This window comes from Macaca mulatta, chromosome 10, assembly GCF_049350105.2.
Source record: "Macaca mulatta isolate MMU2019108-1 chromosome 10, T2T-MMU8v2.0, whole genome shotgun sequence".
NCBI classification, from domain to species: domain Eukaryota; kingdom Metazoa; phylum Chordata; class Mammalia; order Primates; family Cercopithecidae; genus Macaca; species Macaca mulatta.
Genome location: NC_133415.1, coordinates 1,176,314 through 1,279,014, shown reverse-complemented (window position 1 = coordinate 1,279,014; position 102,701 = coordinate 1,176,314). Strand labels below are relative to the sequence as shown.

The following is a 102,701-nucleotide window of genomic DNA, read 5'->3' as shown; positions in this document are numbered from 1 at the left end:
GCGGTGATGGGGTCACTCACGGCGGCGGGACTGGGGGGACTGGGGGGGTCAGGTGGGGGCGGGGCTGCACTGGAGGGTGTGGGGCGGGGAGATGCCCTCATTGTCCGCGCACGGGCGCCCGAGCCCGGGGAAGAGGGCGCCGGCCTCCCCACCCGTGGCCGCAGCACCCCAGGAGCGCGGGAGCTTCCGGGCCCACAGCGGGGCGCGGCTGGGGCAGGTGGGGGGCCCGGGCGAGGAAGCCCCTTCTGCGTCCTGGGCTGGGCGAAGAGCCCTGCGGTGCGGCGGGGGCAGCCCCAGCGCGCGCCCTGTCCTCGAGTCGCCACCGAGCGGCGCCCCCGCCCCGGCCCGGAGCCCCGCAGGGCCGCCCCCACCCCTGCCCACCCTCCCGCGGGCCGGGGCGGCCCCCACCCCGCCACCCCGCGTTCCCAGGAAGACGGACCGGTCATTACTCATTCATTTCATTTCATTTAAATATTTTCTGCAAAGTCATCGCCCGCGCCGCATCTGCGTTGCGGGGGGCGGGGTGGGGGCGGAGCCACGCCGCGGAGTCGCCGCAGGTAAACAGCCCCCTCCCCGCGGCGGGAGCGGGGCCGCCGGCCCCAGACAGGGACAGCAGCCGCCGCCCGCGCTCCGGGCCGGGATCCCGCCGCCGCCCCCGCCGGAGGCACGCGCCAGGGCGGGGGCCGGGCTGCGGCGGAGGCGGGCGGCTCCTGTGCCCCCCACCCCCGCGCCGGCCTCGGCCGCCCGACCCCTGCCCCCGGGGGCGGCGGCGGAGCGCCCCCCAAACCCCGCCGCGGGCTCCGCGCCCGGCCAGCCCCGCTCCCGCCCCGCGCCTCCAGCTACTCCCATCCCCCGGAGCACCCCGCTCGGTCCCGGCGTCCCCTGCCACCCTCTCCCGCGCCCCCCGTCCCCATCCCCGTCCCCGTCCCGCGCCCTCACGCTCCCCGATCCCCGCCCCCGCGCTGCGCGTCGCCTCCCGCCCGCGCCCCCCTCGCCGGGCCCCGCCCCGCGCCCCCCTCCCCGCCCGCGCCCCCCTCGCCGGGCCCCGCCCCGCCCCGCGCCCCCCGCCCCGCCCGCGCCCCCCCTGCCGGGCCGCGCCCCCCGCCCCCCATGCACCACCTCCTGGAGCAGTCGGCGGACATGGCGACAGCGCTGCTGGCGGGAGAGAAGCTGCGGGAGCTGATCCTGCCGGGCGCGCAGGACGACAAGGCGGGCGCGCTGGCCGCGCTGCTTCTGCAGCTGAAGCTGGAGCTGCCGTTCGACCGCGTGGTCACCATCGGCACCGTGCTGGTGCCCATCCTGCTGGTCACCCTGGTCTTCACCAAGAACTTCGCAGGTGAGGCCGGCGGCCGGGGCGCGGGGCGCGGGCAGGGGGCCGTCCGCAGGTGTCCGGGCGCTGGCGCTTCCCGCGTCCCCGGCGGCTCCGTCCAGCCGCGCCCACCGTGACCTGGCTGCGTCCGCGGCGTCCCAGGCACCTTCCACAGCCGCCCCCATCCTCGCAGGTGTGGCTGGTCGCTGGTCGCCCAGACCCCTCGTCTCTATTTTATTGTTGTTCTTCCTTCCATTCGTCCGCCCATGAGCTGCGGATGGGACTAGGCCTGTCTGGACCCAGGGGTCCCAAATGTCATGAGACATGGGGTCTGGTTTGGAGAATGTCACAAGCAGCATCTGAGGGGGTGCGGGGTGGCCAGGTGGGGACCAGGAAAGGCCGGGACGGGTGTTGAGAGCAGAGAGCTGATTACAGGGGCTGGTGGAGCTGCCGGGCAGGGTCCCCAGGCTGGACTTGGGTGGAAGGAGGGCAGAGTGAGTCTCTGAGAGGCCCAGGCCTTCCACCCCTCCGGCGGCCCGAGGCCTATCCTGGGGCACTGGTGGCCTCTGAAGGTCTGAAGCAGGGGAGCTAGCACAGGGCAGGGCCACGTGTCAGAGCAGGGAGCCTGGAGCTCCTGCATGGAGATGGGAGCTGGACCAGGGCAGGGACCCGGGCTGGTTAGATCAGGACCAGTGAGGGCACCTGAAGCCACCCAGGCGAGGCAGGAAGATGGACAGAGCAGCCAGCCTGCCTGTGAGCCTCTGCGGGGTGGCGTTCTGGTGCCTTTGCCCTCCCTAAGGAGCGGGGCGAGACAGGTGGAGCCGAGAACTTCCTCCCCTGGGGTCTGGGCCAAAGCAAGGGGGATCAGGGTCTCCTGGCCTGTGTGGCCCAGAGGGGCCAGTCTGCAGCAGGGAGGGGTGCTGGGGCCCTGGGGCCCTCTCTTCTGCAGCCTCCAAACCTTGGCGGACCCTGCCTTAGCACTGGTGCTTCCTGAATCTCCCAGGTGACTCCTTAAGGAGTCACCAGGCCTGAGGGTGGACATTGGCCAGGCTGTCTGATCCCACCCAGGGGCGGAGGAGGGCTCTGCTGGTCTCCTCTTGGACACTGGAGCCCAGACACCGGGGATTAGAGGACCCCTGGGGTGGGCGCACAGCACACACTGAAGAGCAGGGAGCCCGGGCGTGCGGGGGCCTTGGGGCAGGCCCAGCATGTCCAGGCGCCATGTGCGTTCTCTGCGTTTGTGGCAATAAAGTACCACAAACTAGGCAGTTTCAAATAGCAGACATTTATCTCTCATGGTTCCGGAGGCCAAAAGTCCAAACTCAAGGTGTCGGCAGGGCCCTGCTCCCTCCAAAGCTCTAGGCAAGGGACCTTCCAGCCTCGTGCTGACCTGCGCACCTTGGCTCATGGCCACCTTACCCAGTCTCTGCCTCTGTCTTCTCATGGGTTTCTTCCCTCCCTGTCTGTGTCCAAATTTCCCTTTTCTTTTTCTTTTTTTTTTTTTTTTTTTTTTTTTTTTTTTTTTTTTTTTTTTTGAGACAGCGTCTTGGTATGTCGCCCAGGCTGGAGTGCTGTGGTACGATCTGCAACCTCCACCTCTCAGGCTCAGGTGATCCTCCTGCCTCAGCCTCCAGCCTGGGACCACAGGCATTCAACACCACACCCAGCTAATTTTTGTGCCATGTTCTCCAGACTGGTCTCGAACTCCTGGGCTCGAGTGATCCTCCCACTTCAACTTCCCAAAGTGTTGGGACTACAGGCGTGAGCCACTGTGCCCTTTTTTTGAGACAAAGTCTTGCTTTATCACCCAGGCTGGAGTGCAATGGTGCGATGTCGGCTCACTGCAAGCTTCACCTCCCGGGTTCAAGCGATTCTCCTGCCTCAGCTTCCGAAGTAGCTGGGACTGCAGGCTCCCGCTACCACGCCCAGCTAATTTTTGTATTTTTAGTAGAGACGGGGTTTCACCGTGTTGGCCAGGCTGGTCTCAAACTCCTGACCTCAGGTGATCCGCCCACCTCGGCCTCCCAAAGTGCTGGCATTACAGGCGTGAACTACTACCCCCGGCCCAACTTTCTTCTTTAAAACGGAAAGGAAGCGAGTGCTCTGCCCCCGAGCACCCTCCCGGGAGCCTATGGGCTGGTTCCTCTTTTTGGCCTCAGCATCCTTGGTGGGCCGAGCGCAGCCCCGCAGCCCTTGATGCCGCAGGGCAGGGTTGGGCCTGAGGGCCCGTGTGGCCAGCTGCTGTCTCGGGATGCGGCACCCTCGAAGGTTGAGGGCCAAGTCTCAGGGTCTCCAGGGTGGGCCGGAGAAGGCTGTTGGTCCCCCTCAGCCTGCAGAGACTGGAGAATGTAGCAGGTGCACAGCCACCGCCAGGATTAGCTTCCTATGGCTGCTGGAACAAACCTACAGGTCAGAAACCAGATGCGAGTCTCATGGGGCTAAAACGACCGTGGCAGCAGGGCTGGCTCCAGGGGGAATCCACTTTCCGCCTTCTCCGGCCTCCGGAGACCTCCACATTCCTGGCCTTGCAGCCCTTCCTGCGTCCTGAGAGCCGGCCGCGTGGCGTCCTCTCTCCCACCTCCGCTTCTGTCCTCACATCCCCTCCCTGACTCTGACCCTCTTAGAGGAAACCTGCAGTTGCCGCCCACCAAGACCCCCAACCTAGGCATGTCTGCAAAGTCCTCGTGAACTGGGAAACGTGACACCGCCACAGGCTCCAGGGTTGGGATGTGGCATCTTTGGGGGCCATGAATCTGCTCACTGCAGACCCCGTGTGGAGGTCTGTAAGGCCAGGGGAATCGGGGAAGAGCCAGGGCCTGGCCTGGGCCGAGGGCTTTGAGGATGAGGCAATGGTCTGAGATGACTAGACAGGGTTTGGCCAGCAGACAGGAGGAGCCTGTGCAGAGCCAGGGGGTCCTGGAGAGGTGTCCCCACTCCCCAGGTGGGAGGGGCTGTCGGGAGGGACCCAGCTTCACCCTTGGGGGTCACCTTGGGGCCATGTGCAGCCCAGACCGCAGGGGTGGGCTGGAGACAAGCTTGGGGATGGCAGAACCGAGGAAGGGCACAACTGGGGGAGGGCCGGGAGGCTGGGCTGTGGCCTGGGGCCCTGTGGACAGCATTCCAAATATGGGAATATGGGCCGTGGTGGGGTGCGCTCAGACACCCATTCAGAGGTGCTCCAGGCAGCACCAGGCCCCTGGCTGCCAACTCTGACATTGTCACTGGGGCTCTGAGGACTTGGTGTCACAGGCTTCTTGGCTGGGAAGCCAGTGTTCTCTCTTGGGGCATAGCTGGCATGACCGGGGTCCACACAGCAGTGTCTCCTGATAAAGGGGCCCCTGGCGGCGGCTCTGTCTGCCCTGTCGGATGGGCCAGGCCTTCCTGCCTCTCATTTGGACACCTGCACTGGCCAAGGCAGGGTCCCACTGTCCCTGGGAAGTCCCAGAGCAGGGCCTCAGGCAAAGGACCCATGGCAGTTGCTGTGTGTGGGATGGGCCCATGAATTTGGGCTCAGTAGCCCCTCTCTGCTGCTCCACCCCAAGTCAGGCCAGCACCCCCGGCCCTGGCATCCCCTGCTGGAAGCTGCGGCAGCATCCACCGGGAGAGGCCCAGCTGCCGGCACAGCTTTGAGTCCATCAGGACCTGCTAAGGCTGCCAGGAGCACCCTGCGCCCTGCAGGTGCGGCAAGTCCAGGGAGGAGGAAGGCCTTGCTGGACATGCCTTGGGGCCCCCAAAGGGCTGGGCCGCTCACCTGCCATGAGTCAGGGCAGTATCCTTGGTTGAGCAGATGAGGAAACTCAGGTCAGAGTGACAAGCAGGACTTAGCTTCCTCTTGCTGCCGCCATCCGGCAGGGTGACAGTAACAGGAGTGAGGAGGTGGGGTCCAAGTGAGGCTCCACACAGTGGGGGCAGCTCGCCAGACATGTGGCGCAGGGTGGGGCCCCTGCTTTCATTCACCCTGGAGGAGGCCAGGCCGTCCCCTGCCCCAGAGACAAGGAGCCCTCCTTCCTGTCTCCCTGCGGCCCCACTGGAGTCTGGGCCAGGGGTTCTGGGGCCTCTCCCCACCCACGTTGGCCACACATGCCCAGCAAGGGTGGCTGCCAGGGATGGGCCCAGCTCAGGACGGGACACAAACCTGTCCCTGTTCTCTTCCCCAGGGTGGACGCTCTTCTCTGGCTCCTGGGATTGGCTGTGAGAACAAAACATAAGTAAATAAAATGTGCCATTTTCTCAACCAAGAGAGTGGATTCCTTTGCCTTGTCCGGTTTGCTCTTCTCTGAGTCCAGCTCAATGTCCCCACCGAGGACTCGGGCCTCAGGTCCCAGCTTTTCCTGCCTCTTCCCAGGTTTCCCCCCAAACCCTCCAGAGTCCCCAGGACCCTCAGAAGGATCCGATGACTCATGGGAGCCCTGCCTTAGGGGTTGTCCTCGAACCCTCCCTGAGCAGACTGTCCAGACTGGTGGATGTGCGTCAGTGGCGATACAATGGCAGCCAGGAGCTCCATGTGCGGTCTGAGGGGCTCGTTGCTGAGCCAGGTTCAGGGCTGGAGGTGCCCAGCTGTGTCACCAGCCGTCTTGCCCAGTCCCCGGGCCCCTGTGGGGCGTCAGCAGTGAATGCCGCTCTTCTCAGAGTGGGCGGAGTCTCTAATCTGCCTCGCTTTCCGACCCTCATTCAGGTCTCGGCACAGACGGACAGGCCTGTCCCTGTTGCTTCTGGTCTGTGGGGAGGGGATTGCGGTGATGTGGGTCCTGCCCTGGGGCTGCTCTTTGGGGCTGGGAGACAAGGCCAAGGCTGGCGTGGGCCCCGTCACATGTGCTGTGTGAAGGGCTCAGCCTGGACAGACGGCACAGTGGCTGGAGGCCCCAGGCTTTGAGCCTTCCTGGGAAACATTAGCAAGATCCCAGGCGCTCAGACCCCACACTGAGCCAAGGCGCGAGTGTCCTGAACGCTTTTACTGCCGTGTGTGCCATTGTCACCTGCAGGCAGAGACACGGTCTTGAGGGAAAACACAGAGTTCAGTGACGACCATTTGCCTGCAGTTCGAGGGACCCCCTCTTTTCAATTTTAGCAGGAGATACCGCAGTCCAGCAGGTGACATCCCCAATCAGCCCCACCTGGTGTCCGGGGTCCCCAGGCTGGCCAGTCCCCAGAACAGCGGGTCTTAGGGAGGTGCCCCTCACCCGCACGGGTGGGCAGAGCCCATACTGGCTTCCCAGTGCTGTAGAAACCTGCCAGCTAGCAGCACCTGAGCCAACCGCCTTCCTCCCAGGGAAGCACATGGCCCATGGCTGGGACCTGGTTTGGGTCCGGCTGTGTGGGTAGAAGAGGGACCCTGCCTGGGAGTCCTGACCTGCCTTGGTCCTCTCTGGGATTTGGTTTCGCCTTGTGCACACAGTCCTTGTGACATTTGGAGAGGTGCGTGGCTCAGGTGGTTTCGCAGGCGGTCATGGCTTCAACCTGCAGGTGCCTCCCAGCTGACCTCGTGGGGGTATTCAGGGCCAGACCCCCACACCACGGTGGTGGGGGAGGGGGTGGGGTTCATTTGGGGAACCACAGGCGCTGTGTGGGAGGAGGCTGGAGAGGCTCCTGGGAGGGGTTTGGTAGGGACGTGGTCAGGTCCAGCCCGGTTTCTTCAGCCCAGCCCGAGCCGCCTCCCCGCCCCAGCCCGTGTCTCCTCTTTGCCCCCAGAGGAACCCATTTACTGTTACACCCCGCACAACTTCACGCGCGACCAGGCGCTGTACGCCCGCGGCTACTGCTGGACGGAGCTGCGGGACGCGCTGCCCGGCGTGGACGCCAGCCTGTGGCCGTCGCTGTTTGAGCACAAGTTCCTGCCCTACGCGCTGCTGGCCTTCGCCGCCATCATGTACGTGCCCGCGCTGGGCTGGGAGTTCTTGGCCTCCACGCGCCTCACCTCCGAGCTCAACTTCCTGCTGCAGGAGATCGACAACTGCTACCACCGGGCGGCCGAGGGCCGCGCGCCCAAGATCGAGAAACAGATCCAGTCCAAGGGCCCGGGCATCACGGAGCGCGAAAAGCGCGAGATCATCGAGAACGCGGAGAAGGAGAAGAGCCCGGAGCAGAACCTGTTCGAGAAGTACCTGGAGCGCCGCGGCCGCAGCAACTTCCTGGCCAAGCTGTACCTGGCGCGGCACGTGCTGATCCTGCTGCTGAGCGCCGTGCCCATCTCCTACCTGTGCACCTACTACGCCACGCAGAAGCAGAACGAGTTCACCTGCGCGCTGGGCGCGTCCCCGGACGGGGCGGCAGGTGCGGGGCCCGCGGTGCACGTGAGCTGCAAGCTCCCGTCCGTCCAGCTGCAGCGCATCATCGCGGGTGTGGACATCGTGCTGCTGTGCGTCATGAACCTCATCATCCTCGTCAACCTCATCCACCTCTTCATCTTCCGCAAGAGCAACTTCATCTTCGACAAGCTGCACAAAGTGGGCATCAAGACGCGCCGGCAGTGGCGCCGCTCGCAGTTCTGCGACATCAACATCCTGGCCATGTTCTGCAACGAGAACCGCGACCACATCAAGTCGCTCAACCGGCTGGACTTCATCACCAACGAGAGTGACCTCATGTACGACAACGTGGTCCGGCAGCTGCTGGCGGCGCTGGCGCAGTCCAACCACGACGCCACCCCCACGGTGCGCGACTCGGGGGTGCAGACCGTGGACCCCAGCACCAACCCCGCCGAGCCCGACGGCGCCGCCGAGCCGCCCGTGGTCAAGCGGCCGCGCAAGAAGATGAAGTGGATCCCCACCAGCAACCCGCTGCCGCAGCCCTTCAAGGAGCCGCTGGCCATCATGCGCGTGGAGAACAGCAAGGCGGAGAAACCGAAGCCCGCGCGCAGGAAGACGGCCACTGACACGCTGATAGCGCCGCTGCTGGACCGCTCCACCCACCACTACAAGGGCGGAGGAGGCGACCCAGGCCCAGGCCCTGCCCCCGCGCCCGCCCCGCCGCCTGCCCCCGACAAGAAGCACGCGCGCCACTTCTCCCTGGACGTGCACCCCTACATCCTCGGCACCAAGAAGGCCAAGCCCGAGGCGGTGCCCGCCGCCCTGCCCGCCTCCCGGAGCCAGGAGGGGGGCTTCCTGTCCCAGGCGGAGGACTGTGGGCTGGGCCTGGCCCCGGCGCCCACCAAAGGTAGGGGCCGGGCTGGGGACTGGGGACGGAGGACTGGGGATGGGAGAGGCGCCCACAGCCACAGCGGCCCACGGGAGCCTGCCCAGGGCGCTAGGGAAGGGAGGGGGCCTGGTTTGAGGCCCCCTCAAAGGGGGAAGGGAGGAGGCCAAGGTTTGAACCGTCTGCATCAAACGGACTCTGTCAAGGTGAGCCTCAGGCCAGGCAGGGCCCTGGAGACCCCCCGGAGGCAGGTGGGGAGGAGGCAGGGTGGGAGGGAGGCGCTCCTGGTCGGCTTCCTGGAGCTCCGCGTGCGCGGTGGAGCCAAGTTCCTCGGGTGAGGAAATTCCAACGACGGCACTGCGGCTCCAGGACAGTGGGGCGGGGCGTGTGCCCAGGCCAGCTGCTGTGTGCAGGGGCGTCCAGACCCAGCACCTCCAGGGCCCTTCAGAGCCGTGAGCCCTGCTCCCCCGCCAGCCTGCACTGGGTGGGCGCTGAGAGGGGCGCAGTGGCGGCTGGCGTGAGATATCTGTGCTCTTGGCTGTTTGCAGATGCTCCGCTCCCCGAGAAGGAAATCCCGTACCCCGCAGAGCCAGCCCGGGCAGGGCTTCCCTCGGGGGGCCCGTTCCACGTCCGCTCACCTCCCGCCGCGCCTGCTGTGGCCCCTCTGACACCAGCCAGCCTGGGCAAGGCGGAGCCCCTCACCATCCTGAGCCGAAACGCCACGCACCCGCTGCTACACATCAACACGCTGTACGAGGCCCGGGAGGAGGAGGAAGGGGGCCCCCGCCTGCCGCAGGACGTGGGGGACCTCATCGCCATCCCTGCCCCGCAGCAGATCCTCATCGCCACCTTCGACGAGCCGAGAACGGTCGTGAGCACTGTGGAGTTTTGAGGGATGGCACCGCCCAGGCCGTCAGAGTCCCTCCAGATGCCTCCCGGCGGACACCAGCCCTGCGTGGACGTGGCCTCTACTTCGACCGCACTGCCCACATCCCCAACCTCCGTCCGCATGCCTGGGGCCCCCACCCCACCCGCTCCACAGGGGAACCCGCCCCGACGGCATCGCCAGGCACTGGCTGGGGCGGGAAAAGGTGGCCCCGTGGAGCCGGTGGCCAGGAAGGCTGAAGCCGGCTTCCCATGCTCCTGCATCAGGCGCCCAGCCGTGGGTGGGGGCCTCCAGATGAAGAGTTTATTTTTGTAGTCCGTTTCGTCCTGGCCCCGGGCTGTGGCGGGACAGCCCAGCTCCCCCAGCCCAGAGCCAGGGAAGAGGAAGGTGGAGCCGGTCCCACCAGTGGGGTGGCCACGCCCATGGGGTCACGTGCTCAGGGGTCACCCCCTGCAGGGACCTGATGCCCTCGGGTGGGAGGGACCGAGGTCCACCCTCGGGTCAAAGATCAACATGCACTTTCTCCTTGTTGCCTGACATACATTTTATTTTACTAAGACTGCTGTACCGAACAAGCATATTTATCATCAGGAGACTTAGGATGGGTTTAAAGCAGGATGGTGTGTGTGTGTGAACGGGCATGAGCAGAGGTGGGCGTGAGCAAGCGGGTGTGTATGTACGAGTCTGCACGTGTATGCATGTGCACAGAGGGTGTGGTGCCAGCTTGGGTGGGATTGTGTGTGAGCAGGCGGGTGAGTGAGCGAGTGCGCGCTGGCGCGTGGCCCATGTATGAGGAGGGAAGCAGCCCAACGCAATAACCACGTCCCCCACCTGGGCCCCCTGCCGTGGCTGAGGCCACACGGCTTCCTGTGGGAGCCCCGGCTGGCACCCGGCTGGTCCCACCCCGAATACCTCAGCCGTGGAGGCCATGTGATGCAGAATTAACAAGGTAGCACCGAGCATATCAATAAATATTATTCTGATAACCGCCTGTGCTCGGCCGGGGACTTTGCCTCCCTCCACACCCGTCCCCTGACTCGGTGCCTCTCGTGGGGGTGCTGGGGGACGTGGGGCAGGGGCCGCCTTCAAACGCGTGGTGGGGGCCCCTCTGCACCCACAGCAGGTGTCACACTTGAAGCAGGACATGCCCTGGACTCAGGCTGTGGGCACGGAGGCGATTCAGCTGTGGCCTGAAGCCCTTGGGCACACAGGCTTGGGAGACGAATGCACGACCCCCTTAGTCTTCCCGCTCCGGCAGGGGAGCGAGGAGGGGGAGTGTGAGGCACCCTCTAGGAGAACAGAGGGCTGGCAGGATCCAGGAAGGCTTCCTGGAGGAGGTGCCCTCAGTGTGGTCTGGGATGCTCAAAACAACATGGAGGTCCTGTGCAGGCGCCTTTGCTGGGGCCAGGACTCCATGGAACAAGGCTGGTCCCGTGGGTGCACCATGGAGCCACGTGCCCTGTAGACCCCGGCAGGTGACCCTGAGAGTCTGAACAGAGGCTCCTTGAAGACAGGTGGCTGGGCAGCGAGGCCAGAACCCCATGGGGGCTGGAGTGGGGTCGGTGGTGTAGGTCACTAATTGCAAGGGTGGGTGCTGCTGAGATCAGAACGGTCTCACCTCCCGCCTGGCCTGGGTTTCCTGGAAGCCCCGTCGCCAGGCCCCTCCTGGAGCAGCCCTGAGTGGGCAGGGCAGGGCTCCCCGGGTTCCCAGGAGTCAGGAGGAAGGGTCTCTCCAGGGTGTGGCCCCCACGGCCAGGGCCTAGTGGGAGACACACGGGGACACAAGCTGGAGGGTGTATCTCGCCCTCCACATTAAAACGGAGGTTTTTATACTCTTCTGTGCTGGCGAGGCCTCTTGCCATTAAAAGAGCTGGGCCAGGCGCCAGGGTATACGCCTGTCATGGGAGGCTGAGGTGGGAGGATCACTTGAGGACAGGATTCGAGGCTTCAGTGAGCCATGATTGCGTGACTGCACTCCAGCCTGGGCGACTCCACGAGACCCTGTCTCTAAAAAAAAATTAAAAATTTACTCAGATACCCCGTGCCACCCAGGGCCATGCAGGAGGGCACCGGATTGTCACAGACACAGGCAATGGGGGGAAGCGTGGGCAGGGCCTTCACCGTGACTCCACCAAAGGAACGAGTGGGGTGGGGCCACAGGCTCGGGACTCCAGAGTGGACACCCTGGTGGGTGCTGGGCAGGGGCTGCCCCCGGCTGCCGGGTACGTAGCCCAGGGTGATAAGGGCAGGGGGATAGGGCCTAGTGTGTGAGAGCCCACGGAGGAGGCCTGGAGGGGGTGTGGGCCCTGAACCCAGGAGCTTGCACAGGAAGTTGTTTGCTGACAAATCGGTGGGCCCTAGGAGAGGCAATCTCACCAGGGCCAGCAAGGACCCGGAGGTCAAAGCAACGAAGCAGAAAATAAAAGGCATAGTTTGGCTGGGCGTGGCGGCTCACACTTGTAATCCCAGCACTTTGGGAGGCTGAGGTGGGCAGATCATCAGGTCAGGAGTTTGAGACCAGTCTGGCCAACATAGTAACACCCTGTCTCTACTAAAAATACAAAAATTAGCCGGGCGTGGTGGTGCGTACCTGTAATCTCAGCTACTCAGGAGGCTGAGGCAGAAGAATCGCTGGAACCCAGAAGGTGGAGGTTGCAGTGAGCCAAGATCGTGCCGCTGCACTCCAGCAGCATGGGCGACAGAGCGAGATTCCGTCTCAAAAAAAAAAACGCAGTTCTTCATGCTCACCTAACTCGGGACACCTCCCCAGCCTGCACACCCATGTGCCCAGCATTCCCACAGATGCCAGCCCAGGCCAGCCTGGTTGTGCAGGGAGGGCTGAGCCCTGGGCCTTGGCAGTATCGCCTTGGTCCTGCACCCACAGACCAGCTCAGTGGCGAGGGTGGACAGGACATGGCAGCTGAGGAGACCTGAGGGATGCTGGCCTCCAGTGGTAGCGTTTGCCATGGGCATCCTTGCTGCTCTCAAGCTGGGGCTGAGGTCCTACCTCCAGGGCCCTCCTCAACCTCACACGTGCACCCATCCTCCCTGCCCCAGAGGCCACCCAGCATCCCACATGGCTCGGCTCAGAGAGGGAGACGTCCAGTAGTCCTTGGGGGCAGCTGGTCTGGGTGGTGCTGAGTCCCTCAGGCCCTGTATCCCAGATCGTGAGAGGGGAGCTGCGGTGCCCAGAAAACGTCTCGGCCGATGTGGGGCTTGAGCTGAGCTGGGGGACAGAGGAGGCCTCAGGTGGAGCCACTGGAGTCTTCAATGGGGCCAGGGCCATGGGCAGCAGCCACGCTGCCCATCCCCCGCCTGTGGGCCTCAGCCTGGCAGGAGGTGTCAAACCAGCTCCTGTCTGGAAAGAGGTTCGTGCCTCAAGTGAGCACCCCGCCCTGGGCTGGAGCCAGCCCTCCTCGCGGCCCATGATGGGGAACTGGTGTCCGTCCTACAGTGAGACGCTGGCTCCCGACTCTCCCAGGCAACACCACCGTCTCATCCCCAGACCTGTTCCTCTGGCTATGTCCTTGCCAGCTGTGCCACGTTCCTAGAGGCAGGCGGGCAGAGGCCTGAAAGGGTGGCGCTCACCCTTGGCACTGGGTCAGGGCTGAACCAGCCCCAACCCCCTTCCCCCATGGGGCTCCCTCCCTCCCCTTGCCCCAATGCCTGCTTCTGTGGGATCTGTCACTCTGCTCCGAATGGGACTTGGCCCTTCCTCAAGGTCCACCCCTTGAGGACAAAGCCAGCTGGGGACCAAGACTGTCCCTCCCAGCACAAATGGCTTCACACAGTTTGTTTCTGTTCCTCAGGACCCCCACCCTCCCTAGGATGACTCCTCACTGCCCCCAGGGCACCTCAAGAAACACCTCCTCTGGCCGCTCCATGAACAGGGCATCCACACGGCCAGCCCCCCGGGGTCGGGGCCTCAAAAGCTCTGGCACCCCAGGGTGCACGTCCTCCACCTCCACCTGACCCTCTTCCCAAGGCAACCCCACCTGCCCCCTACGGCGAAGGTACGGAGCCTGCCCAGAGAAGAGCAGGCTTGGGAGCAGACCTTTAGAAGACAAGCTCAGCCTGGGATGTGGGTGGTGGTGCAAGGCCAGCGGCTGAGGTCCTGCCTCAGTTTCCCCCACATGCTCCCCAAGGACTCAATCTCCCCCTGTTCTGCTTCTCACCCCCCACAGCCTAGTGCAGCCCTGCAGGGGACCCCAGCCGGATCGGAGGGCAGTTCTGCTTCTCCACTGTCTACTGCCCACCGGAGGCTGGGATCTCGGACACCCTCCCCTCCCCGACTGGCCACCTTGCCCAGGTGAGTCAGAGGGTCGTTCTGCAGCCCAAGGGCCGGCGTTGGTTTGAAATAGTGCCTCCTCCCCCTCCCTGAGCATAGGCAGGCCTGGCAGGTGGATAGTACTGTCCCTCTCGTGGAGAAGGAGGGGCTCCAGGAGGACCTTGCACCCATTCCAGACGGCCAGACGGCCAGGACCGAGAACCCAGGCCTCCAGCTCCCAGGCCAGGGATCTTCCCTCCACACCAACCCAGCGCTGAGAAATGGGTGAGGTAGAGCCGGGGCCACTGCCAACCGCTGCCCTCCTGTGAGGATGTGGCCGAGGTGGTCAGAAAGGCAGAATGACCACAAAGGCAGCGAATAATGAAAATGAATGGAGAGGGTGTGAGCCAGAGGCCCTAGGGCCCAAAGTGAGTGTCCTTCACTGAGCCAGGAGGACACAGGCCTCTTTGGGGACCAGGAAGCTGTAGGAGGGGGCGGAGCCTCTTGTGTAAGAGAGTTCAGTGGGCAGCCAGCCCAGACTGCTGGAGGGAGCCCAGCCTGCTGCTGTGTGGACAGTCATTTTCACCCACCCGCGGGACCCCGGGAGGACCACCCGCAGACTCAGGACTGGGGACCTGAGGGGACCCCTGCAGGCCACCCGAGCGGGGGTAGCTCCTCAGAACCTGGGGCTGGGGCCGGGGCCTCCCTTCCTGGAGCCTGGAAAGAAGCAGGCTCCCCAGCACGGAGTCCTGGTGGACCGCCTCAGGCAGACCCAGACCGGACCCGGGCGCTGCGTTGGACTCCTGCAACCCCAGGCCTCTTGGGTCAGCCTTCCAGGCTCGCTGCAGGTTCCTGCGCGGGGCAGCCGTCACTGAGGTCCTTACCCTAGCTCCAGAGAGTAGCTGGTCCCAGGGCACTAGTAGAGAGGTGCGCCCTCCTCCCTCTTCTAAAGGGTTCCCCAGCTGGGCCCCACCTGGCCCCTTTCCCCAACTAACTCATCAGTGCCTGGCAGGAAGACACAGCAGCCCTTCCCTGGTGACTGGAGTCCTGGCCCCAGGGCAGGCCCCGCTCCAAGGACCTGATCCCTGGGCTGGGTCAGCGCGGTAGATGTGGGTGCAGAGCTTCGGGGAGCTGGCTGTGGGGGCCGCGCATGCAGCCCGCAGGCAAACCATCGCCACGCCCACGCCTGCACTAAGCCCAGCGCCAGCGCCAGCGCCAGGTCAGCCAAGAAGCCGGGGTCGTGGAGGAGGAAGTCGTGGACCCGGGATGCGCGGTCTGACCATTGCAGGCGAGCGGGGCAGGCGGACGGCGCAGCAGCTGGCTGGCAGCGAGTCGTCTGCATGCGGCGGCGAAGGGCCCGGGACCCTCACTACGCCCAGCCCCCAGTCCGCGCCGTTCCCCGCAGCGCGCAGCAACTTGGCCACCGGGCCCTGGCCGCCCTGGGAGAGGCTGGGTGCAGCAAGGGGGACAGGAGCCCGGGCAGGAGGGGCGCGGCGGGTGGGGCCAGGCAGTCTCTCCCTGCCCTCGGGGCGGAAGGCGCACAGCGAGGGTCTAGCGTCGGGGTGGCCGCGGCCAGCCGGGTCCCGCTGGGGCCCTCGGGACGATCGGAAGTGACCGCGCGCCAGGGTCCATGAGGCCGGGGGTCGGCCTGCCCTAAGACTCCCGCCCGGTCCCGGTTCTACGCCGGGCTGGCTGCGGGGCCCCTGGGGCCCGACCTCCCCGGGGTGCCCCAACCTGCGGCAAGGCTGAGGTCCCGCTGAGGCATGAGTCCCGGGTCAGGGACGGCTCTGGGCTGACTCCCGGAGGATGGACTAGGCCGATCCCCAGAGGGGAGGGGGTCGGGCCGAGGCCCTGTCGGCGCGTTCCCGGATCCCGTGTTCTCGGCTCCTCGCGTCCCACTATCGGCTCTTTCGTGTGGGACTGACGACTCACAAAACAGTTACATTTCAATATCATTCGACTCAAAACCACCCTGTGGACGCCGTGCGAGCATTGTCCCCATTTCACAGCTTGGGAGCTGCGACCAGAGAATGTGAGCGCGCCTCGCAAGGCCGTGGCCGCGGCGGGACTCGAACCCTCCCTCCCTAGTGCGTGCCGGTGCACCTTAGGACCCGGGGGCGCCGGGGCGGGGCGGGGCCTCGCGCGCGGCCCCTTGGGAAGTGTAGTCCGCAGTCGCAGGCCGGGGCCAAGCGGGAAGCGCGTGGGACTACCTTTCCCGGCATGCCGCGCGGCCGCCGGCGCCCTTGGCCCGTCCGCCCCGCCCCGCCCCTCGGCCCCAGCCCGCCCCGTCCGTTGAGGTCCCGCGCCGCATGGAGGCCGGCTGAGGAGCGCCGCTGCCTCGCCTTGGTACGCCGCGCGGCGCGGACAGCGCGTGCGTGAGGACGGGGCCCGGCACCGGGCGGGGGGTGGGCCCGGGTCAGGGCCGTGGGGTGACTGTGGGGGGCGGGAGGAGCCAGCCCGAGTCGGGGGGTAGGGGCCGGGGGGGTCAGGCCCGGGTCAGGTTTTGGGGCCGGGGTAGCAGGTCGTGGGGGTCAGGCCCGGGTCAGGTTCAGGTTTTGGGGCCGGGGGAGCAGGTCGTGGGGGTCAGGCCCGGGTCAGGTTCAGGGTTTGGGGCCGGTGGAGCAGGGTCGTGGGGGGCCGGACCCGGGTCAGGTTTGGGGGCCAGGGTAGCAGGTCGTGGGGGCCAGGCCGGGGTCAGGTTTCGGAGCCGGGGGAGCAGGTCGTGGGGGTCAGGCCCGGGTCAGGTTTGGGGTGGGAGCAGGCCCCGAGCGTTCCCCGCCACCGCTGCCTGGAGCGACGCTGCCCAGGAGCGGAGCCCCCAGGGCTGGGGCCGGGAGGGTCAGCTGCGGCCTCGCGGGAGGGCGCGGGTCGGACCTCTAGTCCCGGGGTCCTCGCGGGTCGGGAGGGCCCCAACCATCCCCGCCTCCTGCCTGCGGTGGAGCCGGCCGAGGTGAGAGTGGAGGAAGGCGGCCCAGGCCTGCGGGTCTCTGGGGGTGCTGGAGGAGGCCAAGCGTGAGGCCCCGGAACCCCGTTGTCCCTCCGGCCACGCTGAAACCTGGGGCTTCGCTCCTCTGTAGGTGCCTTTGCCCTTCAAGTGGAGCAGAGCGGGGTTCCCATATGGGCGAAGTGGACGCCAGATCGTCCCCCGCTGTGCTCAGCCCAAACTTAAAAGGTCTTTGTAACTGAGCTACCGTGAAGCTGCCGTGTGTCTTTTTCAAAACTCTTACAAGAAAAATGGAGTGGGAGCTGTCTGGGCACTGGCGTCCCAGAAACAACCAGGAACTTGCGAGGGTGCTGAGGTCCCTGCGGGACTCCCGCAGCCTCGGTAGCCTCCAGATGGACGCCTCCTAGCTTTTAGGTCCCTAAAGAGGCTGTGCAGGCCGCCAGGCTCACTGCCCTGTGTGTCTCTGCTCCCTGCTTGCTGCCGCCGCCCCTGCAGTGTGACTGCTGGGGCCGCTGGCCAGCCTCGCCGGAGGCCGTGATGCTGTGGGGTCCGAGGAGGGGGCCTGGCAGGGTGGGTGGGTGGCAGGAGCCTGTGGGGCCCCCTGCATGGTGGTCAGTGTGGGGGCTGTGCGTTGGCTGTGACCAGGTCCCGGAGGTTGGGGGCTGCCAGGTGTGCTGGCGAGGAGGCCTCGGGTTCTGGCTCAGGTGCGTTTCCCGTCTCCCAGCTCTGCCACACCTGCGTGAAGCGGTCCCACCAGACCCGGGAGAGGTTTCCTGTGGCCAAAGGCGCCAGCCTCAGAAATGGGAAGCAGGGGAGGTCAGAGCTCTGGGCCACACCCTGGTCCCTCCAAGTTTGTCATTTCTGCAACCCCCAGGTCTGACCAGTTTGGAACCTGGGCTTTCTGAGCCAGTCTAGTGGGTTGGTTGAGAGATGGGTTTTTTCTGGGAACTGCATTTGGTGCTAGCTAGCTTTTGGTCTGCACTAGGAAGCTAGGCTGGAGTCTGGGAGGCAGTTTCTAGTAGGGTGAAGGGGATAGGATGGGTGTCTTAGCTCTGGCTGCTGTAACAAAACATCACAGACCAGGAAACTTTAAAAAAACAATAGGCTGGGCTGGGTGTGTTGGTGTACGCCTGTAATCTCAGCACTTTGGGAGGCCGAGGCTGGCAGATCACAAGGTCAGGAGATCGAGACCATCCTGGCTAACATGGTGAAACCCCGTCTCTGCTAAAAAATACAAAAAATTAGTTGGCATGGTGGCAAGCGCCTGTAGTCCCAGCTACTCAGGAGGCTGAGGCAGGAGAATGGTATGAACTCAGGAGGCGGAGCTTGCAGTGAGCCGAGATCGTACCCACTCCAGCCTGGGCAACAGAGCGAGACTCCATCTCAAAAGAAAAACAAAAAAAAAAACAGGCTGGGTGTGGTGGCTCACACCTGTAATCCCAGCACTTTGGGAGGCTGAGGCGGGTGGATCGCCTGAGGTCAGGAGTTCAAGACCAGCCTGGCCAATATGGCAAAACCCCATCTCTACTAAAAATACAAAAATTAGCCAGACGTGGTGGTAGGTGCCTGTAATCCCAGCTACTTGGGTGGCTGAGGCAGGAGAATCACTCGAACCCGGGAGGCAGAGGTTGAGATCACGCCACTGCACTCCAGCCTGGGCAACAGAGTGTGACTCTGTCTCAAAAACAAAAACAAAAATGAGGTCTCGGCCTGGCGCGGTGGCTCATGCCTGTAATCCCAGCACTTTGGGAGGCCGCGGCAGGTGGATCAGGAGGTCAGGAGTTCAATACTGGCCTGGCCAAAATGGTGAAACCCTATCTCTACTAAAAATACAAAAATTAGCTGGGTGTGGTGGCGCGCGCCTGTAATCCCAGCTACTCAGGAGGCTGAGGCAGGAGAATCGCTTGGACCCCGGGGTGGGGGAGATTGCAGTGAGCTGAGATCATGCTGTGGCACTCCAGCCTGGGCGACAGAGTGACACTCTGTCTCAAACAAAAAAAAAGAAAATGAGATCTCGCTAAGTTGCCCAAGCTGGTCTTAAACTCCAGACCTCAGACAATTCTCCTACCTCAGCCTCTCCTGAGTAGCTGGGGCTGTGGGCGAGTAGTCTTCTTCCACCGTGCCTCACTGGTGCTGGGAAAAAACTTAACAGAAATTAATTTTCTCAGAGTTCTAGGGGCTGGACGTCCCAGGTCAAAGGTCACTGGTTGCCATCCAGCCTCCTGGCTTGTAGACGGGCCCTCTTGCGGCGTTCTCACCTCGGGGAGCGAGAGCTCTGTGGTGTCTTTTCCAGGAGTACTAACCCCGTCACCGGGGCTTTGCACTTATGACCTCATCTGAACCTGATCACCTCCCGGAGGCCCCACCTTCTAATACCTTCATAGTGGGAGTTAGGGCTCTAACCTGTGGGTTTTTGGGGACACAGTTCAGTCTGTAGCAGTGGGGCCTGAGCAGGCAGGTGGGATGTGCCGTCTGAGGCATCTGTGGAGCCTGACGCTGCAGGACATTGGATGCAAACAGCCTGGGACTGGATGTCACATCCTGGGACAGACACCCTGTGGGACATTGGATGCAAACAGCCTTCTCTGATGCCAAAGGACTATAGATGCTGCTCTGATTTTGTGTCTAGGGCTTTTCTCGCGCACAACAGATGTCCTCCTGGGCTGCTGGGAACTCTCAGAGGCTTCGTCTGCACAGAGGATCATGGTTTCCAAAGCCAGATATCGCTTTTCACGGATGAGGAACAGCCCTTGGAGAACAAGTGTCTTCAGAGGCAGTGTCTAGGGTCTCCTGAAATCAGGCTGCTGAGTCTTTTCTTGCCCTGTGGGTCTCCACCCTGTTCTTTGCCTTTGGGACAGATCATGCTGTGGCAGAGAAGCTCAGAGGCTGAGGCCGACTGCTAAAGCAGCGTCTGCATGTGGCTTGTGCTTGCAGCCAAGAGAGGGCCACCTGTGTGGGACAGGTGGGATGCTGACCCTGGAGGCAAGTTCCCGCCTTAACCGGAGGCTCGTTTGAAGCATCCTGCCCAGGGCAGCGCTGGGGTCTGAGATCCGAGGACCCTGTCTGCCGGCTACCCGTGCTCAGGAGGCATCTCCCACAAATCGTGTTCAGCACCCACCCCAGTCCTGGTCGGTGGACATCTGTGCGGGGCAGGGAGAGTGAAGCACAGCTGGTCTGATAGAAGCGTCTGGCTTCCTTCCAGGCTGCACTGCCTCCCAGCGGGTTGGCCTCACGGGTAACAAGGCCAGAAGCCGTTGTGAGGCTCCCTGGGGCAGTGTCAGCACTGGGGATTTGGGAAGGAGAGTGGCCGGACCCCAGGTGATGCTCTGCTGGGACCCAGAGGGGGCTGCAGTGTGCGCTGGCCGGACCCCAGGTGATGCTCCGCTGAGACCCAGAGGGGGCTCCCGTGTGCGCTGGCCGGACCCCAGGTGATGGCTCTGCTGGGACCCAGAGGTTGTAGGGGTGGGATCCAGGTGGGTGGTTCTTCAGACATTGCCTCTGAAGACACTTCAGAGTCCAGGCCCAGCATCTGTGGCTTTCGGGCCAGGGCCCTTTGCTTACCACCAGGCAGCTGGGAGAGGCTTTGGGCCCAGCTGTAAATGTCTGAGAGCACGGCTGCCTGGAGCAGGCTAGAGGGAGGAGGGCTGGTGACCTGAAATCACACCCTAGAGCTTCCAGGGGCCTCAGCGAGGAGGGAAAGAGAGTGCTGGGACTGTGAGGGGGACTGCCAGATATGTCCCCCAGAATCACGGGCTTTAGGTGCTGGAGGGGCCTCAGTGACCTTCCGCCTGGCCCCCTGCGGGCAGCACGCCTCTGCTGAGAGGCTTCAGGGGCCAGGGCTGGGGGCTGGCACTGCCTCTGGTGGCACTGACATCGTCCTGCTCAAGGCTTGGCTGCCGGCCAGGAAGGCTTCTCTGCCCGCCCCGACAGGAGACCTGTGCACGCCCACCCCGTGGCACAACTGGGGTCAGGACCAGCGCCTGCTGCTGCAACTGAGATCCTGCCCTGTCCATGGCCACAGGCGCACCCGGGACCGGCCTCAGAGGCGGGTCTGGCCAGGCTGGGTGGAGGGCGGGGGCTGACCGCAGACCTGGGGCTGCCACACCCATGGGGGAAGGGCTGTGGCAACGTGGGCGCCTCCCGTTGGCTGGGCCGAGGCAGCCTCCCACTGGCTGCACAAGAGTTTCTTTAAGGAGTTTCCCCGTGCGTGCGTGCTGGCAGCCTTGCGCTGCTCTCAGAGTCCCCACTTCCGTGTGTGAGTTTCCCCCGCGCTCCTAAGAAACTGCCTCCCAGACTCCAGCCTAGTGCTCCCCCGTGCTCGTAAGAGTCCCAACTTCCATGTGCAGCTGGACCCAGGGAGGTGGCCATCCCCCGGACCGGGTGCTTGTCTGGGCCAGCTGGCCTGGCAGCTGCTCACAACAGCTTCCAGCGGGTTTTGTATCTTTCATCTGCAAAAGGGGAAGGAGGCGGCCCAAGCTGCCGAGGCCTTTGCTCCGACCAGTGCCAGCAGCACTTCCTGGATATGCCAACCATTAAGACGCCCAGGCCAGGGTTGGGTCCAGACTCAAACCCAGGTGGAAAGGAGTGGGACCCCCTGCCAAGGCCGCACGGCCCTAGAGGGGAGCCTGTGGGGTGGGCTCCCCTTGCCCTCTGCAGAGGCTCAAGGCCCCTGGGGGCATGAGGACTGGGTTCCCAGGCCAGCCTGGTGTTTATCAGCTGTCTCTTTAGTCTCAGCTGACCTCCCCTGACCACGGCCCCATTGCACCACCTGCCCCAAACCAGGCCAGTTCCTCTTCCACAAGTCCTGGCTGTCCTCAGGGTGGGCTGCCCTCTTCTTGGTCAGCTTCAGATGGGGCCTCTGGTTGCACTGAGGCCCCTTCCCCTGCTCAGAACTGTCCCTGCCACCCCCCCCCCCCGACTGCCCTCCTAGACACTGCACGGAGAGCTCCTTCCTGTTCACAGGTGAGGACACCTGAGCTTGGAGGCATCTTAACTCGGACATGCGTGGCCGGGACCCAGCTGGGTCTGTGAGTCCTGGCTGGGGCCAGGGTCTATGCTTGCGGCTGTGTGCCAACAGGGTTTGCAGAGGAAAGGAACCTGACGTAGCATCTTATTACTCATTGTTCCTTTTTCTTATGAGTTCTGAGAAGTGGGCAGCAGTAGTGATACGAGAATGACCCCAGATGCACACAGGCATCAGAGCAGAACCTGGCAGTGGCCCCTTCTGAAGCACATACAAGCCCTGTTGTGTCCTCCACAGATGCTCGTCTCTGACTGATGCAGACACTTCAAGACAAAACCACAATGCCTTGCAAGACTAGACAGTTCAGAATAGCTCCCAACGGCTCTTTTTTTTTTTACTTTTTTTTTTTTCTCTTGAGACAGAGTCTCCCTTTGTCACCCAGGCCGGAATGTAGTGACATGATCTCAGCTCACTGCAACCTCTGCCTCCCAGGTTCAGAGCGATTCTCCTGCATCAGCCTCCCCAGTAGCTGGGATTACAGGCATGCACCACCACACCTGGTTAATTTGTGTATTTTTAGTAGAGACTTGGTTTCACCAGGATGGTCTGTGTTGGCCAGGCTGGTCTCGAACTCCTGAGCTCAGGCAATCCGCCCACCTTGGCCTCCCAAAGTGCTAGGATTACATGTGTGAGCCACCCTGCCTGGCCTGTTTTGGATATTTTAATGATTCTGCCTGGCGACACATCCATCTGCCAGGACATGCATGAGCCATTGACTTTGTCAACAGTCGCTCCTGGCGTTCCGTGGCCGGTCTCAGGACAACCTGCTGGTCCCTGCCCCCACCTCAAGGGGCGCCATGGGTCTTGGCCGGCATGTGCCTCTGTTGCTACAGGCGCCTGGCTGTTTTCTTTCTCTTCCTTAGGCTCCTGGGCCCCCAGCCTGAGCTCCTGGTTTCTCTCTCAGGGTCTGTGGGGAGCTGTGACACGTCGGGGCAGCCCCCTCGCATGGCTGCCCCAAGCCTGTCCGAGTTTCTGCCATGGTTCCTTCCACACCATGTTTGTCTCTTAATCTGGGAGAGAAGGTCTTGGCTCCAAACACGTTGAACTGTGTGCTTTGTGGATTTCTCTGTCTGTACTGACTCTGATGACGTTGCCTGGGCTGTAGTTACCGAAAGGGGAAGTGGCTTTTGTACAAAGGCCCTGGGGTCTTTGCCACGTGTCAGAAGCTGTGTTCTGTGTCCTGAGATCAGGCACGGACCCCAGGGCCGCCTTCCTGTGTCTGCCCGCCATGCCGCGGTGAAGGTTGGGCAGCTCTGGCCCTGTGCTGAATGAGGCCTGAGCACCAGCAGCCCGCCCTAGCCCGTCTGCATTTTGCTTATGGTGGGTCCCCGGGGACCTGCTGGCTGTTCCCCACCCGGGCCTGACCTGAATGCACCCTGGACCTCAGTAGCCTTTGATGGGCAGGAGGCGTTTGGGGATATGGGGAAAGGAGCCCCCAGTCCCGCCCAACAGATGGTTCTAGACTGACAGAGCACTACGCAGTGAGTCCTGAGCCAGGCCTGGGGCTCCAGGTGGAAACTCCGCCTCTCATGCCTCTCCTCAGGCTCCCCACCCGTGCAAGAAGCCGCCGCCCAGCCATGGACGGGGAGGAGCAGCAGCCACCAAATGAGGTGAGGTAGAGGCTGGGCTGGATGCACAGAGGCAGGGGTGGGGGACCTCCCCACTGTGTGGGTTCTCGGGGTCGGTCCCTGGCTGCTGTTCTGCAAAGGTGATCTTTACAGGGCTCTCCAGGGTCAGGCAGGAGGCACCTCCGAGGGAGAGGGGCCCTGGGCTGAGGCGGCTGGTGGCCCTGTCTGCCTAGCTTGATGGCAGCCATGCCACTGACAGCCAAGCAGCAAGGGGCCTAGGCTCCATGGAGCGGCCACGGACCCTGCTTTTCAGGGTGTGTGGTCCACGGAGCGGCCACAGGGCCCTTTCCAGGGTACGTGGTCCATGGAATTGCCACGGAGCCCTGGCTTTCTGGGGTGCATGGACCCTGACTTGAACTCTCCCTTCCGCCTGCAGGCCAACGTGGAACCTGTTGTGTCGTCGGAGGCTTCAGAGCCGGTGCCCAGGGTGCTTTCTGGGGACCCCCAGAACCTGTGTATGTCTCCCTCAGGGCCCTGGCACGTTCCCCCATGTTGGGCTGTTGAGTCAAGGAGGAGGGGGAGGCAGCCAACCGCTGCTAGGGGCTTGGAGCTTGTGGTGAGCAGGGTCCTGGCCGAGACCTGGGGTAAGTGCTGCTGGGCCTGGTGCTCCAGAGGGCAGACCTGCCCCCCAACAGCAGCTGCTCCTGGGCCTTGCCTGACAGTGGAGCCTCTTGGAGGGGCTGCCAACAGCACAGGCCGGCCCCTGGAGGGGCTCTTGAGCACAAGTAATGTGAGCGGCATGGGAGTCCCTCCTTGCTGTGGCCTCAGCCTGTCCCTCCTGAGTGGGGTGGGGGGCCTGCTTTGCCTCAGAGCCCCTCCCCTAGCTAAGCCCCCTGCAGCACCCGCCCCCCACTGTCCCCCACACCAGGCGTCATCCACAGCAGCCCCCAGGGTCACCCTCACAGGGTGTATGGGGCACAGGACTCCTGAGGCCCTGGCTTCTCGACGGCATCCAGCTCACAGAGTTGGTAGCTGGTGTCTCCATCACCGGGCAGGCCAAGCATGTGGCGTGTGATGCTCGCCAGGGGGCGTGTGCTCTGCACCTGTTTGATTCTCAGAACCCAGGAGGGTTCCGGAGCCCAGGCTGCCAGCGGGCCTGGTGGTGTCCCTGGGTGGGCCCGGCGGTGTCCCTGGGGTGGGCCCGGCGGTGTCCCTGGGTGGGCCCGGTCCCACAACGGCCTGTGCTGCTATTGCAGCTGACGTGGACGCCTTCAATCTGCTCCTGGAGATGAAGCTAAAGCGGCGGCGTCAGCAGCCCAACCTGCCGCGCACTGTGACCCAGCTGGTGGCTGAAGATGGGAGCAGGGTGTACGTGGTGGGGACAGCCCACTTCAGCGACGACAGCAAGAGGGACGTCGTGAAGGTGAGTGCCACCGCCCGCCACAGCCCGGACGCGGGTTGGTGTAAGCTCCTGTGTCCTGCACTCAAAGGGACCTCGTGGCAGGGCCCGTGTGCCCGTGTGTGTGCACCGCAGGCCATCTGCTTCAACACTCTGTGGTCCCTGGGAGTGGCGCGGTGGGCTTCCTGCCTGGGAGCCATAACAGCCTCGTGCGTCTTTCCACTTGACAAGTGAACAAGCTTCACAGCTTCCTCTCTTGTTGCTTGAAGAATCGAGCTGTCACTGCAGCAGCGGGGTTAGCTAGCCCTGGGGTGACGCCAACGCTGGCTGCCCCTGGGATGGGGCCCCTGGTGCTGGTGTCAGCTGTGCTGAGGGGCAGGGAGCTGGCCATGTTCACAAGGCGTGGCCTGCGGCTGTTGCAGACCATCCGGGAGGTGCAGCCTGACGTGGTGGTCGTGGAGCTCTGCCAGTACCGTGTGTCCATGCTGAAGATGGATGAGAGCACACTGCTGCGGGAGGCGCAGGAGCTCAGCCTGGAGAAGCTGCAGCAGGCCGTGAGGCAGGTGCGCAGCCGCGGGTCGGGGTCGGGGTCGGGGTCAAAGCCACCTGTGCGCCTGTTGCCCAGGTTCCTCCCACGGCCCATGGCCCCAGTCAGTGTGGCTGTGCCTGGCCCGCCCTGGGGATCACCGGGTTGGGGACCTCCCCTGGGGCAGGAGAAAGGTAAGAGGCTCCATTACCCGGTTTCAGGCAAGGGAGGGGGAAACGGGTGGCTCTCCAAGCTGAGGCTGGGGCTGGTCGCCCGAGGACTGGGCTGCTGAGCCTTCGCTGGGGACGGGTCAGGTCTCACTGCAAGGCTGGCCCCCCAGGTACCGCACCCAGGCCCCAAAGTGGGTGGGGCTCAGGGCTCCTCCTGTCCCCACTTCTCCAGTGACTGCTGAGGCAGGACTTTCTCATTGCTCTTTGTGTTTTCGTTTTTGTTTGTTTGTTTGTTTGTTTTTAAAGACAGAGTCTTGCTCTGTTGTCTAGGCTGGAATGCAGTGGTGCAATCTCAGCTCACTGCAACCTTCGCCTCCTGGGTTCTAGTGATTCTCCTGCCTCAGCTTCCTGGGTAGCTGGGATTACAGGTGCCCGCCACCACACCCGGCTAATTTTTTGTATTTTTAGTAGAGATGGGGTTTTGCCATTTTGCCCAGGCTCATCTCAAACTCCTGAGCTCAGGCAATCCACCCACCTCGGCCCCCAGAGTGTTGGGATTACAGGCATGAGCCACCATGCCCGGCTGATCTTTGTGTTTTCAAAGGGATACTTGACCCCAGCCCTAGTCAGTTTGCCTTCCCCCTGTTCAAAGGAAACAATTGTAATGAGATCTTGTAGAAACGTCCCTAAACATTTGGCACCTGCCTTTCATTTTTTAATTTCTCCAGGTGAGGGAAGTCACCACGGACTTCTGTGGGCCATCTTGTAAAGGGCAGTCCCCAGTCCAGCCAGGGCCCAGTGCCAGATAGCCTCCCCACCAGAGCCTGGGGCCCAGTGATCTCGAAGGGGCATAGAATTCGGCAGTGCTGTGGTGCTCAGTGCTGCGGCATCACAGAGGGAAGGGGGTGTGGGGCAGGGTCTGGGAGACACCAGGTGTCCGATTCACCTGTCCCCTCCCGGGGGAGGCTCGCTGTACCCTGGTGTCTGGGTTTCTACCAGGGTTGGTCACAGGCATAGCTGAGCTCAGGCCCCAGCCCCTCCAGAGGTGGAGCTGGTCCCAGCAGACCAAGGCCCCATGCACATCTTATCCTAAGTTAGCCCGGGCTCTCCAGGGTGGCCTGGGCCCAGGAGAAACACGGGCCCTCCATCAGATGGGACATTCCCAGGGCTCAGGCCCAGACCTTCCCTGGGCGTGTGCAGGGTGTGAGCAATTGCCTGGCGCTGCGTGGCCCCCGGGGCTTTGCTGCCCTTCTGTGGGCAGCATCTCCACGTGTGGACACCCCTGTGGCCCCAGCTGGCTGGCAAGACCCGGGGCAGTAGGTCTCAGGCTGTGGTTGCTGAAGATGTGGGTGGCCTGGCGTCTGCACCAGCGGCAGTGCTGTGCTGGCCTCAGCAGGCAGGTGAGTGGCGAGGCCCCGTCTCCGGCCTGCCTGCCCAGCGCCCAGTGTCCGTGCCAGCTCAAGGCGGCCCCTGTGCAGCACAAGACCACCTCGTGAAGATCTTTTTTCTTTTTTTTTTCTTTTTTTTTTTTTTTTTTGAGACAGTCTTGCTCTGTCGCCCAGGCTGGAGTGCAGTGGCGCAATCTCGGCTCACTGCAAGCTCCTCCTCCCGGGTTCACGCCATTCTCCTGCCTCAGCCTCCTGAGTAGCTGGGACTACAGGCGCCGCCACCGCGCCCGGCTAATTTTTTGTATTTTTAGTAGAAACGGGGTTTCACCATGGTCTCGATCTCCTGACCTTGTGATCCGCCCGCCTCGGCCTCCCAAAGTGCTGGGATTACAGGCGTGAGCCACCGCGCCCGGCTTTTTTTTTTTTTTTTTTTTTTTTTGAGACAGAGCAGTCTCGCTCTGTCGCCCAGGCTGGAGTGCAGTGGTGTGATCTCGGCTCACTGCAACCTCTGCCTCTGGGGTTCAAGTGATTCTGCCATAGCCTCCTGGGTAGCTGGGATTACAGGTGCCCACCACCACACCCGGCTAATTTATATATATATATATATATATATATATATTTTTTTTTTTTTTTTTTTGAGACGGAGTCTCGCTGTGTGGCCCAGGCTAGAGTGCAGTGGCCCGATCTCGGCTCACTGCAAGCTCCACCTCCCGGGTTCGACATTCTCCCGCCTCAGCCTCCGAGTAGCTGGGACTACAGGCGCCCGCCACCACGCCCGGCTAGTTTTTTGTATTTTTAGTAGAGACGGGGTTTCACCATGTTAGCCAGGATGGTCTCGATATCCTGACCTCGTGATCCACCCGCCTCGGCCTCCCAAAGTGCTGGGATTACAGGCTTGAGCCACCGCGCCCGGCCAATTTTTATATTTTTAGTAGAGACGGGGTTTCGCCATGTTGGCCAGGCTGGTCTGAGAGAATTCCTGACCTCAAGTGATCCGCCCGCCTCGGCCTCCAAAAGTGCTGGCATTACAGGCGTGAGCCACCGCACCCAGCCTGTGAAGGCCTTTTCTGAAGGGAGCTACCTTTGAGAAGTGACTGTTGAGCCAGCACTCCCTGCTCTGGTCCCACCCGCTGTATGCTAGGGTGGTCCTGCACCTGTCGGGGAGGGGGCCGAGGACACAGCACGGGGCTGGGGCGGAGCTCTGTGCTGGTGCTGCCTGCCATCCCAGTTCTGCCGTTCCCCCAGCGCACCCCGCAGCCCCACCCCTCCCGCTGACGCCTGCTCCCTCTCTCTGCAGAACGGGCTCATGTCGGGGCTGATGCAGATGCTGCTGCTGAAGGTGTCTGCGCACATCACCGAGCAGCTGGGCATGGCCCCGGGCGGCGAGTTCAGGGAGGCCTTCAAGGAGGTGGGCACAGGGCGAGGTAGGGGGTGACCACAGGGATGTGGCTCACAGGGGTGGTCTGGGGCTCCCACTGCTCCCCAACGCCCAGCCTCTGCTCCAGGCCAGCAAGGTGCCTTTCTGCAAGTTCCACCTGGGTGACCGGCCCATCCCTGTCACCTTCAAGAGGGCCATCGCTGCGCTCTCCTTCTGGCAGAAGGTCAGGCTGGCTTGGGGCCTGTGCTTCCTGTCAGACCCCATCAGGTAGGGCTGCCCCCAGGACCCCGGCTGGCCTGCACGGTGGTCTGCGGGAGGCTCCAGGCCTTCCTGTGCAGGTCCAAGCACAGCCAGTCCTCACTCGAGGCCTTCCCTGCCCTTTCCGTCTACCACAAATCCCAACCAAACGTGCTGTGGTCCCTGCCCGGTGTCCACGGTGCCAGCCCTCCCCCAACACGCTGCCCCATCCCTGCGGGGCTGCAGCCACCCTCTCCACAGCAAGGACGACGTGGAACGCTGCAAGCAGAAGGACCTGCTGGAGCAGATGATGGCTGAGATGATCGGCGAGTTCCCGGACCTGCACCGCACCATTGTCTCGGAGCGCGACGTCTACCTGACCTACATGCTGCGCCAGGCCGCCCGGCGCCTTGAGCTGCCTCGGGCCTCTGACGGTGACGGCTGTCCCTGGGCACGGGGCCGCCCGTGAGGCTGAGGCCCGAGCGGGTACTGACCCCTTGTCCTTCCCCACAGCCGAGCCCAGGAAGTGTGTCCCCTCTGTGGTGGTGGGCGTCGTGGGCATGGGCCACGTGCCTGGCATTGAGAAGAACTGGAGCACCGACCTCAACATCCAGGAGATCATGACGTGAGTGCCCACCCCACCCCGCGAGCCCCGCCCTGCAAGCCCCCAGGTGGAGGCTGAGCCCCCGGGAGGCCAACCGCACGTGGCGGTGACCCAGACGTGGGGGCTGGGGTGTGGGGAGCCCACCCCCAGCCAGGCCCAGCGCCCCCTCCCTCCTGCAGCGTGCCCCCGCCATCCGTCTCCGGCAGAGTGTCTCGGTTGGCCGTGAAGGCCGCCTTCTTCGGTCTGCTGGGCTACAGCCTGTACTGGATGGGCCGCCGCACTGCGAGCCTGGTCCTGTCGCTGCCCGCCGCGCAGTACTGCCTGCAGAGGGTGACCGAGGCCCGGCACAAGTAGGAGACTGCTCCCCGCCCGCTCGGGCCCCTGAGGAGCCAGTGCCCCCGCGGCACTTCCTGGGTGCCAGGCGCATCCTAGCCCGCCGGAGGCCCCTGCCACCCCCCATGGGGGTCTGGGCCCGGCCTCGCCTGCCCTCCTGGTCCAGTCACCCCTCCCCCAGCCCACCCAAATAAAGGATTATTTAACTGTCTGAGCTCAGGCCTCCCGGCAGCCCCTCCCCTCCCATACTGCAGGGGCCGTTCACCGGCCTCTGGACAAGACGCCCAGCTCCGAGGAGGCAGGGGCTTGGAGGAGCCGAGGTGTGCACTGCCCTCTGAGCCCTGGCGGCGGGCGGGGGACAATGGCCACTGTCCCTACCTCACTGTGCCTTCCTGTGCTCCAGTCATGGGAGCTTCGGCCCAGGGGCGGCTCCTGGGGGCTCCAGGGCAGGCGAGACTGGGACAAAGGCCCGGCCCTTGAGCTCCAGCCAACCCTGCCATGCCCCCGGCATCCTGGCCCCGGCCACCTCCCCGGCGCCGTCTGCCTGCAGGGATTCTGTGTTTTTGGCTTTTTTAATGTCTCAAAATCTTTTACTCAGGTAATTTTAATTTCAAAGAGAAAAACTGAAGTAAATGTCAAAAAACACCAGCCTTAAATCCAGGGGGACAGAATTCGTGTTCTGGGGTCTGTCCCTAGTGGGCTTGTGTGCAGCCAAACATCAGCTCTGGCTCCAGGCGCAGCCTCACCTGGAAGCCTGTGTCCTGAGCCCCCGGAGTGAGGGGGTGCCCAGGGTGTCTAGCCCTCTGTGGGCAGAGAATGTGTGCACCTATGTGGAAGGCCAAGGACATGGGCTATGGCCGGGCCTGCCCCGCTCAGGCCCCCTGCCCGGCGGCCGTCTGTGTGCGGGGCCTCCCTCCTGGCTGTCCAGGACACGGCCTGTGCAGCCCCAGCCTGGACCCAGGTCACCTCTGGTTGTGTCTGTCCCGACTCAGTGTTGAGTCACATCAGGTGTGCATCAGGAGCTGGCCGTGTCCTTCCTGCCACACTCGGGGATTCATTCCTTAGAAACTGAAATAAATTCTAATTTTGGAAATCCTGTTTTGTGACGTGTGGAAATGGGGTTCAGGTAATGAAGGATCCCGGCCTCTTCCCCCATGCTCCAGGGCAGCGTGTGCTGGGGGCCCTGCAGGGGCCCTGGGGGAGCTTGCCTGGTTTCCCGCGGAAGAGACAGGGTCACTGTCCCTCCATGCTGACCTGTGGGACCCTTCTCACCCACCAGGTGGGACGCAGGTGGCCTGCTGACACTCAAGACCCTCCATACCCAGTCCCACCAGATTCCAGAGTGTGGACAGACTGAGCCAGACCGGGGCCGGGGGTCGAGGAGACAGATCAGGAGGGCCCAGGGCCTGGGGAACAGGGAACAGGGGTGCCCAGAGCGGCCAGGCGGGGGCTGCTGAGGAGGGAACGGTTGCTGTGGGCTGCAGGGGAGGGTCGGGCACGGGCACTTCACCACGTCACCTGCCCAACCCACGCGGAGTGTCCTGAGGGCTTCACCCGCAGCCCCGAAGGGGCAGAGCTGAGGTCACACAGGTCTCGCAAGCCCACGCTGTGGCCCCAGGAGAAGGTTCTGGATGTGGCTCCGGTAAGTGAAAGGTGGACTCAGCGCTGCGGGAATAAAGGGAAACCACAGGCAGGAGGGAGGCGCGTCCAGGATCCGCGGTCACCGGCCTCTCAGACTGTCCTCTGGGGCCGGGTCCGGAGGAGATGGAAAGCGGGGGCACCACAGGCTCGGCTGAACCCGCGCGTTCACTGGGCCACACCGACCCCAAACCCCTCCCCCGGGGGTCGGGTCCTTCAAGCCAGCCGAAGACCCCGGTGCCCGCCCAGGCCTCCGGGAGCGTCTGCGCCTGCGGCCTCGCGGGGCCTCTCCGAGCCCGGGCGCTGTTCCACGGGCCGGGCACGGGTCCAAGGCCCTTTCGTTCCTAGACGGCAGGCGAGGGGCCCGAGAGGCCGGAGGCCAGGGGACACCCTGAGAGGCGGCGCGAGGCTCCGGCGGCCCTGAGCTGCGGCGGGGTTCGGGCCGCCTGTGGGGCGCGGCGCTGAGCCCCGGCCCGACCCGAACGGACGTGGGCCTCGGTCCCTGCTGCCGGCGCCGGTGCAGCCGAGGAAATCCGGGGCTGCCCGAGCGGGGTCGTCGCTGGCGGTCTGGGAGGCGTTTCCATCGGTCATCCCGCTGGCGGCAGCGCGCGCCCCATGACGCCGGCGGCCACCCCGGACGCCTCAGACCCTCGGGCAGGGAGATGCGGACAGACCGACAAGGCAGCCAATTAGAGCCCGGCCAGACACCGCGCCTCCCGCCCCCACACACCCCCACTGGCGATTGGGTTGCGGGACGCGCGGGGCGGGGCTTCCGGGAGGGGCAGGCTGGCTTCCGGGCGGGAGAGGCTGGCTTCCGGCGGGAGCGCCGCCGCGGATGGCCGCGTACAGGGCAGCTCTCGGGGGTTCGCTCGCAGCTGCCCGACTCCTGCCCCTCGGCCGCTGCCACCCGTCGCCCGCGCCCGGCTCTACCTTGTCGGGCGCCGCCATGGAGCCCGCGCCTTGCTGGCTGGCGGGGCTGCGCTTCGACAACCGCGCCCTGCGCGCGCTGCCCGTGGAGGCGCCGCCTCCCGGTCCCGAGGGCGCCCAGTCCGCGCCGCGCCAGGTGCCCGGGGCCTGCTTCACCCGCGTGCGGCCCACCCCCCTGCGGCAGCCGCGCCTTGTGGCGCTGTCGGAGCCCGCGCTGGCACTGCTGGGCCTGGGCGCGCCGCCCGCACGCGAGGCCGAGGCCGAGGCCGCGCTGTTCTTCAGCGGCAACGCGCTCCTGCCGGGCGCTGAGCCCGCCGCGCACTGCTACTGCGGCCACCAGTTCGGCCAGTTCGCGGGGCAACTGGGCGACGGCGCCGCCATGTACTTGGGCGAGGTGTGCACGGCGGCCGGCGAGCGCTGGGAGCTGCAGCTCAAGGGCGCTGGGCCCACGCCCTTCTCCAGGTGGGCCGGGGCGGGCGAGGGGCGCGGGTGGGTCCTCCCCGCCGGGGCGCCCCTGCCCTCCACCCAGCGCGGTATTGGGGGCGTCCCGAGGCCACTGCCAAGTGGGGCCTCCTCTCCTCCCGCGGGAGCGCGGTGCTGGCAGCCGCCCGCTCGCTGTGCTCATCAACCCGCCGAGGACCTTGGAGTCAGCTCCACCAGTGACGCCACTCATGTTTACCGACGTTCGCTGGGGCTCCAAGTCCAGGGACGGGAGCCGGGGTGAGAGGTTAGGCTAACCCTAACCCTAACCCTAACCCCGCAGGTCCCCAGCCTTCCTCCGATCGCCCGTGGGGCGGGCCGCTTCGTCCAGCAGCCTCGCTCTGCTACTCTGGCCATGACTTTCATGCGGGCGGCCCTTTTTAACTCCGAAGTGAGGTGGGCATCGTTTAGATTTCGGGGGAGGGGGGCACACAGGTAGTCTAAGGCAAGATCTGGGTCCAGATGCCGCCAGGCCCACCGGGGAGCCGTGCACGCCACCTGCCTCTTGTGTACAGATAGCACTTTGGTCTGTTCTGCTCTTTTCCACTAAACAATTAATGTACTTATTCCATATTGTTTACTACTTTTGTGGAATGACTAGGAAAACAATACACACAAGTGTACATTTTATGTTCAGAGAAATGCTAAAGCCGCGTCTCATCCGGCCCCTCCCTGTGCTCTCATCACCTCCCCCTCCAGTGCCTGAAATGCCCCTCAGTCCCTCAGCATCCCTTCCCTGGGGCTCCGTCTGCCAAGCAAGCTCCTCAGACTGGGGTCTTCCTCACTCCCCCGTCTCCACATCCGTTCTGTTCTGTGTCTGAGGGCAGCCTGGCCCTCCCTCCCCACCCCCAGCGACCTGCTTAGTGTTGACGCACCAGCCGCCCACGGAGCATTTCTGACCCTTGGAACGTGGTGGCGATGCTCAGCCTGGGGCCTGCTTATCCTGTGAGCGTTTTTTTTTTTTTTTTACTTTTTTGTTTTTCTTTCTGGCGAACATCTTAAACTTTCGTTTTGGTGATATTTTGAGTTATAAAGACAAATTTTTTATGAGAGTAATCTGTCACTGGAAGACACTTTTTATATTTGAAGACTCGAGTATTAACTCAGTGCTTTCAGACCTGAGGTATGCTAGAATATATTTTCTCCTAAAAATTAAGGAGTCCTCTGACCTTTACTCAGACCCTGCCTGTCATCCCCACAAGTGTCCTGGGGTCCCTGGCCTCACCAGTTCTCTGGGATTGAGGCTAACATCTGAAGTGGCCGTGAGAAGGAAGAGACTTGAGCGGTGAAAACTGAAAAACATTACTGAAAGAAAGTAAACATAAATGGAAACATCCCTTGTTCATGGGTTGGATAAGTTTATATTTGAAAGACAACAGTACTCTTTGAAGAGATTCAGTACAGTCCCTATCAAAATACCAATGACAGTTTTTGCAAAAATAGAAAAACCCATTCTAAAATTCACATGGGGTCAGGTGCAGTGGCTCACTCCTGTAATCCCAGCACTTTGGGAAGCCAAGGCAGGAGGATTGCTTGAGGCCAGGAGTTGGAGACCAGCCTGGGGAAACAGCAAGACCCTGTCTCTTCAAAAAAATTTTTTTTTATTACCTGGGCATGGTGGAGTGTGCTTCTCATTGCAGTTACTCAGGAGGCTGAAGTGGAAGAATTCACTTGAGCCCAGGATTCAAGGCCACGGTGAGCTGTGATTGTCCTATTGCACTCCAGTCTGGATGACAGAGTGAGACCCTGTCTCAAAAAGTAATACAATTCACATGGAATCTCAAGGGACCCTGAATGGACAAAACAATCTTGAAGAAAGTTGGAGGACTCATGCTTCCTGATTTCAAAACTTACTACAAAGCCGCAATCAGCAAAACAGTATGGCATTGGCATAAGGATAGACATAGACCAGTGGGATGGAATAAAGAGCCTAGAAATAAACCTTCACATATATGGTCAGCAAATTGTCAAAGTGTGCTGAGACCATTCGATGGAGAAAGACTTTTCAACAAATGGTGCTGGGAAAACTGGATCCTCATGCAAAAGAATGAAGCTGGGTCCTTACCTACACCATGAACAAAGTTAACTGAAGAGTGGACCAAAGACCTAAGCATAAGAGCTAAAAGTCTTAGAGAAAATAGGGAAAATGCTTCATGACATTGGATTTGGCAGTGATTTCTCAGCTGTGACACAAAAGGCACAGGCAACTAAAGAAATAGGCAGGCCGGGCGCGGTGGCTCACGCCTGTAATCCCAGCACTTTGAGAGGCCGAGGCGGGCGGATCACAAGGTCAGGAGATCGAGACCACGGTGAAACCCCGTCTCTACTAAAAATACAAAAAAAAATTAGCCGGGCGTGGTTGTGGGCGCCTGTAGTCCCAGCTACTTGGGAGGCTGAGGCAGGAGAATGGCGTGAACCCGGGAGGCGGAGCTTGCAGTGAGCCGAGATCGCGCCACTGCACTCTAGCCTGGGCTGGGCGACAGAGCTAGACTCCGTCTCAAAAAAAAAAAAAAAAAAAAAAGAAATAGGCAAACAGGACTTCATGAACACTTTAAAAATTATGCATAAAAATACAGTATTAACAGTAAAAATGCAGCCCACAGAATGGGAGGAAATATTTGCAATTCATATATCTGGTAAGTGAGTAATATCCAGAATATACAGAGAACTCTCAAAACTCAACAATGGGAAAAAAAAAACCAATTCAAAAATGGACTGGGAGGCTGAAACAGGAGAATCACTTGAACCCAGGAGGCGGAGGTTGCAGTGAGCCGAGATCGCACCACTGTCCCTGGGTGACAGAGCGAGACCCTGTCACCAAAAAAAAATGTAAGTTAAAGTGTTGAGGCTGTGGAGAAATTGGAACCCTTCTGCACTGCTGTGGGAATGTAAAATGATACGGTGCTGTGGAAAACAGTGTAGAAGTTCCTCAAATAATTAAAAATAGAATCACCATGTGATTCAGCAGTCCTGCTTCAAGAGCAGGCTCTCAGGGAGACATTTGTATACCGATATTCATAGCCAAAAGGCAGAACAAGTGTCTCTCAGCAGATGAATGGAATATTATTCATCCTTAAGAAAGAAGATGCTGGCCGGGCGCGGTGGCTCAAGCCTGTAATCCCAGCACTTTGGGAGGCCGAGGCGGGCGGATCACAAGGTCAGGAGATCGAGACCACAGTGAAACCCCGTCTCTACTGAAAATACAAAAAAAAAAAAAAATTAGCCGGGCGCGGTGGCGGGCGCCTGTAGTCCCAGCTACTCAGGAGGCTGAGGCAGGAGAATGGCGGGAACCCGGGAGGCGGAGCTTGCAGTGAGCCGAGATCGCGCCACTGCACTCCAGCCTGGGCAACAGCGTGAGACTCCGTCTCAAAAAAAAAAAAAAAAAAAGAAGATGCTGACGTGCTACAACACGGATGAACCTTGAGGACATGCTGCAGAGTGAAATAAACTGGTCACAGAAAGACAAATCCTGTGCGATTCCACTTATCTGAGGTACCTAGAGAGCCACATTCATAGAGACAAAGTAGAATGGTAGGTGCCAGGGGCTGGAGGGAGTAGAGGAATTGGGAGCTAGTGTTTAATAGGGACAAAGTTTCAATTTCACAAGACAGATTTCTGGACATGGATGGGGGTGATGGTTGTGCAACATTATGAACGTATTTAATAGCAGTGATCTGTACACTTAAAAATGGCTAAGGTGGGCCGGGTGCAATGGCTCATGCCTGTAATCCTCGTACTTTTGAGAGGCCAAGGTGAGAGGATTGCTTGAGCCCAGGAGTTCAAGACTAGCGTGGGCAACATAATGAAACCCCATCTTTACAAAAAGTAAGATAAGAATTAGCCGAGCCTGGCGGCAGTGCCCGTAGTCCCACCTACTTGGCAGGCTGAGGCGAGAGGGTGGTGCTGCAGTGAGCCAGGTTTGTGCCACTGCACTCCAGGCCAAGTGACAAGAGTGAGACCCTGTCTTTAAAAAGCAAAAAAGAAAAAGTGGTTTAAGATGGTAAATTTATTTTGTGTGTATTTTACCACAGTGAAAATAACTGAAGAAAAAGAGGGCAGTCATCTGGCCCTCAGATCTCACATCCCCTTCCCCATGTGCGTCCGAGTCCCTGGCCTCAGCAGTTCTGCAGGACGTGAGGTGGAGACCAGGGCCCTGAAGACATGTGGGGAAGGGAATGCGAGACCTGGGGGTCAGAAGTGGCTGAGTGCCCTGAGGCCGGTGCTGTTGGAGCCTCAAGGGGCGGGTTTTTCGGGGCGGGCAGCTGGCTTCTCTGCCCTGCCTCCTCCCACCGTGGGTATGAGGGTTCTGGCAGGCACAGAGGAGCTCATTCCTTGGCTGGCCTATACCTGGGCACCCGTCCTGGTGCAGACAAAGGCTACTGTGTCCCATGGAGCAGGGCTGCCCCAGGCCCTTTGCCCCTGCTGCACAGTCACACAGTCTTGGCTTCTGCTGCAGAATCCTCGTCCCGGGCAGGAAGACAGACTCCTGCGTGTGTTCAGGCCCATTTTTACCAGAGGCTGTGCCGACAACCTGCTGGGGTGTGTGATTGCCGGAACTGGGTGATGTTGGAGGCTCACGAGGCACCTGACGTCACCTGGGATGGGCGGTTTTCAGGGACGTGTGAGCTGCTCACGTTACATGCGTTCCCTCCTTTCCGTGTGCTGCCTGGAATCTTGGTGTTGGGTGATTCCTGCCCAGCCCACGTAGTGAACTCTGTGTTTGGTTTCAGACAGGCCGACGGTCGCAAGGTCCTGCGGTCAAGCATCCGGGAGTTCCTGTGCAGCGAAGCCATGTTCCACCTGGGGGTCCCCACCACACGGGCCGGTGCCTGTGTCACGTCCGAGTCCACGGTGGTGCGCGACGTGTTCTATGATGGTAATCCCAAATATGAACAATGCACGGTTGTGTTGCGTATAGCTTCCACTTTCATAAGGTAATGCCGGGGTCCTTTAGGCCTGTCTACACACGCTTGCTTAGAGAGTCCTAGGAGATCTGGGCCTGTGCTGCTAGGATTCTGGCAGAAACACAAACTCAGATGACCGCCTTGGCCTCTTCTGAAAGTCTAGCCTGTCCCTGGCAGCCTCAGAAGCTGCCTGTTTGCAAAGTAGCTGCGTGACACCCACTGGGAGGGATCTGAGTGCAAAGGCATTTGGTGCTCGGTTGGGACACTTGTGCTAAGCCCTCCCACGTGCCCGTCCAGGCCCTCGTTGCGGCCAGAGATGGGCCTGCGGGAGCTGGCATGTCTCAAAGCACCAGCGGGGGGTCCAGGGCCACGGGTACCAGAGAAGGGTCCCTGCCTGGTGCTTCTGGGGAGGAGGGGCTCCCAGAGCCTGAGGCTGGGGACAGTGTCCAGAACTGTTTGCTGGAGTTTATGACAAGGAAGTACTTAGACTTGACTGAGGAAATAGCCATTGAAGAAGCAGGAGCCACAAGCGTGCTGTGCCCGGTGTCCTGCTCGTGCTTTCTGATCTGATGGTCAGTTGCTCATTGGTCTGGAGTCCTGGGCTGGCTCCTCTCTGACGTGAGCCATCAGTTACCAGTTTTCTTTTTTTTTTTTTTTTGAGGCGGAGTCTCGCTCTGTAGCCTGGGCTGGAGTGCAGTGGCCGGATCTCAGCTCGCTGCAAGCTCCGCCTCCCAGGTTTACGCCATTCTCCTGCCTCAGCCTCCCGAGTAGCTGGGACTACAGGCGCCCGCCACCTCGCCCGGCTAGTTTTTTGTATTTTTTAGTAGAGACGGGGTTTCACGGTGTTCGCCAGGATGATCTCGATCTCCTGACCTCGTGATCCACCCGTCTCGGCCTCCCAAAGTGCTGGGATTACAGGCTTGAGCCACCGCGCCCGGCCACCAGTTTTCTTTTCTTTTCTTTTTTTTTTGAGATGGAGTCTTGCTCTGTCGCCCAGGCTGGAGTGCAATGGCGTGATCTTGGCTCACTGCAAGCTCCACCTCCCGGGTTCAAGTGATTCTCCTGCCTCAGCCTCCCGAGTAGCTGGGATTACAGACGCCGCCACCACGCCCAGCTAATTTTTGTATTTTTAGTAGAGACAGGCTTTCTCCATGTTGGCCAGGCTGGTCTCGAACTCCTGACCTCTGGTGATTCACCCACCTTGGCCTCCCAAAGTGCTGGAATTATAGGCCTGAACCACTGCACCCGGCCCCCAGCCATCAGTTTTTTTTTTTGTTTTTTTTGTTTTTTTTTGAGACGGAGTCTTGCTCTGCCACCCAGGCTGGAGTACAGTGGCCGGATCTCAGCTTACTGCAATCTCCGCCTCCTGGGTTCACGCCATTCTCCTGCCTCAGCCTCCCGAGTAGCTGGGACTACAGGCGCCCGCCACCTCGCCCGGCTAGTTTTTTGTATTTTTTAGTAGAGACGGGGTTTCACCGTGTTAGCCAGGATGGTCTCGATCTCCTGACCTTGTGATCCGCCCGTCTCGGCCTCCCAAAGTGCTGGGATTACAGGCTTGAGCCACTGCGCCCGGCCAACCATCAGTTTTTGATGTCACCTCGCCACCTGGTGACTAACACTTCCTCCTGAACACCTGAGCGTAGAGTTGTCTGTTGGTCTCGCGGCCCCATCCTGCCCGGGACACCAGCCGCCCACCCCTGTGGCTGCCTGTGGGCCTCTGGCCTTTCCTGTCCTGCGGTGGTGGGGACGGAAGGATCTGGGGCAGCAACTTCCTCTGAGGCCCTGCCCAGTGGCAATGCTGGCATCGTCATGAAGTCCATCCCGTGTGGTACGCAGCATCCCTGCTCTGGGCCAGTGGTAACCCCAGTTGTGACAATGAAAATGTCCAGACCTTGCCTGATGTCCGCTGGGGGACGGTCACCCTGGAGGACGGCTGTTGCTGAGTGCTCACAGATGTGTGTCCGCAGCAGCTGACTCTCCTTCACACCCCCTTCCCGAGGATGCGGCGGCAGGCCACGCCCCTCCAGGTGTGAGACCTGCAGAAAACCCTCCTCGTGGGGTTGGGGTGGGGGTGCAGGGGGTGTTGGTGATTTCTTACCCCATGGGCCTCCCCCGCACGTGCCCCAGACTCTGTAGACAGGGCCTGGTCAGTGGCTGGATGTTGACCAAAAGTGGAATACGTCTGTGTTTGTGTCAGGTAGAGCCAGGGTGCATTCTCTTTGGTTGTTTGCTTTTGTTTTAATCAAGGTTCTCTTTCTGCTGTAGGGCTGCAAGATTTAATAACCACAGCAGGCCGGGTGCGGTGGCTCACGCCTGTAATCCCAGCACTTTGGGAGGCCGAGGCGGGTGGATCATGAGGTCAGGAGTTTGAGACCAGCCTGACCAACATGGTGAAACCCCGTCTCTACTAAAAATACAAAAATGAGCCAGGTGTGGTGGCGTGTGCCTATAATCCCAGCTACTCAGGAGGCTGAGGCAGGAAAATCACTTGAACCCAGGAGTTGGAGGTTGCAGTGAGCCGAGATCGCGCCATTGCACTCCAGCCTGGGCAACAAGAGCAAGGCTCCATCTGAAAAAAAAGAAAAAAATAGCCACAACAACGTGTTTTTCTTTTTCTTATTTTCACAAGGGGTCGGGGTCAGGTTTGACCTGTTGACAACTCGGGTCTTCCCTCCAGGTTTGGATCCTTTGAGATTTTTAAGTCCGCAGATGAGCACACAGGGCGTGCAGGCCCCAGCGTGGGGAGGAACGACATTCGCGTGCAGCTGCTTGACTATGTCATCAGCTCCTTTTACCCTGAGATCCAGGCTGCTCACGCCAGTGACCGCGTGCAGAGAAACGCTGCCTTCTTCCGGGAGGTCAGTGGGCTGCAGGCCACCCCTCCCTGTGGGTGGGTGCTGGGTGTCCTCGCCTGTGCTGAAGGCACCCTCATTGTGGCCGGGGGACAAAGGCTTTTACCCAGCCTCCCCGCCCTTCTCTGAGCTCCCCCTCCTGTCCGCAAACCCCATCACGTGTGCCCTGGGACAAACCTGAAACTCCCCTGGGCTCAGTGGCGTTGGGGGCCCTGGGCGTGCTCTCCTGCTGGTATCCCTGCAGGGCCAGCTCGGGGCGGGGGCGCGGGGTGGAAGCACCATGGGTGCTGGGCACCTCCCACGTGGGTCGACACGTCTTGATGCCCAGGGCAGCCAGTCGGGTCCTGACTGGGGAGATGCTGAGGGCCCGCCTTGGGTCTGCGTCCCTGCCCCCACGGTCTGATGGCATCGTTCTTGTCACAGGGCATTCAGTGCACGGTGGGGGAACCCGGCACCTCACCTGGCTGGGCTGGGGGCCTGCAGCATCAGTGGGGTCAGACCAAGTGGGGGTTCGGGGGACAAGGCACAGCATCGTCTTTGAGAAGTCTCAGGCCATCCCTGGAGCAGCTGCAGCCAGGGCCGTGTGGGGACCCGCTTTGCCATGTGGCTGGAGGCTGTTGAGCTGCCGTCAGCAGAAGTGGGCCCGAGGCAGGTGCTCCTGGGGCTGTGTCCTGCCCCAGCCGCGTCCCTTCAGTCCACCCCAGCCGTGCTCCGTGTCGGGGATGACGGGGCTGCAAAAGGCCGGGAGGAGCCGCTGGGGGCAGCCTGGTACTCCGGCATAGACAGCGTGGGTGGTCAGGGCAGGTCACTCTGCCCCTCTGAGCCTCAGTCTTCTGCCAGGATGCAGGGAGGACAGCACTGCCTTCCTCCCAGGAGCGTTGGTGGCCTGGCAGGAGCGAGGCAGTGTCAGGCCTGTGTTGAGCAGGGTCAGTGGGGCCTTCAGTGCATCTTGGGGGCTCCTGGCCCCCGTTGGTTGGCCCCTATTCTCACGGTTGCCAGCGCTGGGCTGAGTGGGGACTGCTGTCTGGTTGGAGGGGCTAGGCCGGCAGGGTGGTGGTGGCACCGGGATGGACAGTGGCCTGGCCCTGGGGCAGGTGCGGCCCCTCAGTGAGCTGACCCTTCCCTGCTTCTTTGGGGTCTCTACTGGGCCTGCGTCTGGGGTTCCCTGATTTTTCTAGTTTGGGTAAAAGCCAAGTTTTGTGAGCATATAAAAGAGTGGATGCTGTGAGTAGGCTTGAGAACCCTTGACACACACTCTGCATTGCCACGCTGTGGTGGAGACGGTGACAGGACATCGGGACACATTGCCCAGAAGTACCAGAGTGAGAGCCACTCAGCGAAGCACAGCTGGTTTCCGGGAGGGGAAGGATGGACACGAGTTGGGGGGTCTGGGCAGGACCGGGAGGAGGGAGCAAGCACGCTGTCCCGCCCCCAGGTGACGCGGCGCACGGCGTGGATGGTGGCTGAGTGGCAGTGCGTGGGCTTCTGCCACGGCGTGCTCAACACTGACAACATGAGCATCCTGGGGCTCACCATCGACTACGGGCCCTTCGGCTTCCTGGACAGGTAAGTGACTGGGGGGTGCAAGCTGCATGAAGCCTGCTGCCCCGAGACACTGACCCATGATGCCGACGGGGGCTGGGGGCTGATGTAGGAAGTAGAGAGTCCAGGGCAATCCCGGAGGCCTTGGGCGGAGGCTGTTGAGACAGGACCCCTGTGGGACAGGGCCAGAGAGCCATGGCCACGTGGGAACTTCCTCTGGGCCTCCCCTCCAGGGTGCCTGCACCATCTCCTGGGAACTTCCCCTCAGGCAGGGCGTGGCTCTCTTGCCCTGTGTGGCAGGTATGACCCTGACCACGTGTGCAATGCCTCCGACAACACCGGCCGCTACGCATACAGCAAGCAGCCCGAGGTGTGCAAGTGGAACCTGCAGAAGCTGGCCGAGGCCCTGCAGCCAGAGCTGCCCCTGGAGCTGGGTGAGGCCATCCTGGCCGAGGAGTTTGATGCCGAGTTCCAAAGGCACTACATGCAGAAGATGCGCAGGAAGCTGGGCCTTGTGCAGCTGGAGCTGGAGGAAGACAGGGCGCTGGTGTCCAAGCTCCTGGAGACCATGCACCTGACCGGTAAGTGACCCAGCCATGCCCACAGCGAGGCGCTTCCTGTGCTAGTGTGGTTAGAGATGGTTTACCTTCCAGCTTCCAGTCTCCAAGTGCACAATCACTCCCTGGGCCCACCCCAGCCCCTGGCACCCCTATTCTACTCTCTGTCTTTATGGATTTGGTGAATCTAGGGGCCTCCTGCGAGTGGAATCATATGGTGTTTGTTCCTTGGTGACTGCTTATTTCACTTAGCAGAAGGTCCTCAATGTTCATCCAGGTTCGTATCAGGATTTTATTCCGTTTGAAGTCTGAGAAGCATCCCGTTGCGTGGACAGGCCACAGTTTGCTTATCCATGACCTACTGGCGTACACGCTCCTCTTCTGGCTGTTGTGTACGGTATATTGTGTGTTGTGTGCAGTGCTGCCGTGAAAGTGAGTGCAAAGCTCTCTGATGCCTCCTGTCAGTCCCGTGGTGTACAGTTGGTAGAACTGCTGGGTTATGTGGATGACTCACTGGGGTGCCCTAGCTAGGATGTGGATGTTGAATAGAAGTAGCTGAGATGGGCATCTTTTTCGTGTTCCTAACCTTCGGGAAAAAGTGTTCAGTGTTTCACCCATTGAGTGTGATGTTAGCTGTGGGCTTTTTAACATACAGCTTTTACCACGCCCAAGTTTTCTTTCAGAGTGCCTTTACCATGAAAGGCGACTGCATTTTATCAAACGCTTTTTCCTGCAATGAAGATGGTCATGTGATTTTATTATTTCATTCATATCTCCTTGCATTCTGGGGATAAATTTTATTTGGTCCTTTTAATATGCTATATAATTATTTTTTAATATTTTTTGAGACAGAGTTTCACTCTCGTTGCCCAGGCTGGAGTGCAATGGCATGATCTTGGCTCACTGCAACCTCTACCTCCCGGGTTCAAGTGATTCTCCTGCCTCAGTCTCTCAAGTAGCTGGGATTACAGGCACCTGCCACCATGCCCGGCTAATTTTGTATTTTTAGTAAAGATGGGGTTTCGCCATGTTGGTCAGGCTGGTCTCGAACTCCTGACCTCAGGTGATCTGCCTGCCTCAGCCTCCCAAAGTACTAGGATTACAGGCGTGAGCCACCGCGCCCAGCCTATGCTGTATAATTATTTTAATATGCTGAATTTTGTGAGTATTTTGAGGATTTTTGCATCTGTATGCGTAAGGGATACTGGCTTATAGTTTTGCTTTGTTTTTTCTTTAGTGTATGGCTTTGATGTCAAGGTGGTGCTGGCCTCAGAGTGAGTTAGGAGGTATTCCCCCATCTTCCATTTTTTTCTTCAAAGTTTGCAAAGGATTTTTTGCCATTTGTTCTTAAGAGTATTTGGTAGAATTCACCAGTGAAGCCATCTGGTCCTGGCCTTTTCTTTGTTGGAAAAATTTGGATTACTGATCAGTCTCCTTGCTTGTCTTATATCAATTTAGATTTTCCTTTCTTCTTGAGTCAGTTTTGGTAATTTGTGTTTCTAGGAATTTTCTGTGTCATGTAGTTTGTCCATGTCTTGTAGGTAATTTTGGCATACAATTGTTCATAACAGTTTTTTAAAAACAATCTTATTGTGGTAGGAACACCACATGGATCTATCCTCTTAAACTGTGGAGTGCACAGGAGGTGCACAGCGCATCATAGCTGACGCAGGAGCAGTGCTGTACAGCTGAGCCCTGCAGCTTGTTCACATCTGCAACCCAAACCCTGTGCGAGCCGATTACCAGCTCCCCATTCCCCTCCCTGCAGCCCCTGGTAGCAGCCACTCTGCTCTGAGTCTGTGAACCGGACTGCTCTAAAGCCTTCGTGTAAGTTACGCAGTGTGTGGCTTCTCTGTTTTTCAGTCTCTTATCTCCCTCTAATCTTGGCTCTTCTTTCTCCAATTCCTTAGGCGTGAGGTGAGGTAACTGATTGGAGATCTTCTTCAGTGTAGCCATTTACAGCTGTGCATGTCCTTCTGGTCACTGCTTTTGCTGTGTCCATCAATTTTGGTATGTTGTGTTTTGTGTTTTTTTGGTTTTTAGACGGAGTCTCGCTCTGTCGCCCAAGCTGGAGTGCAGTGGCACCATCTTGGCTCACTGCAACCTCCGCCTCCCAGGCTCAAGTGATTCTCTTCCTTCAGCCTCCCAAGTAGCTGGGACTACTGGCATGCTCCACCACACCTGGCTAATTTTTGTATTGTTAATAGAGATGGGGCTTTACCATGTTGGCCAGGCTGGTCTCCAACACCTGACCACAAGTGATCTGCCTGCCTCAGCCTCCCAAAGTGCTGGGATTCCAGGGATGAGCCACCGCGCCCGGCCAGTGTGTTATGTTTTTAAGTGATTTCTAGCTTCATTCCATTGTGGCTAGAGATGTCAGCCTTTTTTTGTTTATTACAACTTGTTTTGTGGCTTATCTTGGAGAACGTCCCGTGTGCCCTGGAGAAGACGGTATGCTCTGTTCTGCTGGGCGGAGTGTTCTGTGTATATGCCTGTTTGGTCTTGTTGGTTTAGGCTGTTGTTCAGGTCTTCCATTTCTCATTGATCTCCTGTCTAGACGCCTTTTTTTTTTGGAGACTGAGTCTCGCTCTGTCGCCCAGGCCAGGCTGGAGTACAGTGGCGTGATCTTGGCTCACTGCAAGCTCCACCTCCCGGGTTCACGCCATTCTTCTGCTTCAGCCTCCCGAGTAGCTGGGACTACAGGTGCCCGCCACCACGCCCGGGTAATTTTTTGTATTTTTAGTAGAGACGGGGTTTCTCCGTGTTAGCCAGGATGGTCTTGATCTCCTGACCTCGTGATCCGCCCGCCTCAGCCTCCCAAAGTGCTGGGATTACACACATGAGCCACTGCGCCTGACCCTAGATGGTCTATCCATTATTAAGTGGTGTGTTTAAGTCTCCAACTCTTACTATAGATAGAACTGTTTGTTCTCTGTCCCTTCCATTCTGCCAACGTTTGTACATTTTAGGGCTTTCTTATTGGGTGCATGTAGGTGCATGTTCATAATTTTTACATTTTATTGATGAACTGACTCTTGCCGTATATAATGCTGTTTCTTGTAACTTTTTTTTTGGTTGAGGGTGGGTGTGTCTCACTTCGTTGCCCAGGCTGGAGTGCAGTAGCACAGTCATAGCTCACTGCAGCTTCCACCTCCTGTGCTCCAGTTATCTCCTCCCGCCTCAGCCTACCAGGTAGCTAGGATTACAAGGGTGAGCTACCTTTCCCGGCCCTTCTGACAATTTTTTATTTAAAATCTTCTCTGGCCAGGCGTGGTGGATCACGTCTGTAATCCCAACACTTTGGGAGGCCAAGGCGGGCGGATCACCAGAGGTCAAGAGTTTGAGACCAGCTTGGCCAACATAGTGAAACTCATCTCTACTAAAAATACAAAGATTAGCCAGGCATGGTGGTGGGCGCCTATAATCTCAGCTATTCAGGAGGCTGAGGCAGGAGAATCACTTGAATGCGAGAGGCGGAGGTTGCAGTGAGCTGAGATCACGCCACTGCACTCCAGCCCAGGCGACAAGAGTGAGACCCATCTCAAAAATACAAAAACAAAAACAAAAATTAGCCAGGCCTGGTGGCAGGTGCCTGTAATCCCAGCTACTTGGGAGGCTGAGGCAGGAGAATTGCTGGAACCCAGGAGGTGAGAGGTTGTAGCGAACCAAGATTGCGCCACTGTACTCCAGCCTGGGCGACAGAGCAGACTCCATCTCCCAATAAATAAATAAGCAAGCAAGCAAGCCAGGCATGGTGGCGCATGCCTGTAATCCCAGCTCCTTGGGAGGCTGAGGCAGGAGAATTGCTGGAACCTGGGAGGCGGAGGTTGCAGTGAGCCGAGATTGCACCACTGCACTCCAGCCCGGGCAACAGAGCAAGACTCCATCTCAAAAAATAGAAAACTTATCTAATGTGAGTATAATAGTCACCTCAGCTCTCTTTAGGTTACTCTTTGCCTGGGTTTCTTCATCCTTTCACTTCCAGCCTGTTCGTGTCTTTGAACGTCTTGCAGATCATGTGGTGACAGCATGGAAATTGTCTTTTCACCCACTTTGCCAAGCTGCCTTTCATTGGAGAGATCCATTTGCTTTCAAATTACTGATAAGGAACTACCTCTGCCATGTTTTTGGTCCGTCACGTTCTCTGTTGCTGCCTTTGTGTGTAGTTGACTTTTTTGTAGTATGTTGCTTTGGCTCCCTTCTCATTTTTAGACGTTGTCTTAGGGTCACTGTGGTTTTGAGACAGCTGTTTTCCGGAGTCGGGGAGGATCGCAGTGTCTGTCACAGTTGGGCCTTTTGCAGGCTGGTGACAGCCTCTCCTCAACACTCGCTAGCTCCTAAAGCAGGCAGTCGTGACTGAGGATGTGAGGGCCGGGCAGCAGCCTCTGTGCCTTCTCGGTGTTAGCCCACTTCACAGGTGACTTGCAGGGCCAGAGCAAGTGGCAGCCGCCTGGGTGGTGGATGGGTGGAGGAGTGGGGTGTGGAGGGCTCAGGAGTCCCCGGACCAGTGCTGAGCAGGGCTCATGTGGCACCTGTGCTGGGGGCAGCGTTTGGGTCCATGTGGGTCTCTGTGGCATCCTTGCTGGGTGTGGGTCCGTGTGGCATTGTGCTGGGGTGAGGGTGTGGGTCCTCTGGGGTAGTGTGTGGGTCTGTATGGCACCTGTGCCAGGTGGAGGTGTGGGTCGGGGATTGTGTGGGTCCGTGCTGGAGTGGGGGTGGGGGATGGAGCATGTGGGTCCATGCAGCACGTGTGCTGGCGGGGGCGAGGGTTGGGGGGCTCTGTACGGCACCAGGACAGGGACCCTGGGCCTTCTGCTTCCAGCTCCCTGAGCAGCCTGTGTTCCAGGTGCTGACTTCACAAACACCTTCTTCTTGCTGAGCTCCTTCCCAGTGGAGCTGGAGTCACCAGGCCTGGCGGAGTTCCTGGCCAGGCTAATGGAGCAGTGTGCCTCCCTGGAGGAGCTGAGGCTGGCCTTCCGGCCCCAGATGGATCCCCGGTGGGTACTCAGTTCCTACTTCCTTGGATTTGTTTCCAGAAAGGGAGGCACAATCAGAAACAGGCCGGAGGAGAAGCTGGAGGCAGGGCTGGCTGGTGCCCAGGTGGCTGCTCCGCTCCCAGGGACAGGCGCAGTCAGGGCGTCTCTGTGGTGCTGGGGCCCGTTGGTCACAGAGGAGAGGGCGGCGAGGCTGACACAGGTGTGGGGGGAGACCGTGGTCTCGGCTGTGGTTGGGCTTCAGGGAAAGCCTCTGGGTTTCCAGGGAGGATGGGCTCCCAGAGGTCAAGCTTTCCCACACCATCTTCCAAACGGAAGGGCCGTCCCGTCTAAAGGGTCCCGCCCATGTGCAGGCTGAGACGCGGAAAGTGTTGCTGCTTTTAACTTAACAAAACTAGTGGGGTTGGGTGGGAGTGCCGGCCAGCGGGCCCTGCTGAGCGTGAAACCCCCTCCACTGGAGAAAGGGTGGCCCCAGCCCACCTGGACCCTTCTGGAAATGAGGGAAGCGCTAATAGCAGTGCCCGTCCCACAAGCATTAAACTCTGGAGGTGGAGACTCTCCAGCAGAAAGCTGGGCAGCAGAGCATGGACATGACTGGTGTGTGTCCACTGGGTCCATCCCTGCTAGTGGAGTTCAAGGGACCTTGGGGACTGGGCTGCTTGGGCCCTTGGACTCCAGGTGAGCCATGAGAGCAGCCTGGGGCAGGAGGAGCAGCTGCCTGCGGGGCAGGGACACGGTCAGGGGCTACCTCCCAGACACCCTGGCCTCCCCACAGGCAGCTATCCATGATGCTGATGCTGGCACAGTCAAACCCGCAGCTGTTCGCGCTCATGGGCACCCGGGCAGGCATTGCCAGGGAGCTGGAGCGTGTGGAGCAGCAGTCTCGGCTGGAGCAGCTGAGCATGGCAGAGCTGCAGAGCCGGAACCAGGGCCACTGGGCCGAATGGCTGCAGGCGTACAGGTGAGCCCTGCGTCCACGTTCACCTGGTGGGGGGCGCTGCTGGGAAAGTCCAGCCCGGCTGTGATTCCAGAGCCCGACTGTCATTCCAGAGCCCGGCTGGACAAGGACCTGGAAGGCGCCGGGGATGCTGCTGCCTGGCAGGCTGAGCGTGTGCGCGTGATGCACGCCAACAACCCCAAGTACGTGCTGAGGAACTACATCGCGCAGAATGCCATCGAGGCTGCCGAGCGCGGGGACTTCTCAGAGGCAAGCACGGGCCTGTCCCTGTGGTCCCTGGGATGGGGGGCTGGCCCCGGACCCCTCTCACCCTCACGATCCTCCAGGTGCGGCGGGTGCTGAAGCTACTGGAGAACCCTTACCACTGCGAGGCGGGGGCTGCCACAGATCCCGAGGCCACGGAGGCCGACGGGGCGGACGGCAGGCAGCGCTCCTACAGCAGTAAGCCCCCGCTCTGGGCAGCCGAACTGTGTGTGACATGATCTTCGTAATGGCCTCGGCACGCGCTCCACACCCCTGGAGCCTCCCGAGGCCCCCGTGTGCTGCTGAGTGGCCGAGACGGTGCTGGGCTGCCCTCTGCACTGGGGGATGCTGCCTGGGCCCATGCACACCTGTCTTTCCATGATGGCAGAGACATCCAGTCAGGACCTGACCCGTCTCTGTCTGAGGCCAGCTCAGCAGTGCAGCCTGGTCCCTGGGGGCTGGACCCAGGCTCCTAAATAAACCAGCAGCTCCCTCAGGCCCATCTGTGGTTCTTCTTCCCCCACCCTGCCCTGCCCTCAGCCCCGCCCAGGAGAGAGAGATGCAGACAGGGTCTGAGGACACCTTTATTGTGCATGTCCCCCGCAGAGCAGCCTCAGGTGTCCTGGTAGTAGTTGTTGAAGTTGATGCGCAGCAGAAAGTCCTCCAGGTGGGGCTGGTAGCCGCGGTTCACCAGCTTGGTCACCACTAGGGACCCGTGAGCCGCTCAGGCTTCTGCCCATGGTGGGAGCCCCGCCCTGCCCCCCCACAGCCCTCCCAGCCAGGGTGGGCCTCACCTTTGAAGAGAAAGTGGGAGTAGTACTTGAAGGTGTTGTAGGACTGCTGCATGAGTGCAAAGTTGGGGTGCTCTGCACCCCGCGGGCCCCCAGCGGGGCCCCAGGCTTGGGAGATGAGCTGGCTGCGGAACTTGAGCACGAGGCTGAAGATGCTGTGGATGACGTTCATGACAGGCGCCGCCTTCTCCGTGAGCAGGCCCCTGCGGGGAGGCAGTGCTGCTGGGTGGGCTCAGCCGCGACCACAGGGACGCAGCCGCTGCCCGGGCCTCACCTGAAGACGGCCTTGTGCAGGTACTCTGCGTGTGCACGCTGGATCTCCTCCAGGTCGCTCACGGTGGCCAGCCTGGCCCTGAACTCGCACCAGGTGACGTGCAGGATCTGGTTGGCGATGTAGCCCTGGATGACCTTCACGAAGTGCTGCATTTCATGCTTGAACAGCTGCAGCTGGCGGAACTGCACGGAGCTGGCCATGTGGCTCAGCAGGGCTGGCAGAGGGCAGAGGGCAGAGGTGAGCGCGGCCTCAAGCCAGGGGTGTGGGGCGCTGAGCTCCGGTGGGGCCTCACCTGTGCGCTTGAGGTGGAAGCAGATATCCTTGAGCGCCCACATCATGAGCTTCAGCTGCAGCAGGAAGGAGAAGACGCCGCTGTACTTGCTCAGGCAGCCCTCAGTGATGACAACATTGAGCGGCCAGTCCACCTACAGGGACACACGGCTCAGCAGGTGTCCCACGGGCAGCCCCTGTCCCATCCCCGTGACCGGGGCTGCTGCTGACCTTGTACCTGAGCTCCAGGCAGCTGAGCACATCTGGGGCGTTGGGGGCAAACACCTCGGGCAGGTACTTGAGGGCGAGGGAGAGGTTGGAGGCGTGCGGGGTGTCCCCATGCAGGCTGCACTGCAGGGCCTTGCTCAGCACAGAGTTCAGCACCAGCGGGTTGAGCAGCTCCCCGGGTGTCTGCCCGGCCCCAAGCTGGGCAGAAAAGGGACCAGTGTCCCCAGGAATCCCAAGCACATGCCTGGCACTCACTGGCGCCCCATGGGGCTGTGGGCCTGCAACCAGTCTCCCCTTTCCCACGGCCTCCCCTCTACCACTGGCCCCACTCCATGTCCGGAGGTCACCTTCTCAAAGAGGAGGTCGCTGAGGGACTGGGCGAACTCGCCGTCCTCCATCAGCAGGAAGTGCCGCAGCGCCTCGTAGTGCGCCTCCAGGTGCAGCTCCACAAAGAAATAGTCGACGGCAGCCTTGTTCACCAAGGAGATGCTGGCAGGAGGGAGCTGGAGTCAGGGCGGGCCAGGACGGGCTGGGTGGGCGGGCTGGGGCGGGGGCACTCACTGGGCGGCCAATGGTGCCGTGATGGAGTGCTTCATGAGCACGGGCAGCGTCAGCAACTCGCTCAGCTGCACAGCAGTCTCATCCGCGGCAGACTGGACCTGGGGGTCCACGGGAAAGGCGAAGGCCCGGGGAAGCACAGGGCGCAAAAGGTGAGCGATGGGTGGCTCAGCTGCAGGAGATGGAGCACATACTGGGAACCGGCGGCCCAGGGCTCCACCCCCGCCCACAGGAGATGGAGCAAGTGCTGGGAACCGGCCAGCCCAGGGCTCCCTGCCAGCAGTAGCTGCTGCACTCACACATGGACTCGTAACTGTCCGGGTACCGCTCCAAGTGGTACTGCCCTGCCAGGCCTGCCAGGTAGGCCTGCTCACCGCCCTGAGCCTCCGCCGCCAATACCGCCTCCTCACCAGGGCCTGGGCTGCTCTGGGCAGCTGCGTTTTCCTAACAAAACACCAGCCTCAGAGCCAAAAAAAGGAAAACCGCATGTGGGACCCACCCGCGTGATAATCTGGAGGGACGGAGCCTCCCTGCCTGCTGTGGGACCCCCCAGGCTGCATCCACCTAACCTGTGAGTTCAGTGGCTCCTCAGTGTCCCCGCTCCTCCCAGGGCCTGTGTGGACACAAGTGGACAAGAGGGCGTCAGGGCCGAGCGCCTGTGAAGGGGATGGAGCAGAGCCGCTCCCGGCTCAAGCAGCCCCTCCCATGTCCCCCAAACAGCAGCCCAGGTCCTGGCTGGCAAAGGAGGCCTGAGGGGAGCTTCACATGCCACCAACCCCACCGCCTGCCTACCTCCCAGGCTGTGTGGGTCCCACAGTCCCAATCCTGGCCACCAGCCACCCTACTCTCACCTAGTTCTTCAGAGACGCCGTCTCCCGGGGTGTTGGGCGACCATGGCTGGGTGGGAGCCACGTCTGACACGTTCTCCCCGATGCTGATGCTCTCCTCCCGGCAGCCTGAGCTGAGGGAGGACAGAGATGGCCCCACTTCTACAGGCAGCCGTGACCCACAGTCCAGCACAGTGCTCTGTGCTCCCAGGCTGAACGCTGACTGGGACGTGTGGCCAGCGGGGCTCTGTTGGGGCCTGGGTGTGTTGGGCTCAGCTTCTGGTGAGACAGCCCCCAGCATCATGTGGGGCGGAGGGACGGGTGCATGGGTGTTCCACCGTGGCCGGGTGGAAACCACGTCCGACACAGGCTCCCCCAAGCTGATGCTGGCGTCAGACACGTGTCTGTGGGTGTTCCACCGTGGCCGGGTGGGAACCACGTCCCACACAGGCTCCCCCAAGATGATGCTGGCGTCAGACACGTGTCCATGGGTGTTCCACCGTGGCCGGGTGGGAGCCACGTCCGACACGTTCTCCCCGACCCTGATGCTGGCATCGGACACGTGTCCATGGGTGTTCCACCGTGGCCGAGTGGGAGCCACTTCTGACACGGACTCCCCCAAGCTGATGCTTGCATCGGACACGTGTCCATGGATGTTCCACCGTGGCCGGGTGGGAGCCACTTCTGACACGTTCTCCCCGACCCCGATGCTGGCGTCAGACACGTGCCCGTGGATGTTCCACTGTGGCTGGGTAAGAGCTGTTTCAGAAGCATAGCCCCCTGTGGGAAGACCACCTCCTGACTCATGCCCGAAGAGCTGCTCTGCGGGCTGGCTGCTCCCCTCCTTCAGAGCGGCACGCCTGGGTGGGTGTGAGGGGGACAGAGCCACCTGCAAGGTGGAGCCACAGGCATCCAGCTTCCCACAACTGTCCTCCCACAGCTGTGGCCCTGAGCTGCCCAAGTTGCACTCTGCAGCCTGCAGGGGTCCTGGTGCAGGTGAAGCGGCCACAGCTGGCCTCAAGACAGTACTAAAGTCGTACTCCTGTGGCCTGGAAGGCTGAGTGCTGGCTGCTGCGGGTGCCTCCCCAGGAGCTGAGGGGGGCAGGTCCAAGTTGATGGTCTGCAGCGCTGCCTCCAGGAGAGGGACCATGCCAGTCTGCACGGACTGCTCAGCCCCTGGGCCCACAGGTAGGAAGTCTCCAATGCTGAGGCTGTCAGAGAAGGGTCCGGCCTCCTCCGCCTGCTGCAGCCCTGTGCCACCAGCCCCCATTGCTAGAGGCTTAAGGGACTGTGGGGTCGGCAGGCCTGGCCTGTTCCGGCCATCCCAGGCAGCTGAGTGTTGCTCCGCAGGCCCAGCATCACAGCCTTGGTCTCCCTCTGGGTCCTCAGGACCCGGAGATGCGACCTGAAACACAAGTGACATCAAGACCCAGTCTGGTCTCAGGCTCCCCCAGCCCTCGAACTGTCCCCCAAGTTCAGCTGTGCAGCCATGACCGACATGAGGTGCCCAGGGCTATGGGGAAACCACCAGGCCCGGCACCCCTGGCTCAGAGCTAGGGCACCCTGGGTTCCGCTCCACCGCTCACCTGGGGGTGCACGCTCAAGAGGACGTCTGGCAGCTCCTGGGGCTGGTGAGCCTCAGACATTGCTTTCAGCATCTCCTGTAAATTCAAGCCAGAGGGGTGACCAGCAGAGCTGGAGTCAAGCACGGCCCCTACTGCCCATGGCAGCTGTGTGTACTGAACCAGACAAGGCTTGTGCTGGGCTCCACTGGGACCCTGGGCCTGCAGAAAGTACTTCAAAACCACGAGCTCCTCACCGCCTGTATCTGTGCAATTTGGTGGCACACAGGGAGAGAGACAGTGCTCTGCTGCCAACACGAGAGCCGCCAGCCCTCTCCTAGAAGACCACACAGGTCTGTGTGCAGTCTCGGGGGTGCCCAGACCCCCAAAGCCCAGGGAAAGAGTGCCACCGAGATACCTGAATGTGTTTCTCATCTTCTAAGAGAAAACGAAGCCGTGCACTCTCCAGTCGGTGCCTCTGGATTCGCCACAGCGCCTTCTGCTCCCGACGAGCTGCCTCTGCAGAGAGCTTGCTGTAGTGGTCGACCAGCGCCTGCCTGAAGCCACACCCAGAGAGGACACGGCCACAAGTCACCCCACCCCATCCACCTGGTGCCTCTCAGGCCAGGATGGTTCCCCGTAACAGAGGCCCCAGTGGGCCCTTGCCCCCCAGTCTCTCCCTACCAGGGGCTGATAGCTCTGGACCCTCACAGCACCTGTAGGGCAGCACCAGGCAGGCCCTTCCACCTGCCAGGCTGGGAGACCCTGGTGAGTCGGTGCCCAGCCAGGGCTCAGCAACGTCTGCTGGATGAATAGCGGAATGAGATCCTGTGTGGCCTGAAGCAAGGGGTGAGCAGGAGGCCGAGGGCCCCAGGCCCCGAAGACGTAAGGCCTTTTCCCCTTCTACAGGTACAAAGCTGAGAACTGAAGACTAATGCAAAAAAGCACGTGAGGCAAAACCAACACAAACGCTTTATTTGCTGAACTCAAAGCCTGCCTCACTGTGCCCCATGATTTTGAGCTTCTCACCAGCAGGCAACTGGGCTCAAACCTGGACTGGCCAGCTCTAATTTGGCTGCCACAGGCCAGAGACAACCTGGACTGGCCAGCTCTAATTTGGCTGCCACAGGCCAGAGACATAGTGTCTAGGCCTGGTTTTATCCATGTGTTAACAGGACAGTCTTGACGGACATACGTGAACAGGTATGCATGCATAAATGCATACACAGACGTGCTTGCACACAGGCACGTGCACCCCTCCACACATATCCCTCAGGGGCTCCATAAACAGATCTAAGGTTGGGACAAGAGCATCGCGTGGCGCTGAGCAGGAAGCGGCCAGTCCCTCCCATAAGAGGCTCTCTCCAAAACCCCGAACAGCCCCTTGAAGGCTCCAGCACTACTCAGCCTAGGGACAGGCTGATGACAGCCCAGGGAGACAGACTCAGATGCCGAGTGGGACAAACACTGTCTCGGCCAAGCGCAGTGGTTTGCGCCTGTAATCCCAGCACTTTGGGAGGCCGAGGCAGGTGGATCACCTGAGGTCAGGAGTTTGAGATCAGCCTGGCCAACATGGTGAAACCCCGTCTCTACTAAAAATACAAAAAATTAGCTGGATGTGGTGGCAGGCACCTGTAATCCCAGCTACTCGGGAGGCTGAGGCAAGAGAATTGCTTGAACCTGGGAGGCAGAGGTTACAGTGAACAGAGATTGTGCCACTGCACTGCAGCCTGGGTGACAGAGCGAGACTCCGTTTCAAAAAAAAAAGCCCTGTCTCAGACCAGTAACAGACTTAAAAATAAGTAAGGGGGGATGTTTAGAAAGATAATAGAGACAGGACCCCAAACAATATGCAGGCCTCGCCTGGACCCTAATCCATACAAACTACCCACAAGACCACACGCAGGACGGCTAAGGACACCTGGATATGGCAGAATGGCCACAGCCACTCTGGGTTCAGCACATTGGTCTTTCTACCTTAATGTTGCTTGAAGGTTTTCAAAAAAAGTAAAATCATCAGTAAGATTAAGCCAGAGCTACGGGGCCCCTGCCACACTGCACCCCTAAGCCTGGAGCCCCGGCTGCCCTACCTCGCCTTCCTCTCCAGCTCCTCCTCCAGGGACTTCAGCCTCCTTTCCCTGTCTCGGAGCTCACGGGCGTAGCTGAAGTCATCATCCAGCTCCTCCTGCCTGGCCGCCTGGCGTCGCTATAAAACACAGCCTGGCCTGTGAAATCAGGACTCACGGGCCTGACCCCGCAGGGACAGGTCCTACCCACCTCCTGGTCCTTCACAAACTGTTCTTTCAGCCTCTGAAACTGCTCGCGCTTTCGGGCGTCCAAGGCCATCCGTTCTGACATCTGCCGGTCTACATAGGGACAGTAAGGGGTGCAATGTCACAAGGAGGCCCCAGCAAGGACCCCCGAAACTGCAGAAGGGAGGACTTGGGGCCACTCACCACTCAGTGCACTCAGGACCCTGGATGCTGCTTCCCGGGCATGAGCAATTAATTCTTGTTTTGCAATTTCCATACGTAATTCCTGAGAAAGACAACTGGTTAAACAAAGCATCCTGGCCAGGCGCAGTGGCTCACGCCTGTAATCCTGGCACTTTGGGAGGCCAAGGTGGGTAGATCACCTGAGCTTAGGAGTTTGAGACCAGCCTGGACAACATAGCAAAACTCCACCTCTACTAAAAATACAAAAATTAGCCAGGTGTGGTGACGGGTGCCTGTAGTATCAACTATTTGGGGGGCAGGGGATGGGGGGAGCTGAGGCAGGAGGATCTCTTGAGCCTGGGAGGTGGAGGCTGCAGTGAGCCATGTTCGAGCCACTGCACTCCAGCCTCCTGGCCCACACAGTGAGACCCTGTCTCAAAGAAAAAAAAACCTAATCCTCTGACCCCTCACCTAGGATGCCCAGGACACCTGTGGACTCAGGGCCGGCAGGGGAGACACATGGTCCAAGGGTTCGGGGAGGGACCAGGTGATGGCAGGACACCCCCCCCGCCACCCCTCCCCACCCCCAGGCTCAGCAGTGGCAAAGCTGGCTCCAGGCCATGGACGGGAGCTGACCGGCTCTCACAGAGACATCTGGGGCTGAGGCCAGGCTGTGTGTGCCTACCCTGGAAGGAAACCAAGGGGCCTGAGAGAGGGGGCTTCCCCACTCAGCCTCATAGGCCTGCCCCTGCCCAGGTATCCCTGCTGCCCACCAGGCACTGGGCCAGAAACGGTGTTCCTCGGAATGGCACTGACTGTACTACCGAGCCCCTCCCAGAGGACACAGGAGAGGCGTGGCTCGTCCCTGACACACTGTCCCTTCCCAGCAGAAGGGGGACTTGCAAAGGCCATCTGAGTACAGGACCACAGGCCCTGCCGCCCTGGAGTGCAGCCAGGACTGTCTGTCCACAGCCGGCGGGCCCAGGGGAAGCCCCAGCATAGTTTCCCACGCCAGCAAAACCTGGGCTTCAGGCTGAGCCACCCAAACCCAGGAGAAGAGAACAGAGCCCCTGCCTGGCATCTGGCTCCAGGATATTCGTCTCAGCTCCCCCTTGGAACCCACCCCGGCCACCGCCAGGACAGAAAATGCCAGAAGGGAGGCCCCCATCTTGCACAGCCCTCACGGTCCACCCCACCAACCTGAGACCCCAGGAAGCAGAGGTGGGGCAAAGAAAACCCCCGAGACCCGTGGTGCCACGCACCTTCTCCTCCTTGCTGACAGAGCTGTGGCGGGCCACTCTCTCCATGCGCCCGACGTAGACGGCACAGTCCTTCTCAATCTCCTTCAACTCCTCGAGGGAGAAAATCACTGAGATCCGGGGGACGGGGACGTCGGACCAACAGAGGTAATGCTGCCAAAGGTGATGTAGGCACAGCCACCAGCATTCAGCCTCAGACTCAGCCCCGGGGAAGACTGGCCCCCTTCCCCTCCCCATGCGTGAGCCCCTCCTCACCCGGGGGCAGCAGAGCTTCAGCAGGTTAATGGTCTTCCCACAGACGTACACGTCGTGGGCAATGTGCTTCAGAAACACGGGAACACAGTCCTCCACCTCTTTGGAGATGAGCACGTAGCCATGTGTCCAGTACGACTTATCTAAGGTGGGGCGAACACCAGGGTGGCCGGCATGGCCGTGGCCCTGAACCCAGGCCCACAGGCACAGACCCCTGCCCCGCAACCAGCTGCCACCTACCTCGGAAGCTGAGGTACTCATGGTTCACCTGAATCATGAACTCGCCATAAGCGTCTCTGAACACACCGCTGTACACCCAGTCGTGGATGAACCTGCAAACGGGGAGCAGCAGGGGTAGGCACGGTCAGCAGAGAGGTAGGTGGGGCCGGCAGTGAGGGGCAGGGTGGGGCGAGGCTGTAAGGGGCGGGATGGGGGTGTGGCCGTCAGTAAGGGGCGGGGTGGGGCATGGTCGTCAGTGAGGGGCGGGGTGGGGCGTGGCCTTCAGTGAGGGGCGGGGTGGGGTGTGGCCATCCATGAGGGGTGGAATGGAGTCGGGGCAGGGTAGGGGCTGTGGAGTGGGGTTGGGGTTGGGGGTTGGGGGTTGGGGGCTCCTGCCCAGGCCACCTATCCTGCCCTCTCCTTCCTGTGTGATCCCCACATTCAGCAGGTGTCTGACAAGGGACTGCTCTCAAATGTCTGTCTGGGGGGAGTGCATGCCCGCCCAGCCCACCGCCCACCGCCCACCGGGTGTAGGGCTCGCAGCTGGTCTTCAGCAGGGACAGCAGCACAGGGTAGTGCTCGTTGCTGCAGTTGTGCAGCGCCTCCTGGTAGAGGTAGGACAGCAGCTTCACACCCTGCAGACCACAAAGGGGGCGGGGGGGGCAGCTCAGTGCACCCAGCCCTGGGAGTCAGATGCAGCCCTGCCGGCAGCAGCCCCCCAGGGACACGCTCAGTCGCCCCCTTTCCTGGAACCCGCCAGGCTGACACACTCGGCAGGGACGCACAACTCACGGTGGGAAACGCAGCCCTGGGGCCTCCTCCGCAGGTGCCTGGGAGCACAGCACCAACGCCACAGAGCTCGGCCAGGTACCTAGACCCAGAGGCAGGATCAGACCAGGTGACCGGGCTCAGGGTCCCCAGGCCTGGATCAGATCATGAGCAAAATCTCCATGTATCTTCATGCTCCGTGGAGCAACTGACTTCAGATGCAGTCTTTAAAAACCACATGCACCCCAGCGACCCAGAAATGGGCTCCCTGGAGGACTTGTGCCCAGCCCTGGGCCTCTGCACTGTCCACACAGACCCACTGAAGTACCCACACCCAACAGGCCCCTCCCTCCCAGGCTCTGGCCAACACACTAATCACCCTGATCCTCCCACTTCCGGGGGCTGCACCTGAGAGCCCCTCCCATCCACACAGTGGCACCAAGCACCTGCCACAACTCGCGCCTTCACAGCCCAGGCTCCCCTGCCCCACGGTGTCTCAGCCCTTGGGTCTCCTCAGGGCTGCCACATTCTGCTCCTCTGCCTGGAAGGTCGCCTCTCCCACTGCTCCCAACGCCCAACTCCTCACTCTTCCTCGTCTGACAGCACTTGCCAGTAGCTCCCCAGCCTGGTTGCTCAGTAACCAGCTTGTGTGTACCAGAAGCCACATCCCTAGGGACCCTGTGTGCCAATTAGGCAGGAGCCACCAGGCCTGGAGGGCCTGGATGGGGCCAGCTGTGGTAGGCCCATGGGAGACACACCCACTCTGCCTGGCACCTGGTGAACTCGGCCAGCCAAGGGCCATCCAGTCACCTGCTGAGGGCTGTTCTCACAGGCCCTCCTTGCCAGGAAGCAGAGCAAACCCTCCATCACCCAGCAGGCTCCATGCCACTCCTGCAAAGTCCCCTGCTCAGTCACCATGCTGAGGCTCACCTGAGCTGCCGGCCCAGTTTCTTGAAGAGAAAACCAATGGTGAGGAGGCTCAGGGTGGGCGAAGTGGAAAGGACGCAGGCCCGGTAATACTGCAGGTACCTCCTCAGGCCACTGGTGAAGGCCTGTGGGCAAAGAGGCTGGGAGGAGGGCGGCCAAGCACATGGACGCAGCTGTGACCAGGGCCTGAGGGGCACCAGTACTGGGCACAGCGCTTTGTTTCCTGCCTCAGCTCTGGGCTCCATTTCCAAGCAATGGGCCTCTGTGAGCCACGTCCCACCACTGGACCAGGTGGAAATGTGGCCCCCCCCACCAACCCTTCCTCTCATCTGAGACCAGCTGCCCCAGGGGCGTGGCATAGGGGTTGAGGGGTGAGGGGGGAAATGGCGGCTGCGCTCTGTGCACAGACACTAGTGCTGTGAGAGCTGCGTCTGCTCGGACCACAGTGGTCTCAGTGGCACCAGCATCCTGGGCAATGCCACAGCAGCAGGCCCTGCAGGTCACACCAAGACAGGCGCACCCTGGACCAATCTCAGTCCACCCACCCCAGAACCCTCCTGGCCACGCCTGCCAGATGAGTGGGAACCACAGTCCAGCCCTTCTCAGTGTCCCTGCTCTGCCCCCTTCTCCACCATCTGCAGCCCTCAAGTCCCCCAGGCCTGAGCCTCTGCCTAGAAGCTCTCCCCGTCCCATGCAGCTCCCACCATGCCCACCTCCGCAGCCCGTCTAAAACCTAAACCTCACCACATCACCCCACCCTACAGCCCCTGCTGTGGCAGCAACAGTTGAAGGAGGCTGCGCCGCCTGGCTCCTCCAGTGCTCTCTGCCCACCTTCCGAACACCCTCCTCTCAGCCCCCAAATTACCCATCATCCGCCTGCCTATTCTCTCCCAATCAAGGTGCAGCCTCTGTCCCATGGGTCTCTACTCAGCATATGAGCCAGCTTCAAGACTCACCAAAGAGCGGCTTCCGGAGCCAGACTTGGCTCAGAACGCCCAGCAGTGTAAATTCACCCAACACGAGGGCCGGGCAGTGTCAGTCATCCGCAATGTGCCGGGCCCACTGGGGAGCAGGCGGCAAGAGCCCCACTAACGCCTTTCCTGCCTCGCATGCCCCGAATGCTGGCTGCACCTGCCTCCCACACACCCCAGGGCCCACACGCATCTGCCCCAGGTTTCCAGTGAGGTAAAACATCTTCACTGACCCATCCCTCATGAGCCACTATTGGGTTTCAGATGTTAGCAAGGAAAGAAAAGGTTTAGACTGTCTGGTCCTGCAGAAGGACTTCTGAGATTCTCTTTTCCAGGTCGTGTGCACCGTTCTCACAAGGATGTGTGACAGCCACGAGGCAGAGGCCGTACCTGGAACACGAGGCCCTTGCTGTACGAAGAGTCCAGGACCGGCTGCAGAGAGAAGTGACTCAGGCGCGTGTAGCAGGTCCCATACTCGGCCACCTCCGAGAGCAGGCTGCTGATGCTCTCGGGAGACGCTCCCGACACGTGGACACCCCGCTTCACCACAAAGGCCTGGGCCGGCTGCACAGGGGTAGAGGACACTGCTCAGAGGCCAGGCACCCAGACCCCCAGGAAGGTGCCATCTCCTTCCACCCTTGCACCCAACCCCACACCACCTAGAGTGCCCCCAGGACCCAAAAGCAAACACCCAGAAGGCGCACCCAGAACTCCTACACTGAGGGACAAAAACGTACAAACCAAAACAAGGCACAAATTCTCACCACACTGAAAAATACATGTTTAAAATGCCAAGTGTAGAAAAGGGTAGGAAACAACAGAACACCTTCCACAGGACACAAGTACACAGACAGCCTCCTAGGGCAGAAGCTATAAAACATGTTTGCCGTGAGACCCGCTCATTCAACTCTTCGGGATGAAAGAGCGGAAACGATGGAAGATGCACAAAGACTTGCCACAGCACATTCCCCGCAATGTGTTTGTAACCAGAGAGTGGAGACCCCCAGTAGAGGGCTCATGACAACCGAAACGAACGGGGTGCAGCAGAAGCCAGGAGGGAGGTTACAGCTGCAAATACGCACGTTAGAAAGGAAAAGAGATATCCCACATTACAAGGAAACAAGATACTAAATCACAACAGCACTGTGTATATCCTAAAGAGATATTTTAAAAAGAGCTGTTAGGCCAAGCACAGTGGCTCACACATATAATCCCAGCACTTTGGGAGGCTGAGGCAGGAGGATCACTTGAGCCCAGGAGTCTGAGACCAGCCTGGGCAACATAGCGAGACCCCCATCTCTACAAAAATTTTAAGTTAGGCCAGGCATGGTGGCTTACGCCTGTAATCCCAGCACTTCAGGAGGCCGAGGCGGGTGCATCACTTCAGGTCAGGAGTTCGTGATAAGCCTGGCCAACATGGCAAAGCCCCGTCTCTACTAAAAACACAAAAATTAGCCGGGCATGGTGGTGTGCACCTGTAGTCCCAGCTACTCAGGAGGCTGAGGCAAGAGAATCGTTGAATGTGGGAGGCAGAGGTTGCAGTGAGCTGAGATTGTGCCACTGCACTCCAGCCTAGGCGACAGAGTGAGACTCCGTCTCAAAAAAAAAAAAAAAAAAAAAACACACAGACATCTCTAGGCTGGGTGTGGTGGCTCTTGCCTCTAATTCCCGCACTTTGGGAGGCCCAGGCCAGCGCATCACGAGGTCAGGAGATCAAGACCATCCTGGCCAACATGATGAAACCCTGTCTCTACTAAAAATACAAAAAGTTAGCTGGGCGTGGTGCTGCACACCTGTAGTCCCAGCTACTCAGGAGGCTGAGGCAGAAGAATCATTGAATGTGGGAGGCGGAGGTTGCAGCGAGCTGAGATGGCGCCACTGCACTCCAGCCTGGGCAACAGAGCAAGACTCCGTCTCAAAAAAAAAAAAGACAAAAAAAATTTAAAATTAGCTGGGCGTGGTGGTGCAGGCCTGCTGGTCCCAGCTACTCAGGAGGCTGCGGCAGGAGGATCGATTTGAGCACAGGAGGTTGAGGCTGCAGTGAGTCATGTTTGAACCACTGCACTCCAGCCTGGGTGATCCTGTCTCAAAAAACAAAACAAAACAAAACAGGCTGGGTGCAGTGGCTCACATCTGTAATCCCAGCACTTTGGGAGGCGGAAGCAAGTGGATCACTTGAGGTGAGGAGTTTGAGACCAGCCTCACCGACATGGTGAAAACCCCATCTCTACTGAAAACAAAAACTAGCCGGCGGGGTGGTGCACACCTGTAGTCCCAGCTACTCAGGAGGCTGCGGCAGGAGAACTGCTTAAACCCAGGAGGAAGAGGTTGCAGTGAGCCGAGACTGTGCCACTGCACTCCAGCCAGGGCAACAGAGCGAGACTCCATCTCAAAAAAAAAAAAAAAAAAAAAAAGCAGTTAAACCCAAAACTAGCAGAAGAAAACAAATGATAATTAGAGCAGAAATAAATACAGAGTAGGCCAAGCGCGGTGGCTCAAACCTGTAATCCCAGCGCTTTGGAAGGCCGAGGTGCGTGAATCACTTGAGGTCAGGAGTTTGAGATCAGCCTAGTCAACACGTGAAACCCCATCTCTACTAAAAATACAAAAATTAGCCAGACGTGGTAGTCCACACCTGTAGTCTAAGCTACTTGAAAGGCTGAGGAGGAGAATTGCTTGAATCCAAGGGGTGCAGGCTGCAGTGAGCTGAGATCGCATCACTGTACTCCAGCCTGGGAGACAGAGTGAGACTGTGTCTCAAAAAGAAAAAAAAAATACAAAATAGAAAAACAATAGAGAGAACCAAACAAAAAGTTGGCTCTTTGAAAAGATCAACAAAATTGACAAGTCTTAGCTAGAATAATTAAGAAAAAACACGACTATGGGCTGGGCGCGGTGGCTCATGCCTGTAATCCCAGCACTTTGGGAGGCCAAGGCAGGTGGATCACGAGGTCAGGAGATCAAGACCATCCTGGCTAACACGATGAAACCCCATCTCTACCAAAAATACAAAAAATTAGCCGGGCATGGTGGCGGGCCCGGGAGGCGGAGCCTGCAGTGAGCCAAGATAGCGCCACTGCACTCCAGCCTGGGTGACAGAGCAAGACTCCGTCTCAAAAAAAATTAAAAAATTAAAAAAAATTTTTTTGAAAAGATGACTATGAAAGAGAAAAAAATCAAATTACTAAAATCAGAAATGAAAAATAGGGGCCGGGCATGGTGGCTCACACCTGTAATCCCAGGACTTTGGAAGGCTGAGGCAGGCAGATCACTTGAGCCCAGGAGTTCAAGACCAGCCTGGGCAACACGGCAAGACCCCATCTCTATAAACATTTTAAAAATGAGCTGGCTGGGCCTGGTGTGGTGGTTCACACCTATAATCCTAGCACTTTGGGAGGCTGAGGTGGGCGGATCACTTGAGGTCAGGAGTCCGAGACCAGCCTGGGCAACGTGGTGAAACCCCGTCTCTACCAAAAATACAAAAATTAGCCGGCCATGGTGGTGTGCACCTGTAATTCCAGCTACTCGGGAGGCTGAGGCAGGAGAATTGCTTGAACCTGGGAGGTGGAGTTTGCAGTGAGCAGAGACCATGCCATTACACTCCAGACTGGGCAGCAGAGCAAGACTCTGTCTCAAAAAAAAAAAAGAAAAGAAAAAATGAGCTGAGTGTGGTGGCACATGCCTGTAGTCCCAGCTACACAGGAGGCTAAGGTGGGAGGATTGAGATGCAGCCTAAGAGGTCGAGGCTACTGTGAGCTGTGACAGTGCCACTGCACTCCAGCATGGGTGAAAGAGTGAGACCCTGTCTCAAAAAACAAGAGAAAGAGTCAGGGTTGGTGCCACACAATAAGGCTATCCCCACAACAGACAAGATGAGCCGTGAGAATGGTGTTGAGAACAGGCGCTGTCAGCGCCGACAGCAGCTGGAGCTTGCTGGTGAGCACTTTTCTGGGGCAGTCACTGGCTGTGCTTCTAGTCCATTCTGAAGTCTAAGAATGGCCACCATAAAAGAACATTTTTTTTTTTTTTTTGAGACGGAGTCTCGCTCTGTCGCCCAGGCTGGAGCGCAGTGGTGCGATCTCGGCTCACTGCAAGCTCTGCCTCCCAGGTTCATGCCATTCTCCTGCCTCAGTCTCCTGAGTAGCTGGGACCACAGGCACCTGCCACCATGCCCGGCTAATTCTTTGTATTTTTAGTAGAGACGGGGTTTCACCGTGTTAGCCAGGATGGTCTCGATCTCCTGACCACGTGATCCGCCCACCTCGGCCTCCCAAAGTGCTGGGATTACAGGCGTGAGCCACCGCGCCCGGCCAGAACATTTAAGACCAAAGAAGGAAAAAGCTGCAGAACAAGACTTCCTATTTCTGAATAAATCCATTTACGGCTTCAGTGCCCAGCAAGAGGGCTGGCTAAACTGCAGCTGGTGCCAGAACCAGCAAGTCCCGGACCCATCCCGGATGACACCATGGTCCAGTGAGAAGAGCAGCGCAGACCCCAATCTTGGGACGCTCTCGGCAGGCAGGTGCTCCTCCCGAGCGATGGGAAGGCTCGGAAGGCGCCTGGCACTTCTCCAAGATGGAAATGGAAATGGGGAAAGGGACATTTCCTATCGCTTTGCCGACAGTAATAAACATGTTATTTCTCTGCAGTTTTTTAAAAGAACGTTAACACTTTTTAGAACCAAAATGGGATGACGCTGACTATCATCACTGGTGGCCCTCGAAGATGGCCTTCCCTGCCACTCCCCACTCCCTGCACTGGGGCTCGTTCTGCCCTGTAAAGGGCTGGGCAGTGCCTGGTAGAGAGGGGGCCAGCCCCACGCCGCTGTGGCCGGGAGTGAGCAGCTCTCACCTGGCAGAGGGAAAACGTGGCAGACACGACCCCAATCAGGACGTTCAGCACATCTTTCACCAGCTCACACTCCTTCACCAGCACGGGCTGTGGGACCTGTAGGACGCCCCCAGCAAGCAGTTGAAGCTCCCCTTGGCGGAGCCTGCAGAACTTGTCGAAAGCGTCCCTTCCCGCCTCTGTCAAGTAAGGCTCCTCTCTGTGGCCAGGGGGGCTGCGAGGGGGGCAGAAGAGAGGCCATGAGCAGACGTGATGACCTGCACCTCAGCACCAGCATACTTTCTCTCGGGAATGGGCACGAACAGAAGAACGGAAGTGATTCAAAACAATAAACTCTAAGAAACGCAGCCATGTACAAATGCCAACTCACCACCCAGCCTTTTGTGGATGATACTGCTGTGAACACCAGCACAATCAATTCTATCAGGACAACTCATGTGGAAATGTGTCCGGGGCACCTGCCTGGGGTCCTGGGCATGGCCGGGGGTATCCGACGGGCCCAGCCCTGGAAGAGCACCCCAGGCCACGCCAGTGGCCCTTGGGGTGGTGACTTACTCATAAAGTATTCTTCTGTTAGAAACAAAACAAGGTTTGTACACCCATGTACACAGCAGCATCCACAACCCTGTTCACGGCAGCATCATCCACACCCAAGTCCACGGCAGCATCATCCACACCCAGGTCCACAGCAGCAGCATCCACGCCCCTATCCACGGCAGCATCATCCACACCCAGGTCCACGGCAGCATCCACACCCATTCACAGCAGCATTATCCACAACCCCGTCCACAGCACCATCCACACCTGTTCACGACAGCATTATCCACACTCAGGTCTGTGGCATCATCCATACCCATGTCCATGGCATCATCCACACCCCTGTCCACAGCAGCATCAGTCACACCTGTCCAGGGCAGTATCCACACCCGTCCACAGCAACATCATCCACACCCTTATCCACTGCAGTATCATCCACACCCCCATCCACGGCATCATCCACAGTCCCATCCATGGCAGCATCATCCACACCTCTGTCCACGGCAGCAGCACCCACATCCCTGTCCATGGCAGTATCCACACCCCTGTCCATGGGAACATCATCCACACCCTTATCCACTGCAGCATCATCCACAACCCCATCCACGGCAGCACCCACACCACGGTGCACAGCAGCATCATATACACCCCTGTCCACAGCAGGATCCACACCCAGGTCCACAGCATCATCCACACTCCTGTTCACGGCAGCATCCACACCCCTGTTCATGACAGCAGCATCCATATCCCTGTCCACGGCAGTATCCACACCCCTGTGCATGGGAACATCTCCACACCCTTATCCACTGCAACATCATCCACACCCCCATCCACGGCATCATCCACACCCCTGTCCATGGCATCATTAACACCCCCATCTATGGCAGTATCCACACCCCAGTCCATGGCAGCATCCACACACCTGTTCACAGCAGCATCACATACACCCCGGTCCACGGCAGCATCCACACCCATTCACGACAGCAGCATCCACATCCTTGTCCACGGCAGCATCCACGCCCAGGTCCATGGAAGCATCCACATGCCTGTCTACAGCAGCACCCACACCCCCATCCACAGCAACATCATCCACAATAGCCAGGGGTAGAGGAGCCTGAGCACCCAGCAGAAGAGGATAAATACAGGTGGCCCATGCAGACCCCCGCCCATCATTCAGCCTTATAAAGGAAGGCAGCTCAGACACATGCTCCAGAAAGGACGGCACTCAAGGACGCCACATGGAGTGCAGTGAGCCATCACAAAACACTGTCTCCACAGGGACAGCGCTCGAGGATGCCGCGTGGAGTGAAATGAGCCATCACAAAACACTGTGTGACTCCACTTACATGAGGTCCCTACAGTGAACAAAATCCTAGAGACAGAAAGTGGAGGCCGGGCGCGGTGGCTCACACCTGTAATCTCAACACTTTGGGAGGCCAAGAAAGGCAGATCACGAGGTCAGAAGTTCAAGACCAGCCTGGCCCAAATGGTGAAACCCTGACTCTATTAAAAACACAAATACTAGCCAGGCATGGTGGCAGGCGCCTGTAATCCCAGCTACTCGGGAGGCTGAGGCAGGAGAATGGCTTGAACCCAGGAGGTGGAGGTTGCAGTGAGCCAAGATCGTGCCACTGCACTCCAGCCTGGGCAACAGAGCAAGACTCCATCTCGGGAAAAAAAAAAAAAAAAGTGGAGTGAATGGGAAGCTGTTTAATGGATTCAGAGTTTCCTGCAGATTTGCTGTGCAGCAGTGAAAATACACACAGCATTACAAAGCGGTACAACTGGTTAAGACGGTAAAAACATTATATAAATTTTACTACCCCACCTCAAAAAAACTGTAAGAGATGGATACAGAAAAAAAACTCACAAATTTTCTTTTTTTTTTTTTTTGAGATGGAGTTTGAGACCAGCGTGACCAACATGGAGAAACCCCATCTCTACTAAAAATACAAAATTAGCCAGGCGTTGTGGCGCATGCCTGCAATTCCAGCACTTTGGGAGGCCAAGGCGGGCAGATCACGAGGTCAGGAGATTGAGACCATCCTAGCTAACATGGTGAAACCCCATCTCTACTAAAAATACAAAAAAATTAGTGAGCCAAGATCACACCACTGCACTCCAGCCTGGGAAACAGAGCGAGACTCCGTCTCAAAAAAAAAAAAAAAAAGAGGGAGAGGGAGAAAGGAAGGGGAGAGGGAGAAAGGAAGGAGAGAGGGGGAGGGAGAGAGAGAGAGAGAGAGAGAGAGAAAGAAAGAGAGAAAGAGAGAGAGAGAGAAAGAAAGAAAGAAAGAAAAGAAAGAAAGAAACAAAGAAAGAGAAAGAAAGAAAGAAAGAAAGAAAGAAAGAAAGAAAGAAAGAAAGAAAGAAAGAAAGAAAGAAAGAAAGAAAGAAAGATTGATTTATGAGGGAGAGTTTGGGGGACCTAGTTTGTTTAGGATGAAAGGAGTTGCCTAATTATGGTGAGCTGAAGAATGTTCCAGGTGAAGGGAACCCGGTGTTGGAAGGTTCTGAGTTTTTACAAACATTAGCCAAGCATGGTGGTGGGCGACTGTAATCCCAGCCACTCAGGAGGCCGAGAGAGGGAGAATTACTTGAACCCGGGAGGCAGAGCTTGCAGTGAGCTGAAGATGGTGCCACCGCACTCTAGCCTGGGCAACAGAGTGAGACTCCACCTCAAATAAATAAATAAATACCAAAAAAAGAGAAAATAAATACTATTAGCAGACATGTACAGAATACAGCAATAACTTGTAGGGCCAGTTTTTAAACATGTGAGGGATTGGCAGAGAGCAGGACCATGAGATTTGCTTTGACTGATGCAACAGCAGGAAGTGACACGGCAGGAAGGTCCTGGCAGTCAGGATAAGGCCACCACCACTGTGCTGGGAGGCAGGCAGACAGTCATCCCTGCAGGAATCTTCATGTCAGGAAAGCATGCCTGCCCGCGGGCACATGCTCCTGTCCAGGCTGCAACAGCCCAGGCACTGCATCCCAGAGCACTCGGCTCCCGGCCAGCCCTGACTCTTTCACCCAACACTCCCCAAACCGGTACCCACAGGATCACCAGTGGACTGGATGTGAACGGGGCATTCCATGGCCAAACATTTGGGGAAATATGTATTATTCTTTTTTTTTTTTTTTTGAGATAGTCTCACTCTGTCGCCCAGGTTAGAGTGCAGTGGTGCAATCTCGGCTCACTGCAAACTCTGCCTCCCAGGTTCAAACAATTCTCGTGCCTTAATCTCCTGAGTAGCTGGGATTACATACGCCACCATGCCCAGCTAATTTATATATATATATGTTTGTTTGTTTTTTTGAGACGGAGTCTCACTCAGTCGCCCAGGCTGGAGTGCAGTGGCGCGATCTCGGCTCACTGCAAGCTCCGCCTCCCAGGTTCACGCCATTCTCCTGCCTCAGCCGCCCGAGTAGCTGGGACTACAGGTGCCCGCCACCATGCCCAGCTAATTTTTTGTATTTTTAGTAGAGACGGGGTTTCACCATGTTGGCCAGGCCGGTCTCAAAATCCTGACTTCAAGTGATCTGCCCACCTCAGTCTCCCAAAGTGCTGGGATCACAGCTGTGAGCCACCGTGCCTGGCCAAAATGCATATTCTCTATCTGGGTTCTGGGAGTTATCAAAAGATGCCACCACATTAAAGACTCTGAGAGGCCCTGAGTGCGGAGGCCTCTGGACCCAGATGAGCCAGGGAGTGAGTGGCTACTGCATCCGGAGAGCAAGCTGCTGGCACCAGTCAGGGAAAAGCTGCTGCAGCTGGAGCTTCTCATCGCCCAGACTGCCACTCCCAACTCCTCCGGACACGGATAGAAAAGGCTCCTTCATCAGCACCCTGTGCCCAGTGAGCATTTCTTCCTGGCACTAACCACACAGCCTGCCAGGCAGCTCTCAGGCACCTCTGACTGGTCGTAAGGACATAACTTAGCTGCTCCGACTGCTCTGCCCGGCAGGTGTGATCTGGTTACTGGGTGGGGAGGTGAGGCCTCCTTAAAGGCTGTTAGTGGACGGGCGCGGTGGCTCAAGCCTGTAATCCCAGCACTTTGGGAGGCCGAGACGGGCGGATCGCAGTCAGGAGATCGAGGCCATCCTGGCTAACACAGTGAAACCCCATCTCTACTAAAAAAATACAAAAAACTAGCCAGGCGTGGTGGTGGGCGCCTGTAGTCCCAGCTACTCAGGCGGCTGAGGCAGGAGAATGGCGTGAACCCGGGAGGCGGAGCTTGCAGTGAGCTGAGATCCAGCCACTGCACTCCAGCCTGGGCGACAGAGCGAGACTCCGTCTCAAAAAAAAAAAAAAAAAAAGGCTGTTAGTGTTTTCCCCTCTGCATCTCTCTTAACTCCCAGGACTCAGTCAATGTGGGACACTAGCTTAGGTTCCTAACTCATCACAAATGCCTGGGACCCTGAGTACACAACGCCCCCCACACACCCCACCCAAGGCCACGCTCATGCAGGGGTAAGGGCACTGCATGCCAAGGCAAAGAAGGGCACACACCAGCCGACTCGCTCCCAGCACCTCCGCTTGCTGGCCTCATAGGTGAGTGCAGCTTCCCACAGGTCCACGTCTGGGGTCACGCTGGGCTCAGACTGAGAATCAGGAGTCAGGTTGGATGCTGACTGGAATCCTTCGTCTTCCCACTGATCCACACTCGGTGGGACCTGGAGACACAGGGAAGGGCAAACCGCCACTCATTCCTGTGTCCACATTTCATCCAAGGGCAATGAGAATTCCAGGAACTTCATCCACCTAGTTCCATTGACTTGTTAGAGGCAAAGACCTATCAAAATGTTTCTTCTGTTTTTCTCAAGCACATGTGTACCATATAATGTTTTCCCCCAATGAGCCATTTAAGGAATTAAACAAAATAATTTGTCAAGGCTGCCAATTTCCAATTCCATATAACACATAAGCCTCAGTGGAACTTACAGTGAAACTTTCTGAGATGCCTCTGACCTGGAAATTCCATTGTGGGGAACCCCGAATAAAAAAATCACACTAAACATTAAAAAATTACTGTACACCGGGGCCAAGCACGGTGGCTCACACCTGTAACTCCAGCACTATGGGAGGCTGAGGCGGGTGGATCAGCTGAGGTCAGGAGTTTGAGACCAGCCTGGCCAGCATGGTGAAACCCCATCTCTACCAAAAATATAAAAATTGGCTGGGCATGGTGGCGGGCACCTGTAGTCCCAGCTACTCAGGAGGCTGAGGCAGGAGAATTGCTTGAACCCGGGAAGCAGAGGTTGCAGTGAGCCAAGACTGCACCCCTGCACTCCAGTCTGGGCAACAGAGCAAGACTGTGGGCAGCAAGCCACCCAGGTGCCAAGGCGAGAGACCGAGGGCACAAGCCGTTCCGGTATAATAAAGAAAATATATAAAATCAGAATTGTAGGCTGGGCGTGGTGGCTCACACCTGTAATCCCAGCACTTTGGGAGTCCAAGGCAGGCGGATCACGAGGTCAGGAGATCAACACCATGGTGAAACCCCGTCTCTACTAAAAATACAAAACATTAGCCAAGTGTGGTGGTGCGCGCCTGTAGTCCCAGCTGCTGAGGAGGCTGAGGCAGGAGAATGGTGTGAACCCAGGAGGTGCAGCTTGCAGTGAGCCGAGATCGCGCCACTGCACTCCAGCCTGGGCGAGAACGAGACTCCGTCTCAAAAAAAATAAAAAAGCGCCGGGCACGGTGGCTCAAGCCTGTAATCCCAGCACTTTGGGAGGCCAAGACGGGCGGATCACTAGGTCAGGAGATTGAGACCATCCTGGCTAACCCGGTGAAACCCCGTCTCTACTAAAAAATACAAAAAACTAGCCGGGCAAGGTGGCAGGCGCCTGTAGTCCTAGCTACTCCAGAGGCTGAGGCAGGAGAATGGCGTAAACCCGGGAGGCGGAGCTTGCAGTGAGCTGAGATCCGGCCGCTGCACTCCAGCCTGGGCGCTGGGCGACAGAGCGAGACTCAGTCTCAAAAATAAATAAATAAATAAAATAAAATAAAATTAAAAAGCAAAAGAAGAACAGTTATACTAGATATAAATCATAGATATGATTATATATGACCATTAATCATTAGTTTGTAGCAATTACTCTTTATCCCAACATCATAATAATCTTCACTCTACAATTATAACTTAGGAGAAACCAGGTCATACAGAGACAGAAGCTGAAGGGACAGGGTGAGAAGTGACCAGACGACTAAGAGCCTTCTGTTATGCCCGGGCAGGGCCACTAGAGGGCTCCTTGGTCTAGTGGTAACGCCAGCGCCTGGGAAGACGCCAGTTACCTAGCGGTAGCGTCAATGTCAAGGAAAAGCACCCGCTACTTAGCAGACGGGGCGGCGGGGTGGGGGGTCTCCCTTTCCCCGGTGGGGGAGTTAGACAAGACTCTGCTCCACCACCTCTTGTGGAGGGCCAGATATCAGTCAGGCCCGCCCGCAGTTATCCAGAGGCCTAAATGTCTCCCTGCGATGCTGTGCTTCAGTGGTCACGCTCCTGGTCCGCTTTCATGTTCCATCCTGTACGCCTGGCTCTGCCTTCTAGATAGCAGTAGCAGATTTAGTGAAAAGTCTCTGAAATGCAGAAATAATGGTGTAAGTTGTCTCCTCTCTCTCTCTTTCCGCCTCGGCTGCCAAACAGGGAAGGGTCCCCTGTCCAGTGGACGGACACATGACCCACATGACATTACCTATCACTGGAGATGGCTCATGCTCCTTACTCTGCCCCCTTGTCTTATATCCAATAAAAAGCAGCACGGCCTGGCATTCGGGGCCACCACCGGTCTCTGTGTCTTGGTGGTAGTGGTCCCCCGGGCCCACCTGTTTTTTCTTTTATCTCTTTGTCTTCTGCCTTTATTTCTACAATCTCTCATCTCCACACATGGGGAGAAAAACCCACAGACCCTGTAGGACTGGTCCCTACACAAGACTCCATCTCAAAAAAAAAAAAAAAAAAAAAAAAAATCAGGCCAGGCTCACGCCTGTAATCCCAGCACTTTGGGAGGCGGAGGCGGGCGGATCACGAGGTCAGGAGATCGAGACCATCCTGGCTAACCCGGTGAAACCCTGTCTCTATAAAAAAATACAAAAAACTAGCTGGGCGTGGTGGCGGGCGCCTATAGTCCCAGCTACTCAGGACGCTGAGGCAGGAGAATGGCGTGAACCTGAAAGGCGGAGATTGCAGTGAGCTGAGATCCGGCCACTGCACTCCAGCCTGGGCGACAGAGTGAGACTCCATCTCAAAAAAAAAAAAAAAAAAAAAAAAAAAATCAGGCCAGGCTCACGCCTGTAATCCCAGCACTTTGGGAGGCCGAGGCGGGTGGATCACGAGCTCAGGAGATTGAGACCATCCTGGCTAACACAGTGAAACCCCGTCTCTACTAAAAACACAAAAAATTAGCCAGGCGTGGTGGCGGGCGCCTGTAGTCCCAGCTACTCGGGAGGCTGAGGTGGGAGAATGGCGTGAACTTGGGAGGCGGAGCTTGCAGTGAGCCAAGATCGTGCCACCGCACTCCAGCCTGGGCAACAGAGCAAGGCTCTGTCTCAAAAAAAAAAAAAAAAAAAAATCAAATCAAATTTAAAAAAATACAAATACAAAAAAATATAAAAATTAGCTGGGTATGGTGACACACGCCTGGAGTCCCAGATACTCAGGAGGCTGAGGCAGGAGAATCACTTGAACCCAGGAGATGGAGGTTGCAGTGAGCCGAGACCACACCATCGCACTCCAGCCTGGGCAATAGAGCGAGACTTGTCTCAAAAACAAAACACAAAACTGCTGTACACCAAGACATTTGCTGTAGCATTAGGTATGTTTATAAATTGTCTAGCTATCTCACAGGAATAGAATGACTAGTAACAATGTATCCTTTGGGCAACACTGATAAAGCAAGAAAATACAAAACTCAAATGAGGAGCTACACGGGACCATGTTGGAAAGCCTCAGGCAACAGACAGCAAAAGCATATCCAATTGCACGTATCACAAAACGTGAACACTTTTGCCACACGTGGCTACTGAGCACTTGAAATGTGGCTTGTGGGGCTGAGGAACTGAATTTTTTATTTTGTTTTAATTAACTTAAATTTAAATGGCAGCTCTAGAAGGCAGAGGAGGCTTAATGACATGCCCCGTTAGGTAAAGATGAAAAGCAGCACGTTGCTTTGGCCGGCAGGTGGGCAGCACTGTCCTTGCAGAGCAGGGTGGCCGCCAGTAAGTCCACTCCAGTAGCCCCACCCCACAATGCAGCCACCAGACTATCCCCCCTTTTACCAGGATAAAAGGAAGGTCACTGGGCCAGGCGCAGTGACCTTAATTCCAGCACTTTGGGAGGCCGAGGTGGGTGGATCAACTGAGGTCAGGAGTTGGAGACCAGCCTGGCCAACATGGTGAAACCCCGTCTCTACTAAAAATACAAAAATTAGTTGGGCGTGGTGGCTCACGCCTGTAATCCCAGCTATGCAAGAGGCTGAGGGAGGAGAACTACTTGACCCTGGGAGGTGGAGGTTACAGTGAGCCGAGATCACACCACTGCACTCCAGCCTGGGCAACAGAGCGAGACTCCATCTCCAAAAAAAAAAAATTAGCCGGGCGTGGAGGCAGGTGACTGTAATTCCAGCTACTCGGGAGGCTGAGGTACGAGAATTGCTTGAGCCCAGGAGGTGGAGGTTGCAGTGAGCCAAGATCACGCCACTGCACTCCAGCCTGAGTGACAGAGACCCTGTCTGAAAAAAAAAAAAAAAAAAAAAAAAAAAAAAAAGAAAGTCACAGAAAGCATTTTCCAAACCCCAAGAAAGGTGAAAGAGGAAAAACCAAACATTCTACCTTAATGGCCAGCCCAGAGAGGTCTGCATTGTCTGGCACGGGGGGCAGGCCCAGTCGGACGTCCATGTCGTCAGTGCGGCTGTGCACAAGGGCCCCGAAGAGCGAGACCCGGGTGTCTCTCTCAAACCTGTCACCACAAGAGTCACCAAATGAGAAGAGCCCGACGGTGGGCAGGCCGGTGCCTGGAGCAGCCTCCATAACCTGAAGTGTTTCCTGGATCATGCTGTGACACAAACACTCTTCTCTGGAGATCAGAGACTGAACGTCCGTCTCAAACACACTCAGGTGGTCGCAATCATAGCCGCTATACGGAACGTTTCTCCCCACGTGCTTGTTGTTAAGGAAGTAGTCTCGATTTCTCGGCAGAAGTTGAGGGGGACCACTCCCTGCCAGCTGAACCAGGAGGTCCAAAACAGACCCCACCTCCAAAAGCGGACAGCAAGGGGCTGCTTCAAGCTCCTCCACAAGCTCCTCCAGACGGTCGGCCTCGAGGCCCAGGCCACCCACTCTCAAGTCAAAGGACAACATGAGGATCTTGTTTCTCGCTGGTAGTTTTGACATGTCAGGCTGCAGCTGTTGAGTCTCATCTTGAAAAAGATTTGTGAAAAGCGCATTGTAGGCCACCTTCTTGAGGCTCCGCTTTGCCCTCTTCCGGTTCACACTGCGCTGGCCCAGGTGAGTCTTGGCAGCCGGCAGGAGGGCCTCACACAGGTCGTCGAACAGCTGCGTGATGCTGGCCATGCCCCTTCTCAGCTCCGGGCCCCCGGCGTGTGGGAAAACACCTCACCCGGGCTTCACTCACGCTCCGGAAGACGGAGTGAGAGAGGGTCTGAAGGGGCTGAACGACAGGCGGCCTCTCCAACGCCGCAGCTCAGAACGGGTATTTTCTAAAGGAGGTTTTGCGGTTGCTCTACTCAGAGTAAACACGCCCTGCCCTCCCCAGCCCAAGCACGCTGCCCGGCGCCCGGCAGCCCCCCAGAAGCCAGCTTGGCGTTTCTTCCAATTCAGTAGCCCTCAACCTTTAGGGAGTCACAGAACCATGGCAAACCCGAAGAACGAAACGCGCGCCCGCGCAGTACAGCGCACGAACTCGGCTTTGCCCCGTTCTTCGGGCCCCACGAGAGGAGACGACCAGGAGAGGGTGCCACTCCGAGACTCGTGGGCAGCGGAGAGTGTGGGGGCGCAGCCGGGTGGTTCCCGGCCTGCACGTCCACCCGTTCTCCAGGCGTCACCTGTGGAAAAAGCCCACCGCTCCCGCTCCCGCCGCCTCCGTCGCGTCACAGCAGCGCGAGCGTGAAGAGCGCTAGGGCGGGCGCGCCGGAAATACGTCACGGGAACGCCGGCTGCGCGTGAAAGTGAGACCCGGGCCGCGGCGCACTTCCGGCCTGAGTCCCGCACAGCGGTTGAGAGATCGAGGCCAGCGTGTTCAGTAAAGGAGGCAAAACCAGGGTTTCGTTTGACCCATGTTTACTAACGGCGCAAGGGCGGGGAGGGAAGGGCAACGGGGCGCAGGGGCCGGAACGGGACCGAGGGTGGGTTGCATGGGCTCGGATGGGACGGGCCAGGGCGCGATGGGTGGGGCGGGGCGAGGCGAAGTGAGGGGTGGAGCGGGGGAAGCACGGGTGGGAGGGGACGGGGGTGGGAGGGGGCGGGGTTCCGTGCCCCGGAGTCGTGGGAGCCGCGGGCTTGGGGTCCGGATCGCGGCAGCGAGGCGCTGGCGTGCGGTGTCATTTCTGCGGCGTAAATGCACCCACCTTGGCCGATTTCAAACCACCAGGTGAGGACGGCACTACAGGAGGAGGAGCCGGGAGGAGGCGCGCAGCTGGCCTCCTGCACTGGAGCTGGTTCTCAGCACTCACTTGCCCTGCCCTCCCCACCGACCTCTGCGGCAGAGCCGGGCCCCAGGGCAGAGCCATGCCTCCGCAATCAGCCTCACCTGCAGCATCTTCCACTGAGGCTCCAGCTGCCCTCTCAGGTACATCAGAGCCTGGACGTCCTCCGGGGAGGCCACAGAGGAAGGGCCTAGGCTAGGAGGTGCCTCTCCACGCAGCACCCGGGCCAGGATCCCTGCTAGCTGGGGTGTGGAGTCCTGGGCCAGGGGCGAAGACGGAAGCAGTCATTGGTCCTTCCCCTCATCCCACCCCACAGCACCTCCACCCTGCCCAGCTTACCTCCTCCAGGAGGGCCAGGACTCGGCCCCCTGCCAGTCCCCGAAGCATGGCAGCCAGGAGTGCAGCGTGGGGGCCCTGCAGGCCATGGCCAGGCCCTAGCGCCACTAGCACCAGGTCAGGCTGGAAGCCATAGGCCAGGGGCAGTACCAAGCCCAAGATGCAGCTCAGGAAGCCACCAGTCATCTGTGGGGACAGCAGAGCCCAGCTCCTCATCTACAGACACCTGCTGGCTCTGGCCCCCCAACCTCTCAATCTCAGGACCCCTGGAGCAGGAGCAGGGAGACAGGAAGGACCAGAGGCCTGCTATCATGACATGCCAGCAAGCAGCAGCGGCACACATCCATGGGCTCCCCAGCACCTGCCTTGCTGCGGGGCGTGGTCACTCACCACTGGCAGTGGCGTGGCAACATGGAACATGGATAGGGCGGCTGCCTCCTTGCCCCCGATGTTCAGCCACAGAGTCCTCCTTCCAAGACACATGTGCATAAGTGTAAGGCCCCGCTCACCCTCCTGAGCCCAGACCACAGAGGCAGAGGTGGAAGAGCATTCACAGGGCCATGGGCAGGGGTGCTGTGACTGCTGAGCCTCTGTGCTGGAGACCCACCTGGCATTGCCTGTAGCAGCCCTTCTCCCAAACCCCAGCTGAGGAAGGCTCCATTCAGTACCAAGTGCCCCACCCACCCGTCACCCTGGGGCCCAGGCACACATCCGTCGCATGCCCATTCACATCCATGGCTGGACAGATGCAAGACGTGAGAGTCCTACCCGTCATGGGCAAGGTCTGGAGGCCGGTCCAGCTGTCCCAGGGCCACACACAGCAGCCTGGAGGAAGAGCTGGCCTCAGGACAGGTGTTCCTGTTGTCCAGAGTCCATTCCCAGAGCTCTCTCTGCTTGGCCAGCCAGGATAGGGGTGCCCACAGGTCCTGCCCTCAGAGGCTCCGGATGGTCAAGTGAGGCTTACCTCTGGGCTCCGTGGGACAGGCCTCTCTGAATAGCCACATCCAGGGTGGCTGCTGCAGCAGAGGCTGGAGTGGCTGCAATGCCACTGTTCACCTGTGGGATGAATAAACAGTGGAGGACGAGGCAGCAGCCAACTCCCGAGCCAGGTAAACAGATCCACGGTTCCCTGCATTCGGTGTATCTCTGTGGCTACTGCCAGCCACACTTCTTACACTCAGGTCAATTACTCTGCTTCTGTAAATAAGATGCTTACGTCTGTAATTTTTTTTCTTTCTTTTTTTTTTTTTTTTTTTTTGAGAGACAGGGACTTGTTCTGTACCCAGGCTGGCGTGCAGTGGCGCAATTATAGCTCACCGCAGTCTCAAACTACTGGGCTTAAGTGATCCTCCTGCCTCAGCCTCCTAAGTAACTGAACTACAGGCACACACCACCACACTTGGCTGACTTTTTTATTTTTTGTGGAGACAGGGTCTCTGTATGTTCTCTAGGCTGGTCTTGAACTCCTGAGCTCAAACATTCCTCCCACCTTGGCCCCCCAAACTGCTGTTATTACAGGCATGAGCCATTGCACCCTGCCTAAATGTATACTTTAAATCACCCCCTTCACCTCTCTGCCAAAGAGCATTTAACTGAAGAAGCTGAGGTCAGAGGTCAGACACGCTGGTGATCCCCATCCCTGGGGCTGTTCTGAGAACCGTTCTTGGCACAAGGCAACGTTCACATCCATGTGGTTCTGCACCACCCAGCCCTCCTCTGGACAGGCCACATCTCGTTGGCAGGTCCTGGTCCCTGCCCCTAGGTCCACAGCACCCCCAACCCCTCACAGGTGCTCCCACCTGCCCATCCAGCATCCCATCTAAGAGGTACAGGAGCTTCCCAAGTGCAGTGAGGGCCTCCTCCCGGGCCAGGGACTCGTGTGGCCTGTGGTGGACAGACCAGAGGGACACACAGACACGTAGTGACTACACGTCAGGCACACACACGCACAGGTGTAGATGCGGCCCCATCCTCCCCAGGCCAGCCCTGCCCACCTGGCCCAGGCTTCTGTCTCCTCCCTCAGGGCTGACCCTTCCTGTTGGATGACATCAGGGGGCAGGACCAGTGTGATATCTGGCGCTGTCAGGGCAACGGTGGTGCGGACAGAGGGTGCAGGGCAGAGGCACAGCTGGTCCAGGAGGGAGCTCGGTGCAGGTGCAGGTGCAGCTGCCTTACACATGGGACCCCCAGGCAGCAGAGGTGGAGGCCTCCCCTCTGGGGAGTGGGTGCTGGGGCTCGTCGGCACAGGGGTCACATCTAGGGACAGTTCAGAGTCATAGCCACTGCACGGAGCCTGAGGTGGGATCCTGCAGCCTAGCACCTGGCCACACTGACCTTGCAGCTGCAGGCTCTTCCAGTACGGGGCTTGGGCAGCACGGGCACTCTGGATGGACTCCAGGGCACTGTGGGGGAGACACAACAGTGGTGACGCCTGGCCTCACACCCCAGCCCCGCCTGCCCTCCCTCCCCTCGAACCTCTGACATGGCACCATGAGCCCTGACAGGGGTGGAGCCGGGTCGCCCAGCAGCGCCTGTACTGTCATGCACACTGACTCAGCCAGTGACTCCAGATGGTAGCCGCCCTGGGAGGAGGGTGGAGACATGATTGGGGCAGAGATAGCACTGGGATGGGGTGTCACCAGGAGGGCCCTTGCCTGGCTCTATCCCAGGCAGGATGCCCCTCCCAAGTACCACGCGGGCACCTGGCTCCCATGCTCCTGACCCCCAGACCTCTGGCCCAGGAACCCTCCCTGTGTGCCCTCCCCAGTCACCTCCAGCATGGCGCAGACCCGGCCGCCGGCCAGCACCTGCAGCAGATGTGTGAGGTGGGCGAAGCACTCTGGCGTGGCCTGCATTTGCCCCTGGAACCAAAGCCATGTGTGATGGGGGACCTGGGCTCCAGGACCCTAGAAGCCCTCCCTGGCCAGGCAAGGCCCTCACCTCAGGGTCCCCGATGGCTGAGTCAAATCCTGCTGAGACCAGCACCAGCTCAGGGTCAAACTACAGGTCAGGCCGGGGTGGGGAGGGTTGAGAGAGGGGCTGGAGCCCAGGTGAGGGCAAGCCAGGCCCATCCCATCCCCTCCTGAGCACTCTTCCCTGCCAGGCAGCAGTGGGGCAGCTCATAACCCTCCGCCTGCCCTCACCATGGCGCTCCAGGCACCAAGTTCCCTCCCACCCGGCTGCCCTGGGGGAATCCTCCGTGCAGTCACCTCAAAGGCCAGTGGGAGCAGCAGGTGCAGGAAGGCAGCCACGTAGTCAGCGTTTCCCATCCCGACCTGGCAGGACATCCCAGGCTACATCCTGAACTGTGGGGCAGGGGAGGGGGCTGGGGGGAGGGGTCTGGGTGGGGGCCTGGGGCTTGAGGGTAGGCACCTGGTTCCAGGGCAGGTTGACAGTGAAGCCGAGGCCCTGTCCCCGCCCCACTGCGTCTGCATCTGACTCTCGAAGGAAAGGCCAGAAACGCCCATGCTCATAGCGGTGCCAGGAGAAGTAAAGGACGCTGCCAACGGCCAGCCAGGGCCAGAGATCAGAGGTCAGGACCCTCAACAGCTCTACAGCTGCCCGTAGAACCCTGACCCGAGCACGTCTGTATCTTGCCCTTGGATTTTCCCAGGCCAGGCTGGGGTTGCAGGAAAGGGTGCTGTCTGCACCCTTGCTCACCTGGGGTCATCCTCAAAGAGATACTGGATCCCCTGGCCATGGTGCACATCCCAGTCCACGATGAGGATCCTGGGCACAGACAGCGCTGCTGGCTGAGGGGCAGGGCCTCCCACCTCCAGGAGCCCGGCCAGGGATGGGAAAATGCTGGCTGGGTTCTCTCACCACCTGTGCCGCCCCTTGCTGTGTGGCCTGGGCCCACACCCTGCAGCCAGCCTGGCACACACCTGTGTAGCCCGTGCTTCTGCTTGGCATGTGCAGCTGCTATGGCCACGTTGTTGAACACGCAGAACCCGTTGGCAGCTGCCCTCTGGCTGTGGTGCCCGGGGGGCCTATGGCGTGAGAGGAGGATTTGGGTTGTGTCAGGGTTGCCCTGGCCCCTCACAGGGCCACCCACAGAGGAGCAGCCAGGGGAAGCAGCAGCTCTCACCTCACCAGAGCAAGCCCGTTTTGCACAGCTCCTGTGAGCACAGCATCCACCAGCTGCAGTCCAGCCCCTGCGGCCAGGCGTGCACAGTGAAAGGTACTCTGTGGGCGCAGGGGCACAGATGAGCCCCCCCGCCTTCCCTGCTGCCCTTTGCAGGCCATGCCCACACTTGTGTCAGGCTGCAAGGCACCAGCTGCTGGGCACAACAGGCCAGTCCCAGGCTCTGGCAGTGCCAGCAGGCAGGTGTGCTGGACAATGTCACGTGCACGGACCAGGGGACGCTGGCTGGGATCGGCAGCCATGACTGTGAACGTGCAGAGGCGCGTGCATGTGTCTGCACAGGTGAGTGTGTCCGGGGACACGCACCGGGTGGAAGTAGATGGCGTCGAACTGTCCGGACAGCGCTTGCAGCTCCTCCTCGCCTAGGACCTGGGTCTTCCTGACCAGGGACACATACTCTGGGCTGCATGCAGATGGGCAGGCAGGAGAGGCACGGTCACCAGCAGGAGCAGGGGGCCGGGAGGGGGGAGCTGGGATTTGTGGTGGGAGTGGCCACCCTGTCACTTCCTCAAGCCTGTGAGCCCACCCAAGGTGCATAGGGAGAGGATCTGTCTTCAAGGCTGGCAGGCCCAGGTTCCCAGGTTTCTAGATGGGTTGCCTGCCCCCATATCATGGGGGGGCTTCCCCCGTCCTGACCTGTGCACCAGGCCCAGCTCCTCTTTCGAGGCCTCGCGGGCTGACAACCGCAGACACCTCTGTTCCAGGCCGCGCTGCCGCAGGCGGTCCAGGGCTGCGGTCAGGCGCTCAGGGCGCTCAATCTCGCACTCGGGGCTGGGGCAGACGAAGAGCTCAGTCCAGAGGTCCCTCCCCGCACCCCACCTCGGCCAGGTCCCACTTACTCGTCCCAGAGCAGCCGGGTGGCCGTCATGTCCTCATGGTACACAAGCGCGGTCCCCATGGCTGCGCCGTGGTCACCCTGGGTCCCCAAACGCCCTCGCCAGCGGTGCCTGCCACTGCCAGTCCCCACCTTCGGCCGGGAGCAGCCGGAGGCCTGGGACCTGCCTGGGGCGCAGGCGGGCGGCGGGCACCGGCCTGGGCGGGAGCGCACAGAACTAGGCAGGCTCCGGGATCCCAGGCGTGCAGAAGGCGCCGAGCGAGGCTGCAGTCGAAGGGGGAGGCTCCCCGCGCACGGCTTCCGGCTTCCTCGCCTCGGACCCGGGTCCCGCCCCGCGCCCTGCTCCCGCTCGCTATCGCGAGCCCCGCCCCGGAGCGAGGAACCAGCAGGCGCGGAAGCCTCAGCGCCCGGAGCCGCCAGCCCTCCGAGCTGCGCTGCTGCTCCGCCTCCCCCTCGGCCCCGCCCCGATCCCCTCCTAGAGGGGCGGGGTCCCCAGGCCCTGCGCTGGCGGTCGCCGCAGCCCCACCCGAACGCCTGTGGCTGAGCCTGCCCAGGCGAGCCCCGTTCTGCTCCAGCTCCCGGGTCAGGGTCCAGCGCAGCCCCAAGGCCACCCGGCCCGAGCGCAGGAAGAGCCGGGGTGAAGGGCGAGCGGGGCGAGGGGTCCGCAGGCAAAGGCCACGAGGCGGGAGAAGCCCGTGGGGAGGCGGGTGGCGCTGCGGCCGGCTCAGGGCGGTAGTCGTGGTTGCATCCAGGCGCAGCACCGCCCTGGAGGTTTAAGGAGGGCGAGTCCGGTTCTGGCTCCGAGAAGATCCCTGGCCTAAGAGCAGAGTCAAGGTCGGTGGAGGCGGGGACACTGGACCGGAGTTGCGGTAGCGTGGCGGGGAACAGAGGAAGTGAGGAAGGCAGGAGGCGCGGGCACAGCCACGGAGCAAGGTGCCCCAAGAGGAGACCGGAGCCCCCCTGGAGCCCAGGGGCCACCCTGTCCCCGCCGGAGCTCACGTTTAGTTGGGTCAGTTTTGGGGCCCCCAGTCCTCAGGCCACCTATGGCAGGAAGCTGGGCCCCGTGTGGACAGCAGCCATGACACAAGTCAGCGCGGCTCCCGAGCCGATGGGGATCACGTCCCCCATGCCCGGATGCCCTGGAGAGGCATGAGGGTCGCTGGCAGAGAAGGCATCTGTCGTGGCAGCTCATCAAGTCCAATTTGGCTGGGCCAGCTGTGGAAGTGTCCACCGAGGAGGACGCCTGGCCTGCCCTGCCCTCACTGGTCTCTCTATTGTAACCCCCTGCCCTGGGACAGGTTTGGAGGTGCCTGTGGCCTGTGGTCCAGCCGCCACCCTTGGAAACACCGAGTGGCCTGCAGAGGGCGGCCTGGGCATGAAGATACCACTGGAACACGGTAGTAGGTAGGGACTAGAGGTTTGATCAAAAACAAAACCCAGCCCTCTGTGCTCACCACTCCACCACAGGGGCCAGAGGGGTCTCAAGGTGTTCAGTGTGCCCCCTCCCCCCAGGGACCTGCTGGCCTTGGAGGGTGCAGAGAGCTAGGGTAGATCCTAACATTTCTCCCCATCAGGCCCTGCCCCTGGGTCTGGCTTCAGGATCCACACACAGTGGCTTAGACTCTAAGCCATTAGCAGAAGGTCACCCTGTAAAAGGGGAGGGGGCCAAGCCCTAATGTGGGGGTTCGAAGCTCACTGGCACAGGTCTGGGGAAGTGGGCACCAGCTTTGTGGCCTGGGAGAGATGGGATGCTCAGGCCCCCCAGCTGGCTCTGAGGGTCTGAGCTATCAGGCCAGCCTCCTCTACATGCAGGCCAAGGGCTTGGAGGCCTTAAGACAGGTCGCAGCATGAGGACGCACAGCCAGAGCAGGGAGCTACAAAAGGGTCTATTTCATTCCAGCCACGTGGGCGCCACACAGCTGATTTACATTCCAGGCAGGGGTGCAGGAAGGTCCAGTGACGTCGCCCAGGAGAAGGGATGTCCCTGAGTTGGTGCCCTGCGCCCACCCTCTGTTCTTCCTCCGCATGGCCCAGAGCAGGCAGGGCTCAGAGGCCAGGGCCTGACCTGGAGCCCCACCAGCTCCGAGGTTTCTGAGGGCACCGGGCAAGGGGGCCCCGGCTCCAGGCATCAGAGGCCATCCCCAGGTCGGCCAGAGGTCCTGTCCAGAAAGTTCAGGTGCTCCTCCAGGATGGGCACCCGAGAGCAGAGGCAGGGGCATGGGGAGGAGGGTCCATGGAACCCAGGGGTCTGCTCCGACGGATGCCTTGGGATGCAAGCCCCAGCCAAGGTCAAGGTGGCAACGAGGGTCCCCTCTCAGGTGGAAGGTGAAGGTGGTCCTCACTACCACCCTGGAGCTCAGAGATCTTCACAGAGCCGTCTCCTTGGAGACCCTGGCTCCCAGCTGCCGGGGAGGCTTGAAGCTGAGCACCTCTTTGTAAGTAACACCTGGCGGGGGCGGGGGGCACAACAGAAACCAGGGTCAGCCTTTGCCTTCCATCCTGGGGTGTCACTCACAGACACGCCTGGCGGTGCCTCGTGGGGCCCTTCTCTAATCCTAATGTGGTCCAAACTACTGAGAGAAGGTTTGTGTGAAGAGGCCATTGCTCTAGATCCGGATTTTCCAGGGAAAGGGGAGGTGGCCAGGGCTTGGCCACGTGTCCACCACGGTCTGTCCTAAGAGCTGAGGCCCCAGCTACAGTTGTGTGGGTGGAGACTACAGAGAGGATCCTATGGCCCATGGTTTTCAAGTTATCTTTTTAGCAGGAGAAACCTTTAATCAAAGCCAAACTCATAAGCACACAACTAAGCACACACAGCGAAGGGTGGAGGCCCTGCTGCAGGCACCCAGGGACCCGTGGCCCTAAGGAGCACAGGTGAAGAATCTCAGTCCATCCAGCCCCACCCAGCCAGTGTGGAGGACCAAGGCCCTGCGCCCAAGGCAGAGCCAGGACAGGGCCTGAAACACGGCACTGCTCCCAGTGTCCACCTGCTGTCCCCGGGCACCCCCACCACAGGTTGGTCATGCAGCCATGAAGAAGACACAGCCTGCCATTCTGGAGCAAAAATGAAGCCAGGTCCAGCATAGCCTCAGGCCACAGCATAGCTGTGGGAGCTGGGGAGGCTTCCCTGAGTTCAGCCTGAGGCTGCACAGGCCTTGGCCAGCCCTCCAAGATGAGGGGATAGCCCCTGGTATAGGGGATGATGGACCCTAGTAGTTAGGGTTGGGGTCTGGACTGCTCAGGGGGGCTGGGGGAGACAGGTGAGGCCCTGGGGACTATCTTGCGTATATAAGACATACATGTCTTGTCCAGATGGGAAGGATCCTAAAATGGACCAAAGAGAGGGCCGGGCGCGGTGGCTCACGCCTATAATCCCAGCACTTTGAGAGGCCGAGGTGGGCGGATCATGGGGTCAGGAGATCAAGACCATCCTGGCTAACACGGTGAAACCCTATTTCTACTAAAATTACAAAAAGTTAGCCGAGCGTGGTGGCGGGCACCTGTAGTCCCAGCTACTCGGGAGGCTAAGGCAGGAGAATGGCGTGAACCCGGGAGGCGGAGCTTGCAATGAGCCAAGATCATGCCACCACACTCCAGCCTGAGCAACAGAGCGAGACTGTCTCAAAAAAAAAAAAAAACACCTGGGGCAAGGAGAGGCAAGGACAGATTCACGAGATGTGAGGAGAGAGGCCTTAGGGACAAATGGACATGGTGAGGGTGGCACGGTGGCCCGGGTCTCTGGCCTGGACATGGCGGAAGGGCAGCAGGTCTGGGGCCAGGAGGGGCTCAGTGGGCCCTGCTGCCCGGACTCACAGCTGCCCTTCACCGTTCCCGGCTCCTTCTGTGCCAGCCTCTGTGCTGAGCCTGCCAGGAACACCCTCCTTTCATCTTTCAGCTCCAGCCAGAGGTCATTTCCACCAGGCCACGCGGCCCCATGCTGCCCTCTGACCTCCCATTCTCCTCACCTGACCTGCATCCCAGGGACGGGGATTTAGGACTCGGAGCCTGGCTACCTGCACAGGGCCCACAGGGTCCACACAGGCCCTGCCCGAAGCCCGCCACCCACGGGTCCACACAGGCCCTGCCCAGAGCCCCCCCACTCACAGGTCCACACAGGCCCTGCCCAGAGCCCCCAACTCGGGTCCACACAGGCCCTGCCCGGAGCCCCCAGCTCACGCTTCCATTCATCCAGCGTGCGGTCCACGTCATCAAAGGAGTCGTCATACTTCTGGACCTGGGGCTCATCTTCCGTGTCGTGCAGGGACTCGAAGTAGGGATGGGCCAGTGCCTCGGCTGCCGTCACCCGCTGCTCCGCATCCAGCACCAGCATCTTCTCCAGGAGGTTCACAGCTGCGGGGGAAGGTGCGTCAGGCCAGACTGCGGGAAGCCCCACACTCCAGCACCTGGTGGCCCCCACACTAGCCAGCCCTACCTAGAGGGCTTGCATTGGTCAGGATGGAGGCAAAATCCTTCTTCTCCAACTCAGGGAGGCCCTTCATGTAGTTCTTGGCCTATGTGGAAAGAAAGGGTGAGGGGCCAACACCGAGGCCCGGGTCCGCCCCCACCCCCACCCAGCTCCCCACTCACCACTGACCTCATCACTCTGCAGCCGCTGCACAAACTCAGCTGGAGGCGTCCCTGTCACTTTCATGATCTCCTTCAGCTGGTCCAGGTCTGCACTGAGGTCAGGAGCACAGCTCGGGGGGCCAGAGATCAGGGCCCTCACTGCCCCCACCTGGGCAGGAGCCATCCCCAACCCCCAGAACCCCCCACCTGCGCAGGAGCCATCCCCACCCCCTCAGAACCCCCCATCTGGGCAGGAGCCATCCCCAACCCCAGAACCCCCCACCTGGGCAGGAGCCATCCTCAACCCCCAGAACCCCCCACCTGGGCAGGAGCCATCCCCAACCCCAGAACCCCCCACCTGGGCAGGAGCCATCCCCACCCCCCCAGAACCCCCCACCTGGGCAGGAGCCATCCCCACCCGCCCCTGGTGCTGCTGGAGGATACGGTCGCTGCCTTTGAACAGCGTCTTGCCTGTGATCATCTCCGCCATGATGCACCCCACAGACCAGATGTCCACTGAGATAAAAGCCATGGTCAGCCCCGTGGGCAGGGGGACGGGATGAGATGGGGAGGGAGGAAACACAGACACAGCCCACCCACCCGGCTCCCACCCCAGCTCAACAGCCTCCCTGGGGAGCAGCCACCACAGGGCTCTCAGTGAAGAAGTAGAGAAGCAGATGGAGCAGCCCGAGAGGCCCAAATCTCTAGGCAGCTTCTCACCCGTCTGCGTGTAGCGCATCCAATTCAAGATGACCTCGGGTGCCCGGTACCACCGGGTCACCACATAGCCAGTCATCTCGCTGTCTGCCTGCCTGGCCAGGCCAAAGTCCAGGATCTGCGGGAAGAATCGGGGAGGTGGGTTCTAGGGGACTCCCAAGGAGCGGACAGGCCACCCATGGTCCAGGAGACCCCAGCGGGGTTGGACTCGAAGCCCCAAGCTGGGGCCTCCTGACAACCTTTGAGGACTTGAGGCCAAGCCCTCAGACCCCAAACTGTGCAAGCTCCTCCCTTTGGCCAGTGCACCGAGCCCAGCTGCCCTTGGGATGGAGCAGGGGCCCTGGGGCTCCCCTCTCCCTGCTGTCACCTGCTGCCCACCAAAGCCTCAGCCCTGTCCTGGACCAGGCAGGGGCCTGGGGGCGCCTCCCACCCTCACCCGCTGCAGGTATGGCATGTGGCATACCACTGCCTCCTGGGGCTCACCCACCCACCAGCTCCTCAGCCACTGCCCAGAGCCTGGGGCCTTGGCCCCCTGCCCAGGCCTGACAGGTGGATTGGTGGGCAGATCCGGAGGGGCCCCTGCCAGGCGGCACACACCTTCAGCTCACAGTCTTCGTTCACAGCCAGGTTGCCAGGCTTCAGGTCCTGGGGACAGAGGAAAGGTGGCCACTGTGCCCCACCCTCCCGAGCATGGACACAGCCAAGAGCCTGGGTGGCACCTAAAAATGGGGCCACCAGACCTGGCCCCCTTGCTCCCTGCAGCCCTTCAAGGACAGACCCAGGTACCTGGGCATCCAGGCAGGCTCCCACCAGGGGCTGTGCCTGAGGCGTGGCTCAGCACCCCCAGACCCCGTCAGCCCCCCCAGACCCTGTCAGACCCTCACAGGTAGGACGTGGAGGCGGGGGATTGCGCTGGGGGAGGGCTGATGGGTGGCTCCTCCACCAGGACTCACTCTGTGGATGATGCCGGCAGCATGGATATACTGCGGGGACAGAAGATTCGGCAGGTTTCAGCGTACCAGGGCCTCAGAGCCACAGGGCCCTCCTCTGCCCAGCCCCGAGGCCCTGCCTGCCTCCCTGCAGCCTCCCCTGGGGCCATACCCTCAGCCCCTTCAGCATCTGGTACACGAGGAACTGGATCCGGTCCTCGCCCAGCTTCTCATGTTTCATGAGCTTGCCCAGGTCGGTGCCCATGAATGGCATCACCAGGTAACTGTGGGAGGGGCCGGAGCACCATCAGTGGGCAGAGCCAGCCTCTGCATCCCAGAGGCCTACCCAGCAGGCCCAGGCTCAGACCCATCCGGGATCCAGCAGGTGGCCCCGGGAAGGTTACCCTGCAGCACCCGTCTCCACTAGCCTCGGCATCCTCACAACCCCACCTTGCAGTGCCAGGCTCCATCCTGCCCCAACTGTCACTGCCAGCAACGCTCACACCTCCCTCCCACTCTGAGGACTGTCAGACAGGCAGGAGGCTGCCCTTTGGGGTTTTTGTTTTTGCTTTTTTTGAGATGGAGTCTAGCTCTGTCCCCCAGGCTGGAGTGCAGTGGCTGGATCTCAGCTCACTGCAAGCTCCGCCTCCCGAGTTCATGCCATTCTCCTGCCTCAGCCTCAGCCTGGGACTACAGGCGCCCACCACCTCGCCTGGCTAGTTTTTTGTATTTTTTAGTAGAGACGGGGTTTCACCGTGTTAGCCAGGATGGTCTCGATCTCCTGACCTCGTGATCCGCCCGTCTCGGCCTCCCAAAGTGCTGGGATTACAGGCTTGAGCCACCGCCCCGGCCTCCCTTTGGGGTTTTTGAACCCTCTGCTAAAGCGCCCTGCGTGCCAGGCTGGGGCTGAGGCTGCAGGGCTCGAGTCTTCACAGGCAGGGGAGGGAGGCAGTCAGGATTCAACCTCGGAACTTTGTGCCAGAGATGAGGGAGGTGCCTGGGGGCGATGGGGGCAAGGCAAGGCATCTGGGTCAGAGGGGCTGGCTGAGCCGGTGGAGACGGACACAGGAGAATGGTATTTAGCACCTCCCCAGAGGCCACTGAGGCCAGCGTGGGTCCTTGACCTCTGCAAGTCAGGCGGGAGACATCTGCTACCCTCTCCAGGCCTTCCTCAGCCTGGCCCTTCACTCTTGGCCGACAAGGTGTGAGTCCCGGGGTGGTCGGCTGCAGGGCAAGGGCAGGGTGGGTCCTCCCTACCGCTTCTCCCCCACCTGCTGGGAAAGGTCAGCAGCTCCAGTTACCGGCCACACACTTGGTGCCAGGGTCCCGAGCACGGGACCTTCCTGTTAACTAATGGTCAGGTCCAAGGTTCACACCTCCGGTGCCGGAGAGCCCAGGTGCCAGGCGTGAAGGGAGGCAGCAGCCCCAGCTCTGCCCAGCTGTGGGTCCCAGGACCATGTGGGGGAGGGTGTGGGGCAGAGTAGTATGGGGGGGGTTGGCAGTGTGCATCCCCCACTCAGGCTACAGGAAGAGAACCCCATGCCAACCTGGAACCTGAAGCCAGTGCCCAGAGCTGCCCACCACCCCTTGTGCCCAGCAGCCAGCCCAGGTCGGCACTCACAAGTCTGTGAAGTCATCCAGGGTCTCATCAGGAGTGAACACATCCAGCAGCCCAATCACCTGGGGGGCCAGGTAGGGTTGAGAGTGCAGCGGAGGACACGGGCTGGGGCCCCCCCCAAGAGTGGCACAGCCCTCTGGGCAGGAAACCCCCTCTGCAGCTGTCGTCATGCCCCACTGTCCAAAGGGCCTGGCTCTGCCCACTGGCAGCGTGGCCCAGCCCTGGCACACATACCCACAGACAGGTTATTTTTGGATGGTGACAGCCGGGATCTTCTGGGGGAAGGGCAACCCGGAGTCTGGGCTGGCTCTGAACCATCCAAAGGGCTCCTACCACTTGCCCCTTTCTCCCCTCTTCTCCCCAACCAAGCAGACTGACACCCAGGGAAGGGATAGTGCTATGAGGAGAGGCCAGGCCTCTGCTGGTGAGGCCCAGGTGGACAGCACCATGACCCGCCAGACCTGGTCCCCACAGCACCCCTGGTTGGGGAGATGGACAGTGGACAGGTCATGTGATAACTGCTGCCTCAGCATTTTGGGGTGACAGGGTCCCAGGGAGGCCCGGAGAAGTTCTGCACAGCCAAGGATGGAGGGGCAGGTAGACATGTGGGCTGCGGGACACCCGGCAGAGGGCACATGCAGAGTGGCCAAGGCAAGAGGGAGAACACTTGGGAGAGTTTGAGGAACACAGGGAGGGAGGCCAGGTGGCCAAGGCCCAGGCCAGGGAGGGGCTGAGGAGAGGCCAGAGGGAGCCGGCAGGGCAGCACACACCAGGTGAAAGTTTGGCTTTGATCCCAAGAGACAGGGAAGGATTTAAATGGGTGTGATGCTAAACGCGTCCTGCTGGCCGTGGTGTAGGGACTGGCCAGAGTGAAGCAAGAATGGACCTAAACTGGAAGGACAGCTCTGCCAGAGCCATGGGCAAGAATGTGGAGGGAGGAGGAGAAGGAACAGAGGCCCGTCCAGGGAGGCCTGGGAACAGTGGGGTCTGTGGACACGACAGCTGGAGGGTGCCCAGGAGAGCGCTTTGGCAGAAGATGGAAAGCAGGGTCCTGTGGGCTAGGGGCCATAGGACTTGGCTTGGCCTCTGTGGTGTGGGGGCTGGCCTGGAGAGGGAGGTGGCATGGGGATGGCAGGACTGGGGCCTGTGGCAGAGCCTCCTCCCCCGCTGAGCAAGGCATGTGGCCTCACAGAGCTTCAGTCTTCCAGGAAGATGGGGTTCCAGGGAAGGAGCCTCAGCTGCAGGCCGGGAGCCCAGGGGGTGGACCCCCAGGCACAGCGGGGACCCCAGGACAGCAGGGCGGTGGCTAAAGAAAAGCCCAGCGCGGTGGGTCACGGCTGCACTCCCAGCAATTTGGGAGGCGAAGGCAGGCGGATCACGAGGTCAGGAGTTCAAGACCAGCCTGGCCAACATAGTGAAACTCTGTCTCTACTAAAAATACAAAAAGTTAGCCGGGTGTGGTGGTGGGTGCCTAGAGTCACAGCTACTAGAGAGGCTGAGGCAGGAGAATTGTGTGAACCCAGGAGGTGGAGGTCACAGATCGCGCCATTGCACTCCAGCCTGGGCGACAGAGGGAGACCCCATCTCAAAAAAGAGAAGCCCCAGTGGACGGGCGCGGTGGTTCAGGCCTGTAATCTCAGCACTTTGGGAGGCCGAGGCAGGCGGATCACTCGAGGTCAGGGGTTTGAGACCAGTCTGCCCAAAATAATGAAACACCGTCTCTACTAAAAATACAAAGCATTAGCCAGGCATGGTGGCATGGACCTGTAATCCCAGCTACTCAGGAGGCTGAGGCAGGAGAATCACTTGAACCCAGGAGGCAAAGGTTGTGGTGAGCCGAGATCATGCCATTGCACTCCAGCCTGGGCAACAAGAGCGAAACTCCATCTCAAAAGAAAAAAAAAAAGAAGAAAGAAAAGCCCCAGAGCACTTGGCTGGATGGGGCAAGGCCCAAGCAGGTGAGTGAGTGGGTGGGTGGGGGCAGGGGGCCGAGGGGAAGGCTACAGTCCTGGGGCAAGGTCTCGGTGTGACGGGCGGGATGGGGGAGTGCAGTGGTGGCAAGGTGGGGGCAGGGCCGGGTGTGACGGGGGTGTCGAGGTGGGGGCAAGGTTGGTGTCCACCGCAAACAGATTTCACAGGGCCCGGGGTGGTGAGCTGGGGTCAGGGTGGGCTATGGGAAGCCTCAGAGAAAAGGACCCACCCAAGGGGCTGAGAGAGTGGCGGTGGCCAGGAACCAGGGGGCGGGTGGTTTGCTGGTGGACGCAGGGACTCATTCTCCCAGGGCACCGGTGGCTCGGATGACCCAGGAGGGTCCAGAGCATCTCACACTGGAGCTAGGGTCCGGGCGCCCAGGCCACCTGCCTTCAGGCTGGGCCCAGACCAGGGGCAGGGCAGGAGTGACATGGGGGGCAGTGGACAAGTGGGACTGTGTCCAGAAACCAGAGGGCCCCTGGCAGAGAAGTCCGGCTCTTCGCAGCCAGCCACTCCGTGGGAGAGGCCCAGGGCAGCTGTGCATGGCATCTCACAGGCAGGACTGGAAAGGATGGGCCCCCACAACGAAAGGGAGGGTGTCTGTGAGATGACCACCACGCCCAGTGCCCCCCAAACAGCAGCTCCCTGAACCCTTCACTCACCCCCAGGGTTCACCATACTCCCTACGTTCTGGCGCCCCCCTCCTCCCCCTCCACCGGGTCGGAAGACTCGGGAGATGGACAGCAACAAAGTGGGCTCCACAGAGGGGCTGGAGAGGGGCCCGGATGGGAAAGAGAAGGTGCCCCTTCCAGGAAAATCCTCCTGCCGGGAGCATCCTCTCACCGCGGGCTTCCTGGCTGGGGGCAGGGTTTGGCGTGAGACCTGGAGGATCCCCTGGGCCTGGCCAAGTCGTGTCCCCTGACCAGGGCCTGGCTGAGACGCCAAGTCAAGGGGCTCTTTCCCGGGCCTGGCAGAGGAGGGGGAATGGCCCTTGGGGGAGTCGTCTCCTTGCTCTCCTTCTCCCCTGGGGGCCCACGGCCCGACCCCCGCCCCGCCCCACAGCAGGTTGCCTGGGGAAGGGGTTGCCGGGTGGAGGGACCCAGCCCAGCCGAACCCAGCCGAGGCCGGGGCGCCTTCCCGGAGCGGGGTCGCGCGACTCACGTTCTCGTGGCGCATGTGCTTGAGCAGGCGCAGCTCGCGGTAGGCGCGCTTGGCGAACAGCTCCGACTGGAAGGGCCGGTACAGCTTCTTGATGGCCACCTTAGCGCCGGTGCGGCTGTCCACGGCCGAGCTGCGGGGCGGACCGCTTAGCGGGAAGGCCGGGCACCCCGCGCAGGCCCCGCCCGCCCCGCCGGCCGCCCCGCGCTCACCACACCGCGCCATAGGCGCCCGAGCCCACGGGCTGCAGGTCCCGGTACACGGCGCGCACCTCCCAGGCCGTCTTAGTCACCTCCTGGCGGTAAAAGCCACTGCGGGCAGGCGGCGGAGAGCTCATGGCAGGCCCGGGAGCCGCCCACCCCGCAGAGCCCGCGGGCGGTGCCCCAGGACCGGGGACCTGGGATCGGCGGGGCTTCCTCGGCGTGCGCCCCGGGCCGACTCCGCGCTGCTCGCCCGCCCGCCGCTGGGACGCTCCTGTTCCCGGCCCTTCCCTCGGGGATGTCCCAGGTGCCGACCCTGGCCCGACCCCGACCCAGGCAGCGCACGGCCCCTCCCCCGCCCGGGGACCAACCGGCCCGCGGGCGGCGCGCACGTGACGCCCTCGCCCGCCCTCCGGCCCCTCCGGAAACCCGAGGCGGCCGCCGCCGGGGGAGGGCCGGAGCCTGGGGGGAAGCGCAGGGGGAGGGGAGCGCCGCCCCGCAGCTTTGTTCCGACCTAGGGCCGGACGCGGCGCGGAGATACCCCTGTCAGCCTCTCCCCTTTGGCTGAACTGCCCCGCTCTGGGGGTGGAGCCGGGGGAGTGGGGAGCTCCTGCTGAGACCCTGGGCTCCAGTCCTGACTGCCCATGGTTCCAGGGCGCAGGGCCCATCCTTGACAGCCTGAGCGCTGACTTCTATCGGCAGTCCCAAGTTGGGCTGAGCCCTGTGTACCTAGAGTCAACTTCCCACGCCACCCCCAAGGATGCCCTACCTCTGCGCCTGATCCATCCATCCCCGAATGGGGGGTCCATCTGCACCTGTCTTGCCTGTATCCCTCTTTCTACACGGAGGGGTCTGTCTCCCAAAATCCTCAGGCTGCATCCCCAACCCCACCCCTGTGGCCACTGACCCCGGGCCTCTCAGTCCCATAGGTCCCCGAGGGCCCTTTTGGACACCCAACTCCTCCCCCTGCTCCCCCCATCTGCGGGGTGACTGCTGCAAGTGTTGCAAGTGCTGGTGCCCCTGCCCGTCCCATCCCTGCCTGTCCTGTCCTGCAAAACCCAGGCTGAGGGTGGCTGCACTGTCTCCAGCAGGGATGGGGACCTGCTGGGGCCCTCAGCCTGACCCCTCTGTGTGGGCATTATCCTCCCATATGTCTGGCCCCATCCTAGACCAGATGCTCTGGTGGGCGAAGCCCCACCCTGACACCCCCACCGCAGTCCAGAAACCTGGGTCTGAGGAGGGATGTGGGTGCACCCCGGGAGCCCACTGGGCTGGTGGGTAACAGGATCGCTAGGGCCCTCTGCCCCGCCCTCCGGCCATGAATCAGCAGCTCAGCCGCTCAAGGGCGGGAGGAGCTTTACACCTGGGCTTTGGGCTGTGTTCCGTGGCATTCATCAGCTCGTGCCCAGTGAGCAGGGGCAGCCCGGGGCTGCCCAAACCACAGCTGCCTGTGGCCTGCACCCTTTGTGCCCTGGGCTGCCTGTGGCACTCCATCTACCTCTTTCAGGAAGCCCAGCTGCCACTGCTGTCCCCCTTAACTCCCCGTGGTGGAGCTCAGGGGTCCAGAAGGCCCCGCACAGACCAGGCTTCTGAGGGGGGGCTGTGTCCCCATTCTGCTCCCACCCCCAACCGCCAACACTGGACTTCCCCCAGGACTGACCACTACACTGATGAGGCCCCAGGAGGGCCCCCAACTCCCAGACAGTTTCCACCCCTACCCAAGACCCAAGCAAGGGCACAGACTGTCCCTGGCCCCTAGAGACACTGCCTGACCCCAAATGGTCTGGCCCCTCCCCCACACGTAAGCTGCAGAGCATAGTGGGAACGGGACCAGCACACACATTCTCTGGGTTAAAGTGGCCTCTTTTTCCTTCACCAGGAAGGAAAGGAAAGCTATTTTCCCTAGCCCACCCAGCCCCCACCCAGGGATGGGCAGACCCTTGCTCCCTTGACACCCAACTCCCCCCCAGCCAGCTTCCCTGACCACTGAGGGGTAGGGAGGTGGTGTCTGGATCTTGGCCCAAAGCCAAGCCTGCCCAGTACATCCCCACAGGGCAGCTGGGGTCACCATCTGGGTGGCCGTCCCACCCTGTGCCCTCAGAGCCCACCCATCAGCCGTGTCCTCCCCTGGTCCCCCTGGGCTCAGACCCTCCAGGGAGCAGGGAGGGTGCCAGAAGATGGCCACTGGTCTGACTGGGGGCCTGAGGGATCTGGCCAGCTAGAGGTGAGTGATGCAGAGTGACCCAGACACTCCCCCCATGCCCAGCAGTGGGGATGGCGGGGGCAGCAGGGCCTGGAGTGGCCTTTGGATATGAACCGAGCGAGATAACCCCCTTTATTGTGCACCCCTGGTGCAGGCACTTGACACCCAGGCTTCCCTGGGCCCCTCGAGGCAAGAGGTCACCCCCTTTCCAGGGCAGAGCCATACCCCCAACTCAGCTCTGGGCAGGGTCCCGTCTCCGAGGTTACTGGATCAGCTCCATCCTGGGACAAGGAAAGAGGAATGACACGCAGACCAGAGCACCTCAGATCTCCGGCTGCAGGGCCACAACGGTGGGCAGAGGTAGAGAGCGGGCCAGGGTGCGGCGCACAAGTGTTCGAGTCCAAGTCCACACCCGCGTGTGCTGCCTGCCTTAGCGTCCTCAAGGCCAAACCACCCAGTCACCCCCAGCCTCAGGAGCCTGCTGCGGGTCACATATCCGAGGAGAAAGCCCGTGCTGGCGCTCATGTGGCTGCCCTTTCGCCCACTGGAGCCCCCAGTCTGAAACACCCCTCACAGCATCAGGAACTGAGGAGAGGGAAGGCAACAGCACGCCCGCCCCAGCGCCAGCTTCTTGCCAGGCATGGCTGCTGGCCCTTAGGCGCCCACAGATTCACATGCACCATATCACATGTGCCCTGACATATGAACACGAGGAGTGCACGCTCATCCACATGTGCCCACACACACCCACGGGTGAACACAAGGCTCCAGGCAGCTTTTCTCATTTGACACCTGGTGGTTGTCCGTGCCCAGCCTGGTGGCACACTGGCTCTGCCACTCCTCTTAGACCTGTGGGTCTCAGCACTGACCAGGACAGCCCCCTACTTCCAGGCTGAGCAGCTCTAACCACTGAGACCTCTCCCTTTGAGTCTCCCAGGGTCCCGGCCCCAGCGTGTCCTCCAGAGAGCCCTGGGACAGAAGAGACCCCAAGGTTGATGCTCCCCAATGGGTCAGCCTGGGACAGACAGGGGAACTCCGCAGGGGTGCCCTTTTGGCATCCAGGACCCCACAGTCAGGTCCCAATGGAGAGCGCAGTAGCCAGAAGGGAGCAGGAGGACCAAGGTAGGCCCAGGGACACTTGTGCCCAGACTCCTACACATGGCAAGCACATGTACACACATGTTTGTGCATGCATACATGTGTGTAGATTATCCTGAAGGCGAGGGGTCCTAGGCCAGGAGTCAGTGACCATAGGAATGTGGGAGGTGCCTCTTGAGGAAATCGGACCAGCTGTGGAAGGGTGCAGGCCCAAGCCCCTCCACGAGCTCTTAGGGGCTGCTGGGCGGCACCTCACTGCTCAATCTCCAGGCTGCCAGGCGGCTTCGGTGGCTCTGGGGGCTTGAAGCTGAGGACTTCCTGGTAGGTGAGCTCTAGGAGGTGAAGGGAAAGGGTGAGCCTGTGCCTCCCACAGTCCAGCCCCCCACCTGCTTGTCTGGCACCTGCCACCTAGCCCAGGCCCACCACCCTGTGACAGCAGCCTCAGCAGAGTCTGGGAGCCAGAACCTGCCCTGTGCCACTCCCCAACCCCACCCACCCCCAGCCTGTGCTGGACACCCGAACGCCCTTCCACACCTGACCAGTCTGGAGAGGAACCGGGGCATTTCCTGCCTCTGGGGAAATGGAGCCTGCAGGCCCCTGGACCCACCCACAGCCACTGCCATGCCCACCCTTCCACTCCTCCAGCGTGCGCTCCTTAGCCTCAACGCTCTCATCATACGGCTCGGCCTCTGGCTCATCCTCAGGGTCATGGTACTGGCTGAAGTAGGCGTGGGCCAATGCCTCGGCAGCACTGACCCTCTGGTCACTGTCCAGCACCAGCATCCTTCCAAGGAGGTCTATGGCTGCAGGGGAGCCAGTGGCAGGGAGGAGAGGGTCAGCTCTGTATCCAGGGCCAGATATGGAGCCCAGTCTAGCCCCAGGGCAGTCCTCACCCAGGGGGTTGGCTCCATGGAAGATGCTGCTCAGGTCCTTCTGGGGCATGGGGGGCAGGGACTGGATGTATGTCCGGGCCTGGAGGGCACACGAGAACACCTGGGGAGGCTGCTCACTCTCTGCCTCCCTGGCCCCAAACTGGGGCTTCTCTTGGCAAGCCCCCAGACTCAATTCACTCCAACAGGCTAGGACAAGGGCACAGGCAGACCAGTGACTCTCTCCACATAGGGTCCGGTGACTAGCTCCTCACTTGGCCCCTAACGCCTGCAGGAGCTGGGTCCAAGTACACTCCCTCCACCCAGCCCAACCCCACTGCCCTGGCCAGGCACTGCTTGCTGGGGTCATGGTTTTGCACTCACTGTCCCTGGTGTCAGGAACATCTTCCCCCTTCTCCTGTTTCCCCTGCAGGGATTGGCACCTGACGTAGTCTCTATCCCACCACATCCCATGTTCCCCATATTGTCCCCACATTTCCACACCACCCTCTCCCCGAGAGAGCCTGGGACTCGACCAGCAGAGGGAGGAGACTCGACCAGCAGAGAGGCAGACTCGACCAGCAGAGGCAGAGAGCCTGGGACTCGACCAGCAGAGGCAGGCACCAACTCACGTGTTCCGAGGAGATCTTTGCCAGAACCTCGGGGCTGGGTGTGCCCACCACTTCCATGATGCGCTTCAGCTGGTCAATGTCTGTATCACTCAGGAAACACCCACGGGCCAGCCAAGGACCTCTCTTGGGCCCCCAGACCCAGAACTTTGGGGCGCTGCCCAGAGCCCGCTCTCCTAGAGCTGAGGATGGCCAGCCCAAAGTAGCATGGCATGGGGGGCAGAAGAGGCAAGACCCGCCAGAAGGGGCCAGCACTGGTCCCTACCCTACAAGAGGGGCCCTGTTTGACCCTGCTCCCCAACCTGAGCCAAGGATACAGTCGCTTCCCGGGAAGAGGGCCTTGCCCTGGAGCAGCTCAGCCATGATGCAGCCCACGGACCAGATGTCCACTGTTTGAGGGCGAGGGGGCCTCCATCAGTGTGCTCACCCCAAGTCCCTCCTCCAGGAGACCCACAGTCACATCCAGGCCCTGAGATGGGCAGACCCCCTCCTCCGCCATACCCAACCCCCCTGGGCAGGGGGAGGCCTGTAGCTGCAGGGCCAGAGGAGGCCAGCACCCGTCATGCTCTAGCGGCCTCTGAAGGGCTGCCTTTGAATGTGGGTCCCACATTCTTGGGGACCTTGCCCGCCCCCCAAGACCTGGCATGCAGAACCAGTCCAGGGCCAGACGAGGCCCTCGGCCTTCGTCCCCCCAGGCCTTCCCCCTGCACCTGTCTGGTTGTAATGCATCCAGTTTAGCATTATCTCAGGTGCCCGGTACCAGCGCGTGGCCACGTAGCCGGTCATCTCCTCATCTGCCTGGCGCGCCAGCCCGAAGTCCAGGATCTGGGGCGACCACGAGGTGTTCTCAAGCTCCTCACGGGCTTCGCCACCGCCCCGCCCATCCCTGCCCGCGGGCCTCACCCTGAGCTCACAGTCCTCGTTCACAGCCACGTTGCTGGGCTTCAGGTCCTGCAGGTCACGCGGAGCGTGAGCACAGGAGGCCGGGACGGAGCCCTGCTGGACCCGACCCTCACCCTGCGGTCGCACCTACCCGGTGGATGATCCCGGCCGAGTGGATGTACTGCGGGAGGGGGATCGTGGTGAGCGCCAGGCCCGGCCCGCCCGCCCCCCGCGAGGGGACCCGCGAAACCCAGGGCGCCCTACCTTTAGCCCGCGCAGCAGTTGGTAAACCAGGAACTGAACGTGCTCGTCGCTCAGCGCCTGGCACTTGACGATGTTGTTCAGGTCGGCACCCATGAGGGTGGTCACCAAGTACCTGGGGCGGGGTCAGGGGGTCAGGACAGGGCCCCACCGCCGCTCCGCGAACGCGCTCCCCGCTGCCTCGCCCGCCCCGCCGCTCACACTTCGCTGAAGTCCTCGATGGACGTGGCCGGCGTGAAGACGTCCAGAAGCCCGATGACCTGGGTGGCAGGGGGCGTCAGGGCCGGGCGGCGAACCCCCGGCTGTGGTTCAACCCCCCCGGGCCCTGCCCCGCAGGGCCAGGCCGTGCCCCCTATGGCCACGCCCCCATCGCCAGAGCTCACCCACCCATTGGCTGCGCCCGCGGCCCCGCCCCTGGACGCGCCCTCCCCCCACGGCCCGCCCCCGGCTCACGTTCTCGTGCTTCAGGTGCTTGAGCAGCCGCAGCTCCCGGTACGTCCTGCGCGCGTGGATCAGCGACTGGAAGGGGCGCGACAGCTTCTTCACCGCCACCTTCTGGCGCAGCCGCGCGTCGTAGGCCGAACTGGAAGGCGGGCGAGTGAGGCGGCGCCGGGAGGGGTCCGAGGGCGGCCGCCCGCGCGCACACGCGCTCCCGTCCGCACGCGCGTGGACCCGGGCGGCGCCGCTCTCGCCGCTTCTCTGTGGGGATGGGGCAGTGGAGCTTTTCCGCCCCGGCCCCGGCCCCAGCCCCGGCCCCAGCCCCGCCGCCCCAGCTCGGCCTCCCGCCTCGGGCCTACCCTCTCCGTGCTTGCTGGGAAGGAGCCCCTGGGGCTGGACCGCCATGCGTGTGTTCGCCCCTCAAGGTCCCGGACATTCTCTGTCCCCTGACCCCACTGATTCCCACTCCCAACCAGGGGCCCCCATTCAAAGCGAGGCTGGGGGAGAGGCCCCCCACCCAGCGTGGAAAAACACAGCAGGAAAACAGCCACTGGCATTCACCTGCAGCAGACCGGCCTCCCTCTGCCCCATAGACCCCATGGTCCCAGGAGGCTCATGGAGGGGGATTCTAGAGCCACCTCAAAGCCCCTGGACCCCCAGTGCCTCCGAATGTTCAAAATGCGGAGGGAAAGTTGGTCAGAGTGTTTATTGCATCATTATTTGGAACAAAACCTGGACAGAAGGTGATGTACAGCTGAGGGCGTGTGCTGGCCCCACAGAACAGCCCTTCGCCCAGCCCCACTTCCCAGAGGTCCAGACCCTCTACCCTGCACCAGCTTCCTGAGCGCACACTCCCTTTGCCAGTGACCCCTCATCCCACCCTCCCATGTCCCACTGCCCTCAGCCCTGCTAAAGGCAAGGCCTTTGCACAGCCTGTTCCCTCTCGCTGATTCTTGCCCCTTCTCTCCCTCCTACTTCTGTCTCTTGGGATCCTGTCCCAGAGGAAGTGGAGGCTGTGGCCACCCCCCATGCCCACACAACGGGGAGCAGGGGCGGTTCCCGCTGGGTCTGGGATGCTCATGGGCCCAGGTCGAGGTGCCTGGGGCAGCCATGCTCCCAGCCTACGACCAGGGAAAGGTGCTTCTGAGGTGGTGAGGCGAGTGGCCCCGCACATGGGGCAGCAGGTTCTTTTGGCCAATTGTATCTGTGCGGTCAGGTGACAGGAAATTGGCACCCGGCCCGCACCCTTGGCAGTGGAACTGAGAAAATGGGCCAGGGGTGCAAGGGGGGGAGACCAGGCCTCACTCGGAGAACCGGACACCCCTCAGCAACTCCCAGAGTCCAGCTAGGCCCCGCCCTAGTTCCCTATGGCCACTCCCACACTGTCCCAGACCGTTTTCCTGCCCTTGAGGTCTCAGAGAGGAAGACAGATCTGTGCTGGCATGATGGCTAGCATGACCCACCTGCAGCTTCTGACGGATGGCTAGGGACCACGCCAGAAGACAGCCTGCCCTGGGACCCCCCAGCCCTGATGCTGGCTCCTGAGCTCTGAATCTGGTGGGCCTAGAGATCCCACTTCCAACCTGCAAGTGCCTGGGACAACGCCCTGCTCTGGCTGCCTCTGCCTTCACGCCCCACCAGGACCCCCCAGTGGGCAGCAGCTAAGGGGCATTGGCCGTGGTGAGGACTCAGCTGCACCTCTCAAAGCCTGTACCCATGATCGGCCTCCCAGTCAACATGGAAGCTGAAACTTAGGACTCTTGGTAATCACCTCACCCTAAGCCCCTCCAACCCTGGCTGCCCTGGTAACAGAGGCCTTGGCCCATTCGACCCCCTCCCCCACCCAGATTCTGTCGTCTTCCTGGGCCCCAGGCCAGGTCCTCTGGCCCCAGGGCCTAAGTGGGGTTTGTGATCTGAGGGGGAGCCTGAGGCCATCCCAGGGGGAGAGGTCTTGGCTTCCGGGAGCGGGGCTTCCCTTTTCAGACAATAGCCCCCAGCCCGGGCGGGGGAGGGGCATCCGCTAGACCCAGGGGGCTGCCTGACCCGACTCAGTGGGTGCTCAGACATTTAGGGTCCCGGACATCAGGGTGGCTCGGGGCTCGGTCGCGTGAGACCCACCCTCACGTCGGCTGTGACCCCCCGGGCCTCAGGCCTGGTGGGGGGCGGTCCGAATCGGGCGAGGCTGGAGGACCCCCTCCCTCCCGGTAACGGCGTCTGCTTGGAAAGTTTCTTTACGCCGCCCCCCCATTCATTCCTCAGATCCGCGCGGCGCCCGGGGGCGGAGGCAGGGCGAGGCCCCTCCCCACGCCGAGAACCTCGCGCGGGCTAGGAGGGGACGCGCTCTCCGGCCCGGCCCGGCCCCCACCCAGCACCCCCTGTGCCCCGCCCCTACCAGACGGAGCCGTAGGCGCCCGAGCCCACCGGGCGCAGCCCCTGCAGCCGCTGCGGCACCTCCCACACGGTCTTGTTCAGCTCCTGCCGGTAGAAGCCGGCGCGAGGGCCCGACATGTCCGGACCGGCCGCCGCTCCGCCCGGGGCCAGCCCCGCGCCCCGCGCCCGCGCCCGAGCCGAGCCCGAGCCGAGCGGAGCGGAGCGGAGGGCGGCGGAGGCGGTGGCGGCGGGCGGGGCGGGGCTCCGGGGCGGGGCCGGGAGGCCCGGGCGGATTTCCCGGGCTGGGTGGCTGGGGCGTGGGGGGGTTCCCGAAGACAAATGCGCTGCTTCCTGCGCCTCGGAGGCGGCGGCGGAGCGGAAACCAGCCCTCCCCTTCCCGGGGGGGCGCCAAGGGCGGACACCTCCCTCCAGCTCTCACCTCCTGGGGGCCGCGCGCTTCTCCAGATTTGCGCCCGCGTCTGGGCTCGACCCGGGCTTCCCCACCCCGGCGGCGCCCTCCCCAACGAGGAAGAACCGTCAAAACCGAAGAAGCCTTGGGTGAACCATGGGAAGTATTTTTCATCAAGACAGAAATAAGAATAGCACCTCCCAAAGACTCGGCACTGGATAGGAAAATAAGCCGAAAGGCGTTGGGACAGGGCTGGCCTGGCTTTCTCACGCAGGATCTGCAGGCCTTGGTCTGCGGCGCGCCTCGGAGAACCTTCCAGGCCTCCTGCCCCGGCTCGCCCTGACCTCCCCTCTGGGAGAGGTGTGACCGCTGGACTGTCAGGACCAGGGACAGCGGCGTCACCGCGGGGCCTTCCTACCCACAAACAGCGGCCCCAAACGGATCCTTTTTGCTGCCCAGAACCTTTCCTCCTCCTTAGCTGCCACTTCTAGGAAGCCCACCCTGACTATCCCAGGTCCGAGGAGCCGCCTTTGGGTGCAGGGTCCTTGAAGTCAGCCCCGCGGGCGGCCAGGCGCGGGGGGTTGCCTCGGCGGGGAAGGGGGCAGCGCTCCACTCCTTCTCGGCGTCTGTGCCGCGCCCGGGGCCGCACAGCTACTTTTATTCCCACTGGAAAGTGACCAGGGCTCGGAGGAGCATTGCCTCCTGGAGCACCGGTCACCGACCTCCGCCCTGGTAGAGCAGTGGGTGGGAGGTTTCGTGGCTGGGCGGCCCCCTCCAGCGAAGTGAGAAATCAGGATCCCAGTGGCCCAAATAACTCCTTTTTTAAAACATTAAAATCCGAGTTTTAATATGAAATCTGATTTTTATATATCGGCAACCAAATTAAAACAGCCAGCGCGGTCCTGGCCAACGGACCCATGCACACCGCGGCGAAGGAACGGGTCTCAGTCCCAGCCGCTCCGGCCTCTTTTGCATGACCAAGCCCCGTGCCTCAGTTTCCCCAGTGGAAGCCGGCATCCGACTTGGGGCCTGGCGCGGGCCCGGGGATGGCCTCTGTCCTCGCTGGGGCTGGATTGGGGCGAGGACACCGGTGGCCTCCCGGAGGGCCCCCGCCCCGGGTCGCCTTTCACTGGGCCAGGCTGGGTTTTGTGCGGAATTAATGGAGCTTCAGCTAAAGGAGTAGGAGGCGGGAGCGCAGCCCCGGGGCTGTGGGAACCGCGGCCGCGGCCGCCGGGGGAGGGGAGCGGCCTTTGTCTGTACCGCGGCCGGGCGGGGCGGGAATCGAGTTCCCATAGCGACCGGCCCCGCCCCTGCGCCTCCCGGGGGACTGGGCGGCTCGGTTCTCGCCCCTAGGGTAGGGGACATGGAGGTGGGGAGGTGTCAGGCTACCCCCAGGCGCCGCCCGCCCGCAATCCTCCC

General features: G+C 60.6%; 7 protein-coding genes and 1 long non-coding RNA gene across 63 annotated transcripts; 4 read left to right on the top strand and 4 right to left on the bottom strand.

Moving 5' to 3' along the window:
• Nucleotides 1–583: 583 nt before the first annotated feature.
• PANX2 (pannexin 2) lies at nt 584–10,317 on the top strand. Of its 5 annotated transcripts, none has more exons than XM_077949249.1 (4): nt 1,056–1,336; nt 6,998–8,461; nt 8,989–9,190; nt 9,276–10,317. In XM_077949249.1, the coding sequence occupies exons 1-4, from the start codon at nt 1,111–1,113 to the stop codon at nt 9,313–9,315; spliced, it is 1,932 nt and encodes a 643-aa protein (XP_077805375.1). In that variant the 5' UTR covers nt 1,056–1,110; the 3' UTR covers nt 9,316–10,317. The 5 variants fall into 5 exon arrangements, with proteins under 5 accessions (XP_015006102.3, XP_077805375.1, XP_077805376.1 ...); XM_077949250.1 differs by adding an exon at nt 6,292–6,400 and having other exon boundaries at nt 1,111–1,336; nt 8,989–10,317; XM_015150616.3 differs by having other exon boundaries at nt 584–1,336; nt 8,989–10,317.
• A 4,282-nt stretch (nt 10,318–14,599) lies between these two features.
• Nucleotides 14,600–30,256, top strand: TRABD (TraB domain containing). 31 transcript variants are annotated; one of them, XM_077949259.1, is made up of 11 exons: nt 15,865–15,939; nt 19,167–19,965; nt 23,104–23,170; nt 23,565–23,643; nt 24,385–24,551; nt 24,950–25,090; nt 27,909–28,019; nt 28,117–28,256; nt 28,488–28,660; nt 28,740–28,851; nt 29,037–30,256. In XM_077949259.1, exons 2-11 carry the CDS (start codon nt 19,859–19,861, stop codon nt 29,182–29,184), a joined length of 1,245 nt encoding a protein of 414 aa, XP_077805385.1. In that variant the 5' UTR covers nt 15,865–15,939; nt 19,167–19,858; the 3' UTR covers nt 29,185–30,256. The 31 variants fall into 31 exon arrangements, with proteins under 31 accessions (XP_077805398.1, XP_077805392.1, XP_077805400.1 ...); XM_077949256.1 differs by having other exon boundaries at nt 29,010–30,256; XM_077949258.1 differs by having other exon boundaries at nt 28,473–28,660.
• A 1,319-nt stretch (nt 30,257–31,575) lies between these two features.
• On the top strand, nt 31,576–48,753 carry SELENOO (selenoprotein O). The gene is given in 9 exon segments (NM_001159411.1): nt 31,576–32,190; nt 36,939–37,142; nt 39,790–39,970; nt 41,400–41,530; nt 41,807–42,087; nt 46,910–47,060; nt 47,833–48,018; nt 48,108–48,264; nt 48,342–48,753. Coding segments are annotated over 9 exon segments (2,010 nt in total). The 5' UTR covers nt 31,576–31,636; the 3' UTR covers nt 48,507–48,753.
• A 73-nt stretch (nt 48,754–48,826) lies between these two features.
• On the bottom strand, nt 48,827–75,122 carry TUBGCP6 (tubulin gamma complex component 6). Of its 8 annotated transcripts, none has more exons than XR_003719801.2 (25): nt 73,818–75,122; nt 69,498–69,661; nt 64,451–64,661; nt 59,990–60,163; nt 58,632–58,753; nt 57,726–57,804; nt 57,459–57,568; nt 56,955–57,046; nt 56,718–56,857; nt 56,466–56,615; nt 55,225–55,306; nt 55,046–55,134; nt 54,859–54,974; nt 53,187–53,325; nt 52,793–52,867; nt 51,231–52,611; nt 50,949–50,992; nt 50,679–50,823; nt 50,383–50,572; nt 50,169–50,310; nt 49,832–50,019; nt 49,616–49,748; nt 49,324–49,537; nt 49,053–49,252; nt 48,827–48,963 (listed from the first exon to the last, which is right to left on the bottom strand). XR_003719801.2 is itself a non-coding variant. In XM_028827552.2 (25 exons), the coding sequence occupies exons 1-25, from the start codon at nt 74,556–74,558 to the stop codon at nt 48,872–48,874; spliced, it is 5,220 nt and encodes a 1,739-aa protein (XP_028683385.2). In that variant the 5' UTR covers nt 74,559–75,122; the 3' UTR covers nt 48,827–48,871. The 8 variants fall into 8 exon arrangements, 5 of the variants coding, with proteins under 5 accessions (XP_028683385.2, XP_028683386.2, XP_077805346.1 ...); XR_013398868.1 differs by having other exon boundaries at nt 50,383–50,551; XR_013398869.1 differs by having other exon boundaries at nt 50,383–50,551; nt 69,519–69,661.
• Nucleotides 52,255–60,740, top strand: LOC114670327 (uncharacterized). Its single transcript, XR_013398870.1, has 8 exons — nt 52,255–52,394; nt 56,486–56,609; nt 56,761–57,089; nt 57,379–57,547; nt 57,694–57,800; nt 58,534–58,726; nt 59,528–59,813; nt 59,935–60,740. It is a non-coding gene; the product is annotated as an uncharacterized LOC114670327 (long non-coding RNA).
• A 145-nt stretch (nt 75,123–75,267) lies between the features above and the next one.
• Nucleotides 75,268–81,250, bottom strand: HDAC10 (histone deacetylase 10). Of its 12 annotated transcripts, none has more exons than XM_077949230.1 (20): nt 80,969–81,250; nt 80,766–80,900; nt 80,436–80,532; nt 80,073–80,170; nt 79,870–79,974; nt 79,646–79,714; nt 79,358–79,484; nt 79,195–79,278; nt 78,926–78,985; nt 78,757–78,846; nt 78,461–78,567; nt 78,320–78,387; nt 77,980–78,241; nt 77,785–77,869; nt 76,950–77,041; nt 76,754–76,810; nt 76,376–76,454; nt 75,989–76,171; nt 75,754–75,906; nt 75,268–75,606 (listed from the first exon to the last, which is right to left on the bottom strand). In XM_077949230.1, exons 1-20 carry the CDS (start codon nt 81,025–81,027, stop codon nt 75,583–75,585), a joined length of 2,034 nt encoding a protein of 677 aa, XP_077805356.1. In that variant the 5' UTR covers nt 81,028–81,250; the 3' UTR covers nt 75,268–75,582. The 12 variants fall into 12 exon arrangements, with proteins under 12 accessions (XP_077805356.1, XP_077805355.1, XP_028683389.1 ...); XM_077949229.1 differs by having other exon boundaries at nt 75,268–75,571; XM_028827556.2 differs by having other exon boundaries at nt 79,195–79,260.
• Nucleotides 81,251–82,832: 1,582 nt separating this feature from the next.
• On the bottom strand, nt 82,833–92,543 carry MAPK12 (mitogen-activated protein kinase 12). Of its 4 annotated transcripts, none has more exons than XM_001112462.5 (12): nt 92,136–92,543; nt 91,927–92,056; nt 88,798–88,856; nt 87,349–87,460; nt 87,201–87,230; nt 86,845–86,892; nt 86,251–86,365; nt 85,975–86,046; nt 85,559–85,638; nt 85,397–85,475; nt 85,141–85,314; nt 82,833–83,410 (listed from the first exon to the last, which is right to left on the bottom strand). In XM_001112462.5, exons 1-12 carry the CDS (start codon nt 92,258–92,260, stop codon nt 83,331–83,333), a joined length of 1,104 nt encoding a protein of 367 aa, XP_001112462.3. In that variant the 5' UTR covers nt 92,261–92,543; the 3' UTR covers nt 82,833–83,330. The 4 variants fall into 4 exon arrangements, with proteins under 4 accessions (XP_001112462.3, XP_001112396.4, XP_077805379.1 ...); XM_001112396.5 differs by having other exon boundaries at nt 87,132–87,230; nt 92,136–92,532; XM_077949253.1 differs by having other exon boundaries at nt 87,132–87,230; nt 92,216–92,524.
• A 1,898-nt stretch (nt 92,544–94,441) lies between these two features.
• On the bottom strand, nt 94,442–101,104 carry MAPK11 (mitogen-activated protein kinase 11). Its single transcript, XM_001112524.5, has 12 exons — nt 100,896–101,104; nt 98,519–98,648; nt 98,267–98,325; nt 98,069–98,180; nt 97,956–97,985; nt 97,826–97,873; nt 97,633–97,747; nt 97,240–97,311; nt 96,926–97,005; nt 96,318–96,396; nt 96,054–96,227; nt 94,442–95,756 (listed from the first exon to the last, which is right to left on the bottom strand). Exons 1-12 carry the CDS (start codon nt 101,009–101,011, stop codon nt 95,677–95,679), a joined length of 1,095 nt encoding a protein of 364 aa, XP_001112524.1. The 5' UTR covers nt 101,012–101,104; the 3' UTR covers nt 94,442–95,676.
• Between the last annotated feature and the right edge of the window lie 1,597 nt (nt 101,105–102,701).

Excerpts from the sequence above, each read along its gene's own strand:
- MAPK12 (XM_001112396.5), bottom strand. The coding sequence starts at position 92,260 with ATGAGCTCTCCGCCGCCTGCCCGCAGTGGCTTTTACCGCCAGGAGGTG. Across the intron at positions 85,639-85,974 it reads GCTGTTCAAAGGCAGCGACC|ACCTGGACCAGCTGAAGGAG; the intron begins GTATCCTCCAGC and ends ACCTCAGTGCAG. Across the intron at positions 85,315-85,396 it reads GACCAATGCAAGCCCTCTAG|CTGTGAACCTCCTGGAGAAG; the intron begins GTAGGGCTGGCT and ends CTTCCCCCGCAG.
- TUBGCP6 (XM_028827552.2), bottom strand. The coding sequence starts at position 74,558 with ATGGCCAGCATCACGCAGCTGTTCGACGACCTGTGTGAGGCCCTCCTG. Across the intron at positions 58,754-59,989 it reads GCAAGGGCCTCGTGTTCCAG|GCCTTCACCAGTGGCCTGAG; the intron begins GTACGGCCTCTG and ends CTTTGCCCACAG. Across the intron at positions 56,858-56,954 it reads TGAGTACCTCAGCTTCCGAG|ATAAGTCGTACTGGACACAT; the intron begins GTAGGTGGCAGC and ends GCCCCACCTTAG.
- MAPK11 (XM_001112524.5), bottom strand. The coding sequence starts at position 101,011 with ATGTCGGGCCCTCGCGCCGGCTTCTACCGGCAGGAGCTGAACAAGACC. Across the intron at positions 98,326-98,518 it reads AGCACCTGAAGCACGAGAAC|GTCATCGGGCTTCTGGACGT; the intron begins GTGAGCCGGGGG and ends CCTGCCACCCAG. Across the intron at positions 97,006-97,239 it reads CCTCTTCCCGGGAAGCGACT|ACATTGACCAGCTGAAGCGC; the intron begins GTATCCTTGGCT and ends TGAGTGATACAG.
- PANX2 (XM_015150616.3), top strand. The coding sequence starts at position 1,111 with ATGCACCACCTCCTGGAGCAGTCGGCGGACATGGCGACAGCGCTGCTG. Across the intron at positions 1,337-6,997 it reads CTTCACCAAGAACTTCGCAG|AGGAACCCATTTACTGTTAC; the intron begins GTGAGGCCGGCG and ends CTTTGCCCCCAG. Across the intron at positions 8,462-8,988 it reads GGCCCCGGCGCCCACCAAAG|ATGCTCCGCTCCCCGAGAAG; the intron begins GTAGGGGCCGGG and ends GGCTGTTTGCAG.
- HDAC10 (XM_077949225.1), bottom strand. The coding sequence starts at position 81,027 with ATGGGGACCGCGCTTGTGTACCATGAGGACATGACGGCCACCCGGCTG. Across the intron at positions 78,986-79,194 it reads TGCTCCCACTGGCCTTTGAG|TTTGACCCTGAGCTGGTGCT; the intron begins GTGACTGCACGG and ends CCTGACCTGTAG. Across the intron at positions 76,172-76,375 it reads TTGCCACGCCACTGCCAGTG|ATGACTGGTGGCTTCCTGAG; the intron begins GTGAGTGACCAC and ends CTGTCCCCACAG.
- TRABD (XM_077949254.1), top strand. The coding sequence starts at position 19,859 with ATGCTCTGCTGGGACCCAGAGGGGGCTGCAGTGTGCGCTGGCCGGACC. Across the intron at positions 28,020-28,116 it reads TCAGGGAGGCCTTCAAGGAG|GCCAGCAAGGTGCCTTTCTG; the intron begins GTGGGCACAGGG and ends CCTCTGCTCCAG. Across the intron at positions 28,661-28,739 it reads GCTGCCTCGGGCCTCTGACG|CCGAGCCCAGGAAGTGTGTC; the intron begins GTGACGGCTGTC and ends CCTTCCCCACAG.